Below are 144,179 nucleotides of genomic sequence, written 5' to 3'. Positions count from 1 at the left end.
TCTTTTGCCTCCTTAGGCAGGTTTATCCCCTGATAAAAGAAACTGAAGATGACACAAAGAGAAGGAAAGATATGCCATTTTATTAGATTGGAAGAATCAATATTGTTAAAATGACTATACTACCCAAGGCAATCTACAGATTCAATGCAATCTCTACCAAATTACCAATGGCATTTTTCACAGAATTGGAACAAACAATTTTACAATTTGTATGGAAACACAAAAGGCCCTGAATAGCCAAAGCAATCCTGAGAAAGAAAAATAGAGCTGAAGGAATCAGGCTCCCTGACTTCAGACTATACTACAAAGCTACAGTAATCAAAACACTATGGTACTGGCACAAAAAGGGACATATAGATCAATGGAACAGGATAGAAAGCCCAGAAATAGACCCATGCACTTATTGTTGTTTAATCTATGATAAAGGAGGCGAGAGTATACAATGGAGAAAAGACAGTCTCTTCAATAAGTGGTGCTGGGAAAACTGGACAGTCACATGTAAAAGTATGAAATTAGAATACTCTCTAACACCATATACAAAAATAAACTTGAAATGAATTAAAGACCTAAATATCAGACCAGATACTATAAAACTCCTAGAGGAAAGCATAGGCAAAACACACTTCGACATAAATTTCAGCAACATCTTTTTGGATTCATCTCCTACAGTAATGGAAATAAAAACAAAAATAAACAAATGGGATCTAATTAAACTTAAAAGCTTTCGCACAGCAAAGGAAACCACAAACAAAACAAAAAGACAACCCACAGATTGGGAGAAAATATTTGCAAATGATGCAACTGACAAGGGCTTAATTTCCAAAATATACAAACAATTCATAAAACTCAATATCAAACAACCCAATCAAAAAATGGGCAGAAGACCTAAGTAGACATTTCTCCAAAGAAGACATACAGATGGGCAACAGACACATGAAAAAATGCTTAACATCACAAATTACTAGAGAAATATAAATCAAAACTACAATGAGGTATCACCTCACTCCAGTCGGAACGGCTATCATCAATAGTCTACAAATAAAAAATGCTGGAGACGGTGTGGAGAAAAGGGAACGCTCCTACATTGTTGGTGGGAATACAAATTGGTGCAGCCACTACGGAAAACAGTATGGCGGGTCCTTAAAAAACTAAAAATAGAACTACCATATGATGGAGTTACCAGCAACCCCACTCCTGGACATATATCCAGAGATGCACCCCAGTGTTCACTGCAGCACTATTTACAACAGCCAAGACATGGAAGCAACCTAAATGTCCATCAGTAGATGAATGGAGATATATATATATATATATATATATATATATATATATATATATATATATATATATATACACACACACAATGGAATATCACTCAGCCATCAAAAAGAGTGAAATAATGCCATATGCCACAACATGGACAGACATAGAGATTATCATACTAAGTGAAGTAAGCCAAAGACAAATATCATATGATATTGCTTATATGTGGAATATGAAAAAAAAGATACAAATGAACTTATTTACAAAACAGAAATAGATCCACAGGCATAGAAAACAAACTTATGGTTACCAAAGGGAAAGGTGGGGGAAGGATAAATTAGGAGGATGGAATTAACATATACATACTACTATGTATAAAACAGATAACCAGTAAGGACCTACTGTATAGCACAAAGAACTTACTCAATATTTTATAATAACATATAAAGGAAAAGAATCTGAAAAAGAACCTATCTATTTATATCTGAATCACTGTGCTGTACACCTGAAACTAACATGACATTGTAAATCAACTATACTGCATTAAAAAGAAATAAATTAAAAAAAAGAGTATCAGGATAGGGCAAAAGTCAGTGTGTTAAAATGAAAAAGCTAATAATAACAATAACAAAATTAATATTTATTTAGTTTCTACTGTGTGCCAGGCACAACGCTAGAAGTTTCATAGTAACTTTATAAGAACCCCTTTGAGATGAATATTCTTATCCCTATTTTACAAATGAGAAAATTGAGACTCAAAGAGACTAACATTAGGTTCCAGAGCTAGTAAACGATAGAAGCAGAATTCAAACCAGCTCTTCCTGACTCCAAAACCTCTGCTCTTTCCATATTAATGCAGTTTGTCTAAAGGATCATTAGTAGAGAATGTGGCACAGAAAATTTTGTTCTCAAAATTTCATTCATAGTGGATAACATAGATGGAGGTGGCAGAATTAGAGAAGGAAAAAAGGCATTTAAGAAATAAAATCTTCTACTTCACAAATTTCCATGTCCTTTAAAGTCTTGAAAAAGATTAATTTTTAAGAATCAATTTTAAATTTTCCTGTGATAAGTGGAAATTTTAAATATATGCACTTAATACTTATGAGAGCAATGAAATGAAGCATTGAAATTGCACCATCCTGAGCTTCCCTATGTAATCATGCCTCCATCGTTCAAGCTCCTGAGATTTAGTCCAATGGCAACAATGAAAACAGTCAACATGCCTGGTTACGATTCTCTCCAATATCACCCTTTAGGTCACTTTAAACTTGAGCCTTGTCAGCTTGTTTTACTGACCTACAGGGAGTGTCCATTGTAACACATCAATGAGGAATCTCCAAACATTACTAAGACTGTCTTTTGGTTTTACTGAAGATGGTGGCAGAAGCAATGGCATCAGTTTTCCTATTCAGTCATCATAATCATTATCGCCAAATTAATATGCAAGTCATTTTGGGGGCTCTATATATTAGCTACAAATTTTCTATGCAGGAAACATGGTTTATATATAAATTGTAAATTTATCCAACTAATTTTTTGAAATAATTCCAATGAATTGGAACTGCTAGGACTAAGGATATCAAAAATTTATAGTTTAGAGTCCACACTAGATTTTCCCCTACTATATAGACAGGACCTCATCAATCTTGTCCCCCAGTGTTTATGTGGGTATGTTTCCTAAAACTGTACAAATGTTAAAAATTTAATCTTTGGTAATATGATATTACAAAGAAATTGCTTTTCTTCTGTTACTGTTAAGCTCAGTCATCTTCATATATGCTTAATCCTTACTAGTCACTTGTGCTATTTCATTTTTTTCTGTTTTTTTCATTTCCCTTGGTATACCAATGTCTTTGTTACTGGTTACTAAGAACTCATTTATGACTAAGGATGTTAACCATTTGCCATGCAATGCAAATGAAATACCATATTTTATTGCCATCAATTTACTACGGTGTTTTGTATTTTGGTTGTGTACTAAAATAGAATCATGTTGTGTTTTTTAAAAAAAGTAAATTTTGTTCTGTTATGGAAGGAGATTGAGAAAATAGAGAAGTTAAAAACTTACCGTTGGATCCTGGAAATATTCCTGAACTGGAAATTAAAGTTCTATTTTCTGCTGCTTCACTAATTAACTTTCTACTTGGGTGAAGTCACTTCACCTCTCTGGGCTTTAGTTTTATCATGTATTCTATCAAATTAAGGAGATGAATTTAATGCTGTTAAATATTTCAGCGGGAAGTTTTGGTATCCAAATCTCACCCTACTCCTACCTCAGGGTTCTCTGTTGAAGGAGATATTTCAGCAAGGCTAAATAACCAAATGGGAAATAATATGCCAGCATTTCAGGAGTGGAGCTCCTTGATTAAGTCGTTCTAGAGCATCTTGGGCTTTGAGACTATATTGGGCCTTCCTTTCCCTACTCCCATCTAGCATGACTGGATCTGGGTAGCATATTCCAAATTTACATAAATAACTAACCTCATGGGTAATAACAGACAACTTGTCTCAGCCATCCAAGTGCAAGGAAACATTAGGTCAAAGTGTGGGTGAACTTTCTCTTCTGAATGGACCAAGGCAGAAGTAGGAGATGGAAAAGAAGAAGAAGAGAAGAATAATCTCTCTCCTCCAAAAATGACTTCTAAGGTCATTCCTGGTATTAAGCGTCCATGGATTGATGAAGCCACTGCCTATTAAAAAACCAGGGCTAGGGCTTCCCTGGTGGCGCAGTGGTTGAGAGTCCAACTGCCGATGCAGGGGACACGGGTTCGTGCCCCGGTCCAGGAAGATCCCACATGCCGCGGAGCGGCTGGGCCCGTGAGCCATGGCCGCTGGGCCTGAGCGTCCGGAGCCTGTGCTCCGCGACGGGAGAGGCCACAACAGTGAGAGGTCCGCATACAAAAAACAAAACAAAACAAAACAAAAAAAATCCCCCCAAACCAGGGCTAACATATAATGACTATCATTCAAACTGAGACATGTAGTGAAATTGAGGATTATATATAAAGAAATGAGAATGAGGTTAAACGCAGAGTTTTAATCAGGACAATAGATATCAGAAGACAATGGCATAATATATTTAAAGTGTTAAAGGAAAGTCAGTAAACCTAGAATTTTTCAGTCTGCTTAACTATTATTTAAGAGCCGAGGGGGGAAACACAGTTTATCATACACAGTCTCTCACTGAAAAAGTTATCAGAAGATGTGCTTCATGACATTATCACTTTTTTTAACCATGAAGCACGGTGTAGCATTATACCAGGTTAAGATGGAAAGGAGAAGCAGGGGTACAGGTTTTCCCTCTCAAAATACCTAAATGAACAAAAATATTTTGAAAAGGCCAAAACTATAAATAATACATATGTTGTGTGTGTTTAATGAAGATAAATTGTTACATTATTAATATAGTTTACATGTGGTCCTACAGGTAAAGAGGATAGACTTAAAATTTTTTCACGTCCATTCCAAGGCCTGAGTAAAAACAACTTAAACAAAGCATTGTGTTATCTGAATTTTACAGTTGTATGTATGTGTCTATGTATAAAATTATCTGTTTCTATAAAGGGAAATTGTACAATCCAATATAATTTATTTTAATCTAGTTCAATTCGTTTATACCAATTCAGTCCAGGTCAGATCAGCTCACTTAAATTTAATTGAATACAACTGCTTGCTCTAATCTTGGTCCACTTTCATATTAGTATGAGAAAGTAAAAATCCAGCCCCAGATAATAGCTCTCTGTTGCCAGTGTTTGTTCTAGCCACCTTCCCAATTCCCCTTTACTCACTTGACTAGCTTTTTCCATTTCTCATCTTCTGAATCTTTGATCTTTTGGCTTTGTGGCCCTGATCCTATTACCTGCTTTAGATCTCTCTTTATTTTGACAACTTATTTGGACCAGTTTCTGTGTCCTATTAATTTTAGTCTGTTGACTTCTTATGATCCGTTCAAGTTTGATGACTTTGCAAGTCAAAATAAGAGACACTTGGTTAAAGACTAGTTCTAAAAAAAGTCACCAGACTATGAGACTATATGTTGACCTCCCCACAAATTTAAAATGCACTACTGTGCAGTGAGACATAAAATGGGAAAGAAAGACCATGTATATTGTGAACTAAAAAGACAATGATGCCTCAACTTGTTCACCTCTGTGCTTCTTTGTCCTTGATTCTTTATACCCATAGCTTCCCCTAACTGGATAGAGCCCAAAAGGCTAACCCAACCTAGAACTCTTTTTATGTGTGCCAATGCAATTCCCAAACGCATTGGGAGAGGCAGGCGCATAAATGAGGCCCAGCATCAGTCCAAAGTTCTAAAAATAAATAACTTTCCAAATAGTTCAAAGAGATAAAGAAGGCAGACAGGCTCTATATGGCTGGTAAAAAGTTGGCATCAAGGGCAGATGATGGATTTGAACTACGGTTTGCTGTATTTTTATGCTTTGAGTGACAGCGTAAGTATCTTCCTGCTATTCTTGGCAAGGCAAAAACTCAAATTTTGCCTTTGGTGTTTTTTTCCTTACTTTATTATTTTTTAAACTGTGGTAATGCAAAACTGAGAAAAAGCATTAAGTCATCCTCTCTATTGCTCTGGCCAAAGAATTACTTCCTATGGTGTGTATTCTAGGACTTCTATGAACTAAACTAACCTTAAATTATGGTAATGTTTTCACTACTTTCTCTGGGACATGTCTCCCAAATCTAATGATTATTATTATGTATTAGATATTTATTTCTGATGCTGGTTTCCAAATTTTCTACTCATATTTCTCTGAGCTACATGTATATTATTCAGTAATCATAACATGGGGTTACAGCCTTCATATTAAGAAAGGCATTTAAGCATTTCCTCAGTTAATGTACTGAGAGTGGGGATAGGTACATATAAGGGAGTGGGATGTTACAGAATCTCAGTGAGGACCTCTTAACCCCCAAGATGTGACATCTGTTTAAGGTAATCATTGCATGTTATATTGAAAGGAAAATAAAACATCAAAAGATAGCTTGGTGGATGACTGAACTGGGACAGTTCCAACTCTTCATTATAGTTGAGAGAGCCGTTCACCAACTATCAATAATTAGGCTCAGCCTTTATTGGATTCTCAAGCTGTTCTATAAGGTCTTTCTATTCTTTCTGTCAAACCTTGACCATTTTCCACTCCTGTGTGAGCTGAGATGGTTTTTTAGCTCACAGCTTCTTGATAGTCGTTCTTCCCCCAGAAGAACGACTGTACTTTGCCCAGCATTGTAGAATCTTGCCCTAAGCATGCACAGCTTATGATTTGGCTAACTAAAGTTTCAAGACAGATTTCTGGAGCTGATAAAAAAGATACCCACTTTGACACTTCTATTTAACATTTTACTGGAGATCTCAGCCAATTAAATAAGGCAAGAAAAATAAAGATATGCATGTTGGAAAGGAAGCTATAAAACAGTCTTTATTTCCAGATGATATAATCATGTGCATAGAAAAATCATAACTCCTCAATGTATTATAACTAATATGTAAATTCAGCAAGGTCACAGAATATGAGGCCAATATACAAAAATTTAACTTTAAGTCTAAATACTAACAACAAAATGTGGAAAATAAAATTAGGAAAACAATATTTACAATAGCTTTGAAGAATATAATATACTTAAAGACAAATATAGTGGTATATATGTGAGACCTATGCATGCAAAACTATAAATACTGCTGAAATTAGAGTTAAATAAATGGAGAGATGTGCTATGTTCATAGAATGAAAGACTCGATAGTGTTATGATACCAATCCAGAAATAAACCCATACTTTTACAATCACCTGATTTTTAAACTAAGAATCCAAAGCAATTCAATGAGGGAAAGAAAGTCTTTTCAACAAATGGTGCTGGGTCAACTAGCTACCTATATGAAAATAAGTGAGCCTCACTCAACCTACACCTTACACGATCACACAAGTGATTATTTTGAAATGGATCACACAAGTGATTATTTTGAAATGGGCCACAGACTCAAATATAAAAATCAAGTATATATAGTTTCAAGAAGAAAACAAAGGAAAACACTTCCATGATGTTGGTGCAGGCAATAATTTTCACTAACCATAAAAGAAAAAATGTGAAATCAACTTTATCAAAATTAAAACTTTTGGAAGATTCTGTTAAGATAATCTAAAGACAAACCACAAATTGGGAGAAAATATTGTGTATATATATATATGTGTGTGTGTGTATATATATATATACGTATATATATATAAAACTTTAAAAAAACAAAAGATTTGAATAGGCAGTTTACAAGGACAATATGCAAGTGGCCAATTTGTATATGAAAAAGTACAATGTACTCTACACCATCAATCATCAGAGAAAAGCAAACTAAAACCTCAATTAAATACTAATTGATACTCACTAGAATGGTTAACACTTAAAGACTGATAACGCCAATTGTTGAGGAGCACATGAAATAATTTAACCTTTTATACAATGCTAGTGGGAATATTATATGGTAAAACCACTTTGGAAACATTCTGGCAGTCTTTCATAAAGTTAAATATATACCTATCTATGATCCAACTATGTCACTTTTAGCTACTTACCCAATATAAATGAAAAGATACGCCTGGAGGGGTGGGATAGGGAGGGTGGGAGGGAGGGAGACACAAGCGGGAAGAGATATGGGAACATATGTATATATATAACTGATTCATTTTGTTGTGAAGCTGAAACTAACATACCATTGTAAAGCAATTATACTCCAATAAAGATGTTAAAATGAAAAAAAAAAAAAAAGAAAGGATAAGTTTTAAAAAGGGAATGTTCAGAGGTTTCCCTGGTGGCACAGTGGTTAAGAATCCACCTGCCAATGCAGGGTACACAGGTTTGAGCCCTGGTCCAGGAAGATCCCACAGGTTGCGGAGTAACTAAGCCCGTGCACCACAACTACTGAACCTGCGCTGCAGAGCCCACGTGCCACAACTACTAAAGCCTGCGCACCTAGAGCCCGTGCTCCACAACAAGAGAAGCTACCGCAATGAGAAGCCCATGCACCACAACAAAGAGTAGTTCCTGCTCGCAGCAACTAGAGAAAGCCCGCGCAGCAACGAAGACCCAACGCAGCCAAAAATATAAATAAATAAATTTATTTATTAAAAAAAAGTGAATGTTCAAAGCAACTTTGTTCATAATAATTAAAAAGCTGAAAATAACGCAAATATCCGTTAACCGATGAATGAACAAACTGAGGTATATCCATGCAGTGGAATACTACATACAACACGGCTGGACCTCAAAAAAACCATTATGCTGAGTTAAAGAAGCCAGACACAAATGAGTATAGTTTGATTTCATTTAATAGTGTGATTTTCATTCAACTGTTCTGTAATAGTGAAAACAAATCTACAGTTCCCTGGGGTGTGGCAATGGGTGGTTAGCAGGAATGGACTGTGAAGGGTCAAGGAAAGACATTTCTGGTGTGATGAAAATGTTCTACATCTTGGAGAGGATAACAGTTACATGGGTATATACATTTGGACAAACTCATCAATCCTTAAATCTGTCCATTTCATTGATATAAATTATACTTTAACTTTAAGAAAAATTTATAATGAAAAAATTCATACTATAATTTTGCTCTTTGATCTCATCTCTCCATATATGCCTACCCCATATTTTTTCACTCTTGGTGAGTAGTTGAGTATAAAATTAAATTTTATTTACTTACAAAGTTTGTGGCCCTCTTTATTTAACCACAAGTATGCATTTAGTACCCACGCCAGGCATTGTTATGTGTCCTGGAAATACAGCAATGATTTTTTCCCAGGGATCAGCCTAGAATCATCTTCAAAGAAGCCAATCTGACAGGGGCTGTAAACCAGAGATGTACTTGGCCAGCCAGAGGAAATGCTGACTACATTAAGGGAACTCTTGATAATAAAAATTGGAGTTTTGATTATTAAATGAAATTAGACAAAATAATTACTGAAATAAGTTTCGTGAGTAAAATCACATTTGCGAGTAACCAGAGAAGTCATGAGACCTGCTCTAGGTTTCATCCAAGAAGTGGGGAAGAGCAAACCCCAGAAAGACAATTTTACCTAGTAGTGTAGGTAAAGGATAAAGACTGTTGTTAATATTGGTGTTAGTATTAATGGTGATAGTTGACTTGTTTATTTTGCACTTTATCAAGATCTACTCTTTCAATATAAGTTATTTTCTGTTCATTCCTCATAAAAGCATTGTCCAATAGAACTTTCTGTAATGATAAAAATATTCTAGAGCTGAGCTGTCCAATTTGGTAGCCACTAGCCACATTTGGCTACTCAGCACCTGAACTGTGGCTTGAATGACTAAGAAACTAGATTTTAAATTTTATTTAGTTTTATCAATTTAAATTTAAGTAGCCATCTGTGGCTAGGGGCTACCATATTGGACAAGTTATTCTCAAAGGTACATGTGTACTGATTGATGTAGTTACAGTGCCCAAAGACCTGAAAGGCATTGGAGTTCTCTGTAAAATGTTGCCTTGGCTCTAGAAGGTGAATTAATACACTATTTTCCCATGCAAATATACTTGGCTTTATTGGATAGCGCACATTTTTAACCTCTACGTCTCAGTCTCTGTAGGGTAGCTCATGACTTTTCTTTCCTTATTTCTCATAAGGCCACGGGGTCTCATTCCTGAGCAGTCAAACACTTACAACACTCATTGTTCCTTCAGTAATTTTTACTTGTGCTTAAAGCACTGGGAAAGCCATTGGTGATTATAACTGTGTAGTTCCTACCTTCATGGAATTTACTTCCTGCTTCAGAGGTCTTCTACCCTGTGAGCCTCAAGGAAAACCAGGTTAAGTAGTTCTACTCTAGACCTCAAGGAGAAACTTGTATTCTTCCCCTTCTACCTCTTTCTTCTTCTCCCTTTCCTTCACTCAGTATCCTTATCCTTAGGCTAGTCTTCATGGATTTTATTTTTCATCACAGTGGTACAATCTAAAGCAACGTTTCTGCAGGCTCTCTGTTGAACATTCAGTTCACACAATCATAAATTTTATATCAATTTAAAATTCAGTTATCAAAATTTTAAATAAAACTTCTAGTATTGAAAATCATACATTATAATGAGTACATTATTTCATTGATATTATTTACCAATTGTGATAGCACATGTGTTTACTTCTTGATCAGTGGAGTCAGCTTGACTCATAGGTCAGTTGATTCCATCCTAAATGGAATAAAACATAGTACTTAAAAGCAGGGTGCATTTCTTAGTTCTCTCTCACATGTGTTGTTTTGTTTTCCTCTGATTTGCTTTGTTTTCCTCAGTTCTTTTTTTTTTTTCATTGCTCATAGCAGCTTTAACTGTAATAGCCCAAATTTGGAAACAGCCCAGATGTCCTTCAACAAGTAAATGGTTAAATAAACTGTAGTATGTCCCTACAATGGAATATTGTTCAGCTAAAAAATAAAATAAAATTTAAAAAGAACAAACTACTGATACATGTAACAACTTGGATGGATCTCAGGGCATTATGGTGAGTGAGAAAAAAAAAACAATCTCAAAAAGTTGCATAATGTATATTTCAATTTATGCATCATTCTTGAAAAGACAAGTTAAAGAAATGGAGGACAGATCAGCGGTTAGGCAAGGAGGGAGGTGTGACTTTAAAATGGTATCTCCAGGGACTTCCTTTGTGGTGACATTAACAGTTCTATATCTTGATTAGGATGGTGGTTATATGAATCTAAACATGATAAAAATACATAAAGCTATACACAAAGACATACCAAAAAAGGAATTTGTGCAAAAACTGGTAAAATTGGAATAAAGTCTGTAGGATAATTAATTGTATTTAATCAATGTCAATTTCCTGGTTTTGATCATGTATGTACTATAGTAATCTAAGATGTTACCACTGAGGGACACTAAGTGATGGGTACATGGGACCTTTCTGCACTACTTTTATAAGTTCTGGAGTCTATAATTATGTCAGGATAAAAGTTTTAAAGCATGATTAATTGTATAATTTTGAATACTAGAAAAACCAGAAAATGTAATTTAGAAAAAAATATATATACCATAGCAATAAAGCATACATATTACCTTAATAATAACTATAAAAATATACAGAAGGGAAAATAAATCTATAAGACAGTTAAGAGAGAAAATCTTAAACCTTTTCCTTTTGAATTTATTTATTTATTTTTGGCTGTGTTGAGTCTTCGTTGCTGCATGGGGGCTTTCTCTAGTTGCAGCGAGTGGAGGCTACTCTTTGTTGCAGTGCGCGGACTTCTCATTGCGGTGGTTTCTCTTGTTGCAGAGCATGGGCTCTAGAGCACAGGCTCAGTAGTTGTGGCACACTGGCTTAGCTGCTCCGCAGGTATGCCTGTATTCTTGCCAAAAATCAAATCTGGGCTTCCCTGGTGGTGCAGTGGTTGAGAGTCCGCCTGCCGATGCATGGGACATGGGTTCATGCCCCGGTCCGGGAAGATCCCACATGCCACGGAGTGGCTGGGCCCGTGAGCCACGGCCGCTGAGCTGGAGCATTCGGAGCCTGTGCTCCGCAACGGGAGAGGCCACAACAGTGAGAGGCCCGTGTACAGCAAAAAAAAAAAAAAAAAACCAAACAAACAAAAAATCAAATCTGCATCTCATCAAGCTTCTAGATCAAATTTCCAGTTTGTAGGAACTACAGGGGACAGAGGAACATGCTAGTGACACCACAGAATGCAATAAGCAAATCCAGACTATAGGAAATTCTACCAAATAAACATCTCATTTCCCTCCACAAATATATGGCAAGGGAGAAAAAAAGAGGGAAGAGAAACCTGTGATTTGTAAGAGATTTAAAAGACATATCAACAAAATGCAATGTACAAACACTTTGGGGTTCTGATTTGAAAAAAAGTGTAAAAAATTTTTAAAATTGTGAGACAATTAGGAAAGTTTGAATACTAAGAATTTGATCATATTAAAGAATTATTGTTAGTTCTTTTAGGCATGACAATGGTATTGGTAGAAACCTTTTAGAGATACATATTGAAGTATTTACAAATAAAGGATATGATCCATGGGATTTGTTTCAAAATAATCTAGTTGAAAAACATAAACCATATATAGATAAACCATATTTGGTTGTGTTTGATAATTACTGAGGCTGGGTAATAGGTATACGTAGATTATAATGTTCTCACTACTTTCATGTATGTTTTAATATTTCCATAATAAACAGTGTAAAAAGAGGGAGAAAACAGGCAGAAAAGAGTAACGGAAACAGTCTAAGGTTGTGGTTAAGAATGCACCTCTCTAATCGACTGCCTGAGATTGAATTCCAGCTCTCCTACTTATTAGCTGAGTGACCGGAGCAAGTACTAAATTTTCTTGTGCCTCAGTTTCCTCATCTGTTCAGTGGGGTAATAATGGTACTTGTCTAACAAAGTTGCTGAGAGTCAGTGAATTAATACACATAAAGCACTTAAAACAGTGACACATACCTATATATGCTAATACATGTTAGCTATTTAATGAGAAGTCATCCTAATAACAAGGAGTTAATTTTGAAGCTCAGCTGGAAAACGTTCCAACACTAATCATTTGGTAGTAGCTTCCTGAAGTCTTGAAATGAGTATGATTTTGAGACCAAATGTGGGCACAGCAAAAGATAACTTAGACTTCGGTCTGCAAGGGTGGGGAAAGTGGATGCATGTGGAGGTGTTCACCATCTCTCTTCTGTGAAGCCCAAGAACCAATGACAGGACAGTTTCCATAAAATTACAGAATTTTGTTACTGGAATCTACTTTATCCTTTTCTTTTACTGAGGTGATAACTGGGGACCAGAGAGGTCAAGTAATTTATTAAAAATCACACAACTGGCAATTAAACAGTCCCTAGAATCCAGATCTCAAGATTCCAGTAAGACAAGTTATATGTTTCTTATATCCCAGCATGGCATGTGCGGGAAAGTCCATTCATCCATGAAATCAATTATGACTAGAGCTGTAAAGTACCTTATTTGGGGAGTTCCCTTAATATTGGGAAACAGAGAAAGGAATAAGTGTGGTAGGGTTGAATAGATCTAGAACAACCAGACCATCATTTCTGGGTTTTCAGGAAACCAAATCATTCCCTGCCATTCAATTCTTTGTTTTACAGGATCAAGTTTCCAAAGGATTTTAGAGGTCAAACCTTAAGCAGTAGTGCCCAAAGGTCCTACTTCAGGTCTCCGGTTTTCTTCATGGCTGATGAGACCCCTCCAAAAACTTAAAAATGACAGTGGTGTGGATCATTTTTGAGGTCTATTCAGAGACATCTGAAAATATCATTTATTTGCCTTGAAATAAAGGAAACATTTATTTTATTTGAGAGTGTCCTAACAGTTCACAGGGAACATCCAAAGTAAGCATATTCTTTCCCAAAAACAGTTTTCAAGAAGGGTGTATATTTCTTGCACTGCCAAGAACAAAGCTTTCATCTGTGAGGAACTTGAGAGCTAAAGTGTATTTCAAAGACATATTAAACCTATGTCCTAATAGGTCAATTATTCTTGAGAAATTTCAGTGGCTGAATTGAAGAAATGTTCACAAGGAAATTAAAAATTGAAGTTGTTATTCAAAATTTTGCCTTTTAAATGTGCTGTTAATCAAAATGGGCCTTTACAAAAGTCAGTCAATGTTTTTTATGTCCCCTCATCGTGTAAATTGTTGATGGGGAAGAAAACCATGAAGCAGTTACTACCCTTAGCTACCATTTGCAGAGAAGGAAGCATTTTGTAAACTAAGCAGTAATTTCAACAAAGTAGTTTAGTGTCTTAAAGATAAATTTTTCAATAGCAAATATGCCTACAAAAGGACCACTGTTCGGGCTTCCCTGGTGGCACAGTGGTTGAGAGTCCACCTGCCAATGCAGGTGACACAAGTTCGTGCCCCGGTCCGGGAAGATCCCAGATGCCGCGGAGCGGCTGGGCCCGTGAGCCATGGCCGCTGAGCCTGCACGTCCGGAGCCTGTGTTCTGCAACGGGAGAGGCCACAACAGTGAGAGGCCCACGTACCGCCAAAAAAAAAAAAAAAAAAAAAAAGGACCACTGTTCTAGTAATTATTGAACTACTTGTAGTCCCCTTAACATCATGTCTTTCCTTATACCTTTTCACATATTTGTGGTTATTCTTTGCTACTATACTAAAATTTGATAAGCAGTGATTTATTTAAGCTTAGTTACAGTGTGGAACTTGAAATCCTATCAAACCTTTCACACTCTATTACATTAAAATCCATTGGTCTATCTTCACTTTGAGGAGATTTTTCACTCATGTCCAATTTTGTAACATCATAGATTGGTAATTTGGAACATACTGATTTACTTAGTTATGCAGATCTTCCAAATGCTGACACAAGGTCACATTTATTAATATCACCGCCAAGCACCAACTTCATCAGAAAAGTCTTTAAATATTGGGAAGTTGTCAAACTCATGGTGGTGGATAAAATTTTCCAAGATTCGAATTTTCTCTTTAAAACTTTAATTTTATCATTGGCACCAGATACTTGTTTTCCCCAAAGTGACATACTCACTTCACTCGTTTTTGAGAAAATGTCTGCCAAATACCCAAGTCTGAATAACCATAGTGTGTCATTCCTTCTTTCAAATTAAAAAAGAAAATGTTTCATGAATAAAACATTGAGTTCAACTCACAACTCAGATAACCGCACAAGTGCTTTTCCTCAAAAATAAGAAGTCATTGCATTTTATTTTGTACGGAAGTGTTTTATGCGTCCTTCCCATTTCATTACACAGAATATTTAAAAGACTTGTACTAGCTTTGCCTGTTTTGTTTTATTTACTGTGACTACTAATACAGTTTGGTGCCACTGCATTGATTCATGCTAAAGGACTGGCAGTTTTACCCATCAATGCTTTTGTACCATAAGTGCATTATTATGAAAATACTTTTGACCTCATGGACTCCTGATAGGATCTCAGGGGCCTCCAAGACTCTGCCGATTACTGATGATGCTTTGAAAACTCCTGCCCTATAGTATATTAATTCTGATAGAGTATGATTTGAAGTAAAGATTACGGGAGAGTGGCAAGGAAGGAAAAGCTTAGGCTCTGAAAAGGAGAGCTTAATTCCTATTTGGTTTATGTTCAAAGTAACCTTGAATGGAAGATACTTAAAGGAGAGTATCTTAGGGGCAGGCTATAAACCTTATCACTGCAGTTAATGAAGGAATCGAATGAATAAAAATCTAATATAAAATAAGAAACTAAATTAAATGATAAAAGCATTTTGCGTTTGAAATGTGAAAAATACATTTGGATTCTCCCTGTTATTACTTCCTTACTACCATGGGAATAATCTTGATTAGACAATACTTGACTGGGCAAATTTAGGAAAGTTCTTGTAGAGTATACAAGAATGAGAATTCCGTTTTCTACAATTGCACTTTAATGTTTCAAAGAAATGTAAATCTGCTTCGACTTATCAGTATTAGATAGCAACTAACCTCAGCATTTGGGGAAAATTTACCCACAAAGTAATGTAAGATATAAAGCCAATTTTAGTGCAAATGTACCTAGTTTGATAAAATAGGTGTGTGGATCAACTGGAAAGTACATTTTTGCACATTGACACATTAAATATTTATCAAGAAAACTTGGTTTTGAAAAGATTTCTCAGGTGAACTTTTCCCAAGCAGGTAATCACTTCCTATTGTTTAAAACTTTTACAGTTGTCTTTTCTGAGTACAAAAGTAAAGCCTTTTCCTTGTATGTAGAATGTGTTTTACATTTTTTTTTTTTCTAGTAGAAAAAAGGAAAGAAACAAAGAGGGGAAAGACAATAGCAAATTTCTCCTAATGCCACATTACTACTTTGTATATTTTGGGTCTTTTTAAGAGAAAAATACACATTCACTGTAAAAAAAAAAAAAAAAAGGAAATATACAAATAAAAGTTGACATAAGAAAATAGGAATAATAAAAAAGTGGTAACCACTGTTAAAATGCTCCCTCTCTCGTTAAACTAACTAATTAAATATTATGAACTCAGTAGGAATACAAAGCATGAAAGAGTTCTGTATTTTTTTTCCTCATCATTGCCTTCAACTAAGCTAGGGAACAGCTTTTTTTTCTATCTCACATTGATATATAGAAGACACAAAGTTTTTCCATTTTAATCTCACAGCCAGTGTGCACTTCAGAACCTCCTGCCCCCCAGGTCCAGCCAGGTGAACAAAACTTGAAGTTGACTGGAGAGGGTATTCTCTACAGCTTCACTCCTTCACTATTTTCCACTTTTCCCCAACTATGGTCATTGCTAAAGTACTTTCTTGTGTTTTTGTTCTTCTTGCTTGCTCTTTCTCCATATGGAAAAGTTTATATTATCTAAGCGTTTTTCTTACGTCTTTAAAATGTTTTGACCACAATTTTAATGCCTATGTATTATACCATCTGTCACATGATTACTCCATAACTCTCCATTATTGTTGTGTTCATAATTCTGACTTCCACTCATCAGATTTTTTTTTAAGCAGGTATACTCAATGTGCATTGAAACCCTAGAGCACACTTCTGTGAATTACTCCTTCCCTATAAAACCTCAAGAGTTTTGCTGAGTGTTACGTAAGAAAAAAATTTAGTATCACAAAGGGAAAGTAAAAAAAAAAAAAAAAAAAAATCACTTTTAAAATTGCATCCAAAAAAAAAAAAAAGTACTTAGGAATAAACATAACCAAGGAGGTGAAAGACTTATATGCTGAGAACTATCAAACAATGATAAAGGAAACTGAAGGTGATTCAGAGAAATGGAAAGATATCCCATGCTCTGGGACTGGAAGAACTAATATTGTTAAAACTGCCATACTACTCAAAGCAATCTACAGATTTAATGCAATCCCTACTAAATTACCCATGACATTTTTCACAGAGCTAGAACAAATAATCCTAACATTAATATGGAATCATAAAAGACCCAGAATTGCCAAAGCAATCCTGAGGAAAAAGACCAAAGCTGGAGGCGTAACCCTCCCAGACTTCAGACAATACTACAAAGCTACAGTGATCAAAATACCATGGTATTGGCACAAAAACAGACATATGAATCAATGGAACAGAAGAGAGAGCCCAGAAATAAACCCATACACTTATGGTCAGTCTTCAGCAAAGGAGGCAAGAATATACAGTGGAGAAAAGACAGTCTCTTCAGCAAAAGGTGTTGGGAAAGCTGTACAGCCTCATGTAAATCAATGAAGTTAGAACATTCCCTCACATAATGCACAAAAATAAACTCAAAATGGCTTAAAGTCTTAAATATAAGACATGACACCATAAAATTCCTAGAAGAGAACATAGGCAAAATATTCACAGACATAAATCTTAGTAATATTTTCTTAGGTCAGTCTCCCAAGGCAAAGAAATAAAAGCAAAAATAAACAAATGGGACCTAATCGAACTCATAAGATTTTGCACAGCAAAGGAAATCATAAAATGAAAAAGCCTACGGAATGGGAGAAACTATTGCAAATAATGCAACCAACAAGGGCTTAATTTCCAAAATATACAGACAGCTCACACAACTCAAAATCAAAAAAAAAAAAAAAAAAACCTAATCAAAAACTGACAGAAGACCTAAACAGACATTTATCTAAAGAAGACATACAGATGACCAACAGGCACGTAAGATGCTCAACATCTCTAATTTATTAGAAAAATGCAAATCAAAACTAAAATGAGGTATCATCTCATTGGCCTCAAATAGCCATCATTAAAAAGTCTACAAATGATAAATCCTGGAGAGGATGTAGAGAAAAGGGAATTCTCCTACTCTGTTGCTGGGAATGTAAATTGGTGCAGTCACTGTGGAAAACAGTATGGAAGTTCCTTAAAAAACTAAAAATAGAGTTATATGATCCAGCCATCCCACTCCTGGGCATAGATCCAGAGAAACCTCTAATTCAAAAAGATACATGCACCTCTATGTTCACAGCAGCACTATTTACAATAGCCAAGACATGGAAGCAACCTAAATGTTCATTGACAGAGGACTGGATAAAGAAGGTGCGGTATGTATGTGTATGTTCACTTAGTCTGTCAAGCAGAAAATCAATAATTGATACCGCAGATTTAAGCAAAAATTTATGAGAAAATTATTTCAAACTAAGGCAATGCTCTCCATGAGCCTAACTTTTATCTGCAAATTAGGAAAGACTTGATTCAATCAGTGATCAGACCCATGGATCACTGCCGCAGAAAGCGCAAGGAGCTCACTGTAACAGCCTAGGATGCAGAGGGTGCTATGCTAATACGTGTTAATAGATGCTATAGGATAAAAGCGTCCCAGGGCTCTCCTGGTGTCTCAGTGGTTGAGAGTCCGCCTGCTGATGCAGGGGACACGGGTTCGTGCCCTGGCCCGGGGAGATCCCACATGCCGCGGAGCGGCTGGGCCCGTGAGCCATGGCTGCTGAGCCTGCGCGTCCGGAGCCTGTGCTCCGCAACGGGAGAGGCCACAACAGTGAGAGGCCCGCGTACCGCCAAAAAAAAAAAAAAGCGTCCCATAATCAAATGAGATTGGAAAACGCTAGGTTAAAAAAAGTTCAATACATTTCTGAGAGTATCTCAGGGGTACTCTGCCATTTAATATGTGAAAGTGCAATATGAATTTGCAAAAGGAGGCAGTGACTATAGAGGCTTGTTTTCATGAAGCATGTCCTTACCCTGGAAGTCACAGAGGGAAATATTCTCAGACTCTGACAGGTAATTCACCAGTTTAGGAAAAAAACCCTTATTTCCTATTATAACTTTTTATAACACATTACAATATACAATTTATCTAAGAGAAATAGAATTATAGGAAGTTAAGCATGAAAAAACTATGGTAACATTATTTATCTATTTATTTCCCCAGATGTCAAAGATATTCTTGGAATTTAATAAGAATAAAACAAAGGCTTGCTGCCTCAGAGAACAGAGAAGCAGCAGCTATGAAATGCTGGAGAAGAAATCAGCCTCAGGGTGTTGATCCAATGTCTGGGACAGGAAGGACAAGAAGGGGATGAGTGTGACCTCTTGTGGGCAGAACCTCCCTTATTTCACCTTTGTACACTCTTCTTCCAGAACCACACACAATGTCATGTACGTAAGGTGATAAAAGTCAGGATGCATGAGTAAAGGCTATTTTTCTAATCTTGACTTTATTCATTAACAAAGCTTTCCTAAAAGTAAATCTTATTTGCTTGTGTATTTCTATCAGTTGGGATTTTGTTTGTCTGCAAGTGATAAAAACTGAAAGCAGGAGACTAGAAGTTTATCTTTATGAAAAAAGCCTATATATCAATATACAAAGCTGCCAAGTCAGCTTCATGATTGTCAAGGCCCTTAGCACAGGGCTTCCACCTCATCGTCCAGTCTGCAGTGACCATGTCCTTTCTGCAGCCGATAGGAAAGAAGAAAGGAAAAACAAAGCAAGCGTCTCCATTTAAGGATGCTTCAAGAATTCGTACATGGACCATGATAAGGGAGGCTGGGAAAAGCAGTCCTATTCCAAGTCGCCATGGATTCAGCTTAAACTTGGGAATTCTATTATTATAGAAGAAGGAGGGAATGCCTCAGTATTTAATACAGAAAAGTGTATGAAAGAAAAATTTTAACGTACAATAAAGAAAATAAAAGTATATGAAAACCTGAGAGAGAATGGCCAGCCAGAAGAAAATGCTTAGCTTGCATCTTTGGAAGGGCCATCAAATGTTTCTAGTGGGGACATCTGAATATCTCAAAAGCACCATTCAAAGAAAGATACTTTACTTCCCTCTTCATCTCTTCTTCTTTCCCACACTCTCCAAAGTATGTTAGGGAGTTGGGGAGGAGTTGAGTATGAAAAAGAAACATACTTTAGCCCCTTCTGGAAACTGCCAGACCACCACCAGCTCTAGCTTAGGGAGGAGAAGTTGTGATTTTGAGTGAAATAAGTAGTGTTATTACATAAAATTGGACAGTTTTTATTACTAAATTGTGATAGTTCTATTACTTAAAGTGATCATAGGACATTTGAGTAGCAACAGGAGATCAGAAATGTTATATGTGTGCTTGAAGATTTTATCCAGGAGCAGGGAAAGAGCTTTCCTATTGAATAAAGTTTTTTTTTTTTTTTTTTTTTTTTTTTGGGTACGCGGGCCTCTCACTGTTGTGGCCTCTCCCGCTGTGGAGCACAGGCTCCGGACGCGCAGGCTCAGCAGCCATGGCTCACGGGCCCAGCCGCTCCGCGGCATGTGGGATCTTCCCGGACCGGGGCACAAACCCGTGTCCCCTGCATCGGCAGGCGGACTCTCAACCACTGCGCCACCAGGGAAGCCCCCTGAATAAAGTTTAAAGGAAAAATGAGAAATAATAGTAAAGATTATTTGTCATTATATCTCATGAGTATTGCTTGTACGCAGCCATGACGACAATAATTACCTCATAGGATTTTTGGTGAAGAGTATGTTCAAAAAAAGGAATGCAAGAAAGCAGTAGAGAACAAGGTATAAAAAGCAACTAAATAAATGTTGGTTTCCTTCCCTTGTTTCATACTATTCATCCAACAAATAGGTGTTGAATTCATATTATTTGCCAGTTATGTTTTTCAGAATAAAGACATAAAAGGGGGGAAATCATTGAGAAAAGTAGAAATTAATTTAAAAAAATCATATCTCAATTTTCCCTGTCTAAAGAGAATTCAATTTATCTGACTCACTGCCACCTGGGGGCAGCTGTTGAAACTTTAGACACAAGTCCCAGGAGGACTCCAGCACTTGAGGCTTGGAATTTTAACCCCATTTTACTAACAGAGTCATTCTATAACATATTTCTTGAGTTTTATGAGATCATTTAGTTACTTTTCTGCTAAATGCTTTTGCCAGTCCAAAATGGGTCCACACACAGATATGACAGGGTCTGAAACCATTTCCTGGGGGTATTGGGTTAGAGAGAAGCCACTTTCCATTGTGTCAACTGAAGGTGGAATTTTCAGTTTTCTCCATTAACATGACGAATTTCACTTGCCTTTTCTGCTTTCCTAGTTGTAATCGCTAATGAATACAAGTTTTATATTTAGTGACACCTAGTGGTTCCATGTGGTAATGAGAACACTTGCTTTGATGCTTTCTCTGGCTGCGTAACAGGCCAAGAGGGGCTAGGCTTAGGTTTGTTTCTCATTTTTACCCTTGTCAAATAGTCTGTGAGAAAAATTACTTTGTATCATAGTAGATCAGATTCTCCCATTCCTGTCTGTAAAACAGAATTGATATTTGTGCTCCCATATCATCAATGGGATGTCAGAAATTTCTGGAAGAGAGGTGCTATGTTCTTTCAAGTTGTTATAAATTGTAAAGCAACTCTCTTTCTCTCTGCTGGAATCTATGGAGGTGCTACTAACCAAGAGTGTGGAGGAAAGAAGACAGATAATGTCAATTGTTTCACTTCCCTGACTGGAGCAGAGACATAGTATGGAGATTTTTAGGGAGGAAGAAGCCAATGACTCACATTTTTCTGTCTGGTTTGAACTTGTAATTTTTTTAAAAGCAAAATAAAGAGCAGAATATGACAGTCCATATTTGAAAGCCATTTCAAAATCATTTTATAACAGACCCAATTGTGATTCAGCAGTTATTTATCCTACTCTTGTCTTTTGTTTTCTATCCACCCATAGATTATAAAAAATTGAGCAGAGTCAAGTGAGTCCCCAGGGAACAGAAGAATCCAACCCATTATGACTTTCTTCTTTCTTCTTAAGTTTTAAATAGATAAAAACACAAAAATAATATAGTATACACTCATGTGTCCATATTTTCTTTAATAAAATAAATAAAAATATTATGGGAAAAGTTACTTATTTTCTTATTTCATTCCAAATCCCCATCACTATCATGCATAAGATGTTTATCCTCTCAGCTCATGTTTTGTAAAAATAATTTGCTTTCAATATATGCACATATCAAAAATATTAGTTGGTGTGTTTTATATGTTGTAATTATGTAAATATTATTGCTCTGTAGGTATCATTCTACAACTTGTTTTTATAGCTAGCCATCTATAGATATATAATCTTAGTCCATTATTTTAACTGCTGAGTTCCATTGTATAAAGAGATCACAATTTACTTGTCCATTCTCTTACTATAACATATTGTTTCCAATTTTTTTCCTACTAAAAATAAGGTTGTGCAAGTACTTTTATAATGGTGGAGTAAGAACCTCTCAAAATCTATTCCTCCATAAAAGCAATGAGAACACTGGCAAAATCAACATTTTTAGAACTTGGAGAATTAACTGAATGCTTGCAATCATCTAAGAAGTGTTTATTTTTAAAAATGGGTGAAAACCCAAAACCCCAAAACCACAGTAGCTGTGAAAATCAGTAGCCTAGTCACTGCTAGAGAGGGCAGAATATGTTCATAGATCCCACAAATCCTCCAGGGAACCATCATTATTTGACCTTTTTGTTATCTCCTTGAAAAAGTACCATTCATAGGGCCTGTCATTATTTTACCTGACTCAGAGGTCCTTCAGTGCAAACAGTCCTATTCTCAGAGCATTTGCCAAAACCAATCAGTGGCAGTTGTCTAACACTGTAGCTCCCAGAGGTGGCAACAACAGTTGGAGCAAATAAGAGCCTGACCAAAAAAGGAAAAATAGAGACATAAGGTGCCCATAGGACGCTTTGAAAGCTCTGATCTATTTCTGGAAATCATGTTCAGAGCTCTGTACACACCAAGGAAAGATATAAGAAGGTTCTAATCTCTTCCTTCTGGGCAACATTAAGGCTCTGCAATCAGGAAGCAAAGACTAAGGCAGTGTTGTAAACTGCTGGAAGTATGGAAAGCATTCAATAACAACAACAATATACACACACACACGTACAAACACATGGAGCTCCTTGGCAAAGGTTGGGAGACTTACTGGTTCAAAACACTTTAAAAAAACCTCTATCCAATCATTAGCTAACTGAACAGAGAATTCAGTGGCCATATATGACAAAAAAGAAAAACTACAGGCTTTACAGTATTAGTCCAGGAAAGTCACTACATTCACAAAATAAAACCACCATCAATAACAATAATGAGCATAACAACAAACTCTGAGGGGAGAACAATATGATTTCTAGAGCTGCTATATTAAATTTTTTTAAATATCCAGATTTTAATAAAAATTATGACACATGCAAAGAAAAAGGAAATTATGGCCCATATACAGGAATAAGAAACAACAGAAACTGTCACTAAGGAAACCAGATGTTGTACCTACTAAACAACGACTTTTAACAAACTGTTATAAATGCAGTGAAAGAACTAAAGTAAACCATGTTTTTAAAGAAAGTATAAAAACAATGTCTCTTACCAAATAGAGAATATCAAAAAGGAAACAGAAATTATAGAACACAGCCAAATAGAAATTCTGGAGTGAAAAGTATAACTGAAATGAAAAATCTACTTAGAGGGGCTCAACAGCAGATTTGAATAGCAGATGGCAAAATCACCAAACTTGCCAATAGGTCAATCGATGTTATCCAGTCGAAAGAGCAGAAATTTAAAAGAAAGAGGAAAAATAAACAAAGACTCAGTGACTTGTGGTACATCATCAAGTATATCAAAATATGCTTAATATGAGTAATAGATGGAGAGGAGAGAAAGGAGCAGAAATAATATTTGTAGAAATAATGGCCAAAAACTTCCCAAATTTAACCCAAAAATCCCATTAACCTGCACACACAAAGCTCAAAGAATGTCAAGTAGCACGTGTAAAGCCAAAAACAAAGAGAAAATCTTAAAAGCAACAAGTGAAAAGCAGCTCATCATGTATAAGATATTGTCATAAGATTAACAGCTGGTTTGTCATCAGAAACATGGATGGCAGAATGTCGCAGGGTGACATATGCAAAGGGCTGGGAGGAAAAAATTGTCAACCAAGATTTCTATATCTGGCAAAACAATGCTTCAAAAATTAAGAAAAACCTTACAGAAATTGAAAAGATTATAAGGGAATGCTCTGAATAATTGTATGCCAACAAATTACATAACATATGAAGTGGAGAGATTTCTAGAGAGACACAAACTATCAAAACTTGCTCAAGAAGTAGAAAAAATTGAATAGAACTATAATAAGAGATTAAATTAGTAATCAAAAACCTTCCTACAAAGAAAATGTCAGAACCAAATGACATTAGTGGTAAATTCTACCAAGTATCTAACAAAAAATTGACAACTATCTTTATAAACTCTTCTAAAAAATAGAAGAGGATTGAACATTATCCAACTTATTTACGAGGCCAGCATTACCCCCGATACCAAAACCAGACAAAGACATCTCAAGAAAACTACAGACCAATATCTCTTATAAATATAGGTGCATAGATAGTGTTGATGGTTGTACCCGTCTGTAACTATATTTAAAACTACAGAGTTGTACACTTTAAAAGGGTGAATTATATGGAATACAAGTTATATCTTAAATTTGTTACCAAAAAATGCTGCAATGAACACACTTCCCCGTGCCTCCCAGTACACAAATTCTATAAATGTTTCTATGTCTATGGACCTACAGGTGGAAATTCTGGGTCACAATTTTTCAATTTTACTAAAATGTGACAAATTGCTCTACAAAGTAGCTATATCATTTGTACTTCCTCCAGTGGTGTGAGAAAGTTCCAGTTTCTTTTATCTTTGCCAATATTTAGATAATCAATTTAAAAATTTTTACTTATCTGTAGTTATTTTTTTACTTATTTGTTGTGAAATGGTATTTTATTGGTTTGCATTTTCGTGACTTTGAGGACGATTAAGCATCTTGTAATATTTATTGACCATTCAGTTTTCCTCTTCTGTGAGTTTTCTATTCATATCCTTCACCCAACTTCTAGCAAGCTTGTTGGTTTGCAGAGCTACCTTTCAGTGCAGATAACACAAGAACCAGAAGCTTCCCTCCTCAGGGGTGACAGTGAGCATTACCAGCCACTTGAGCATATCAGTACTTTCTAGGCAAGTACATCCATTCCAGAATGGAATCTTTGAAGTATATGGTTGTCATGACGAATGACAACATCTCAAAGGATTCCTTTCGTTGTTAGAATGTTTTACCTTTGGCTAAGAGGTAAGACACTTGAGTTTATCTTCACTACCTTGCCTCCTATAAATTGCAGAGAAGTCACACACGAGTAAGTGATTTTTATTCTATTAATCCTTCAGTCAGTCAAAAGTCTATCTTCTTTCTAACTTTGACTACTTTTCTTAGTTTTTGTTCTGTTAAAAGAAAGAACTATGGGTATATTAGAATTTACTTCACTATGGCCCTCCTCTAAAGTTCTTTCCAAATTTGCCAATCAAAAGAGTTCATCTTTGTTAATGAATCTCCTAACTCCATGTCTACCTTCTTTTCCACCATCTGACCACATCTCTCCTGCCTCGAAGGCATCTGGAGCACTTATCTTAACCTATGGCAGTCTACACCATCAAATTTTGGTCTCACCTCAAGCACTCAAGCTCAAAAATTGAACCCCCCTCCAGAAAACATTTTATTTTTCTCAATGAAGCTGGATTTCAAGGAGTCAGGAAATAGAAAAATTCATCAGGTGGTGAAAAGCTCATGAGACTAAATAGTTTACACATCAATTTTTTATTAAAATAAACCATGCACACATAAAAACACAGACTAGCAAAACTTGGGAAAATTCTAGATCTGTTCTAAAATTTCTTCACATATGTATTCAATCCTGTGAGAATTTTAAAGGGGAAACATTTGCTAAAGCTAAATAAACATTTAGTAAATATGGAATCTTTGAAAATAACAATGAAAACACTCCAGTGGTGAAATAGCTAAATTGTGAGTAACTATGACATCTCTGGAATGAAGCTTTTGTTCAGATATTTGGATCCAGAGGTACTCCCTGGGAAGATGAATGATGCTTTTTGGTGGGGATGGAGGCACGAGGAAAAGCAAGGTGAGCAGCTTAGACAGAAAAACGGAAATGGAATATGCAACTGAACACCTTTCTTTCGTTCTGGTTTCCAACCAAGAATCTACTGTTGCAGGTAAGTCATGATAGAGGAGGTAAATTCTGAAGCTGCCAAGATTAAATAGCAAGGGTAGAATAAATCTGAAAGAGCAAATTTACACACACAGTTCTGGGTCAAGAGGAGAATTTCTCTATCTGAAAGTCCAGCAAACATTTGATCTGAGAGTAGCTCATCACATTCAATACTGAGTAATCATCAAAATGGAATCAATAGAGGATGTAAAAAAAAAAAGAAAGATTTTACAAGAAAAAGGCAGAAATGTAATATAAAAATAATGACAGTTAAATAATTCTAGGAAAATATCACAGAGCAGATAAAAAAGACTTTATAATTTAATGAGGCAATTTTATCTGTAAAACGTAATCTTGAAATAGAGATATAAGAATTTAGGGAAAAACAGTGCCGTTTAGGACAGAAGTGGAGGGGAAAGGATATTCTCACAAAAACAAAGGTCATGTTGGAAACGGTGCAAAGAAAATAAGCATTGCTGAAAATATGGTAAGGAGCATGAAGGACAAGACTGAGATAAGCTAGAAAGACATTAAAAAAGAGACCAGGGTTTCCCTGGTGGCGCAGTGGTTGAGTCTGCCTGCCGATGCAGGGGACACGGGTTCGTGCCCCGGCCCAGGAAGATCCCACATGCCGCAGAGCGGCTAGGTCCGTGAGCCATGGCTGCTGAGCCTGCATGTCTGGAGCCTGTGCTCTGCAACAGGAGAGGCCACAACAGTGCGAGGCCTGCGTACCGCAAAAAAAAAAAAAAAAAAAAAAAAGAGAGACCAATATACGCATAATTGGTGTCACCAAAGAAGAGAACCAAAATAAAAGAAGAAAATATTTAAATAAAATTTTTAATATAAATTTTCATGAAGATATAGGTCGAAAAGCAGACTATGTCCCTAGAAAAATTAACTCTATACAATCAAAGGACCAGTATCCTAGTAAAGTTGCTGATTTCCGAAGATAAAGAATGCTTTGGAAATCCAGGAAAAGGAAAAGTATTCAATTAACCTTTCTAGGAGAAGAAAAAATCCAGCTCACCATAGCATTTTCCACAGCAATACTGGATGACAGTGGAACAGAACACATAAAATCCTTGAGGAAAACATTGTGGCCCAAGAATGTTATACTCAGGCTAACTTTAACTCAGAGTGAGTGTGAGAAATGTTTTGTAACATGAAAGAACTCAAGGAATGTGTTTCCCTTCAAGAGACTAATAGAAAATGAACTTCAGCTCAACAGGAGATGACTAGAGAAGCCAATGCAGTGTGCACTGAATCTATTTAAAAGAAAGTGGGGATTATTGTTACAGAACTGAATATAAATATAAACTTTGTAAGTATGAAAATTATATAACTAATAAAAATTAGGAAAATTAGGAAATAATTAGTAAATAAAAAACTAGGAAAATTAGGAAATAAGGAGGAAGGTAATGTAAGGACATTGATTCTTTATTATTAAAACTTGGGGATTAATAAGTCATCAAGTAATATAAACAAAAAGGCATAAAGGTTTCACTAAGTAATTTAATCAACTAAAATCTATAGGGGTTAAGGAAGGGGAGGAAACAGAGATGAACAAATTTCATCTTTGCTCACAATTGGGAATCAGATTTGGTCTAAAGTTTGGTCTACAGTTTTGAGGAATAAATATATTACAAAAAGTTAGAGTCATCTTAATCATAATCACAACAGGAATATAAACCTTTCATATAAAAAAAACACACAAAACACACCACTTCACACACAAAGAAAGTCAAGGAAAAAATACCAAGTAATAAAGGACTTAAAAGTAGCCACAGCTACAGAAAAAGCATAAAATATAGAACAAAATTAAGACCAAAATATGTTCCATAAATAAATCAAAATGGATTGAACTCATCTATAATGAGAAAGGAGTCTGGTTAAATTACAAATAAAACCCAGCAATATGCTACCTACTAGAGACATTTATAAAACAAAATACTCCATTGTAAAGCAATTAGACTCCAATAAAGATGTTAAAAAAAAAAAGGTTGTGAATAAAAAGATGGGAAAATGTACACCAAGAAAATGTAAACAATAACAACAAATTAGGAGTCAGGATTTTAATTCAGACAACTTTGACTTTTAGGCTTGAATTAAGACTTAAAGAATTAAATGTGATTTTTTAAAAGCATCACATAATGAGAAAGTCTATAAATCATAATAAAGATAAAATAATTATAAAAATTCATGTGGTAAGAAGAATTTTAAGATGTCCTCCAATATTCCTGTCTCTTGGTATACATGCCTTGTATAAATCCCTCCTCTTGAAGCTGAAAAGTTAAGGAAGGATAAAGGCTGGAGCTCTGATATGATGGGATATGATTATGTTACACAATACAGCAAAAGGGATTTTATAGATGTAATTAGGTTACTAGAGAGTTGGCTGCGAGTTAATCAAAAGGAATATTATGAATGGGCCTGATGTAATCACGTGATCCCTTTGAGCCTGGGTCTAGACATTGGAGACAGAAGTCATACTGGTAGTGTGAGAAGGCCTTGTGAAGGGGCCACAGAGCAAGGAACTCAGACAGTTTCTACAAGCTGACAGATGCCCTCAGACTCAGCCAGCAAAAGAGCAGGATCCTCAGTCTTTCAGTCTCAAGGAATTGAATTCTGCCACCAACTTAAATGACCTTGGAAGAAGATCCTGAGCCTCAAGTGAGATGGCAGTTCATACTGACACCTTCATTTCAGCCATGTGAGACCCTAAGGAGAGCCTGACCTTCTTGACCCACAGAAACTGTCAAATAATAATAAATGGGTGTTTTTTTTTTAAGCCATTACATTTGTGGTAACTTGTTACACAGCGATCGAAAATTAATATGATCTACTTACCATATAATATAGTAGCATCAAAATTCATAAAGCAAAAAAAAAGCTATAGGAAAGTTACTGGTTTATGTACTAATACAAAATACTCTTTTGCAGCATTAGTAGTAGCAGTCTTTAATTCACCTTTGTCAGCAAGTCGTCAAGGAGTATTAAAGCAAGTATGAATTTAGGATGTACTTCAGACAAAGGTAACTGTGTGTATTTGTGTGTGGGAGAGTGAGAGAAACCCATATATCAATCTCTAGCCCTGAATACAAAGAACATATCTTTTTTTCTAATGCCCACAGAAAGGTGTACTCACAAAAGATAACCATATGTTAGGCTAGAAATTTCTGTATAAATTCCAAAATGTAGAAATAGCAGAAATAGTCTCTAATCACAATGCAAAAAAAAAAAATTAGCAGTCAATAGTAAACTTATGAAATGAACAAAAATCCTTACCATGTGTCATATAAGGTATTCTATTAATTCTTAGGTTAAAGAGAAAATTAATACACAAATTACAGAATGTTGATAGCACTACATATTGGAACCTACAGCATATAGCTGAAAGAGTACACAGAGAAAAATCCATAGCTTTGAACACTTAGAATTATAAACCAGAAAGGATAGAAATAACTGAATCAAGTATCCACAACAAGAATTTAGAAAAAGAACCTCAAAATAAATCCAAGGAAGGCAGAAGGAAAGAAGGAGTACACAAAGATGAAGCTGCATCCCTGAATCTGATAAGAGAAAAATAGTAGAACTATTGAATAAATTCAAAATCTGATACTTTCTCATGATGAGGACACTTCACTTCAGTGATATTTTTCCCAAAACTTATATTTCCAATCAAATCTTGAGAAAAACATCAGATAAATGCAACCTGAGGGGCATGCCAAAATATCTAAGCAGGTACCCTTTTCAAAATAGTTAAATTCACAAACAAGGAAAGATTACAAAATAATTACAGAACACAGGAAACAAAGGAGAAATGATGACTAAATGCAATGTGGGGTCCTGGTTTGGATCCTGGAACAGGAAAAGGACATTAGTGGAAAAATAGAGCCTACAGTTTAGTTGTTAAAATTGTACCAATATAACTTTTTCAGTTTTGACAAATGGTCCATGGTTATGTAAGATGATAACACTATGGAAACAAGGTGAGGGGTATATGAGAACTCTAAACTATCTTTGCAACTTTTCTGTAAATCTAAAATTATCCCAAAATAAAGACATTATTTAAAAAAAAAGAATTACAGAAGACCTAGAAAATTGAAACAGAACAATTAAAATGAAAGAAATAAAAGTAATTATCAAAGGGCTACACCGTCAAAGAAAGACATATCAGGTTCTAAAGGTTTTCTAAGGAAATTTTACCAAACATTTCAGTCATTGATAACTCCAATTCTAGTTAAATCATTCTCATATCATAGACAAATTTAAAAGGCACTCATATTCTTTCCCATGAAGTAAATAATTTAAAAATAATATAGTTTTTTTCTTTCCAATTTTAATACACTTATTTATTTCTATTTTCTAACAATACTAGCTGGAATGTCCAGAAATGGCAAACGATAGTGGTATAATGGTCATCATTGTCTTGTTCTCTACTTTAATGAGAATGCTTCTAATTATATCCTTATTACATCTGGCTCTGGCTTTTGTGTTTATATGTCACATTAAGAAAATGACTACATACCTGTTTTATTAAGAATTGCTATCAAGAATAGATTTAAAATTTTATCAGAATTTTCTGCCTCAATATAAATGATCATGTAACATTTTTAGCAATTAATATTGAGAATTATATTATGGGTCCTCCTTTATCTAACCATCCTTGTAAGTTTGGAATAAATACCTCTTGGTTAGGGTTCATTATTCTTTTAATGTGGCTGTGTATTCTGTTTGTTAATCTTTTAGTTAAGTGTTGTTTAGTAATATTTGTAATGAATCTGTCTGACGTTGTGTGTGTGTGTGCGCGTGCGTGCAAGCACATACTGTCTTCATTGGGCTTTGCCATTAAGGTCATATAAAACTTCAGATTTGGGGATATGTTCCAACAGGTGGTAAAAGTTCATTTCCTTTTAACTACTCTCCCTCTTCTCCCTGACTAGCAAGTAATCTCCAGATTCTGCAGTCCAGTGTCAAATGGCATCGCATGGTAAGTGATATTCTATGAGGAAGTAATGTAACTGAAATCTCTTGGGGGGAAAAAACAAACAAATTTGTTCACTGTCTCCATTACAAGCCTGTCATAATTAATGTTTAAAATATATTTTAACATAGGTGAGTAGGTGGAACGGGGAAAAGGGCAGTTTGATTGAAAACTGTTTTTAGCTTTTTCTTCCCAGCAGAGTCATATTCGTGCTCACCCTTCTGTGCCCCTGCAATGACCTTCAACACTAATTCAAAAGGAAGGAAGTTTTGACCCATCCCACTATTTCCCCATCCACCCTCATCTCCTGATTGCTCTGCCACAACAGCCTATTATCCTTCCTCCTTCCTCACTGTGGAAATCCTTCCCACCAAAATGGGTCAGAAGTAATCACCACTCGGAAGAGGACAACAAGTCATGTCATGGCAGATGAGGAAAGAAAAATATTTTCCCAGGTCACAGCCACAACCTCAGAGAAATAAAGACAGGGGAGACAAGGGGAGCTGTGAGAGAAGGAAACCCCATTACCCACTCGAATAATAGTAAAAATAGCTAACACTTAAGTAGCATTTATAACGTGTAAGCCATGCTCTGAGTGCTTTACATGAAAAACTCATTTAATCCTCACAAAAGTCCTACAGAGTAAGTGCTACTACTATCCCTGCTTGACAAATGAGGAAACTGAGGCAAGAGGTGACCTGCCCGTTGGCACATAATTTACAAGTGGCAGAGCCAGGGTGCAAATTCATGGAATCTGGTTCCAGAGTCCCTGGTCTAAGCATCAAGCTGTAATGTGTCAACCCTAAAACCGAGAATCTTGCCTGCCCTTGGGATCAAGGAAGACCTGTGAATAAATTATGAGGTTGAAGATTTTAAATAAACAGGATTCAGTATTACTAATAATGGTGAAGCTGTTTTAATAAAGAGATGGAAAATTCATGGAAATCAGACTTAGAAGTCAATAAGGGAGACAACGATCTAGGAGGGAATCGAGGGTAGGGGATCAGTGAGAAGAAAGGGAATAGAGGACAGTGGAAGACTTACAGGAAAAAACAGAACAATTTCCTACTTGTCTCAGCTGAAAAAATGTTATTAGCGCGCCCATATCTGCGTATTCTACCTCTAGATAGATAAAGACTTGGAATCTTTGTCTGCTATTTACTCTTTTGTGCTGTACTGTACATGTGTGTGCATTATTATTTTTTTTCTTTTTTTATACAGCAGGTTCTTATTAGTCATCAATTTTATACACATGTCAATCCCAACTGCCGAATTCATCACACCACCACCACCACCCCCCCGCAGCTATCCCCCTTGGTATCCATACGTTTGTCCTCTACATCTGTGTCTCAATCTCTGCCCTGCAAACCGGTTCATCTGTGCCATTTTTCTAGGTTCCACATATATGCGTTAATATATGATATTTGTTTTTCTCTTTCTGACTTACTTCACTCTGTATGACAGTCTCTACATCCATCCATGTCTCAACAAAAGACCCAATTTCGTTCCTTTTTATGTCTGAGTAATATTCCATTGTATACATGTACCACATCTTCTTTATCCATTCATCTGTCGATGGGCATTTAGGTTGCTTCCGTGACTGGCTATTGTAAATACTGCTGCAATGAACATTGGGGTGCATGTGTCTTTTTGAATTGTGGTTTTCTCTGGGTATATGCCCAGTAGTGGGATTGCTGGATCATATGGTAATTCTATTTTTAGTTTTTTAAGGAACCTCCATACTGTTCTCCATAGTGACTGTATCAGTTTACATTCCCACCAACAGTGCAAGAGGGTTCCCTTTTCTCCACACCCTCTCCAGCATTTGTTGTTTGCAGATTTTCTGATGAAGCCCATTCTAACTGGTGTAAGGTGATACCTCATTGTAGTTTTGATTTGCATTTCTCTAATAATTAGTGATGTTGAGCAGCTTTTCATGTGCTTCTTGGCCGTCTGTATGTCTTTGGAGAAATATCTATTTAGGTCTTCTGCCCACTTTTGGAGTGGGTTCTTTGTTCTTTTAATATTGAGCTCCATGAGCTGGTTATATATTTTGGAGATTAATCCTTGATGTAATTAATTTAATTAATCCGTTGATTCGTTTGCAAATATTTTCTCCCATTCTGAGGGTTGTCTTTTCGTCTTGTTTATGGTTTCCTTTGCTGTGCAAAAGCTTTTAGGTTTCATTAGGTCCCATTTGTTTATTTTTGGTTTTATGTCCATTACTCTAGGAGGTGGATCAAAAAAGATCTTGCTGTGCTTTATGTCAAACAGTGTTCTTCCTATGTTTTCCTCTAAGAGTTTTATAGTGTCTGGTCTTACATTTAGGTGTCTAATCCATTTTGAGTTTATTTTTGTGTATGGTGTTAGGAATTGTTCTAATTTCATTCTTTTAAATGTAGCTGTCCAGTTTTCCCAGCACCACTTATTGAAGAGACTGTCTTTTCTCCATTGTATATTTTTACCTCCTTTGTCATAGACTAGATGACCATGAGTACGTGGGTTTATCTCTGGGCTTTCTATCTTGTTCCATTGATCTATGTTTCTGTTTTTGTGCCAGTACCATATTGTCTTGATTACTGTAGCTTTGTAGTATAGTCTGAAGTCAGGGAGTCTGATTCCTCCACCTCCGTTTTTTCCCTCAAGACTGCTTTGGCTATTCGGGGTCTTTTGTGTCTCCATACAAATTTTAAGATATTTTTGTTATAGTTCTGTAAAAAGTGCCATTGGTAATTTGATAGGGGTTGCATTGAATCTGTAGATTGCTTTGGGTAATATAGTCATTTTCACAATATTGATTCTTCCAATCCAAGAACATGGTATATCTATCTCTTCACATCATCTTTAATTTCTTTCATCAGTGTCTTATACTTTTCTGCATACAGTTCTTTTGTCTCCCTAGATAGGTTTATTCCTAGGTATTTTATTCTTTTTGTTGTAATGGTAAATGGGAGTGTTTCCTTAATTTCTCTTGCAGATTTTTCAGCATCAGTGTATAGGGATGCAAGAGATTTCTGTGTATTAATTTTGTATCCAACTTTACCAAATTCATTGATTAGCTCTAGTAGTTTTCTGGTGGCATATTTAGGATTCTCTATGTATAGTATCATGTCATCTGCAAACAGTGACAGTTTTACTTCTTCTTTTCCAATTTGTATTCCTTTTATTTCTTTTTCTTCTCTGATTGCCAAGGCCAGGACTTCCAAAACTATGTTGAATAATAGTGGTGAAAGTGGACATCCTTGTCTTGTTACTGATCTTAGAGGAAATGCTTTCAGTTTTTCACCATTGAGAATGATGTTTGCTGTGGGTTTGCCGTATATGGGCTTTATTATGTTGAGGTAGGTCCCCTCTATGCCCACTTTCTGGAGAGTGTTTATCCTAAATGTGTGTTGAATTTTGTCAAAAGCTTTTTCTGCATCCATTGAGATGATCATATGGTTTTTATTCTTCAATTTGTTAATATTGTGTATCACATTGATTGATTTGCATATATTGAAGAATCCTTGTATCCCTGGGACAAATCCCACTTGATCATGGTGTAAGATCCTTTTCATGTGTTGTTGGATTCTGTTTGCTAGTATTTTGTGGAGGATTTTTGCATCTATATTCATCTGTGATTTTCTTTTTTTTGTAGTATCTTTGTCTGGTTTTGGTATCAGGGTGATGGTGGCCTCATAGAATGAGTTTGGGAGTGTTCCTTCCTTTGCAATTTTTTGGAAGAGTTTGAGAAGGATGGGTGTTAGCTCTTCTCTAAATGTTTGACAGAATTCACCTGTGAAACCATCTGGTCCTGGACTTTTGTTTGTTGGAAGATTTTTTTTTTAAATAAATTTATTTATTTATTTTTGGCTGCAATGGGTCTTTGCCGCTGCGCGTGGGCTTCCTGTAGTTGTGGTGAGCGGGGTCTACACTTCGTTGTGGTTAACGGGCCTCTCATTGTGGTGCCTTCCCTTGCTGCACAGGCTCCAGGTGCACAGGCTTCAGTAGTTGTAGCTTGTGGACTCTAGAGCACAGGCTCAGCAGTTGTGGTGCACGGGCCCAGTTGCTCTGTGGCATGTGGGGCCTTCCAGGACCAGGACTCGAAATGGCATCCCCTACACTGGCAGGCAGATTCCCAACAACTGCACCACCAGGGAAGTCCCTGTTGGAAGATTTTTAATCACAGTTTTAATTTCATTATTTGTGATTGATCTGTTCATGTTTTCTATTTCTTCCAGGTTCAGTCTTGGAAGCTTATACCTCTCTAAGTATTTGTCCATTTCTTCCATGTTGTCCATTTTATTGGCATAGAGTTGCTTGTAGTAGTCTCTTAGGATGCTTTGTATTTCTGCAGTGTCTTTTGTAACTTCTTTTTCATTTGTAATTTTGATTTGAGTCCTCTCCCTCTTTTTCTTGATGAGTCTGCCTAATGGTTTATCAATTTAGTTTATCTTCTCAAAGAACCAGCTTTTAGTTTTATTGATCTTTGCTAATGTTTTCTTTGTTTCTATTTCATTTATTTCTGCTCTGATATTTATGATTTCTTTCTTTCTGTCAACTTTGGGTTTTGTTTGTTCTTCTTTCTCTAATTCCTTTAGGTGTCAGGTTAGATTATTTATTTGAGATTTTTCTTGTTTCTTGAGGTAGGCTTGTATAGCTATAAACTTCCCTCTTAGAACTGCTTTTGCTGCATCCCATAGGTTTTTGATTGTCGTTTTTCAATTGTCATTTGTCTCTAGGTATTTTTTGATTTTCTCTTGATTTCTTCAGTGATCTCTTGGTTATTTAGTAATGTAGTGTTTAGCCTCCACGTGTTTGTATTTTTTACATCTTTCCCCCTGTAATTCATTTCTAATCTCATAGCGTTGTGGTCAGAAAAGATGCTTGATATAATTTCAATTTTCTTAAATTTACTGAGGCTTGATTTGTGACCCAAGATGTGATCTACCCTGGAGAATACTCCGTGCGCACTTGAGAAGAAAGTGTAATCTGCTGTTTTTAGATGGAATGTCCTATAAATATCAATTAAATCTATCTGGTCTATTGTGTCATTTAAAGCTTCTGTTTCCTTATTTATTTTCATTTTGGATGATCTCTCCATTGGTGTAAGTGAGGTGTTAACGTCCCTCACTATTATTGTATTACTGTCGATTTCCTCTTTTACAGCTGTTAGCAGTTGCCTTATGTATTGAGGTGCTCCTATGTTGGGTGCATATATATTTATAATTGTTATATCTTCTTCTTGGATTGATCCCTTGATCATTATGTAGTGTCCTTCCTTGTCTCTTATAACATTCCTTAAAGTCTATTTTGTCTGATATGAATATTGCTACTCCAGCTTTCTTTTGATTTCCATTTGCATGAAATATCTTTTTCCATCCCCTCACTTTCAGTCTGTATGTGTCCCTAGGTCTGAAGTGGGTCTCTTGAAGACAGCATATATATGGGTCTTGTTTTTGTATCCATTCAGCAAGCCTGTGTCTTTTGGTTGGAGCTTTTAATACATTCACGTTTCAGGTAATTATCGATATGTATGTTCCTTTGACCATTTTCTTAATTGTTTTGGGTTTGATTTTGTAGGTCCTTTTCTTCCCTTGTGTTTCCCACTTAGAGAAGTTCCTTTAGCATTTGTTGTAGAGCTGGTTTGGTGGTGATGAATTCTCTTAGCTTTTGTTTGACCGTAAAGCTTTTGATTTCCCCATCGAATCTGAATGAGATCCTTGCTGGATAGGGTAATCTTGGTTGTAGTTTCTTCCCTTTCATCACTTTAAGTATATCATGCCACTCCCTTCTGGCTTGTAGAGTTTCTGCTGAGAAATCAGCTGTTAACCTTATGGGAGTTCCCTTGTATGTTATTTGTTGTTTTTCCCTTGTTGATTTCAATAATTTTTCTTTGTCTTTAATATTTGCCAATTTGATTACTATGTGTCTTAGCATGTTTATCCTTGGATTTATCCCGTATGGGACTCGCTGAACTTCCTGGACTTTGGTGGCTATTTCCTTTCCCATGTTAGGGAATTTTTCGACTATAATATCTCAAATATTTTCTCAGGTTCTTTCTCTCTTCTGCTTCTGGGAACCCTATAATGTGAATGTTGTTGTGTTTAATGTTGTTCCAGAGGTCTCTTGGGCTGTCTTCATTTTTTTTTTTTTTTTTTTTTTTTTTTTGCGGTACGCGGGCCTCTCACTGTCACAGCCTCTCCCATTGCAGAGCACAGGCTCTGGACGCCCAGGCTCAGTGGCCATGGCTCACAGGCCCAGCCACTCCACAGCACGTGAGATCCTCCCAGACCGGGGCACAAACCCGTGTCCCTTGCATCAGCAGGCAGGCTCCCAACCACTGCTCCATCAGGGAAGCCCCTGTCTTCATTTCTTTTCATTCTTTTTTCTTTATTCTGTTCCACAGCAGTGAATTCCACCATTCTGTCTTCCAGTTGAGTTATCCATTCTTCTGTCTCAGTTATTCTGCTACTTATTCCTTCTAGTGTAGTTTTCAATTCAGTTAATATATTGTTCATCTCTGTTTGTTTGTTCTTTAATTCTTCTAGGTCTTTGTTAAATATTTCTTGCATCTTCTCGATCTTTGCCTCCATTCTTCTTCTGAGGTCCTGGATCATCTTCACTATCATTATTCTGAATTGTTTTTCTGGAAGTTTGCCTATCTCCACTTCATTTAGTTGTTTTTCTGGTGTTTTATCTTGTTCCTTCATCTGGTACATAGCCCTCTGCCTTTTCATCTTGTCTATCTTTCTGTGAATGTGGTTTTTCGTTCCAGAGCTGTGCATTATTTTTTAAAATGTTTAAACAAAATGGGTATAATGCTTTAAAAGTTTATTCAAAAAGATGTTTCTATAGATAATCTAAGTTTCATCACTGGATCAATCTATTCATTTGTATCTAAATTTGAAATCCATCTCTTGCTCTTGTAAAGGTGCTGTTTACTATGTATGTCTGTGAATGTCCCTCATCCTCAAATCATCAATTTTATCTTTATTTTAATTTTATATCATCGGATTTTTGTCTTTGCCTCTAAGCCACCCCCAATCACTTTTTATTTCTCTGGGGAAGAGGGATTTTAATTAATAAAGTAAGTTAATAGAGAGCAAAGTATCTTACTGTGTGAATTTGAAATTCTTTTTTGTTTTATCTTGTTTCGTTCCTAGTAGGGATTGCAAAGTGGAGATTTGCCATCAGTGAGCAATAAATATACTTTGTTTTGACCTAGTGAAATATATACACTGTTAGAGAAATAGAGTAGTCTAAACACAGTCATTGCCAATAGAGTGATGAAGAGTTTTACTGACAATATGAAGTGAACAGAAAATCTAGAAAACATAAAGAGCTAATTTATGCCATTTATATTACAGAAAAAAGTTTATTAGACACCAATTTATCTCTGGAGGCATAGCAGGAATCAGTAAGACAGCTGCTAAGCCTGTAAAGTAAGAATATGGTCCTAAGAAGGTTAAAATTGCACTACAATTTCAGTTCTTAATTTGTTTTTCAGAATCAGGGTTTATATTTCACTTAGCTATGGACAAGATCAAGTCCAAAAATCAAATTATATTCAAGAGAATGACATAGACTTAGGCTGCATATAGTTGTCAACAGAAAGGAGATGGTCAAATGGTTCATGGGACAAAAAGCAAACTTGTTTTGTGTAGAGGTCACAATTTGAGCCTAAATTGAATTCTCTAGAATTCGGGCATGTCTGGACCACTCCAGATGAGACAGAACTACCAGGAAGGAAGAGCCTGCAAGGGAAGAACATATCTTGTGTGAAGATATTATCAAGGTGCATAGTGTGATTCAAGGACAATAGGCTGGTAGAAGAGGGGGAAGAATCTCGCAATAGCACAGCCCCAGCTTCTGAGTCCCAGAAAGATGGGGCTGCTGTAAAAAAGAGAGAAACAATGAGTGGCTAAAATGGTGAGAGGGAATGAGGTCACCTGTGGCTTTTGCTATGAAGTGAGAGCATCTTTTGTGCAATCCTAGTTTTCTCTATCTTTTTAAATTGAAATATAGTTGAATTACAATATTATATTAGTACGACCCAGCAACTCAAATTCTTTGTATTTATTTGAAGAAAACAAAAACACTAATTTGAAAATATATATGTCCCTCATGTTTATTGCAGCATTATTTACAGTAGTCAAGATATGTGAGCAACCTAATTGTCCACTCACAAATAAATGGATAAAGAATATGTGGTACATATATACAATGGAATATTAGTCCTAAAAAAGAATGAAATCTTGCCATTTGCAACAACATTGATAGACCTGGAGGGTATTATGCTAAGTGAAATAAGCCAGTTAACTTGATAATGGGTATCAGCAGTCATGGGACTCCATCAGCAAGCACTAGCAATATTATCAATGCCTTTGACAGGTGGCAGCAGCAGCTTCAGCAGAATCTTTTGGTTTCAGCCAGAATAGTCAATGTTATCTTACCAAATCACAGCAATAAAGAAACTGTCACACATTTAAACTATTATAGATAGCTCGGCTATATAACACAAACTCTTTCTGCATCTAATTTGGTGAATCTATACAGTTATTCCTCTTTTTCAAAAATGTCTTGGCTAAGGTCATGGAAGCAACCTAAATGCCCATCAACAGATGACTGGATAAAGAAGATGTGGTGCATATATACAATGGAATATTAGCCATAAAAAGGAACGAAATTGGGTCATTTGTAGAGACGTGGATGGACCTAGAGACTGTCATACAGCGTGAAGTCAGAAAAAGAAAAACAAATATTGTATATTAACGCATATGTTAATGCGTTAATCTAGAAATCTAGGAATCTAGAAAAATGGTACAGATGAACTGGTTTGCAAGGCAGAAAGACAGACACAGATGTAGAGAACAAACATATGAATTGGGAGATTGGGATTGACATATATACACTAATATGTATAAAATAGATAACTAATAAGAACCTGCTGTGTAAAAATAAAATAAAATTCAAAATGAAAAGAAAAAAATGTATTGGCTAATTTTACTCATTTACACTTTCAGAAGAATTTCGGACTGTGCTTGTGAAATTTCTCCCAGAATTTCTTTTGGCATTTGATTAGAATTGTATAAATTTATAGATTAGTTTATGGACAATTTATTTAAATTATTGTCTTGTCATCAGGAACATGTTTTTTTCTCTCACTTACTTGAATCTTCAGTAAAGTTTTTTCTTCATGTATACCTTAAATATTTCTTAATCATTTATCTAGGTGTATTTTATAGATTTACAGTTATTGAGTGTAGAATATATGATTTGCAAATATTTTCTCCCAGTACATTGATTTTTTTTTCCTTTCCTTAATTGTGTCTTTTGAAGAGCAAAAAGTTTTAGTATTGATCAAGTCCAATTTATCTTTTTTTTCTTTTGACTGTGCTTTGGGGACTACATCTAAGGAAATTTTGCCTAAACCAAAAGTGACAAAGATTTTTTCCTATGTTTTCTTCTAAAGGATTTATAGTTTTAGCTTTTAGATTTAGATCTATTATCTATTTTGAGTGATTTTTGTGTAGGTGTGAGGTAGAAATATGAATTCATCTTTTTGCATATAGATATCCATTATTCCATTCTTTTATTTTTAACATATAATCTCATACCATTATTGCGCAGAATGTGACCTGCACAATTTCTGTCTCTGGGAACTTAGAGATTTTTTGTTTCTGAAGTGGATATATGATCAATTTTAAATGCTTTTTTAGTTTTACAAAAGTGCTATGTTTCCATTTTTTAAAATGATGCAATATAGATGAGTTTTTTAAAATACCACCATAAGAACAGCTATCATAAATTATGATTCCAGCCATTTCCCTAGGTTGCAGATCATTTTCTCTAAAAAATAAAATCTGAGGCATAACTTACATTTTTTCTGGTATCCAGTATAACCAATGAAGAATCTGATCATGATCTGATTCTCTAGCTTTTGTCACCTGTTTTCTCTTTCTGGAAGGCTTTAAGATTTTTCTTCATCTTGGCTAGACTGAAATTTCATAAAAATAGTTTTAGGTGTATTTTTTATTCAAGTATGTTAAGCACTTACTCATGTTTCAGTCTAAAGATTCCAGCCATTTATCTTTGAGAAGATCTTGCGTTATTTATTGGAAAATTTTCTTCCTTGTGTTTTCTTCATTCTTTCCTTCTGAGATTACTATTAGTTAGACATTGTATTGTGACATTTTAAGAAATCCCAAGATCTCATGGCTTTGATCTGAGACACATGAAAACATACTGAAGAATCAACTCAGGACAGAACCAAAGAGTTTCTCCTTGTGGATGGATTGTTGTGTGTGTATTAGTGATCTGGCACATCAGAATGTTCACTGACAAGACAGTTTAAATAATGCTCTAGAAGGATGGTTTGAGGAGAGATTAATGCCTTAGGTATTCATATAATTAAAATGTACTTTTGTGGTTCATTCTAACTGCTTTGTTAAATGTCTACCCAATAGTAATAGTAAAAAGAAATGTGGAAGTTTTTTTAATGTGTGCATATTAACATAATCACTGAGCTAATACTCTCTATTTTGCCTTCAAGGGTCACTAGACTACCTACTGAAATGTTTGTGGTTCTCCGTGGGTTAGACTTACTAAGTCAGTGTTATCACTTCCAACAACCAGATAACATTGACTAATGAGGATAAAAATAAAGACTTTTTCTGCCCATTAGAGATCTATTCATTTAAAGGGGAACCTTTCGATACTGAATAGAGAAGCAGTTTGTTAATATGACCTATCCAGAATTATTAGTGTCCCTAGATAACATTAATATTGTCAAAGTGGATAATAAAAGGCATAACAGATGGCAAATTAAAGTCCTAGATGGACTGGGTAAAGCTGACTTGAAATTGTTCCAAAATAAGGGCCTGTTCTATAGGCCTTTCTAAAATGTGGGGATTAGGAAACAATGTCTGTATCACCAGCTGGCTAAACCTTATTATTAGGAATAAAAATTTGGGGCTTCAATGGATATCATAGAAGAGTTGTGAAGAATGTTTATGTTATTACAGTAATCCATTATGACCTAACTCAGAGGTCTAATCCAGGTCTAAACTAGGGATATATTAGAGAAATGAGTTTTAAGTAGGCTTGGAAAAGGAAGAGAGTAACTAGGAATCCTCATCCTCTTGGACCACTGAAGTTGATGTGAACATGATGATTTTCATCACTTATTCTGCTCAGGGTTTTTGAAATTATATTTACATACTAATAATACCATGTATTACTAGTTCTGAGGGTTTATATAATTATATTAAAAAGATGAGAGGGAAAGAAACCAGTAAGTTTTATCAGCAGAATTCTATCAGATATTGAAATGGATATTTATGAATATAAGGCTCCAAAGTAGGCAGTCACCAACAAGTTTTTGAATGAAGTCACATTGAGACTTGGACTTAAAACAACACTCTAGATTCCACAAGGTTGCCATAGGGGAGGGAGGGTGGAGAAAGGAAGCACTGGGAGCCTGGGATTAGCAGATGTAAACTATTGTATATAGGATGGATAAACAACAAGATACTACTATACAGCACAGGGAACTATATTCAATACCCTGTGATAAACCATAAATGGAAAAGAATATTAAAAAAGAATGTCTATATGTGTACAACTGAGTCACTTTTTTGTACAGCAGAGATTGACACAACACTGTAAATCAACTTTACTTCAATTTAAAAATAAAATAAAAAAACAACAACACACTACTAGGTTGATATTACTAGGCAGTGATATTGGACATACTACCTGGTTATGATGTCCATGTATACCTAAGCTTTAAAAAGGTTCCTCTCTTTGCTGTTCCCAATGAAAAAAAAGTGGAAAACTTCCCCATTAAGGAAGTGAGAGATATTTGGGTCTCTGTGTTTGTAGAGGTTCTCTGCTTTTACTGTCATGCTATAAATTTTGAGTTATCTCAAGAGAGTATACTCTAGTGGCCATCAATAATAATGCAGCTCAACAGAAGCGCTCGCTTCTCTGTTTGGGGTAGAGAAATCAAAGAAAGCACAAGGGGCAGAAATCCAGCAGAGAAAACTGATAAGGAGAAAGGTATAGGTCTCTAGGCATAGAATATCAAGTTTCAATGAGTATTAATATGTCACACCAGAATCAGTAAAATGACAAGTATTGTACCCAGCACACATGGTTCTAAAATGGAAACAAATGGTTTTGCCTCAATTATACAATCTCACTTTTTTTTGACAGTCTCACTTGTTGACTTTGGTCATGTAAAAAGGAAAAGTAAGCTTTGGCTAGTAGTCTTTCTCTTTGTTCATTTGTATCTGCAGATAACTGAGGACCTCACATCCAAATGTGAGACCTGAGCTGATTAGTCAGCATGATGACCTGCCAGACTGAGCATCTACAGAAATCCTCTACTGAGCTACTCCCATCTAGGTCCCTAGTGGCTTTCATGTCTCAAATCCAAATAATAATTTTCTTTTTCTTGTGTGACCTTTAAGCAGCATTTGATATTGCTACCAGTCACTACTTATCTCTCTTTTTCCACTGCCAGTATTCTAATCCTACTCTGTTACAATCTCTCACCTCGGTAACATTCTCTTGGCAACAATTTTATCATATTCAATCAAATCTCTACAAAGCAGCCCTGTGATCTTGTCCCTCCTTCTATTAAATGCCTCCCATGGTCCTTAGAGATGAGTAGTAATCTTTATTACTCACAAAAGGACCAGCTGTGATTCAACCTTTCTGGCCCCATGATTTTCCACTGTCCTTACTCTCTTTGCACCATCCATGTGGTTTCCTTTCATGTCCTCTGATATAATGGTTCTCATTCCTGGCTTCATATTAGGATTATGTGTGGAGATTTTTTTTAAAAATACTGTTGCTAGGGCCACACCTTCAGATATTTTGATTCACTTGTGTGGGGTGAAGTCTAGGCATTTGTATTTTTGGAAGGGATCCAAATGATTTTAAGGCTCAGTGAGGGTTGAGAACGGTGTCTGTAATGCAACAAACCCTTTCTCAAGTCAAGTCCTTAACCCGGAGTGTTTCTCTGAAAAACTCTTCCTCTGCTCTCCTCACCCCCATAATCTCTAAGTTTGAGCTTAAAACTTCTTCAGAAAACAAATTTTCCTTGATACCCTCTGCTAGTTTAGCTTCCCTTAATCATCCCTATAAATCCTCTTTTGTTGAATACTTACTGATTTCCTGTGTTTCAAGTTTTCTTTCCCATGAGATTACTGGCAGAAATTATCTGTCTTGCCCCTGTTCTAACCCCACTGCTTAACACAGCACCTAGTACACAGTAGACACTAAACAACTATCTGATGATCAACTGAAAATGTTTGTATCCTGGGGATTCAATCTTGCAGAGATATTATATTTAGTTCTTCATCTTTCCATAACAAGATTCTTGGTTGAGGGGAGATTTGTAAGGATGGCAAAGGATTTTTGATGAGGGAAGTGTGTATTTGGGGTACCCTCATGAGCCAAGATATGTTGATGCTAAGACCCTAAAATGTCTGGAGATTTGGTGAAGTAGGCCTTCCAGTAGTGTGCAGAGATGAGGGCCCCACATCTCCCTGGAAAAGAACTTTCTAAGAAAAGACAGTGGAGGCACAAAACTAGTTTAAAGAGAATGATTAATTAGAAAAAAAAAAAAAAGGAGTAGGGCAATTCTACATAATATAACAGCACAGTAACTTTCTTTCAGGGATTTGTCCCATCAATCTTCCCCAGAGTTTAAGTCAAGCAAGGAATGAATATAAGAACAAGTAAAATCTGTTAAGAACTACAATACTGAGAGTGCACAGTGTAGTTACACTGGTTCTGGTTCTTTTTGCAGTAGTAGAAAATAATTTAACTGGATCTGGGAGTAGGCAGTGAATTTATTCTGGGTGTAGCCTTCACCTATCTCGGTATCTGGCCTTGGCAGTGTTGGTAGGGACACAAGAGCATCAGCAACAGCAATCACTACCTTCAGTAAGGCACCAGCACAAGACAGAAAGCCTAAGAGGTAAGGGCATTGGATATTCATGCCCTCAATTCAGATGCCTCATCTCTCTGAACTTTTGACATTTTGCTATTATCAGAGAAAGGAGACATTCTAGTGAGCTAAGATTAAGGGAAAAGTTCAGACTCACATAGTATTCTAGAAGATCAAGTCCATGGCTCCCTTTGAACATTCCCAGGATAGTTTGGGAATTACCAGAGGGAATTCAAATTCCCTCAGAATAATGATTATTATGATAATACCATTTTCTCCCTGGCTAAGGTGGCATAAGAAAACACACATTATCCATATGTGATTTGAAACATCTGAGATTTAAGAAACTAGTCAAGTGGGCACAACTCCAATTCTTCTGGCCAAGAATGACAAGCGATATTGAACAAAAAATGTCAATGATATAAGATATATATAAAAAGCACATGGATAGTTTAGAGAACAAAGCCAAAATAATAAATATGGAAGCTTAAGGCCCACCAGACTGGCCCTAGAATCCAGTGTTATGAAATATATTACAAAGTACAGATTTCCAGGATTGTGAGCATTTTTTTAAATTAATTAATTTATTTATTTTTGGCTGCTTTGGGTCTTCATGGCTGTGCACGGGCTTTCTCTAGTTGTGGTGAGTGGGGGCTACTCTTCGTTGCGGTGCGCAGGCTTCTCATTGCAGTGGCTTCTCGTTGTGGAGCACAGGCTCTAGGCGCACGGGCTTCAGTAGTTGTGGCACGCGGGCTCAGTAGCTGTGGCTCGTGGGCTCTAGAGTGCAGGCTCAGTAGTTGTGACGCACGGCTTAGTTGCTCTGAGGCATGTGGGATCTTCCTGGATGAGGGCTCAAACCTGTGTCCCCTGCATTGGTAGGCAGATACTTAACCACTGCGCCACCAGGGAAGTCCCAGGATTGTGACCGTTTTATCAGTTACTGTGGGTTTCCAGTGAAGACCCAGAGTGATTAAGGAGTCATTGAAAATGATATAAAAGAGAACTTATCCATATAATAGAAGTTAAAGCCAGAATGATAATCACATCTCCCCAGAGGAGGCACTGAAGAATTTCTGGGAACACTGGTGAGCATGTTATATATTTGAAACAATAACAAAAAGCCTAATTGGGAAAAGCAGGTGAAATTCCTGGCTAAATCCTATAACTCCCTATACCGACACCACTGGAGAATCAGTCTGTACATGTTAGACAATCCTTACTGCTTATCAATGTGTGCACTGGCTTTTGGAATTAGATAAACATTAGCAGTATATATGGCACAGGTGAAAGCATGCTTATAACAAGGAAGGGATATTTGCTGTAAATCAGTGAATCAACAAAAGATGTGACGCTAAAGTAATATGGGCAGAACAATAAACTGGTGATGGATTTGTGGTAACAAATTTGGAAAAGAGAGATCCTAGCTAACAGAGGGGAAGCAGAGGTCCATGTTATTAGAGATCAACGTAATGACGATTATTACTGTACAAGCAAGCTACAGGCTTAAAAATGGCTTCTCAATTCTGGCTGTACATCAAAATTTTCTGGAAGGCTTTTTTTTTTAATGTTGATGCCTGGTCTTGAATACAGACCTATTAAATCCATATCTCTGGAGGTGTGGCCCAGGAATCAAAATCAATATTTTTTAACCCCTTAATGTACTGCCAATGTTGAGAATCAGTGCTTTAAATTTAAAGTGTTACAAATTAATTTCTAAGGACTCAAGCCCAGTTAGAACATATTGTATAAGAAAAGTTCCCATTGAAACAATACTGTCAAAGGATCATTGCTTATATCAACAAAATGTTCAGTTAGTCACTGCCCAGAGAAACACAACTAGTAGATTTCTGGCCAAATTAAATGGAAGTGGTGACAAGGACAAAAATGTCTTTCCAAAATAGACCAATCACCATTATTCTTCCATGTTACAGTGAGAGTTGTCTACCATATAGAAGATTCCATGCTCTCTAAGTAATAATAATGTGCAGTATGTTAATAAATAACATAGCAAAGAATTATTCTCTCAAGATTAAGTAAAATCATGTTTGGCATTGTTAGGAATCAATGCTAGATATGAATATAAATATTTTAGAGAAAGGAGAATAAGTCCTCTGAACCACTCAGCCTGAGCACAGCCCAGAGAAGAGGTGTTAGACAATGATCAGTGTGGTGACTCCCAGGAAGGTCATGGCAGGATGCTTATCCCTAGTGGGGAGATGCCATTTTTTAATTCAGATCCCCAATCAGGAAGTTTGTCAGACTCTCTCATCTGTTTGGGCTGGTTTACCATGGTACCAGAGAATGGGTGGCTTAAACAACAGAAATTTATTTCTCACAGTTCTGGATGCTGGGAAGTCCAAGATCAAAGAATGGTAGATTCAGTATCTGGTGAGGTTCTTCTTCCTGGGTTTCAGACAGCCATCCTTTCCTTGCATCCTCACATGGTGGAGACAGAAATCGCAAGCAAGCTCTCTTATGTCTCTTCTTATAAAGGCTCTAATCCCATCATAGGGGTTATCTCTCATGACCTCCTCTAAACCTAATCACCTCCCAAAGGCCCCACTTCCTAATATCATCACACTGGGGGTTAGGGTTTCAACATCGAAATTTCTCAAAATTCAAACACGCAGTCCACAACACGATCTTAATAGACACGCATATAGCTCTATCCATCAAGATTGCTCTTACACTCCACAGAGGCAAAACACAGATCCCACAGGGCACTCAATGCTGGAGTCAGCAAAGCAGCACTTAGCAAACAGAGAAGGGCTTTTATTTAATGTGCGAAGTATTCAGGGGCAGTCATTTGCCATGCACTAGAGGAATAAATTCCCTTTGAAATACCATTATTATACAGCAGTACCTAAAAGAGAACTTTGAGCTATTTCAGAAATAGAGGCTGAGAATTTCTATAAACAGCACTAATGGGTCTGATACAAGAAAGTGACATTGCAACAGAGGCTTGCATGAACAAGAGTGGGATGTGCAGAAGAAAAGAGGTGCTATTCTATTAGGTCTTCTCCAGTTCTCCAACTTCTTGAATAAAGAAGTGGAGATTCTTGGGCTTCCCTGGGGGCGCAGTGGTTGAGAGTCCGCCTGCCGATGCAGGGGACACGGGTTCGTGCCCCGGTCCAGGAAGATCCCACATGCCGCAGAGCGGCTGGACCCGTGGGCCATGGCTGCTGAGCCTGCGTGTCCAGAGCCTGTGCTCCGCAATGGGAGAGGCCACAACAGTGAGAGGCCCGCGTACCGCAAAAAAAAAAAAAAAAAAAAAAAAGAAGTGGAGATTCTTAATGGAATCCCATTTATTATCATTTATAAATTTAAATAGTTATATTAGACAGCTATACACTGACCTGTACATGGTTCCCATTCTATAGTAGTGTGAGTTTGGACATTTTTCAGTAAGGCCTGATTTAAATCACCTTGCTGATAAGTTTATAGATAGACTCCACACTGAGCAGACTGCACTTAATGGTTAGAGTGTTGTATAGGAGGGCACCTGGTAAAGAGCATTCCTAATAAATTTTTGTCTGGAAATGCTAATTATATAAGCACAGTGGTTGGCTGTAAAAGGCCAGCATTTAATATCATGCATAGGTTTAAATTACAGTTTGTCTGGTCTCATCACTTCTATAAACCCTTGGGCTTATATTTCAAGTCCAATTTGGTCCCTTTGGTTTCTGTAAAAGACAGAATTACACATGATGTTATGAGCCCCACAGGTCTGTCATCATTGATTCTTTTCTCTCTCCTGGTACTTACAGGTGCAAACAGCTGCCAGCCTATGGGATGCATACTCAGGCCTGTTAAGTAATCAAGCCATGATCCTGGCCATGAACTCCAGGTATAATAAGCTTTAATGCTTTCATATCACTGATTGAATACCTTTTTAAAAATGTAATAAATACATATCAAAAATATGAGAAATAAAAAGTGACTCCAAATTCCACCACCCTAATTCAGCAACTGTTAGCTCTTTCTTTCTCATGTTCTTTTAAATCTTTCTGTATTGCAGGAATAGGCAGATTATTTAACTACTGCAGAATCATAAGCACGTTGCACATTCAATTTTCTATACTACTTTTCATTTTTGCTTTGTCTTAATTTTTAATTTCTCTGTAAAATCATATTTTCATTTTAATGGCAATGGAATATTCCAAAATTTTGACATTTTCTAAATTATATTATATTTTACCAACATTATGATAATCATCCTGGTACGTAAAAGATTGTATCTGCTCTGAACTACTTCCTTGAAATACCATTCTGAAAGTGAGGTTCCTGATTTAGGTGATAGGCAACCATGAAAATGCCCTGCTGTGGGGGAATCCTCATTGGTCAATAACTCCAGCCCTGCCTGTATAGATTCACCAGCACGGTCTGTGAGGTGTCACTTCCTGTAGGCTGATCTCACCAATGACCCAGAATGGTAGGACAAATAACTCCAATGGGTGACTTCAGCTTGGGGGATCACCATCAGCCAAGCTGAACCCTCCTTGGAACTTGCTGCAGTCCAAGACTCTTCCTACCCTATTCCTGCTTCCTTCCTTCTCTTGGAAATCTCTTGTACTTCTAATCCTGTTTTGGCATCTGCTTCCCCTGAACCCAAAGTAATGCAGATGAGATGAACCTTCTAAGAGCTTTTGATTGTGTCAACTTGTTTTCCAGAAGAACTGCACTTATTAATAAGTGTTTTGTCAAAGCCTAGTCACCTAGAAGATACTCATACATGTATACATAGATCCATATAAACAAAATTTGGCATACTGTATTATATTATTTTACAGGGTTCATGGAAAGGCAGACCCTGGATTAGAATCCCCTTCTCCATATTTTAATTTAATTTTTTGGTCTACTTAAATGTCCTAAAAATCCCCCACCTAATAGTTTTTCCTTTATTCTTTAAAATTTGTTATAGATTTTGGTTTTCATATTTCGACCAAGTATAATTTGGTACATAAAGATTTACATGTGTTATACCTTCATATATACTTGTATAATTTAATAATATAAATAAATTTTATTTGTTACTATTAAACTCATATAATAGCTTACTTATTTTTTTGACTAATTTAGTCTTTATTAATTATTATTTAGTTTCTGCTTACTCTTTTGCTTGTCTTTTTTTGTTGCTGTTATTGGAGTATAGTTGATTTACAATGTTGTGTTAGTTTCAGGTGTACAGTAAAGTGAATCAGTTACACATATACCTACTCTTTTTTAGATTCTTTTCCCATATAGCCCACTAGAGATTATTGAGTAGATTTCCCTGTGCTATACAGTAGGTCCTTATTAGTTATCTATTTTATATATAGTGGTGTGTATCTGTCAATCTCAATCTTCCAATTTATCCCTTCCCCCCTACCCCTGGTAACCATAAGTTTGTTCTCTACATCTGTAACTCTATTTCTGTTTTGTAGATAAGTTCATTTGTACACTTTTTTTAGATTCCACATGTAAACAATATCACATATTTGTCTCTCTTTGTCTGACTTACTTCACTCAGTATGACAATCTCTAGGTCCACTGATGTCACTGCAAATGGCATTATTTCATTCTTTTTTATGGCTGAGTAATATTCCATTGTATATACATACCACACCTTCTTTATCCATTCATCTGTCAATGGACATTCAGGTTGCTTCCGTGTCCTGGCTATTTTAAATAGTGCTGCAATGAACATTGGGGTGCATATATCCTTTTGAACCATGTTTTTCCTCCAGATATATGCCCAGGAGTGGGATTGCTGGATCATATGGTAGCTCTATTTTTAGTTTTTTAAGGCACGTCCACACTGTTCTCCATAGTTGCTGTATCAATTTACATTCCTACCAACAGTGTAGGAGGGTTCCCTTTTCCCCACACCCTCTCCAGCACATATTGTTTCTAGATTTTTTGATGATGGCCATTCTGATTGGTGTGAGGTGATACTTCATTGGAGTTTTGATTTGCATTTCTCTAATAATTAGTGATGTTGAGCACCTTTTCATGTGCTTTTTAGCTATCTGTATGTCTTCTTTGGAGAGATGTCTACTTAGATCTTCTGCCTATTTTTTTGATTGGGTTGTTTGTTTTTCTGATATTCAGCTGCATGAGATGTTTGTATATTTTGGAGATTAATCCCATGTCAGTTGCTTCATTTGCAAATATTTTCTCCCTTCATGAGGGTTGTCTTTTCATTTTGTTTATGTTTCCTTTGCTATGGAAAAGCTAAGTTTAATTAGGTCCCATTTGTTTATTTTTGTTTTTATTTTCATTACTCTAGGAGGTATATTGAAAAAGATCTTGCTATGATTTATGTCAAGGAGTTTTCTATGTTTTCCTCTAAGAGTTTTATAGTATCCAGCCTTTTAGGCTTATAGTATCCATTTAGGCCTTTAATCCATTTTGAGTTTATTTTTGTGTGTGGTGTTAGGGAGTGTTCTAAGTTCATTCTTTTACATGGAGCTGTCCAGTTTTCCCAGGATGACTTATTGAAGAGACTGTCTTTTCTCCATTGTATATTCTTGCCCCCTTTGTCATAGATTAGGTGACCATGGGTGCATGGTTTTATCTCTGGACTTTCTATCCTGTTCCATTGATCTATATTTCTGTTTTGTGCCAGTATCATACTGCTTTGAAGACTGTAGCTTTGTAGTATAGTCTGAAGTCATGGAGCCTGATTCCTCCAGCTCCGTTCTTCTTTCTCAGGATTGCTTTGGCTTTTGTGGTCTTTATGTTTCCATACAAATTGTAAAATGTTTTGTTCTAATTCTGTGAAAAATGCCATTGGTAATTTGATAAGGATTGCATTGAATCTGTAGATTGCTTTGGGTAGTGTAATAATTTTCACAATATTGATTCTTCCAATCTGAGAACATGTTATATCTCTCCATCTGTTTGTGTCATCTTTGATTTCTTTCATTAGTATCTTATAGTTTTCTGAGTACAGGTCTTTTACCTCCTTAGGTAGGTTTATTCCTAGGTATTTTATTCTTTTTGATGTGATAGTAAATGGGATTATTTCTTTGATTTCTCTTTCTGATCTTTCATTGTTAGTGCATAGGAATGCAAGAGATTTCTGTGCATTAATTTTGTATCCTGCAACTTTACCAGATTCCTTGATGAGCTCTAGTAGTTTTCTGGTAACATCTTTAGGATTCTCTATGTATAGTATCATGTCATCTGCAAACAGTGACTTCTTTTCCAATTTGGATTCCTTTTATTTCTTTTTCTTCTCTGATTGCCACGGCTAGGACTTCCAAAACTATGTTGAATAACAGTGGTGACAGTGGACATCCTTGTCTTGTTCCTGATCTTAGAAGAAATGCTTTCAGTGTTTCACCATTGAGAATGATATTTGCTGTGTGTTTGTCATGTATGGCCTTTATTATGTTGAGGTAGGTTCCCTCTATGCTCACTTACTGGAGAGTTTTTATCATAAGTGGGTGTTGAATTTTGTCAAAAACATTTTCTGCATCTATTGAGATATTATATCATTTTTATTCTTCAATTTATTGATGTCATGTCTCACACTGATTGATTTGCAGATATTGAAGAATCCTTGCATCCCTGGGATAAATCCCACTTACTTGATCATGGTGTGTGATCCTTTTAATGTGTTGTTGGATTCGGTATGGTAGTATTTTGTTGAGGATTTTTGCGTCTATCTATGTTCATCAGTGACATTGGCCTGTCATTTTCTTTTTTGTGATATCTTTATCTGGTTTTGGTGTCAGGGTGATGATGGTGTCATAGAATGAGCTTGGGAGTGTTCATTCCTCTGTAATTTTTTGGAGGAGTTTCAGGATAGGTGTTAACTCTTCTCTAAATATTTGATAGAATTTGCCTGTGAAGCCATCTGGTCCTAGATTTGTGCTTGGTCTATTCATATTTTCTATTTCTTCCTGGTTCAGTCTTGGAAGGTTGTACCTTTCTAAGAATTTGTCCATTTCTTCTAGGTTGTCCATTTTATTGGCGTATAGTTGCTTGTAGTAGTCTCCTATGATTTCTTATCTTTTAAATCTTTTTTTAAACTTGCCATTATACTATTATTTCTCCTTTTCCTTTTTTTTTCATAATGCATTTATTTTGCTTATGTCCTTCATGTCTTTGGTTGTATTTTTAGTCCTTTTAAAATCTTAAATTATATGTTTAGTTTATTATTTTCCCTCATTTTAAATAAAAAAAAAGTCTTGACTGTATTTAAGTACTTTGAATTTTCTAATTTTAAAAATAGACTTCTCATTGTGATTTGAGAACGAAATATATATCCTTTTATATTTTGAAACTTTCTATGGCTAAGTATATGGCAAATATTTGTCAGCATTCCATGATTATCTGAAAAGATAATCCTTGTTATCTCAATTAATACAATTTATACCTCCTTATTAATTATATTAAAGGTCTCTCCTTTTGCAGAATTTTTATTTTTATCTACCATATACTAATAATTGAATGCTTAATCATCTCCTATATCTGTGTGTCTATTTCTCCTTATATCTTTAATAATATAATAATTTTTCATAAAATTATATATATATTAATAATTCTGTTTAATAATTTTTCAATTTTGTTTCTACGTGGTTTGAGAGCTTTTGTATTAATAACTATGTCTTTTATTATTTTATAATAATTGCATATATCTCTCTTAATACTCTTTCATTTGTATTAGACATGTATCATATTGATATAGCCCTCCTGATTTATTTTTGATCATGTTTAATATAATTTTCCCATGCTTTTATTAGGAGGCATCGACTTTCCTTTATTCAATTGTGATTCTTGAAATTATACTTGTAAAAATTTTGCTTACTGATCTTATATAATACTTATTGCTTCATAATAGGAAGAAATAGAACATTTTCAAGAAATATTTTAGTACATTTGGCTTACCTCTACTTCTCACTTCACTCTAATATCTGAAAAAACATTTCACTCAAAAATTTAACAAAAGCATACAGTAATTTGTGAGGGATGCTTATTCTTTCTTCTCAAGTTTCTTTCTATACCACCTGGTTATATATCTTGGAATATAAGAAAGGTTTCACACTGCCATTCTTATTTCCAAGATGTCATTTTTTGTAAAACACATTAGTAATTTAATACTTGTTCTTTTGAAAACCAATTACATGTAGCCCAAAAAACAATGTATACTTGCTGATAATTGCCGATGTTGACCTATATATTTATATCGGACTTTCTTTAGTATCACCAATATCTTACTCTCAGCGTTCTTCACACTTAAAATATGAAGATTCTTTAGTCCATCAGCAGTTATGAATGGCATCAGAGTATCACACTACTTTCCTAATCCTTGTTCATGACATGGACCATTTTAGCATTTTTAGGACTGGCAATATGATTTCAAAGTACATTAAAAGACACTATTTTCTATTTTATCAAAATATTAATTTTGCATTTTTCTAAACAAAATCATATATCTCTAGAAACCTACAACTGAAAATACTACTGGAAGCTTTTGATAGGTAGCTGTTCAGAGTCTGAAAATCCATTGGAGCCCATGAATAAGTCAAATCAATCTTCTCAAGATTTGAAAATTATCTAATATAATCCAAGAAATGCCGTTTCAAACAATGGATATCAGATATTTAGGTCTTCTTCTCCAGTAGAGGAAAAAGATTCTGAGTTCAGCACAAGATTTCCTACCTTAACAACTATATTACCATCTTTTTTAAAAAAATTATTTTTAACACAAAAAAATCAGGAGGCACTGTTATCCAGAGGTCACACTTATTGAAGGAACAATAACTGTGTCACAACTTATCTTTTTAGCTGCTGATGGGAAGGTTTCTTTTGCCATAAATTGGAAGATGTATCCCAATATCAGAAACATTAAATGTAAGAAACATAGTATCATGGACTAGAGAAAATGTGGCAGTAATATATTTCAACTACCTAAATCTCAGCATGGCTTTACGGGCTTGGCTGGGTAGGTAACCACCCTTTAGATTATTATGTCTATGCAGAAATATATTATGAACTCTAAATAACAGATTATAAATGATTTTTACCAAAAAATATGATTCCTTTATAGTTAAAGCACCATTGTTATTTTTACACTAATATTTAAAACCCATGTTATATAAAGCCGAAAGTTGGGCCTCATTTTCTAGTACACTGTCTCTTAAACTAAGAAAAAACCACTAAAGTTAGGTTGTATCTGTTCTTTCCTCAATTTAATAATTATACCTTTTTCTTGTCAGCTTCGTGGATCCCTTATTGCAATATGAAACTCAGCTGAAGATAGTAGAGTTGTCCTTTAAAATGGCATTTGCTATACCAAGTCTTGACAAAGTGAAAGAAATTGGGAAGAATGAGGATGACCAAGAGGACCTGGAGGTAAGACTTGCTTCCTTTAGTCATAATGAGACATTGTCATGCACCACAGCAATCCCACAGAAAGTCTGTCCAAAAGTTGTAATCTTTGTTTTCTCCTTCATTCTCTTTAGATATAATAGATAAACAGCATATTCTAGCACTAATCTCTATCCCTGGACTCCTTGTGAATTCTATAACCCATGGGATTTAAAGGATTGTATAGGATCTATAGGAACAAATGGGTGAAGAGATTTTGGTTAATTTGTTTGACAAAAACAGCAAGTTTACTGGCAAGTGTTGCAAAGAAGGAAACAGGAGCTAAGAAAAGTGGAGGTAGGAAGAATCCTGTAGTAAGATCAGCAACATCTGTGGTTTTTATTTCTCAGCATAGCTACACAGTTCACTTGCCCCGCAAGGTATTAAAGCAATTCATGGCATACAGTATTGAATGAGGTCTCATCTCCAGAGCTACCTCTCTCCTTTCTTACCTTCAGTTTATGGGGAGAACTCAGGACCCCAGGATGCAAAACTATAGGCGTTGGTAAAATTTTATCTAAGGCTGGCTGGCTGGTTGTGCAAATTTCTTGTTTTTCAGAATTTATACCGAACTATTTTAAACATATTTGAGGACACTCTTCTGATCTTAGTGTCTAAAGACCTCTACAAACTGCAAATCTTAAAGGTAAAGGGAAAATAAGTAGTCTCATTTTCTTGTCATAAATCTAAAGGGTATACTATATTTTACTTATTATTTACCATTTGCCATACTTAGATCTCCTTCAAGTATTTGGCAGCTGAAAATTTTTCTTTACCTTTCAGAATGTGCCATTGTCTCCCAAATAAAATTACTTTCTTTTATTTGAATTACAGAGATACAATTTTAAGAAGCCAATTTTGGGAGAATGGCAACAGACACTTAAGAAGCCAAGGGTTATGTAGCAATGTAAGAGAAAACACAATACGGGGTAGCAGAACATACGATGACTGGCCTAAACCACCTTCAGGTCCACCTAACAATGAGCCATATTTTGATAATATCTATATGCATGTTCTTCCCTAACAACCCTGGGCTAGGGAATCCCATGAGCATCCTATCTTCATGGACACCATAGTATCAAAGGAAGTTCTAATAACCAGCCATAACCCTACTTTTCACATCCAAGATTTCACTGTGTTTTTAATGTGTCAGGCAGAGACAGAGACTGATCTGGACATTTTATGACCTTTAATTTTGCATTTTTAACATGATGGCATCAGGAGGAAGCTGTCTGAAAATACTGAGAAACTAGATTTACTTACTGTACCATGAGAATCATGGGATTTGCAAGTCGTAAAATACATTCAAGGAAAGAAGCAGAACTGGTATATATGAAGATTAGGAGAAATGGGGGGGGATAATAAAATATACTGAGGTAACTTGTGCCTAATTTTAGCCAAATATTTTCCATGCATTTAAAACATTTTAACCTCACAATCCTGTAAATTGGTTATTACCCCATTATTACAACCCTCTCCCCATGTGTGCTCTTTCTACCACCCTAGGCTGCTTATTGAGGATTTACTCTATGTCAGGCACTAAGCTGCATACTTAATATATGGGTTTTTTAATTTAATCCTTAAAATAACCCTATGAGAAAGTTAAAATTATTTCTCTCATTTGCAGATAAGGAAATGGAAGCAGAGAGAGGAGAAATAATATGTGTGCATCTAATGAGTAGAGGACCTACTCTAACTAGGGAGCCTGTTACTTAACCACCTTGTTCTTATACCTACCACATCTAGAAACTCCCCTGATCCTCAAAAAGAGTTGACCCTCACTCCTGGAAAAGGAATAGGCTGAGCCCCCTGAGATTTAGAGACTCTTCTGCCCTAGGAAACAAACTTCATAACAGTTTTACACAATGGGAGCAAGAGAAGGGGATGAGATTTGGCCAACCATTGGCATAAATACTAAGGACTCCAACAATCTGTCTTAAGAAGTCTACTAAGGGTGGTTAACATGTAAGCCATATGCAGTCTTCTTCCTTCCCCACGGTTGTAAATATTTCCCTGCATCTGAGGATTTAGAACAAATAGGTAGAAGCTACAGCAAGACAGACCATATTTAGCAATGAATCAAAATTAGCAAGAACTTTCCCATCGAGCTGGCTCCAGGAATATACTCTAAACCATGAGTCAGAAAATATCTGTATGGTAAATTTACAGAGGCAATTCTGGGATAAAATGACATTTCAGGATCAAATAACATTTGATTCTTTTTTAAAACTGCAAATCAGATCTTATGGCTTTAAAAAAAGAGAGAATATGTATTTTGAAAGAAAAAGAGAAGGAGAAGCAGCTGGTGATAATCAGCCTCATAGCCTCATGTTAAACTTTTCATGATGCCTGGCAAAGTGACTGTTATAGTGGATATTAGTAAATACTTGTTGGATAGAATTAAATAAAATAAAACCCAGGTGTAGCTATATGGCAGATGAAGTATTATACTAGACAGTCATATACCAGCTTATCGTCATATTTTTAAAATAAATATAGGATAGGTGTGAAACCATTGGGAGGACATGGGGAACTTTGACTTGGTGAAGGTGGTGATCAGAAGAAAGCGACCTGTGGAAATGGAAACACCATGGCTCTAGGATAGTTCTTGTGTTTTCAACAGGAAATGGCTGTGTGGATGAGTGAAGATAATTTGTACATGCAGGAGAGAGCCATGGTGATCATCAGCAGAGTGCTAAGCTTTGCATCCAGGAAAGTCAAGGGATGTGTAAGTCACAGAGTAATCATGCCACGTGCTTCTGAAGACTGCATTTCTGCAGTGCTGCTTTCCAAGTCTTGTGTCTCGAGAGTGTTAGATGCCTGCTTTGTATTATCATACTAGTAGGTTGGGATACTGGGAAAGGAATTAATATCCTACATGACTTTATGTCAGTTAGAGCAGAGTTTCTCAATTAATTAAGATGCCTCATGCTTTCCACAAACAGTATGAGTGTGTCAAAACCAGGCTTTTGCTGACTCTCTGGATTCTCCTCTTTGGACCACAATCAATGTTATTTGTAAACTTATAAATTCTTCCAACCTTACTTTCCTTCTTATTTCTCTTTTTCCTAGAATATTTTTAAACCACCATTTATTTTAAATGTATAACAAGTAATTCTTGAGTACTTTCATTGTAAGACATGCTAAAGACATAGCAGAAGTCCTTCTTTACTATCCTCTCCATCCCAATCTCATCCCTAGCCACGTCTGTGTGATGTGTGTCCTGCCAAACAGCTACGTACACATACAAATATACATGCACACGGATATACATAGCTTTGTTACTTAGTTTTTCTTTACTAAAGTTACATCATATTTACATATGGTTCTGCAATTTGATTTTTTCACTGAACAGTATGCCCAACAGATACTTTAATAGATTTGCTTCATTATTTTCACTACAGCTTATATCTTATAGTGTTGATGTATTATGATCTACTTAACTATTCTTCAGTTGATGAACATTGAGGTATATTGTGGGTTTTTCTACTTCAAACAATACAAAAATGGTCATCCTTTTGCATGTATGTGAGTATGTACTTAGAAATGCTAAGAAAAATAATAGGCCAAAAAGTATGAATAGGTTAAAACTTAGTAATGCACAATTGTCCTTCATTCTGCATTCCTGTGAATATTAGAGCGCCCATTTCCTCAACCTTCACAAACACCTGGATATTATCAGACTTTTTAACTGTTGCCTTTCAGATGGAGAACAAATAGGTATCTCATAATTGCCAATATTTACTGAGGTTTTCTATATTTTGAATAACATTATTGCCTGCCTTCTAAGAAGCCTCAGACTATCTCTGAACATTTTTCTCTCTTATGGATACTGTGTTTTCAGTCTCTGTTCCATAAGTCACCCTTTACCGTGATTTTTAAACACACTCTACTAATTGTATATCTGATTGCTTAAATCAGTTCAGGAGTTCAGTATGAAGGGGGTCAGAAACATGCATTTGTGACACTATCTTCATGTATCCATTTCTAATACTTGTACAGTCTCTAGACATATTGAGACGAAAAGCCTAAATCAGCCTTATAACATAGCTGAATTTTTATTATTTTATTAAAATAAACTTTGGGAGATAAACCCATGCACTTATGGTCACCAAATCTATGACAAAGGAAGGCAGAATATACAATGGAGCAAAGATACCCTCTTCAATAAGTGGTTCTGGGAAAACTGGACAGCCACATGTAAAAGAATGAAATGAGAACACTCCCTAACACCACACACAAAAATAAACTCAAAATTGATTAAAGACCTAAATGTAAGGCCAGACACTATAAAACTCTTAGAGGAAAACATAGGCAGAACACTCTATGACATAAATCGCAGCAAGATCTTTTTTGACCCACCTCCTAAAGTAATGAGACTAAAACCCAAAATAAACAAATGGGACCTAATTAAACCTAAAAGCTTTTGCACAGCAAAGGAAACCATAAACAAGATTAGAAGACAACCCACAGAATGGGAGAAAATATTTGCCAACGAAGCAACTGACAAAGGATTAATCTCCAAAATATACAAACAGCTCATGCAGCTCAATATCAAAAAAAACAAACAACTGAATCAAAAAATGGGCATAAGACCTAAATAGACATTTCTCCAAAGAAGACATACAGATGGCCAACAAACACATGAAAAAATGCTCAACATCACTAATCATTAGAAAAATGCAGATCAAAACTACAATGAGGTATCACCTCACACAGATTACAATGGCCATGATCAAAAAAATCTAGAAACAATAAATGCTGGAGAGGGTGTGGAGAAAAGAGAAACCTCAGGCACTGCTGGTGGGAATGTAAATTGATACAGCCACTATGGAGAACAGTATGGAGATTCCTTAAAAAACTAAAAATAGAACTACCGTATGATCCAGCAATCCCACTACTGGGCATTTACCCAGAGAAAACCATAATTCAAAAAGTCACATGCACCCCAATGTTCACTGCAGCACTATTTACAATAGCCAGGGCATGGAGGCAACCAACGGAGGAATGGATAAAGAAGATGTGGTATATATATATACAATGGAATGTTACTCAGCCATAAAAAGGATTGAATTTGTGTCATTTGTAGAGACATGGATGGACCTAGAGATTGTCATACAGAGTGAAGTGAGTCAGAAAGAGAAAAACAAATATCATATATTAACACGTATATGTGGAATCTGAAAAAAAAAAGCAGAAATAGAGACACAGACGTAGAGAACAAATGTATGGATTCCAAAGGGGAAAGGGGGGTGGGATGAATTGGGAGACTGAGATTGACATATATACACTATTTATACTATGTATAAAATACATAACTAATGAGAACCTACTACATAGCACAGGGAACTCTACTCAGTGCTCTGTGGTGACCTAAATGAGAAGGAAATCCAAAAAAGAGCGGATAATTGTATACATATAGCTTAATCACTTTGCTGTACAGCATAAACTAAAAATATTGTAAAACAACTATACTCCAATAAAAATTTTTAAAAAGTGAGAAAACGCCAAAAACTAAATAAATAAAATAAGCTTTGGAACATAATACAATTTACTTACATGGAAAATACAGTCCATGATGTTCTTTGCATCATGCTAATTCCCCATCTCCGTGTCCAAAAGAGAGACTGAGTGGCTTGTTTTAAATATTCTGATTCTTTGGCCTGGGAAGTTAGTCTCCCTCTATTTCTGAGATGGTTTGGAATGTCCATTCAAATGGACACAAAATTTTGCAAGTGAGGCTTGAGATTAAGTGTAGTTCAACACTCCAGTCTGTTTTCTGTATAGTTCCTCACATGTTTTATATATTCAGCAAGCATTTGATGGAGACTATTCACACGCTTCTCTTTGCACTTCAATACACATATACATTTTCTATTTATATATCTAGTGTATATTTATATACTAGATATATACTATATGTGTGTATAAATATATATATATATATATATATATATATCTACTAGTGAGTTCCACTCAGGTAGCAGGTATGACATCTGGGGGTTTCATCTTCTGCTATCACCTCTACTCTCTTTCAATTACAGTTGTAAAGTTCATTCTCCCCAGCACATAGCCCACCCTTCAACTGTGAAACAATAAATGTGTAAATTCATATGTACAGCAGAAGGCTCTCATAAATCGTTGAGGGCTCCTAAGCTTTAACTGAGACCTTTGAGAAGCCAAGTGGTTAACGTATTCCTCTGTTCTGCAATGCTTGCTGAATGCCACCAGGTGGAAGCACACCAGCATTTTCCAGAAGGTGGGAACTAAGATAGCCTCAACGGGCTTATATCACAGTCATGGAAGCATAAACCTTTACTAAGTTAATTTTCTCTTTAAAATAAGATAATTATCTTATAAAGATAAAGATAAGATAATTATCTTCTGAAGATAATTAAGTCAGTGAAATTAATGGAGATGGGGGAACTAATACATAAAACAATCAAAAATATTATTAATAAATTAAAAGCTAAACTACCCACAGGCAAGGTCTGTGTATCTCTATATCTGACACAATGTAAATAATAAATGAAGATTTGTTCTGCCATTCTCTAACTAAACGTAGCTACCTATTCTGTTCTCAGGTTCTGGCCATTCACTGGATAAAAACTATTTTCTTCATAAATTACCCTAGCCTATGTCTCCCAGACTCTCAGAGGCCCTTGTCCTATTGAACAATACTTTCATTTGTATTCTACCAGAATTTAAAGTGGTATTCCTCTTATATGACCTGTGTGCCTATCAGAATGAAGAAACTGCTACACTCAAAGAATATTTGTCCTTTCAATTAAACTGTTAATTTCCAAACGGGTGAAGAAATGTGAGCTAAACATGTCATATTATCTCATTAACAGATTTTTCCTAGGTTTGTTCCTTTGGCACATCAGCATTTAAAAGACAGGTGGGGGCTTCCCTGGTGGCGCAGTGGTTGAGAGTCCGCCTGCAGATGCAGGGGACATGGGTTCGTGCCCTGGTCCGTGGAAGATCCCACATGCCATGGAGCGGCTGGGCCCGTGAGCCATGGCCACTGAGCCTGTGCGTCCGGAGCCTGTGCTCCACAACGGGAGAGACCACAATAGTGAGAGGCCCACGTACTACAAAAAAAAAAAAAAAAAAAAAAAGACAGGTGGAAGGTTTCCAGTCAAAGCTAACAGATTGTCCACATGTCTATCTCCTCCCCCTCCACAAAATGACAGTAATAAAATTTGTTAAATGTTGCCATTGCAACAAAGAGAATTAGTAACAGGTTCTCAGTGGGCTAGTGATGTCAGCAAACTTCTGCATGACAGAACAGAGAGAAGATGGTAACTGATAAAGTCTGGCAGGGGAAGCTGAAAGGCAGGGGCATGTGAACATTAGAATGGAGGACAGCTGAAAAGGGAGGGAGTATCCCTATGGAACCCTGAAGAGTCTGGAGCTATGGAAGCCCAAGTAACGATGAAGAGCGGGAGGCAAAGGAAAGCTGAAGACATACACATGCACCGAAAAGACTCATAGAAAGTTTATACAGAAGGATCTATAGTGCCTCCCATCCCCGTTTACACACACACTCTATATTCCACAGGGACATGAGTCCATTGGTAGGTAAAATTTGAGGACATTTTTCTCAAAACAATTGTAAATTCCCTGAAACGATCATCTTGGTTCTGTTGTTTAGATACACTTCAGCATGATCCCAGCCTACCCACCCAACTACTCTAAAGCCAAGCCCACCAGTTGACAAGCCTTGGTCAAAATCCCACCAGTGGAATCACGTTCTTACATACGACTAGACAACCAAGAATTTGCCAGACATTTGAGAAAACCCTCCAGATACAAACACAAAAGAGATAGCCCCAAAACCCTCCAAATACAAGAGATAGCCCCAGGTAAATAAAGAGAACAAAAATGATTATCAAAAATAGATAATTCTGAGTACAGATGAGAATTTAGTCTCAAAAGGAGTAGAGAGGACATATTTATATGCCAAAAGGAAATATAACTAAAAATGAGTATGGCCTATGCACTGATTCATCACAGCAGGAATAGATAGGCAATGTCCCGAAGTGATTTTAGAACTGAAGTAGAAGTCCATTGTTTAGAGATGTATAGTTGATTTCCAAAAGCAGCAGCTAAAAAACTTAGAAGTGGTTGCTTCTGGAATTTAGCACCTAAAACTGTCATAATTGTTAAGATAAGGAACTGGAGAGGCCAGATGTACACAGAAGAAGGAATCCAGTAAGAAAGGGCCAGAAAACTAAGCAGGCACTTAGACTTAGGAACAAATACAGAGAAGTTACTTTTCTCCAGGTCTTAACTCTTTCCTTCTTTCAGCACTTTAGATAGATTTTCTAAAAAAGCAGGACTATACTGTATTAATGTTCCCAAAGTCTTGTGTTTGAGGGGGTGTGACTTGGTTGGCACACTTCTGAAGGGACGGTGCAGGGCATCATCAGTGTGCCCCATGGTTCACACAGCTTTATTCCTCTCTTGGCCTGTCCTAGGTCAGGTCTCCCCTCCTCCTCAAACACGCTATGCAATCTAGACATGGCCACACCTACTCTGCTAGAGACACACATCTAGACAGACCATATCTGGCATCATTAGCAGCTTCCTTTACAAAGACACCTGCTAAGAGTTACACATCCACAAGTTCATGAGAAGGAATAATCAGAGAGAACGCGCAAGGCAAAAACTATAACACAATAAAACTTTAAAACCAATCCTCTGTAAATGGTCCCCAGGTTCAGTGAGCTAAGCTGTGAGAAGTACTACCCTGGTTCTAGGTACTTTCGCTATAAAGGTCTTTGCCATAGACATCTTTGTAGCATAACGAATTGGCCATAAGGCAATTTTTTCATAAAAGATAAAATAACGAAAAATAAAAGAGGGACGTTATAAAGGTCATAATGAAACATGAAAAATTAATAACAAAATTTAAAAGGCTTTCTTGAGAAATACAATTTAAATATTTACATACAATTTAAATATATTTAAATTGTGTGTAAATTCATGGCAATCCTGCCAAATAACTGATTTTATTTTGTGGGTTGTACTTAAGCACTTGTCTTTGAAGTCTCTCATTCATAGTACGTGTTTTGCTTTTTGATTCATCTCCTCATTCAGCATGATAGTTTTTCTTTTTTGCTAAAATTTCTTCCTTCATTTCATCCTTCATTCCAAGTATCAGGATGCATATTTCTAACTGAGCTTTGTATTGCATTATAAAAACCTCTGCACTGTTTTTTGTTCTTGGCATCTTGCCACATGTCTGTTCATAGATGTTCCAAAGCTCTATGGGAAATGTGGGTTCAACTCTGCACCTCTGAGACCCTTAGCCTCTTTCTCCTCCAATGTAGTGTGCTTCAAAATAAGAAACCAACTCTTGGGGCAAATCATTGTCATCTCTCAGCTCAATAAAGCCACCAATAAAATGGCTAACTGAAAGAAAGTCTAACTCATTTCAACCAGTTGAAACCAAAGTGTCAAACCAAGCAGTCTACTAGTTATTTTATCTTTCACAGCAAAATTGCCTTACAGACAATTAGTCATGTATTAAAAGGGTTTGCGGCAAAAATGCTCGTGGCAAAGATGTTTATGGCAGAGAAGCTTGTGGCAAAATACTGGACACATACTCATACTCCTCCATCATGCCCAACAGAGAAACAGAACACCTTCCCCTTTTTTCTTAAACCCATAATGCAAAGGTGGTTCTTAAAATCTTGCCATTTGATAGAAAAAGAAATTTGGAATGCAAACCAAAAGAAGAGAATAGCCAGGGGAAAATAAAATACTTCTTCCTAGGGCCTAGAATAAATAGCAACCCCTACTGTCTGCTTCTAGATTCTTCTAAGTCATAGGACTCCTAAAATAGGGGGAGCCGCAGGTACCCTTACAAAGAAATACAGGCAGAAAGAATCCAAGGAAGACATCCACAGAAGCAGATTATCTTCCCTTCGTTTACTAAGACTATCACTCCCAACATCCTAATTCAGTCGTATCCTTGGCCCATGACCTAGTTCACCTCACATTCTTCTTCAGGAATGATTCCGTGTGTGTGTGTGTGTGTGTGTGTGTGTGTGTGTGTGTGTGTGTGTGTGTGTGTGTGTGTGTGTGTGTGTGTGTGTAAGACTGAGACAGGCAGACAGAGAGACGTGAGTGGGTCAAGCAACAAGAGACGCAAGGATAAGGGTATATAAGAGTAATACAAAGAAAGAGAAACAGGTCTTGGGATCTCCCTGGAAGGTTGACTTGAACTCTAACTTTTACCACCAAAGCATCTATCTAGGAAAAGTAATCATTTGTCTTAGAGATAAGAAGATTCTGCAGGCCTACTAGTTTAGCAAACCTACATGTGGGAAGAGTCCTTTTTGTTTAAAGAAAATTGGTAATAATTCTCATATCTTCACAAAAGCAAAATATCTCTTCCATCTCTCCTTTCTTCTTTTATGTGTCTACTCCTCTCTATTTGCATTTTATCTGGCTAAACAAATCAGTCAAGATAAAAACCTAAATATTTGAGAAGCCTATGTGTCAAGGAAGTTGTGTGTGTGTAGGGGGGGAATATATAAATGTTCTGGCAGTAGGTTTGATACCAGAAGCAAATGCTTTGAGTTCTTTAAAAAATTAATTTCCCTGGGAAGAATCAGAGCAATTCTCAGAAGAAAAGTTTTCTTCAGTGACTTACAGAGTCATCTGAAGTGTTCTCCAGTGACTTACAGAGTCATGTAAAGTGTTTCATACATGGAGAAGAAAGCATGAAAGTTTCTGGATATTGACTCCCCCACCCCAGTATCCTAAGAATTTGATACCTACAAATAGCTCCCTAAAATATAGACTAGAAACTAACGTTAGTTGAGTCTCTATTATTGCCAAGCACTTTGCTAGGAACTTTCTTTTTTGTCATAAATGCTACCCCCTTAGTTCCTACAATAACTGTTACAAGGTAACATTTGTTATATGCATTTCATAGATGAGAAAATTGAGGCTCAGTAACGGAGTGAGGATTTTAATACAGATTTTGCGAACTCTGAAGCTCAACTCTAACCGTAGTCTGATATATACATCAGACACAAACACTTAATGTTGACCGTGCATAGCAAATACATTTTTTTACTTTGTTTTTTCACTAGACAAGTGTTCATGTTCCATGTTTGGGTGTCCTGGCAGCAGAACTGTCTCTTTTGTGTTCCCATGCTGATCCCTCGATCACACAACAAGCATCCTTGGGAATGTATCACCTCCTCTGCATTGCAAAGTGTCAGAATGGTAAGAAAGATTCATCTTTTCTAAGGATTACTAATAATCTGTTCCTAATTATTATACTTGTGGGTCCCAAGGGGGCTCTACGTCTGTAGATTTCAAAATCCTGCCCCAAGATCTATAGCTTCACTTTTTAAAATGTATTTTTAAATCTTTTTTAGAATTATTTTTATAATGTTATAGTTGGTTCTTCAATGTCTATAACATACTATATTTAGATTAGTGTTGGGTGTTAATGGTGGGAACAGGAATGCTGGGTGGAGGCAGGGAAGAGAGGAAGAAAAATTACCAATGGGACTTTCTAAAAAGAGGCTTAGTTTTTCTCTGTAATGGAGTATCAAATAGAATACTCAGATTCTTGCTTCAATGGTGGGGAAAAATTAGCCCAAGACCTAAATAAATGCTGCTCTGGTCTGCCTAACAAAGCATAAGAGCAAGACCTTATGGTATCAAACTATTTCCAAATATTTTAACAAAGAATAGATTTACTGTCCCATAATAAACAACTATTTAAAGATTATATATACTAATTGTTCTCAAGTCACTGGACATCAGATAACAAAGGACAATGATTCCTAATGAGATGGGAACAAATGAACAAATAAGGCAGAGTCTACAACTGACTGAGTTTACAACCTAGAGTAAGTTTCTAGGCTGCAGCCCAGAAAGGAGTAACCCAAGAGTCTCACCAAGCTGAAGAGACAGAATTGGGAATCCAGATAGATCAAGATATTTAGAGTTCACAGGGCAAAGCGCCAGAAAGGAGTGCACAAAGAGAGAGCTCCAGAGATGTGCAGAGAGCCCTTTAACTATTTGGCTATGTAAGGATCAGAGCACACATGTGAGGAAACTACCTGAGGCTTGCAGGGGAGAGGGTGGGGGTAACACCCAAAATGGTTAAAGGATCCACTGAATCCCAAAAGACTGGAAATGGTGCCTATGCCTATAAGCTAGAATTTAAAACTTCATAATTCATAAGTAATGAAGCAGAGTACAAAGAGATTTTGTCTCATCAAGAGGAAAAAGTTATCCCTGAATTATTTTAGTGCCACCTAACACAAGTTAAAAACAAGACCTAAAATTATCAACTGATCTCCAAATACTTTAATTGTTTATCAGAAAAAGCTCAAGCTTACTTCTAGGAATACAAAAATTCCATCACTTAACAAGTTAAAATGAACAGTTTGGACAAGTTAAAATTAACAATGTCTGACATGCAATAAAAAATTACTAGGCATGCAAAGAAACAAAATACAACCCACAATAAAAAGCAGAATGAATAAAAACTGACCCAGAAATAACACAGATGATAGAATTAGTAGAGACATTAAAACAATTATTATAACATATTCCATTTAGTTAAGGAGTTAGAGAAAAAGATGAACATGTTAATGAGAGACAAAGAAAAGTCTCTAAAAGACCCAAATTAAACCTCAGGAGATGAAAACTACAATATCTGAGCTGAAAAACACTCTGGCAGGGATTAATGGTATAATCTTTTTTATTGAGGTATAGTTGATTTACAATATACACAATATACATTTACAATAGGTGTACAGCATAATGATTCAGTATTTATACAGGTTTTACTCCATTAAAAGTTATTACAAGATAATGGCTATAATTCCTTGTGCTGTTAATATTTCCTTGTTGTTTATCTCTTTTATACACAGTAGTTTGTATCTCTTAATCCCATATGCCTAATTTGCCCATCCCCTCTTCCTTCTCCACTTTGGTAACCACTAGTTTATTTTCTATATCTGTGAGTCTGTTTCCATTTTGCATATACATTCATTTGCATTTTTTAATTTTTTAGATTCCACATATAAGTGATATCATATGGTATTTGCCTCCCTCTGTCTGTCTGACTTATTTCATTAAGCATTAATATTCTCTAGGTCCATCCATGTTGCTGAAAATGGCAGAATTTCATTCTTTTTTATGGATGAGTTTTATATATCTAGATAGATAGAAGATATATCACATCTTCTTTATACATTCAACTGTTTATGGGCACTTGGGTTGCTTCCATTTCTTGGCTATTGTAAACAGTGCTGCTATAAACATAGGAATGCATGTATTTTTTCAAATTAGTGTTTTCATTTTTTCTTCATTTTACTTTACTGGCTATATACCCAGGAGTGGAATTGCTGGATCATATGGTAGTTCTATTTTTAGTTTTTTGAGGAACATCCACATGTTTTCCATAGTGGATGCACCAATTTACATTCCCACCAACACTGTGCAAAGGTTTCCTTTTCTCCATACTCTCGCCAACATTTGTTATTTGTAGACATTTTCTTGATAGCCATTCTGACAGGTGTGAGGTGATATCTTATTGTTTTTTTGACTTGTATTTCTCTAATAATTAGTGATGCTGAGAATCTTTTCATGTGCAACAGTGTAATCTTAAAAGGAGCTGGGGCTGGGAGGGGGGAACATTTCATTCAGAGTAAAGGTAAGGTAAGGATTATAGCAAATTTCTCATGAGACAATGCAAGCTATAGGCAATGAAGCAACCTCATAATGTACTGAAAGAAAAAGCTGTCAATCTAGAATTCTTCAACCAGCAGAAGTGGTACTCTTTCAAAAGCAAAAGTGAAATAAAGACTTTTTAGATATACAAGAGCTGGTAGAATTTATCACTAGCATATCTGCAGTATGAAAAATATTTTATGAAATTATTCAAGAAAAAAATGATGTCAGATGATAATCTAGGTCTACATAAAGGAATAAGGAGCATTGGATTGCAACTATGAAGGAAAATATTAAAATTTTCTTCCCTACTTTTTAAATCTCTTTAAATGAGAATCAACTATTTAAAGCAAACAAACAAACAAAAACAATGTAAGAGCTAAATATGTGACAACAATATCACAGAGTCTTGAAAGAGCATGAAATATGAGGTTCTTATCCATAAATTCATAAAATATCACTTCAAAGTAAACTGTGATAAGTTAAAGATGTATAATATAAATCCTAAAGGAACTACTTAGCTAATATAACGAAGAGTTTTATATAATAAGCCAAAATGGAGATAAAATAGAATCATAAAAAATACTTAATAAAAAAAAGACAAAAAAAGAAGAAAAATATAAAGAAAAACAGATGGAAAGCAAAAAGTAAAATGAAGACTTAAATCCACTCATAATATATATAAATGCTCTAAATATCTCCAATGAAAAGGCAGAGATTATCACACTGGATAAAGAGCAAGACTCAACTATATACTGCCTATGAGAAATCTACCTTAAATGTAAAGACACAAATAGAATACAAGTTAAAAGTTGGAAAATGATATAACATGCTAACACTAGTCAAAAGAAAGCTGAAATGACTATATCAATATAAAAAAAATACACACATTTCAGAGCAAAGAATGTTTCCAGGGAAAAAGAGGGTCATTTCATAATGCTAAAGGGGTCAATTAATTAAGAAGACATAATCCAAAACATTTATGTACTTGAAAACAAAACATATTAAAATAATCAAAATACATTAAACAAAAGCTGATAGGACTACTATGAGAAATAGGTCTACAATTACAATCAGAGAATTCAATACCACTTTTTCAATAAACTATTACACAAAAAATCAATAAGGATACAGACCTGAACCAGCTAGATCTAACTGACATTTATAGAACACTCTACCAAAAATGGAAAAATAAACATTCTGTTCAAGAAAAAAACAGAAAATTTACCAAAATAAACCATATTATAGACCATAAGACAAGCTTCAAGAAATCAACAGGTAGTTAAGTCATACAAAATATGACGAAAACAGAGTTAAATTAGAAATCAAAAACAGAATTAACACCATACAGAAAAATAAACTCAAAACAGATTAAAGACCTAAATGTAAGACCAGATACTATAAAGCTCTTAGAGGAAAACATAGGCAGAATACCCTTTGACATAAATCGCAGCAATATCTTTTATAATCTGTCTCCTATAGTAATAGATATAAAAACAAAAATAAACAAATGGGACCTAATTAAACTTAAAATCTTTTGTACAGCAAAGGAAACCATAAACAAAACAAAAAGACAACTCACAGAATGGAAGAAAATATTTGCAAACAATGCGAATGACAAGGGATTAATCTCAAAATTTATAAACAGCTCATGCAGCTCAATATCAAAGAAAACAAATGACCCAATCAAAAAATAGGCAAAAGACAATACAGATGGCCAACAGGCATATGAAAAGATGCTCAACATCACTAATTATTAGAGAAATGGAAATCAAAACTACAATGAGATATCACCTCACACCAGTCAGAATGGCCATCATCAAAAAATCTACAAATAATAAATGCTGGAGAGAGTGTGAAGAATAGGGAACCCTCCTACACTGTTGCTGGGAATGTAGATCGGTACAGCCACTGTGGAGAACAATATGGAGGTTCCTTAAAAAACTAAAAATAGAGCTACCATATGATCCAGCAATCCCACTCCTGGGCACGTATCTGGAGAAAACCATGATTTGAAAGGATACATGCATCCCAATGTTCATTTCAGTGCTGTTTATAATAGTCAACACATGGAAGCAACCTAAATGTCCATCAACAGATGAATGGATAAAGAAGATGTGGTACATATATACAATGGAATATCGTCCATTAAAAAGAATGAAACAATGCCATTTGCAGCAACATGGATGGACATAGAGATTGTCATACTAAGTGAAGTAAGAAAGAGAAAGACAAATATCATATGATATCACTTGTATGCAGAATCTAAGAAAAAAATGATACACAAATGAACTTATTTACAAAACAGAAACAGATTCACAGACTTAGAGAATGAACTTATGGTTACCAGTGGGGAAGGGTGGGGAGGAAGGATAGATTGGGAGTTTGGGATTGACATATACACATTGCTATATTTAAAATAGTCAACAAGGACCTACTGCATAGCACAGGGAGCTCTGTTCAATATTCTGTAATAAACTAAATGGGAAAAGAACTTGAAAAAGAATAGATACTTGTATATGTATAATTGAATCACTTTCCTGTACACCTGAAACTAACAAAAGATCGTAAATCAACTATACGCCAATGTAAAATAAAATTTTTTTAGATTTTAAACAAGTTAAAAATAAATAGAAGTGGGGAAAGGATTTATTCAAGTTAAACTTTTATCAACTTTTTAATAAATGGAAACTCTGGAGATAAATTTTTAAATTTTAAAAGAAAAAAGATATCTGAAAGTTCAAAATATCTGGAAGCTAGATAACCTGTTTCTAAATAACAAATGTGTCAAAAAAAGAAATAAGGGATATTTAAAGCATTTTGAACTACATGAAAATGGAAATATAAAATTTCAAAATTTATGGAATACAGCTAAACAAGATTCCAGAGGGGAAATTCTTAGCACCATATGCCTACATTAGAATAGAGAAAAGTTCTTAAATCAATGACCTTAGCTTCTGCCTTAAGAAAGTAGAGAAAGAAAAGCAAATAAAACCAGAAGTAAGAAGATGAGAGGAAATAATAAAGACCAGAACAAAAACCAATAAAACTAGAAAGCGGAAAAACCTTAAGGGAAAGCAATGAAGCCAAAAGCAAATTCTCTGAGAAGATCAGGGGAGAAATAAGAGAAAAGACACAAATTACCAATATAAGGAATGAGAGAAATAATATCACTAAAGATTCTATGGGTATTAACAGAATAAAAAGTGACATTATGAACAACTTTAGGCCAATAAATTTGACAAGTTAAGCAGACAAATTTATTGAAAGACACAAATTACCAAAGCTCACTCAAAAAGAAATAATCTGAATATTCTGTATCTAGCAAAGAAGTTGAGTTTGTAGTTTAAATCTTCTGCAAAGAAAAGTACAGATCCACAGAGAAAACTCCAGACTGAAATGACCTATCAAACATTTATGAAAGAAATTATACTAATTCTATACAAATTCTTCCAGAAATGTGAGGATGAGGGAATACTTGCCAACTCATTCTATGAGGCTGGCATTATTCCAAAACCAAAATCACACAAAGACATTACAAGAAAAATAAAAACAAAAAACTACAGACCAATGTCCCTCAAGAACACTGATGAAAAAATTTAATCAAGCTCAGCAAATCAAACAGTACACTAAATAAAAAGAATAATATACCATGGCTATGTGGAATTTATCCAGAAGTGCAATGTCAATTTAACCTTTTGAAAATCAACCAATGTAACATACCACATCAACAGATGAAAAAAATAACCATATGATTATTTCAGTAGATACAGAAAAAGTACTTGACAAAATTCAACATCCATTCCTAATAAAAACTCTCAGAAAATTAGGAATAGAAAGGAAACTTCTTCTATCTGCTAAAATACATCTATGAAAAATCTACACCTAACATCAGACTTAATGGTGGAATACTGAATGATTTCCCCAAAAGACCTGGAAAAAGACAAGGATGTGCACTCTCATTAGTTCTGTTCAACAATGCTTTGGATAGAATAGAATAAAGAGTCCAGAAATAGATCCACACACGTATGGTCAACTGATTTTCGACAAAGGTTCAAAGGCAATTCAGTGGAGAAGGGATAAACTTCAATAAACATTGTTGGAAAAATTGGTGATTTGTATGCAAAAAAAGAACTTTGATATATATCTCATAAATGCATAAAAGCTAATTCAAAATGGATCATAGGACTACACGTAAAACCTAAAACTATGAAACTAGAAAAAATCTTTGTACCTTGGATTAGGCAAAGATTTCTTAAATATAACACGAAAAGCATGACCCATAAATGAAAAAAAATGATAAATTAAGTACCTCTGCTCTTTGAAAGACACTTAAGAGATAAGCCACAGACAGTGAGAAAATATTTGCAAATTACATATCTGATAGAAGAATTGCATTCATTATTTTAAAGGAACACTCAAAACTCAGTAAAAAAAAAAGCAAGCAACCAAATTAAAATAATAATAGTAGATTTGAGTAGTCATTTCTCTAAAGCAGCACAGATGGCAAGGATGCACATCAAAGGATGATCAATATACAGTCATAAAAGAAAGGTAAATTAAAACTGCAATGAGACACCACTGTACTCCAGTTAAAATGTCTAAAATTGAAAAGACTGACCATACAATGCGTTATTAAAGGTGTGAAGCAACTGGAACTCTCATACATTGCTAGAGGGAATGTGAAGTCATACAACAGCTTTGGAAAATAATTTGGCAGTATCCTAAAAAGTCAAACACACATCTACCATATGATCCAGTCATTCCACAGCTTAGTGTTTACCTAAGAGAAATGAAAGCAAATATCCATTCAAAGACTTGTACATGAATGTTGATAGCACCTTTATTTGTAATAGCCCAAAACTGGAAACAACCCAAATGTCTACCAAAAGGTGAATGAATAAGCAGATGATGGTGTATATGTACAGTGGAATAGTATCCATCACTACGACTACTGATACAAGAAAAAACATGGATGGATTGCAAATAATTTTGCTAAATGAAAGATTCCAAACAACAAAAGAGTATATACTAAATGGTTCCACTTATATAAAACTGGAAAATACAAACTTGACAGAATGTAGATCAGTGCCTGCCTTTGAATCGGGGAGTGGGATCTGGGAGCAGGTTTGATCAATTACAAAAGGACATGAGGAAACTTTTGGAGGGAATAAATCTTTTTTTATTGCAGTGATGTTTATGGGCACATACATATATATTAACTTACCAAATTAGACACTTTAACTATGTTGCATATTGGTTATATCTCTATAAAGCTGTTAGCAAACAAGCAAAGTCATTTAAAACCTACCTTCTCTAGAACAAAAGACATCTGCACCTGAAGCTTATGTTGAGGGCTTTTCTCTTTCTTGCTGTATCACTCCCCTAGCTCTTTGCAAAATGCCTCCAAGTCTGCTCTTTTACCAATAGACACCCCAACTTAGCAGTAGCTCTTCCATTGCACTGAACAATGCATTTGATGGCCTAAATGTACTTGATATTTGGTCAACTTATTACAATTATCTATGTTCTTTATTCATATTTCAAAGAGGCCTCTCTTAAACACTTTTTAAACTCTGGGTCAATGTAGTCATAGTATTTTATGTGACTAAACTGTTAGCAGAGAGTTAAACATTCAGAAACTTTAGACTTCCAGAATTGGGCAGGAAGAGGAAATTGGAAATAGCAATGTTATAGAGGAACCAGTGATCAAATAAAAACCTTAAACTCTTTTCCTTAATACAGCGGATATTGCAAAAAATAAAAGTACAAAGTATGATAAGCCTGGAAGTCATTGCTTCCTGCCTTCTCCCTCTGATATAGAATTTCTACCCAAGATCTTGCAAAGAGACAAAAGTAAAATTGCTCAGGTAACTTAGCCCCCACTTTATCCTATGGCTTTTGTTTCATGTGTATTATTACTTTTAGTGGTAACTTATTTCAACAAAATTTATATTTTTAATAGATTTTTTCTGTTTTATTTAAATTCAGTAAAGCAAAGAGTAAATGATACAGTATTTGGCTTCCTGATTTTCATCTCTATTAATGAGAATTATGCCTATTATTCCAGAATATAACAATTTATATTATTTTACCTAATCCTTACAGAATGCAAATGAGATAGGTGTTTCCTAGTTGTTATGCTTCTTATTGTTTGGCTAATAAGTTATTAAAGATGGGAAACTTCTGATTTTCTAGCAAAATTAATGAAGTCAACAATTAACAGCCTTTTCAATGTTATTATAATTTATTCAGCAAACATCAAAATAATGCGATTTACATTTTAAAAACCTCTTAAATTTAAATTTTTTTAAAAGTTCAAGTGATAAACCTCAGGACCAAGTAAATAATTTTTACACTGACCCAACCTTTGGGGAAAATCATGAGGCTCTATAACTGTATACATTCCCTTACCTTCTTCAAAGTATATGGGCTTATTCATATGCTTGAGAGGTCACTGGCGCCTAAGTTGTGCTGTCCAACAGACGGCTGTCTAGGTACACACATTGAGTCAACAGTTCAGCAAAGCCTGCTGGGGAGGCTCTTCAGGCTAGCTCATCTCTTGAGTTGGGAGGGTCTTATGGCTCCTCCTAAAGGTACATGCATAAAGCAGTGCCTTGCCCTCCCATGGCTGAGGTAGATAGAATTGTGGGAGGCTGAGGAGATATGAAAACAATATACCTCAAATAATACAATCAAAAATACCACATAGATATCCTATATATGCATCTTCATGATGATGCATCTTTCCAAAATCAAGCATTATTCATAATCCACCTCCCCTCAAAAGTCACAAACCTGGCTGACTACAAAGTTGTCTATTTAAGTGAAGAAACCAGGCATCTGTAGAGGTTTACTAGAAAATCCTTTTACATCCTTCCATGCTTCACTCCAGAGCCCTGGAACTGAACTCCTGAGCCCCACAACTAGGCTAGTTAGCCTAAGACTGGCAGCTTCCTCAGGGTCTCTTCCAAGTGATTCATGGGTCTTACTATCTCCACTTCCAGTTTAGCATCCTCTCTTTTCTGAGTTTAATGTCCATCAGATTTAGAAATCCTTGGATTTGGGGGAGGGTGTCCTGGGTCCTGTGTTCATGACCTGTGATTCAGTTCTCAATTGTGAGATCAAAGCAGGCCTAGTACTAGCACTGTGTGCAAGAGTGGTAGCTGGAAAATCCTGAGGTAGGTACTTTCAGAGGTAGATTGGGACAAATGGGTGAGAGAATCTAAGGTTGTAGTAAGGAAACCAAGAGGACCATATCCAAAGACAAAGTCCTAAGGATGCAAATAGGAGGAAAAGCATCAAGGTTTTTAGCCAAGAGAGCTAGATCACATTTTATAAAGGGAGCCCTATCATTTGATACTCTACTGTCATATCTATACCTTTGTTACTGAGTCCAAACTCATACTGTTCGCTGCACAATAGACCAATAAATCAAAAGACAAGGTGTTAGGGCAAGAAATAGTGACTTTATTTGAAAAGCCAGCAGACCAAGAAGATGGTGGACTAGTGTCCCAAAGAACCATCTTACCCGAGTTAGAATTCAGGCTTCTTTTACATTAAAAGGGGACGGGAGGTGTGACTGGTTGCTACAAACTAACTGGTGCTGAAATCCTTTGTTCTTGCAGCTGTCCAGATAGGTCTGGTAACAATGTTCCCGTAAACCTCCAACAAGACAACTATAATTTTCTATTCTGCACTTTTTATCTCTATATGAATGGAAACGTGTTATACATTTAAAGGTCAAGCCTGGGAGGCAGAATATTGAGAAAGGGTTAGTATGTATATTCCAGGCTATAGGCCACATTCTCTTACTGTTTGAGACAAAGGTGCAAAGCTAGCATGACTAAGCACAGGCAATGGAGCACAAAGGCTAGAGCTGAAGGAATAGATCCAATATGGAGTCAGGTTTGTTCTTCTTTGTTCAACCTTGACATACCAGAAACCTCTAACACTATCTCTACGTTTCACTAGGAATTGCTCCTTCTACAACATTTTAATAGACACCAAACTAAAATATTTTGTTGAATAAAAAAATATGCAAAAGAGAATATTCCCTCTTCCAATGATTTTTTAAAATTCAACATCTTATATAATTAAATCTGGCTTTCTCAAAGTAGAGCAAACTATTTATAATATTCAGTTCACCTCACCAAGCCTTAGTGACCCTCCTTTATCCATCTTTCATAGCTTTCCAAAAATACTATCCCTCACCCCTCTGTCCAGTAGGAGGGAGCCCGGTGGTCATCAATTTTCACTCAGACCTCAGTCCTTCCCTATTGACCAGAAAGAGCTATGCTCAATTCCTTTAATCAGGATGGAGAAAAGCTTTTATTAGCAATATTGAGTACTTTCTGTATTTTAGAGAATGGCACACACACACACACACACACACACACACACATAAAGGAAAATTTTGAATATATATTTTTTGAATATATATATATATATATATACACACACACACATATACAAAAGGAGGAAATGTGGTTCATTCATCTTTCTTAATTGAGAGATCCATAATATTGTGATTTTTTTCACATTTTATGGCCCATGGATATTCCTCTAACTTCAAAAAGAGATTGTTTGAATTGTAGTTGTTCTACCTCAATCGTGGACATATGGGCCTTTTTTTCTCTTCCCACTTCTTGATACTTCTCTGAGAAAAAGTCCACACCTCTGAATGACCCTGCCATTCTTACCCCATCCTTTCCTTCATCTTCTAAAAATCATGCTTGTTTCTGATCTGAGCAAATTCATTTCCAAAGCTGAAGTTCACAATAATTTCTAGTATTTGAATAGCTGAAATGGGATAAAATCAATATTTTATGGTTCTTCTGAATTGCAATGCCATGATTTTCCACTTCTCCCTGGCTTGCCCCCAGAGCTGACTTATTCAGATAAAAATGTTTTAATTGCTTTAAAAATCAGATGAAAAAAAATATATAATTCAACTTGAATTACAGTCATCTTAATAGCAACACAATTGTAAAATATAATTTTTAATATTTTTTAATGGAGGAAAAGGCCCACAGCAGCAAAGGTGCCTAGGGCCCACAAAAATCATATGGCCCTGCCTGGCCCTGAAGCTTCCCTCAGGATGTCTGGGTTCAGCTGTCTTGCTTCTCTTGATATAAGTAAGGCCTGAGATCATGACTCTCCTTTTTGGTTTCAGAGTGTAGGACAAACCTTATTGCCACGCTTGCTAACTGACTTTGTGTGGAGTCTCCTGATGAAACTCTCTGCACCTGATCAAACAACTGCATCCGAGGCAGCAACCATACTGAAACTGACTCTGGAATATTATGCCCATAAGGTCACCATGGTAAGATACTTGACAATGAGCAGGGGAGTGCAGAATGTATTCTCTAATGGGCTCTTACTGTCTTTGTTATATGCCTACTTCTTTTCATATATATTTCTTGCCATTGTTCATTATGTCACTTCAATAAAATGAGGCTTTTGTGTGAAATATTTCAAGCATACAGAAAAGTTTCAAAATAATGTAATGAACATTCACTCACCAATCACACCAAATTGTACATTTTGCTATACTTGCTTCAAATTTTAAAGAAATGCTTTAACAACAATAAAATAGTACAACTGTAATTGAAATCCCCTGTGTAACTGTAATTGAAATCCCCTGTGTAACCATTAAGGAAAGTTTTAAGAACCCTCAGCTAGCTGTAGGGCTGGCCACATAATTTGTGGGGCCCAGTGCAAACTGAAATGTGGGGCTTCTTATTCAAAACATAGAAAAAAACTACTATTAGATGTAGAAAAATATTAGATGTAGAAACATATCTCTCTCTCTCAATTTGTCATGGTGTTGTTATTTTCTAAGTTAAAAAAAACCTAAAATTTTATAATATTAGCATGCATTTTGCCATCCATCTTTCTATTGTGCAATGCCAATCATAGCTGCAAATATAAGAGCACACAACTTAACAAAATACTACAATTCATATTTCATGCATGCATATGTATTTTACTATTACCAGAAGAGTGGTAAACACTACACAAAACTACCTTAATTGTCTTTATTTCACTCCTTGTCATTCACACATTCTATTAACACTATCTTCATTTTGTTCGTGAGTAAGGAAAGATTGAAAGGAAAAGAATTTATGGATTGCCACATCTTTCTCTTTCCTTCTATGTCATCATTTTCAGCCTAAGTGGTTGAGGCATCAATAGATGTTTATCTTATACCTGCTTTGATTTCCCACTTAACCCCTGCACATCATGGGTCTACTGGAATTCTGTGTTCTTAGGGAATTGTGAATGCTGCCTCTGAATGAGGCTGCAGGAACTGTAGCTGACTCTCATACTGCCACACACACACACACACACACACACACACACACAGAGGCTCCATTGTCCCATGGGACTTCACTTACAAAACACAAACTCAAGGAAAAACTTATTAAAAATTTCAATATGACGACAGCAGAGGTTTAAACAAAGTGAAGGACCTTGTGCAAAAGCACAGGTCACATGCCCATGAAACCAGCCCTGATGGAGACATAAGGGCTGAACTCCCAGTTCCCTCTCCTGACATAGCAGTGTTATGTGATTGTAGATAAACTGAGTGCTTGCACTCAAACTCAGAGAGCAGGAAAGGGGAAATAATGCTTCTTACAAACTCTCATGCTTCTACAGACAGGAGCATTCCAAAAGGCATGCAGACCAAGGGGAAAGCTGGAGGGCAGCAGTTATTTCTTTAACAAAATAAAAGTTCTCCTCTCATGCAGTGAGAAAAGGAGGCTAGGTAAAACCATATCAGGTCCTAGAGAAGACAAGAAGCCAATTGGAAAACTAGATGTGGAAACCTAGCCTGTGCTACAATGAAATCATTAAACATGGAGAAATAAACTGAACAAAAATGGGGTTCAGCAACTTATTTCCCCACCCCAGCTCCCACAAACAATTGAACTACTGAATACACTGGATTCTTGGCTTAAACAGGGTTGGATTCTAAAGTCAGTTATAATGAAAAATTGCATTAAAATTATCCTGAAAATCTCCTAAATTGCAAGTATAGTTTGTGGGCTTACTATTTCTAAATAAATCTAACACAGCACGTCTTTCCTTGAGGACTGAAGGAAATCATCATTTCTACAATTGAGCATACAGTAACATAGCTGGCTTGTTTTAGGGGCATGCTGCATTTAAAGTAGGAGGAAGAGGATGAGAAGAAAAAGCTCTAAACCCAATAGTTAAGAGAACTCTGGAGAAGATCACTGGTTTATGTCTCCCATTTCATGTTTACCTTGGAGCATATGTGGTGGGATGAATGTTTTACAATAAACACTTCATTTTGTTTGTTTAGAGTAGAGGGTTGGACACAGATAATTCAATTGTATACGAGGCAATTGCAATGGAATGTAAATTTATATCAAACAACTTTTCAGCTTATGGTCTCTGAGAAGTACTTTCAAAATAAGAAGTGAGGTGATCTGGGTAGATTAAATTTGATGTTGAATATACAACCATTGGTTTGAGAAAAATTCCAGGTCTAGCTAAAACTCTCCTTATTCAAACATGAAGAGGGACTGAAGACAAGATGGTGGAGTAGAAAGACCCGAGTTCACCTCCTCTCACAAGTACACCAAAATCACAACTGCTGAACAACAACTGACAAAAAAGACGGGAGCCTACCAAAAAAGATATTGCAAGGCAGGAATAAAGAGGTAGACATAGAAAATGGACTTGAGGACATGGGGTGGGAGGGCGAAGCTGGGGCAAAGTGAGAGTAGCATCGACATATATACACTACCGAACGTAAAACAGTTGGCTGGTGGGAAGCAGCCACATAGCACAGGGAAATCGGCTCAGTGCTTTGTGATGACCTAGAGGGATGGGATAGGGAGGGTGGGAGGGAGGCTCAAGAGGGAGGGGATATGGGGACATGTGTATGCATATGGCTGATTCGCTTTGTTGTGCAACAGAAACTAACACAGTATTGTGAAGCAATTATACTCCAATAAAGATCTATTTTAAAAAAGATATTCTACATCCAAAGACACAAAGAAGAAACCACAATGAGATGGTACAAGGGGCACAATAGTGATATAACCAAATCCCATACCATCCAGGTGGGCGACCCACAAACTGGAGAATAATCATATCACATAAGTTCTCCCACAGGAGTGAGAGCTCTGAGCTCCATGGCAGTCTCCTCAGAATCAGGAGGTGGAGCTCCCTGAGTATTTGGCTTTGAAGGCCAATGGAGCTTGACTGCAGGAGCTCCATAGGACTGGGGGAAACAGAGACTCCAGTCTTGGCACACACAAGTTCTTGTGCATACTGGGACCCAGGGCAAAACAGTGATTTCATAGAAGCCTGGGCCAGACTTACCTGCTGGTCTTGGAGGGTCTCCTGGGAAGGCAGGGAGCAGCTGTGGCTCTCTCTGGGGTCATAAAAGCTGGTGGTGGACATATCAGGGAGTGTTCATCTATGTGAACTCTGGCTGGAGGAAGATATCTTGCTTGGGTCCTTGGCACTGAGATCTGGCCTCACCCAACAGCCTGTGGGCTCCAGTGTTGGGATTCCTCAGGCCAAACAACCAACAAGGTGGGAACACAGCCACACCCATCAGCAAACATGCTGTCTAAAGACTTCCTGAGCCCATAGCCACGAATAGACACACCCCTTGACATGGCCCTGCCCACAAGAGGACCAAGACCCAGGTCCACCAACCAGAAGGCAGGCACTGGATCCTCTCACCAGGAAGCCTGCACAAGCCTCTAAACCAGCCTCACCCACCAAGGGGCAGGCACCAGAAGCAAGAAAATTATGATCCCACAGGCTGCAGAACTGAGTGTGCAAACACAGGTCAGAACCTACCCTGGGACCCGCTAGTCCCTGGCCATTTGGTGATAAGAGGAAAGTGTATTGCTGTGACACAAAGGACATCCCCTACTGAGGGCCACTTCTTCAAGGTTGAGAAACATAACTAAGCTACTACAGAAATTAAATACAAATAGAAATTTAAAAAAAAGAGATGGCAAAGGAATATATTCCAGACAAAATGAACAAGATAAAACCCCAGAAGAACAACTAAGTGAAATGGAGATAGGCAATCTACCCAAGAAAGAGTTCAGAGTAATGAACTTAAAGATGATCCAAGAACTCGGGAAAAGAATGGATGCACAGAGCAAGAAATTACAAGAACTTTTCATCAGAGAGTTAGAAAATAAGAATACAATAACTGAAATGAAAAATACACTAGAAGGAATTAATAGCAGAATAAATGAGGCAGAAGAATGAATCAGTGAGCTGGAAGACAGAGTGGTGGAAATCACCGCTTCAGAGCAGAATAAAGAAAATAGAATGAAAGTAAATGGAGACAGTTTAAGAGACCTCTGGGACAAGGTCATAGGCACCAACATTCACATTATAGAGGTCCCAGAAATAAAGGGGGAGAGAAATGGCCTGAGAAAATATTTGAAGAGATAATAGCTGAAAACTTCCCTTACATGGGAAAGGAAACAATCACCCAAGTTCAGGAAGCACAGAGAATCCCATAAAGGGTTAACTCAAGGAAGAACACACCTAAACACATAGTAATCAAATGGACAAAAATTAAAGACAGAGAAAACATTAAAAGCAACAAGGGAAAAGCAAAAAAATAACATACAAGGGAATCAGCTGATTTGTCAGCAGAAACTCTGCAGGCCAGAAGTGGGTGGCATGATATATTTAAAGTGATGAAAGGGAAAAACCTACAACCAAGAATACCCTACCCAGCAAGGCTCTCGTTCAGATTCAATAGAGAAATCAAAAGCTTTACAGACAAGCAAAAGCTAAAAGAACTCAGCACCACCAAACGAGCTTTACAATAAATGCTAAAGGAACTGCTCTAAGTGGAAAAGAAAAGGCCACAACTATAAACAAGAAAATTATGAGAGTGGTAGCTCACCTGTAAAGGCAAACTTACAGTAAATGTAGGAAATTATCCACACACAAATATGATCTCAAAATCAGTAATCATGAGTGGAGGAGAGTACAAATGCAAGATATTTTAAATGCATTTGAAATTAAGATATCAGCAACGTAAAGCAATCATGTGTGTGTATATATATAGAGAGAGAGACTACTATACCAAAACCTCATGGTAACTGCAAAACAAAAATCTATAATGGATATAAACACAAAAAAGAAAAAGGAATCCAAACACAACACTAAGGATAGTCATCAAATCACAAGAGAAGAGAACAAAAGAGGAAAGGGAAAGAAAAAAGACCTACAGAAAACAAATTCAAAACAATTAACAAAATGGCAATAAGAACATCCATATCAATAATTACCTTAAATGTAGATGGGTTAAATGCTCCAACCAAATGACGCAGATTGGCTGAATGGATACAAAAATAAGACTCATATATACGTTGCCTACAAGATACCCACTTCAGATCTAGGGACACATAAAGACTGAAAGTGAGGGGATGGAAAAAGATATTCCATGCAAATGGAAATCAAAAGAGAGTGGGAGTAGCAATACTCATATCAGACAAAATAGACTTTAATATAAAGACTGTTACCAGAGACAAGGAAGGACACTACATAATGATCAAGGGATCAACCCAAGAAGAAGAAACAACAATTGTAAATTTTTATGCCCCCAACATAGGAGCACCTCAATGTACAAGGCAAACATTATCAGACAAAAAAGGAGAAATTAACGGTAACACAATAATAGTGTTAAATGACTGATTAGACCAGATGGACTTAATTGACATTTAAAGAGCATTCCATCTGAAAGAAGTAGAATACACATTCTTTTCAAGTTTACATGGAATATTCTCCAGGACAGATCACATGCTAGCCACAAAGCAAGCCTGAGTAAATTTAAGAAAACTGAAATCATATCAAGCATTTATTCCACCCACAATTCTATGAGATTAGAAATCAACTATAAGAAAACACTGTAAAAAACACAAACACATGGATGCTAAACAATATGCTACTAAACAACAAATAGATCACTGAAGAAATCAAAGAGGAAATCAAAAAATACCTAGAGACAGATAAAAATGAAAACAACGATCCAAAATCTATGGGATGCAGCAAAAGGAGTTCTAACAGGGAAGTCTGTAGCGATACAAGCTTACTTCAGAAAACAAGAAAAATCTCAAATGAACAACCTAACCTTACACCTAAAGCAACTAGAGAAAGAAAAACAAACCAAACCCAAAGTTACTAGGTGGAAAGAAATCATAAAGTTCAGAGCAGAAATAAATGAAATAGAGACCAAGGAAGCAGTAGAAAAGATTAATGAAAATAAAAGCTCATTATCTGAAAACATTTTTAAAAGTGATAAACCTTTAGCCGCCTCACCAAGAAGAAAAACTAGAGGGTCCAAATCAATAAAATTAGAAATGAAAAAGGAGAAGGTATAACAGACACCACAGAAATACAAAGGACCATAAGACATTACTACAAGCAACTGTATGCCAATAAAATGGACAACCTAGAAGAAAGGGACAAACTCTTAGAAAGGTACAACCTGCAAAGACTGAACCAGTAAGAAATAGAAAATATGAACAGACAAATCACAAGTCATGAAATTGAAACCGTGAATAAAAATCTTCCAACAAACGAAAGTCCAGGACCAGATGGCTTCACAGGTGAATTCTATCATACATTTAGAGAAGAGTTAGCACCCATCCTTCTCAAACTCTTCCAAAAAACTGCGAAGGAATGAACACTCCCAAACTCATTCTATTAGGCCACCATCACCCTGATACCAAAACCAGACAAAAATACTACAAAAAAAGAAAATTACAGACCAATATCACTGATGAATATAGATGCAAAAATCCTCAACAAAATACTAGCAAACAGAATACAACAACACATTAAACGGGTCATACACCATGATCAAGTGGGATTTATCCCAGGGATGCAAGGATTCCTCGATATATGCAAATCAATCAATGTGATACATCATATTAACAAACTGAAGAATAAAAACCATATGATCATCTCAATAGATGCAGAAAAAGCTTCCGACAAACTTCAATACTCATTTATGATAAAAACTCTCCAGAAAGTGGGCATAGAGGGAACCTACCTGAACATAATAAAGGCCATATATGACAAATCCACAGCAAACATCATTCTCAATGGTGAAAAACTGAAAGCATTTCCTCTAAGATCAGTAACAAGACAAGGATGTCCATTCTCACCACTATTATTCAAGATAGTTTTGGAAGTCCTAGCCACGGCAGTCAGAGAAGAAAAAGAAATAAAAGGAATACAAATTGGAAAAGAAGAAGTAAAACTGTCACTGTTTGCAGATGACATGATACTATACATAGAGAATCCTAAAGATGCCATCAGAAAACTACTAGAGCTAATCAATGAATTTGGTAAAGTTGCAGGATACAAAATTAATGCACAGAAATCTCTTGCATTCTTATACACTAATGATGAAAAATCTGAAAGAGAAATTAAGGAAACACTCCCATTTACCACTGCAACAAAAAGAATAAAATACCTAGGAATAAACCTACCTAGGGAGAAAAAAGAACTTTATGTAGAAAACTATAAGACACTGATGAAAGAAATTAAAGATGATACCAACAGATGGAGAGATATACCATGTTCTTTGATTGGAAGAATCAATATTTTGAAAATGACTATACTACCCCAAGCAATCTACACATTCAATGCAATCCCTATCATATTACCAATGGCATTTTTTTACGGAACCAGAACAAAAAATCTTAAAATTTGTATGGAGACACAAAAGACTCCAAATAGCCAAAGCAGTCTTGAGGGAAAAAAATGGAGCTGGAAGAATCAGACTCCCTGCCTTCAGACTATACTACAAAGCTACAGTAATCAAGACAATATGGTACTGGCACAAAAGCAGAAAGATAGATCAATGGAACAAGACAGAAAGCCCAGAGATAAACCCACGCACCTATGGTCAACTAATCTGTGACAAAATAGGGAAGGATATACAATGGAGAAAAGACAGTCTCTTCAATAAGTGGTGCTGGGAAAACTGGACAGCTATATGGAAAAGAATGAAATTAGAACACTCCCTAACACCATACACAAAAACAAACTCAAAATGGATTTGAGACCTAAATGTAAGACTGGACACTATAAAACTCTTAGAGGAAAACATAGGAAGAACACTCTGTGACATAAATCACAGCAAGATCCTTTTAGACCCACCTCCTAGAGAAATGGAAATAAAAACAAAAATAAACAAATGGGACCGAATGAAACTTCAAAGCTTTTGCACAGCAAAGGAAACCATAAACAAGACCAAAAGACAACCCTCAGAATGGGAGAAAATATTTGCAAATGAAGCAACTGACAAAGGATTAATCTCCAAAGTTTACAAGTAGCTCATGCAGCTCAATATCAAAAAAACAAGCAACCCAATCCAAAGATGGGCGGAAGACCTAAATAGACATTTCTCCAAAGAAGATATACAGACTGCCAACAAACACATGAAAGAATGCTCAACATCATTAATCATTAGAGAAATGCAAATCAAAACTACAATGAGATGTCATCTCACACCAGTTAGAATGCCCATCATCAAAAAATCTAGAAACAATAAATGCTGGAGAGGGTGTGGAGAAAAGGGAACACTCTTGCACTGTTGGTGGGAATGTAAATTGATACAGCCACTATGGAGAACAGTATGGGGGTACCTTAAAAAACTAAAAATAGAATTACCATATGATCCTGCAATCCCACTACTGGGCTTATACCCAGAGAAAACCATAATTCAAAAAGACACATGTACCCCAATGTTCATTGCAGCACTATTTACAATAGCCAGGTCATGGAAGCAACCTAAATTCCCATCGACAGACAAATGGATAAAGAAGATGTGTTACATATATACAGTGGAATATTATTCAGCCATAAAAAGGAACGAATTGGGTCATTTGTTGAGACATGGATGGATCTAGATACTGTCATAGAGAGTGAAGTAAGTCAGAAAGAGAAAAACAAATATAGTATATTAACACATATATGTGGAACCTAGAAAAATGGTACAGATGAACCGGTTTGCAGGGCAGAAATTGAGACACAGATGTAGAGAATAAACTTACGGACACCAAGGGGAGGAAGCGGCGGGGGGTCAGGGTGGTGGTGTGATGAATTGGGCGATTGGGATTGACATGTATACACTGATGTGTATAAAACTGATGACTAATAAGAACCTGCTGTATAAATAAATTAATTAATTAAAATTCAAAAATTAAAACAGAACAACTCCCAACAAACAAAAGTCCCAGACCAGATGGCTTCACAGGCAAATTATACCAAACATATAGAGAAAACATCTATACTGCTGAAACTTCCAAAAACACTGCAGAGTAAGGAACACTTCAGAACTCATTCTATACTACAAAGCTACAGTAGTCAAAACAGTATGGTCCTGGCACAAAAACAGACATACAGATCAATGTAACAGGATAAAAAGCCCAGAAATAAACCCACCTATGGTCAATTAATCTATGACATAGGAGACAAGAATATACAATGGAGAAAAGACAATCTCTTTAACAAATGGTGCTGAGAAATCTGGACAGCTACATGTAAAAGAGTGAGATAGAACATTCTCTAACACCATATAAAAAAACAAACTCAAAATGGATTAAAGACCTAAACGTAAGGCCAGATACTATAAAACTCCTAGAGTAAATCATAGGCAGAACACTCTTTGACATAAATCTCAGCAATATCTTTTCAGATCAGTCTCCTAGAGTAATGGAAATAAAAACAAAAATAAACAAATGAGATCTAATTAAATGTAAAAGCTTTTGTACACCAAAGGAAACTATAAGTACAACAAAATACAGCCTACAGAATGGAGAAAATATTTGCAACCAAAAAGAGTTTCATTTCCAAAATATACAAACAGCTCATGCAGCTCAATATCAAAAAAAACAAATAACTCAATCAAAAAATGGGCAGATCTAAATAGGCATTTCTCCAAAGAAGATATACAGATGGCCAACAGGCAGATGAAAAGATACTTAATATCACTAATTATTAGAGAAATGCAAATGAAAACTACAATAAAGTATCACCTCACACCATTCAGTATGGCCATCATCAAAAAGTCTACAAAGAGGGACTTCCCTGGTTGTAAAGTGGCTAAGAATCCTCTTGTCAATGCAGGGGACACGGGTTCAAGCCCTCGTCCAGGAAGATCCCACATGCCATGGAGCAACTAAACCCATGCACCAAAACTACTGAGCCTGCACTCTAGAGCCCACAAGCCATGACTACTGAGCCTGTGAGCCACAACTTCTGAGCCCACATGCAGCAACTACTGAAGCCCACAAGAGGAGAGCCCATGCTCCGCAACACGAGAAGCCACCACAATGAGAAGCCCACACACCGCAACAAAGAGTAGCCCTGGCTCACTGCAAGTAGAGAGAGCTCGTATGCAACAATGAAGACCCAATGCAGCCAAAAATAAATACATAAATAAATAAATTTATTTCAAAAAAAAGTCTACAAATAATAAATGCTGGAGAGGATATGGAGAAAAAGGAACCCTCCTACACTCTCAGTGGGAATTTAAATTGGTGCAGCCACTGTGGACAACAGTATGGAGGTTCTATAAAAAACTAAAAATAGAGGTACCAGATGATCCAGAAATCCCACTTCTGGGCACATATCTAGATAAAACTGTAATTCAAAAAGTAACATGCACCCCAATATTCACTGCAGCACCATTTACAATAGCTAAGACATGGAAGCAACCTAAATTTCCATCGACAGATGAATGGATAAAGACGTGTGGTATATATATATCCAATGGAATATTACTCAGCCGTAAAAAAGAATGAAATGATGCCATTTGCAGCAACATGGATGGACCTAGAGATTATCATACTAAGTGAAATAAACCATACAAGTAAGAGAAATATCATGTGATATCGCTTATATGTGGAATCTAAAAAAAAACAGATACATATGAACTTACTTACAAAGTTGAAAGTGACTCATAGATATAGAAAGCGAAACATGGTTAGCAAAGGGGAAGTTGGGGGGAAGGATAAATTAGGAGGTTGGGACAAATATATTTATACTACTGTATGTAAAATAGATAATCAACAGGGATCTACTGTATAGCACAGGGAACTATACTCAATATTTTGTAATAACCTATAAGGAAAAAGAATGTGAAAAAGAATTACTGAATTACTGTGATGTATACCTGAAACTAACACAAACTATATTTCAATAATAATTTTTTGGATTAAAGACCTAAATGTAAGGCCATACACTATCAAACCCTTAGAGAAAACATAGGCAGAACACTCTATGACATAAACCACAGCAAGATCCTTTTTGACCCACCTCCTAGAGAAATAGAAATAAAAACAAAAATAAACAAATGGGACCTAATGAAACTTCAAAGCTTTTGCACAGCAAAGGAAACCATAAACAAGACCAAAAGACAACCCTCAGAATGGGAGAAAATATTTGCAAATGAAGCAACCGACAAAGGATTAATCTCCAAAACTTACAAGCAGCTCACGAAGCTCAACATCAAAAAGTCAAACAACCCAATCCAAAAATGGGCAGAAGACCTAAATAGACATTTCTCCAAAGAAGATATACAGACTGCCAACAAACACATGAAAGAATGCTCAACATCATTAATCATTAGAGAAATGCAAATCAAAACTACAATGAGATATCATCTCACATCAGTCAGAATGGCCATCATCAAAAAATCTAGAAACAATAAATGCTGGAGAGGGTGTGGAGAAAAGGGAACACGCTTGCTCTGTTGGTGGGAATGTAAATTGTTACAGCCACTGTGGAGAACAGTATGGAGGTGCCTTAAAAAACTACAAATAGAAATACCATATGACCCAGCAACCCCCCTACTGGGCATATACCCAGAGAAAACCATAATTCAAAAAGAGTCATGTACCAAAATGTTCATTGCAGCTCTATTTACAATAGCCAGGACATGGAAGCAACCTAAGTGTCCGTCATCAGATGAATGGATAAAGAAGATGTGGCACATATATACAGTGGAATATTACCAAGCCATGAAAAGAAACGAAATTGAGATATTTGTACTGAGGTGGATGGACCTAGAGTCTGTCATACAGAGTGAAGTAAGTCAGAAAGATAAAAACAAGTACCGTATGCTAACACATATATATGGAATCTAAGGGGAAAAAAAAAAAGGTCATGAAGAACCTAGGGGTAAGACAGGAATAAAGACACAGACCTACTAGAGAATGGACTTGAGGATATGAGGAGGGGGAAGGATAAGCTGGGACAAAGTGAGAGAGTGGCATGGACATATATATACTACCAAACGTAAAATAGATAGCAAGTGGGAAGCAGCTGCATAGCACAGGGAGATCAGCTCAATGGTTTGTGACCACCTAGAGGGGTGGGATAGGGAGGGTGGGAGGGAGGGAGACGCAAGAGGGAAGAGATATGGGAACATATGTACATGTATAACTGATTCACTTTGTTATAAAGCAGAAACTAACACACCATTGTAAAGCAATTATACTCCTATAAGATGTTAAAAATAATAATAATTTTTTAAAAAAAAGAATACAGCCAGAAAACAAGGAAAAAATAAAACTAACTTGGAGCCTATAAAGAAAATTTGAAAGATTATGATTCAGTTTTTACCATTCTAGTCCATTCCCTCAACACATAGTTCACTCCTTCAAAATATAGATTCATATCTCCTTTAATTGTCAAAATGTTTTCAGAAGTATATTGTTCTCTTGTTATTCTGTTCCATTATTTTGACTTTCTTTTTAAAGGACTCAAATTATATTGTACATATGCTTTTTGAATTGAGCTTATATGTTTTATACAATAAAGTCTACCCATCCAAAATAAACTTTTTTTAAAAAAAACATGGGTATTCTCCCACTATCCATAAATGCATATAGATTGGGAGGCAGCCAAGATGGCAGAATAGGAGAGCCCTGAGCTCACCTACTCCAACAGGTACACCAAAATTACAACTATTTACAGAGCAACTATTGATGAGAAAGACCAGAAAACTAGCAGAAAAAATCTACAACTAAAGCTGTAAAGAAGGAAGCACAATGAGATGAGTAGGAAGGGCAGAGACACTGTATAGTCAATATCCACACCCCCAAGGAGGCGAACCACAAACAGGAGGATAATCACAATTTCAGAGGTTCTGCCTAAGGAGCGAGGGGTCGAAACCCCACATTGGGCTACCCAGCCTGGGGGTCCTGCACCAGAAAGATGGGCCCCCAGAACATCTGGCTTTGAAGGTCTGTGGGGCTTGCTTTCAGGAGAGCCAGAGGGCTGTTAGAAACAAAGACTTCACTCTTAAAGGGGACATAGTAAACCTCACATGCTCCACAAGACCCAGGGCAGAAGCAGTAATTTGAAAGGAGCCTGGGTCAGACCCACTTACTGATCTTGGAGAGCCTCCTAGAGAGGCAGGAGGCAACTTGGACTCACCTGGAGACATAGACTCTGGTGAGTAATGGGGACAAAATGTACAGTGTGGGAAACTTATAAAATCAAGAATAATATAGTATCTTTGCACAATGACAGATGGTAACTACACTTAACATGGTGAACATTTTGTAACGTATAGAAATACAGAATCACTATGTTGTGCACCAGGAATTAACATAGTGTTATAGGTTAATTATACTTCAAAAATAAATAAACAAACTCATTCAAAAGGAGATCAGATTTGTGGTTACCAGAGGCTGGTGGGAGGGGTAATTTCCAGTTAGAAGATAAATAAGTACTAGGGATGTAATGCACAGCATGATAAATGTAATTAACACTGCTTTATGTTATATATGAAAGTTACTGAGAGAGTAAATCCTAAGAGTTCTCTTCATAAGGAAATATTTTCTCTTTTCCTTTTATTTTGTATCTATATGAGGTGATAGATGTTTACTAAACTTATTGTGGTAATAATTTCACGATGTAAGTCAAATCGTTATGCTATACACTTTAAACTTATACAGTGCTTTATGACAACTATATCTCAATAAAATCGGAAGAAAAAAATAAATGCATATGTTTATTTCTCATCCAAATAAACATTTTCATTGTGTAGTAATACACATAAATATGCTTTCCTCTAGTGCTTATTTGTATGTTAATTGCTGCCTTGGTCATTCTGAGAAAGACTGAATTCTTTTGTCTAAGAAACGCCTCAGTTAGAGGTGGCTGTGCAACTAGAGACTCTTGTTGACCTGTGAAATTGCTTTTCCAGGTGTCTAAAATTGTGGATGTTATTTATAAACAATTGTGTGGAAATGCTTCTCCCATTTTGAAGCAAGTTATGTTGAGGGTCATTACCTTGTTGACACGTACTTCACCAAAGAAGGTCATCTTTCAACTTATGGACTACCCAGTCCCAGCAGACAAGTAAGGCCCCTCTCACCCCTTCCACAGAGTTTGTTCAGTCTCCAGAGTCAGAGAGACCTGAACAAATCAGATCTGGTTTCTTTTTTTCTGAAAGAGAATATCTATTTTTGTACCACATAGGATGATTGTAAGGCTTAAACAAGATCATCTATAGTATTCATATCTTCGTAAAATATGTGGCACACAGTAGACCATCAAGAAATCATAACTGTTGCTATTATTTATCTGAGGATTTAAATTGTGTTCTGCTGCATATCCCACATTGAAAAACCTCTTCTCAAACTTATAATGGTTTTTTCCCCACATGTGATAAAATTCATAGTGTTTTTTTCTCATTTATGAAGGACAGACATATTTCCAACCACCAATTAAATCATAAAACATTTCAAATTCCCAGGTATAATTGGGAATTTTACCTGTCCCTGTCCCTTAACTGTTTATCTGAAATTCATGATCCAGGGTCATGAGAAATATTTAAGAAGAAAGTATGCTAAGGTGAGCCTACGTGACCCTATGAATCTAACAGCCACGTTAGAGGAGCTTATTAAATCACACCACTGCATTTCTATAGTTTGTACATTGGAAGGGAAGGTATTACTTGTCTACTATTAACAGTATAAAAGGCAGGAAATTACATTATGGAAAGGATTCAGGCTTTGGAAACAAATGAAAATGAATTGCATCCCAGCCTTGACCCTTATATCCTGTGTGACATCATGTAAGTTTCATAAACTCCTTGATCCTCAATTTCCTCATCTGTGAAATGAGGAAAGTTCTTTTCATCTATAAAGCTGTTATATGGATTAAATTAGTTAATGTCTGTAAGAGGGCAATGAAATCAACAAAATGCTAAACCAATTATATGACCGACTTTCTATTTCCAACTTAAAGATTGTATTTTTTAGGAAGCTTAAACTCCTATTTTACCATTTAGAAAATTCTTGGAAACTAAAAATATTCATAAGACTCAGTGTTTTCTCATTCAGGAACTAAGTACCCACTGTGTGTAAAGTTACCAGCCTTCAAGCATTTTGTTGAGGAGAGTGAATATACCCATATGGATATAAGATAAAAGCTTCCAATGAATCCATTACAAACAGTGTGTACTTAGGAGGTACAGAAAGCAAACATAATTAGAATTAGGTGAAAATTAAAACAGTCACTAGCAGGTCTTGTGCAATAGTAGGTGAGGATTGAGGTAGAAAAACTGGGATTTGTAGGTAAGCTCAAACAGAGAAACAGAAAGAAGGTGTGATCAAGAGGTAAGAGAATGAGACAGGGCTTGAGAGATTTGATGTCCATGCGGTTCTAAGCATGGTACTACGAATAAGCCCTGCAGATAAAAGCAATTGAGTACTGGGGTTCTAGAGAGATAGGTGTGTCCATGTTCTGAGGGACCAGGCCCCCATATTAGGAACCTAAATGCAAAGAGAAAGAACGACAGAGTTCAGAACCCAGCATGGCTTGACATATAGCAGTTTTTAAGATGAGCAATAGTAAGAATAATCTTGAAGTGTGACAGGTATGTAGGGAAAGGAGCTCAGGAATTGGAGATTGAGAAGTCAGGGTTCTAGTTACATCTGTGTCACTGACTATATGTGTGACATTTGGGGAAATGGCTCAGTGTTTTGTTTTGTTTTTTTTTGCGGTACGCGGGCCTCTCTCACTGTTGTGGCCTCTCCCGCTGCAGAGCACAGGCTCTGGACACGCAGGCTCAGTGGCCATGGGTCACGGGCCCAGCCGCTCCGCGGCATGTGGGATCTTCCCGGACCGGGGCACGAACCCGTGTCTCCTGCATCGGCAGGCGGACTCTCAACCACTGCGCCACCAGGGAAGCCCTAGTTTTTAAATTTAATTTTCTAATTTTTAAGTTATGTAGTTTTTCTTTAATTTAGTTAGCTTTTTACCTAGTTTTTTTAATTGATATATTTATTTATATATTAATTTGTATTTCCGTACCAGTTTTTAAATACTCTATTATCCCTAGACAAACAAGGTCACAAGGTGGGAGGGAAGAGTATGGAGTACAGAAAGCTGATCAGTTCCTGATACTGAGCTGGACAGGTATTTAAATAGCAGTAGGAAATGAACTTGCAGACTTACAGTCTGTATTTTCCACAAGACCATATTGAAATTCTTCCCCTGTTTTCAAGGACAAGAAACTTAATGGGATCATTTGGAAATGGGAATATCAGTTAGTTTTGGACTTGTCTGCAGTTTCTTCGCACTATAAAGATGTAGAACCAAGACTCTTTTCCTGATTTGTGTCACAGTGTTGAGTAGGAAATGAAAAACGTATGATTTTCATTATCGGGGATGGGGGGCTGTGTTTGCAGCACTCTGATGCTGATGTGGCAGGCGGCTGGTTCTGAGTCAAGTGTGGCTCCACTTGTGCTGAAGACAATCTTGTTGATACTGAAAGGAAAGCCTGGGACAACGGAAGAAAGAAAAACGGAAAGAAGACATTTCTCTCTTGACACTACTAACATGATGCCCGTGGCGGTAAATAATACAATGAGTGTTTCTTTTTCCTGGTGTTGTTTTCTTAGTCGTGAAAATCCCTATGTGCTCGCAGTCTGAGTCATACTTCCTTGACACAATCTGGCTCTCATTCATTCATTCATTCATTCACTCAACACATATTTATTGAATGCCTACTACATGTCACACCTCGATCATGAAGCTTACATTCTTGTAAGAGACACAGACAATGAACCAAAAAAATGTGTTATGTGTCAGATGATACAAAGCTTAGAAGAGATATAAAGTGGGGTGGGGAAAAGAAAGTGGCAGGGAAGGTTTAGGTAAATTGGTCAGGGCAGGTCTCTCTGCTGCAGTGACATCGAATCAGAGACCTGAATGAGGTGAGGGAGTGATCCTTGCAGATATCTGGGCATGAGAGTTCTAGACAGAGAGAAGGGCAAAAGCCACGTGGTGACGGGAGCTTACCTGGTATATCAGTGAAGCAAGGAGGCCAAAACATCTGGAGAGTACTGAGCAAGGGTGAAGGTGTAGGAGATGGTATCAGAGAGGTAGCCACCAGCCAGATCACACAGACTCTTGATAGGCATGTGAAGGCCAAACCTCATTTGTGTCCATCATTATATATCTCCCAAGCACCCAAATCGCCACTCCTGGGAGTAAATTCAAGTCTCGCAGACATATAAGAGGGGAAAAACTGGATAATCCTCCACAAATGTGAGGTGGTGAGATGTGTTTCTCTGATAGAGTGGGTATTGTAGTGGTCAGTAGACCAAAAAATTTGTTAGTTGACCTGGCATGCCCCTCCTTAAATATTTCACTGCCCTGGATTGTTGAAGCACTGGGAGGACCTGGGTTACTGGCAAGACTATTCTTCATGAGCACATAGGCATGGAGCCTTGGGAGGTATGCCTTCCTTGAGAATCAGCTTGCTTCCTGCTGGTTTGGCAATCAGGCACTGTTGATAGTGATTTCGGAGCCCATGGTCAGAGAATGCTTGGTGCAGTTCCTGCTTCAAAATGGACTGAGTAACTGTTATTGAATGAATGAATACACATGCATGCTTCAGGCTTCCTTCAAGGAATTTGGGGGAGGAGTTGCAGAGTCCCTGCCTTTCCACCCACCTCACCACTGCTGACTGGGTTTAAAGGGAGATGGTTACATTCTTGACTCCTTTTTCCTTCCCTTATAGGCATCCCAGGCCCTGTGCACATTGCTGCCTATTGGTTCTTACAAGAAAGCGGTGGCCCAGTTTTTCCCCCAGCTCTTGATGGCCCTCATGCTTCAACTCTATTACACTAGCAACCTGAGACTGATGACAGAGGACAGGACTTTGTGAGATACTAGTGGTATAAGAAATGAGCTTCCAGCTGTCAAATATTTCTACTCCCTTGGGTTCATGTGGAACTATATAATCCCTTGTGCAGTATATTCATTTATTACAGTTTTCTCTCCTCTGCAGGGTAGGATGCCTTTGGAAAAGTAACTATCCTAAGTACCTAGAAGTAAGCTGGGACCTTCCCTGAATGTGTATGCAGTATATAAAAAACCACTCCCACAGAACACGGTTTATTCCTGCCACAAAGGGAAGCCACCACGCAGAGAGAGAGTAGGGAGGAAAAACAGGTCCAAAACCAGACATGTACTAGCTCTGCCATTTACTCTGATAGTGATCTCTCAGGGTAAATTACGTGTAAGGTAAAAATAATGTGCACACAAACAGTAGTGGAAGATGGCGGAAGAGTAAGACGCGGAGATCACCTTCCTCCCCACAGATACACCAGAAATACATCTACACGTGGAACAACTCCTACAGAACACCTACTGAACGCTGGCAGAAGACCTCAGACCTCCCAAAAGACAACGAATCATCCCATATTGAGGAGGTGGTCTCTGACAGCAAAATTTATGATTTTTCCCCCTTTACCTCTTTTAGTGAGGGTGTATGTGTATGCTTCTGTGTAAGATTTTGTCTGTATAGCTTTGCTTCCAACATTTGTCCTAAGGTTCTATCCGTCCGTTCTTTTTTTTCTAAATAAGAATTTTTTAATTCAATAATTTTATTATACTTTATTTTATTTTGACTGTATCTTCTTTCTTTCTGTCTTTTTTCCTTCTTTCCCTCCTTCCTTCCTTCCTCCCTCCCTCCCTCCTTTCTTCCCTTCTTTCCTTCTTTGCTTCTTTCTTTCTTTCTTCCTTCCTTCCTTCCCTCCTTTCCTTCTTTCTTTCCTCATACGTCTACTAATTCCCTCTACTTTTTCTCCCTTTTATTCTGAGCCGTGTGGATGAAAAGCTCTTGATGCTCCAGCCAGGAGTCAGGGCTCTGCCTCTGAGGTAGGAGAGCCAACTTCAGGACACTGGTCAACAAGAGACCTCCCAGCTCCACATAATATCAAACGGCGAAAATCTCCCAGAGACCTCCATCTTAACACCAGCACCCAGCTTCACTCAACGACCAGCAAGCCACAGTGCTGGACAACCTATGCCAAACAACTAGCAAGACAGGAACACAACCCCACCCATTAACAGAGAGGCTGCCTAAAATAATAATAAGGCCACAGACACCCCAAAAACACCACCAGACGTGAACCTGCCCACTAGAGAGACAAGATCCAGCCTCATCCACCACAACACAGGCACTAGTCCCCTCCACCAGGAAACCTACACAACCCACTGAACCAACCTTAGCCACTGGGGACAGATATCAAAAACAGCAGGAACTACGAACCTGCAGCCTGCAAAAAGGAGACCCCAAACACAGTAAGATAAGCAAAATGAGAAGACAGAAAAACACACAGCAGATAAAGGAGCAAGATAAAAATGCACCAGACCTAACAAATGAAGAGGAAATAGGCAGCTTACCTGAAAAAGAATTCAGAATAATGATAGTAAGGATGATCCGAAATCTTGGAGATAGAATGGACAATAGAATGGAAAAAATGCAAGAATCAGTTAACAAGGACCTAGAAGAACTAAAGATGAAACAAGCAACGATGAACAACACAATAAATGAAATTAAAAGTACTCTAGATGGGATCAATAGCAGAATAACTGAGGCAGAAGAACGGATAAGTGACCTGGAAGATAAATACTGGAAATAACTACTGCAGGGCAGAATAAAGAAAAAAGAATGAAAAGAACTGAGGACAGTCTCAGAGACCTCTGGGACAACATTAAACGCACCAACATTCGAATTATAGGGGTTCCAGAAGAAGAAGAGAAAAAGAAAGGGACTGAAAAGATATTTGAAGAGATTATAGTTGAAAACTTCCCTAATATGGGAAAGGAAATAGTTAATCAAGTCCAGGAAGCACAGAGAGTCCCATACAGGATAAATACAAGGAGAAATACGCCAAGACACATATTAATCAAACTGTCAAAAATTAAATACAAAGAAAGCATATTAAAAGCAGCAAGGGAAAAACAACAAATAACACACCAGGGAATCCCCATAAGGTGAACAGCTGATCTCTCAGCAGAAACCCTACCCGCCAGAAGGGAGTGGCAGGACATACTGAAAGTGATGAAGGAGAAAAACCTGCAGCCAAGACTACTCTACCCAGCAAGGACTTCATTCAGATTTGATGGAGAAATTAAAACCTTTACAGACAAGCAAAAGCTGAGAGAGTTCAGCACCACCAAACCAGCTTTACAACAAATGCTAAAGGATCTTCTCTAGGCAAGAAACACAAGAGAAGGAAAAGACCTACAATAACGAACCCAAAACAATTTAGAAAATGGGAATAGGAACATACATATCGATAATTACCTTAAATGTAAATGGACTAAATGCTCCCACCAAAAGACACAGATTAGCTGAATGGATACAAAAACAAGACCCATATATATGCTGTCTACAAGAGACCCACTTCAGACCTAGAGACACATACAGACTGAAAGTAAGGGGATGGAAAAAGATATTCCATGCAAATGGAAACTAAAAGAAAGCTGGAGTAGCAATTCTCATATCAGACAAAATAGACTTTAAAATAAGGACTATTAAAAGAGACAAAGAAGGACACTACATAATGATCAAGGGATCGATCCAAGAAGAAGATATAACAATTGTAAATATTTATGCACCCAACATAGAGCACCTCAATACATAAGGCAAATACTAACAGCCATAAAAGGGGAAATCGACAGTAACACATTCATAGTAGGAGACTTAAACACTCCACTTTCACCCATGGACAGATCATCCAAAATGAAAATAAATAAGGAAACACAAGCTTTAAATGATACATTAAACAAGATGGACTTAATTGATATTTATAGGACACTCCATCCAAAAACAACAGAATACACATTTTTCTCAAGTGCTCATGGAACATTCTCCAGGATAGATCATATCTTGGGTCACAAATCAAGCCTTGGTAAATTTAAGAAAATTGAAATTGTATCAAGTATCTTTTCTGACCACAATGCCATGAGACTAGATATCAATTACAGAAAAAGATCTGTAAAAAATACAAACACATGGAGGCTAAACAATACACTACTTAATAATGAAGTGATCACTGAAGAAATCAAAGAGGAAATCAAAAAATACCTAGAAACAAATGACAATGGAGACACAACGACCCAAAACTTGTGGGATGCAGCAAAAGCAGTTCTAAGGGGGAAGTTTATAGCAATACAAGCCCACCTTAAGAAGCAGGAAACATCTAGAATAAACAACCTAACCTTGCACCTCAAGCAATTAGAGAAAGAAGAACAAAAAAACCCCAAAGCTAGCAGAAGGAAAGAAATCATAAAAATCAGATCAGAAATAAATGAAAAAGAAATAAAGGAAACAATAGCAAAGATCAATAAAACTAAAAGCTCGTTCTTTGAGAAGATAAACAAAATAGATAAACCACTAGCCAGACTCAAGAAAAAAAGGGAGAAGACTCAAATCAATAGAATTAGAAATGAAAAAGGAGAGGTAACAACTGACACTGCAGAAATAAAAGAGATCATGAGAGATTACTACAAGCAACTCTATGCCAATAAAATGGACAATCTGGAAGTAATGGACAAATTCTTAGAAATGCACAACCTGCCAAGACTGAATCAGGAAGAAATAGAAATTATGAACAGACCAATCACAAGCACTGAAATTGAAACTGTGATTAAAAATCTTCCAACAAACAAAAGCCCAGGACCAGATGGCTTCACAGGCGAATTCTATCAAACATTTAGAGAAGAGCTAACACCTATCCTTCTCAAACTCTTCCAAAATATAGCAGAGGGAGGAACACTCCCAAACTCCTTCTACGAGGCCACCATCACCTTGATACCAAAACCAGACAAGGATGTCACAAAGAAAGAAAACTACAGGCCAATATCACTGATGAACATAGAGGCAAAAATCCTCAACAAAATACTAGCAAACAGAATCCAACAGCACATTAAAAGGATCATACACCACGATCAAGTGGGGTTTATTCCAGGAATGCAAGGATTCTTCAATATACGCAAATATATCAACGTGATACACCATATTAACAAATTGAAGGAGAAAAACCATATGATCATCTCAATAGATGCAGAGAAAGCTTTTGACAAAATTCAACACCCATTTATGATAAAAACCCTGCAGAAAGTAGGCATAGAGGGAACTTTCCTCAACATAATAAAGGCCATATATGACAAGCCCACAGCAAACATCATCCTCAATGGTGAAAAACTGAAAGCATTTCCACTAAGATCAGGAACAAGACAAGGTTGCCCACTCTCACCACTCTTATTCAACATAGTTTTGGAAGTTTTAGCCACAGCAATCAGAGAAGAAAAGGAAATAAAAGGAATCCAAATCGGAAAAGAAGAAGTAAAGCTGTCACTGTTTGCAGATGACATGATCCTATACATAGAGAATCCTAAAGATGCTACCAGAAAACTACTAGAGCTAATCAATGAATTTGGTAAAGTGGCAGGATACAAAATTAATGCACAGAAATCTCTGGCATTCCTATATACTAATGATGAAAAATCTGAAAGTGAAATCAAGAAAACACTCCCATTTACCATTGCAACAAAAAGAATAAAATATCTAGGAATAAACCTACCTAAGGAGACAAAAGACCTGTATGCAGAAAATTATAAGACACTGATGAAAGAAATTAAAGATGATACAAATAGATGGAGAGATATACCATGTTCTTGGATTGGAAGAATCAACATTGTGAAAATGACTCTACTACCCAAAGCAATCTACAGATTCAATGCAATCCCTATCAAACTACCACTGGCATTTTTCACAGAACTAGAACAAAAAATTTCACAATTTGTATGGAAACACAAAAGACCCCGAATAGCCAAAGCAATCTTGAGAACGAAAAAAGGAACTGGAGGAATCAGGCTCCCTGACTTCAGACTATACTACAAAGCTACAGTTATCAAGACGGTACGGTACTGGCACAAAAACAGAAAGATAGATCAATGGAACAGGATAGAAAGCCCAGAGATAAACCCATGCACATATGGACACCTTATCTTTGATAAAGGTGGCAGGAATGTACGGTGGAGAAAGGACAGCCTCTTCAATAAGTGGTGCTGGGAAAACTGGACAGGTACATGTAAAAGTATGAGATTAGATCACTCCCTAACACCATACACAAAAATAAGCTCAAAATGGATTAAAGACCTAAATATAAGGCCAGAAACTATCAAACTCTTAGAGGAAAACATAGGCAGAACACTCTATGACATAAATCACAGCAAGATCCTTTCTGACCCACCTCCTAGAGTAATGGAAATAAAAACAAAAATAAACAAATGGGACCTAATGAAACTTCAAAGCTTTTGCACAGCAAAGGAAACCATAAACAAGACCAAAAGACAACCCTCAGAATGGGAGAAAATATTTGCAAATGAAGTAACCGACAAAGGATTAATCTCCAAAATTTACAAGCAGCTCATGCAGCTCAATAACAAAAAAACAAACAACCCAATCCAAAAATGGGCAGAAGACCTAAATAGACATTTCTCCAAAGAAGATATACAGACTGCCAACAAACACATGAAAAAATGCTCAACATCATTAATCATTAGAGAAATGCAAATCAAAACTACAATGAGATATCATCTCACACCAGTCAGAATGGCCATCATCAAAAAATCTAGAAACAATAAATGCTGTAGAGGGTGTGGAGAAAAGGGAACCCTCTTGCACTGTTGGTGGGAATGTGAATTGGTTCAGCCACTATGGAGAACAGTATGGAGGTTCCTTAAAAAGCTACAAATAGAACTACCATATGACCCAGCAATCCCACTACTGGGCATATACCCTGAGAAAACCATAATTCAAAAACACTCATGTACCAAAATGTTCATTGCAGCTCTATTTACAATAGCCCGGAGATGGAAACAACCTAAGTGCCCATCATCGGATGAATGGATAAAGAAGATGTGGCACATATATACAATGGAATATTACTCAGCCATAAAAAGAAACGAAATTGAGCTATTTGTAATGAGGTGGATAGACCTAGAGTCTGTCATACAGAGTGAAGTAAGTCAGAAAGAAAAAGACAAATACCGTATGCTAACACATATATATGGAATTTAAGGGAAAAAAATGTCATGAAGAACCTAGGGGTAAGGCAGGAATAAAGACGCAGACCTCCTAGAGAACGGACTTGAGGTTATGGGGAGGGGGAAGGGTGAGCTGTGACAGGGCGAGAGAGAGTCATGGACATATACACACTAACAAACGTAGTAAGGTAGATAGGTAGTTGGAAGCAGCCACATGGCACAGGGATATTGGCTTGGTGCTTTGTGACAGCCGGGAGGGGTGGGATCGGGAGGGTGGGAGGGAGGGAGACGCAAGAGGGAAGAGATATGGGAACATATGTATATGTATAACTGATTCACTTTGTTATAAAGCAGAAACTAACACACCATTGTAAAGCAATTATACCCCAATAAAGATGTTTAAAAAAAAAATAATGTGCACAAATGTGCTTTGTGAACTGTAAATTTATTTTGCGGTTGGTGATGTGATGTGTGGGCTTATGATAGCATGCAGTCATTCTGTCCACATAAGGTAAGGTTCAGCTCTTCTCTTTTGCCCAAGAGATTACAGTAAGCTTCCCTGCTCTCCAGGGAAATCAGGACCCAACTTTCTGCTATTTGCCCTCATCTGGTGTGGACTTCTAAGTCAGGCAGGACTCTAAAACACAATCCCATTAAGATATTTAATCCACTCTCTGTCTTTCAAGCAGACAGACACCAAATCATCCCAAGTAGATAAGAATGTATTCTATTTATTTAAAGCATTCAAAGAAGACAATCAACAGGCACCTTTAGCATGTCTTCACATCACTTAACATCTTTTGCTAACAAGCTTTTAATAAACTAATAAGCTGCTCTATGATTAATCCTAGATTTTACATGCTACAATTTCAGTTTAACCCCGCATCCCATGTCCTGTTAATCAGGGGACATTAAGAGCATTTAATGGTCTTTTCCTTTGAAACACCCCCCTTTCCCAAAACTGGCATCCTGCCCAACATAGAATGAAAAGGCAAATAATCACTTGTATCTAGTTATGTGAAGGCCACTTGCAGGTGATGACTCTCCTCTTCTTTGGGACCTTAGCTATGCTCGAGATGCACTGAGAGTTCTGCTGAATTGTTCTGGACTGCAACAAGTGGATATTGCTCTAAAGAGAAAGAATTGTTGGAACCAGTTTTCCCAAGCACTGTTTCACCATCATGGAGTCTACCTTGTTGCCAAGTAAGAACAGGGGCATTGAGAAATGTTCTCTGTCTCTTTCCCACCTGTTTCATCTTTCTTCGACTAAGCCACTGTGGGAACACAGTCAATAGCCACTCCAAGTTCCAAATCTCTCCTAATGATCTGAATTGCCATTTGACTTCTACTTTTTCACTTATTTTGGGGGGTTTTACTTTTCCTTGCCTTGCTCTCTTACCTAGTGATGTAGACACCAAATTATTCTCCCTCCACAGAACAGATATGGAGAACTAGAGGTGAATCTGCTTTTTCCTTCCTCTGTTGTTAACTGATTCCTTCTCTGCAGGCATCAGACATGTGCTCCCACTTTAAAGAGGTCTGATAAAAACCTGTACCCAATGAGACAAATTTGGGAAAGTATAATAGAAGAGGACTTTTATCCACAGAGTCTGCGTAGAACTCATACTGAGCCCGCAGTTTACCTTGGATTAAGGAATATTCAAGAATATCTTTCTTTTTATCTGGTGATACAAAATATGAGGATAATGTTTCCCTCTTTTCTACCATTAGCATTTGCTGATGCAGAAAGTGTTTTCATCTTCTTTGCTAATTCAGTGCTTTATTCTTCTTTACAGAACTCTCAGTGACTATAACTTTCCACAGTTTCCAGACACCTTGCATTATCTCTATAAGCTCTCAGTGGAAGGTCCTAGAAGGCCAGAAGACAACGTCATCACAATAATATTCCTCACTGAAGTGAGTTTTATTACGAGACTGTGAACAACCAAGTTCTCATTCCCTTTCCTTATCCAAACTTAAATCAACTCTCTAATGTTTTGTCTCCCTCTCCGAATATTGGTTCTTACCAAAAGTTAAGACAATAACAGATATCTGAAGCTGAGGGGCGTAAGGCGAGGATAGATTTATGAGAGGGTTGTCCCTTTAGACTGTTTCAGGAGTTGGCCTTTGTAGTTTCCTAGGGGGTGCGGATTTGCACAAACTAATTATTTTTGTAGTCCTAGTTCATATTTCTTTACAAGCTTCTTAAAGTATATAGGGATAATTAAGTTTACTAAAGGTGGTAGGTAACATCTAGTGTCTAAACGATACTTCAGACTGCCTAGGGGAAAAAAGGAATGGGCTAAATAACTGGGTAACATGAAGATATAGAACTATATTACTTTGTATATGAATATTACATCAAATATTGGAATGCCATACCAGAGTTAAGCAAATTGAGGCAGTACCTTTGCTTACAAAAGGCATGTAAAAAGTTCTATAAATTGAAATTATCTGAGTCAAATCTAATTTTCCATAAAAGTAATATATAATAAGGAAGTATTGATCTAAGGTACGATGCCAAATATTCCCAAAAGTTTTACATTTCAAACTTCATGTCAAAATAGTTAATAAACTATAAAAGGCATACCCATACAGTATACTATATACTTCGTTTTTTCTTCTTTTTTTTTTTTTTTTGTTTTTGCGGTACGCGGGCCTCTCATTGTTGTGGCCTCTCCCGTTGCGGAGCACAGGCTCCGGACGCGCAGGCTCAGTGGCCATGAGCTCACAGGCCCAGCCACTCCGCGGCATGTTGGATCCTCCCAGACCGGGGCACAAACCCGTGTCCCCTGCATCGGCAGGCGGACCCTCAACCCCTGCGCCACCAGGGAAGCCCTACTATATACTTCTAAAGCTTTCACAAGGATACATGAATTAGTTTAACTTAACATTGCAGTAGCAAATCAGTATTTTTCTAACTTGCTTAATCCATTTGAACCTCTCGTTATTTTATTATGTGACTCATTATTTTTATTGTACTACCCTTTAAGTATGTACAAACACCAAAAAGGTCTAAACATGAGATACAAAATCCCTTCCATAAAATGCTACATTTAAAAGAAATTTACAAACTACATAAGATTTATGTAAGCATCATTAATATACCTAGATGGAAACCTAGTTGCCTCTCTCATCATGAATGTAATGCTTCCTGCTACTGGAGATTGGCATGCCTATCTTTCCAGGAACTCAGCAATGACCACACTCTCCCACCACTTTTCTCTGTTTAGAAATTCTGGGCAATCGTCAACTTTCCAGTTCAACTGTGAGGTCCCTTGGCCTTTTGTTGTTCTGAACACACAATCTATGCATTTTACCTTATTTTGGTCTTATCAGCCAGTGATACCTAAGATAGTATTACCAATGCCTATGCCATTTATTTATATATATTTGTTATTTCTAGTTTTCTACTGATATAAATAGCAATCAAGTTCTACTGATATAAATAGTAATCAAGTTTACATCTTTGTGCCTAAATCTTCTTTCTTTTGGTATTTTCGATTATTTTCTTATAATAGATTCCAAGAATCTGAGATAATAACCAAAGGGTATAAACATTCTCAAGGCTAAGGATTTTTAACGCCAAACCGCTATCTGGAAAGCAGTGCCAATCAGAGCTCCCCACACAGCTCGTGGGTCTGCTTACCCCACGGCACTCTCACCACCATGAACAAGCTTTCCAATGTGTGAGGCAGATGTGATGTCCTGTGGGGTGATTTGATTTGTACTTATTGTTTAAAGAGAGTTTGAACATTTTTAAAATATTATTTATAAATTAAAGTTCCATATTATGAACAACCTGATCTTTCCTTTACCTATTTAACTATTATGATCTTAGTGTCTTTCTCTGTGAATTGTATGCTTCTCTCTCTCTCTCTCTCTCTCTCTCTCTCTCTCACACACTCTCACACACACACACACACATATACACACCCCACAGATTTGTGAAAGATCAAGTAATACATGAACACTGTGCTTTGTACATCCTTAGTGAGATAAATTGCAAGGACAAAAAACATCTGTAAAGAAATATTTATTTTTCCTCAGGAGGTTTATTGATGTTGTATGTGTTGATATCATAATTTTAAGACTAGTATATGCATTATATGGTAGAAAACGAATAAGTAAACATATTAATGCTATTAGGCACCACGGTTTTCCAGGAAAGATGAGGCAACATAAAAGTGTAAAAAGTTAACGTAAACTCTGTTATTCCACATGTGAAAATTTCTTTCATCATATATATAAAACAAAGCATGTATTTCCTATTCCATCTGCTACTTCTCCTTCCCTCTATGGGCACAGAAATATATGTAAAAATATGTGTAAGTATTTAGAGTTTTAGTGTGATTTGTGTTTGTTTTACTGAAAATGTCTTGATTTTTATGACTGAAGCAAGAACAATGCCTGGCCATTACTCTGCCTATGAACTTAATTGTTTTCTTTTAGCTTCTCAATAATTTCTTCAAGGACCCATTCCCAGAAGAATTTTTGGTTCTCTTCAGAAACTGGGTCAATGACTCTGATCCTGCAGTTAGCAAACTGAGCCTTCAGAAGATTGCCAGCATGGCACCGGTTATCAACGAGGTATGTGTGTGTGTGATCTGTGTCTGCCAGCACCATCGAACTCATAATCTGAGATTTGGTAGAACTCAGTATCCTTACTGACAAAACACTGATTATTTTTTAGTTTATACATCACTAACACAATATCAAAGCTGTGCGTTTTATCAGTAAGGAAACTGGGTTGAATGGAAAGGATGTGTTAAGTCAATTTATTGGCTTTATCACCTTATTTATATTTTTCCCAGAAAATCGCTCATTACACTCAGAATTTATCAGCATTGCTCTACATGAACACTCTTGTTACACTCTAAACCACACATACGTTATTTTCCACTCCAACATACACACATGCATACACATTAATTTCCTGTCTCAGAGCACTCGCTCAAGCTTTTTCTTCCTTTATACCACTTTCCTCCTTCACCCATTCACATTTTTCTTATTTTCCAATGATCAGCTCAAGTCGAACTTCACTGGATATTCTGGTCTCTAGCAGCCTCAACCCTTTCAGGGCCACACCAACTATAAACACTTGCTTATATAATATTTCATATTTATGGCTCTCTACCTATGACTCTTGAACCAACAGCATCAGAGTCTTTTGGAAATTTGTTAAAAATGCACACTGTCGGACTTCCCTGGTGGTGCAGTGGTTGAGAGTCCGCCTGCCGATGCAGGGGACACGGGTTCGTGTCCCGGTACGGGAAGATCCCATATGCCGCGGAGCGGCTGGGCCCGTGACCCATGGCCGCTGAGCCTGTGCGTCTGGAGCCTGTGCTCCGCAAAAGGAGAGGCCACAACAGTGGGAGGCCCACGTACCGCAAAAAAAAAAAAAAAAAAAAAAAAAGCATACTGTCAGGCCCTATCACAGGCCTATGGAATCAGAAATCCTGGGGGTTGTGCCCACCAATCTATGTTTTCAAAAGTCCTCCAGGTAATTCTAATGCAGGTTGAACTTGAGAACTACTGTCCTATATCATTTCCCACTAAGTCATGTGAATACTTCTTGCCTTCCAGGAAGAGTGTGTCAATGCATACACCTATGTGTTGTAATTCTTTTGTAAATTTCAAAGTAGCCTGCACAATGCTGAGACTGTAGATATTCCATAAATTATTACTGATTTAATAATAAATTTAATAATAAATCCTAGTATATCCATTAAGCATAGTCTCTGAAAGCTTAAAGCCTGTCAGTGGGCACTCATTTTGCATTTAGAACGAAATGAGCCTAGTTTATTTGCTTTAGATAAATCATACAAGTCAATAGGATGTATTGTGAACAGAAAGTTAGTTATTGCCTTGTCTAGTCCTCTTACCAATGCGATTAACAATGTAACAAAGTTGTCTAGGAAAGTGGGAGAGAAACAGTGGAGAGGGATCTGTTTTGAGGTTTCACATACTATCTATTGGTAAAAACTCCAGCCAGACACAAGTGCCCTCTGGCTGTTATTTTGGCAAATATTATTTATTTCTTTTACTTCCTTTCTTTCCAGCCTTTCTTTCACTCCTTTTGTGTCTCCTTTTCATGCTTTAATTGCCTGATATTCTGCTTGTCTCTGATCTGCAATTGATGCCCATGACCTAGCTCAGCAGCTCAGTGGCTCTCATGTCCAAACAGGTCATTGTCACCTAGTTCCGAGGTTATACTGCCAGTGGTGTGTTGGTAAATGTTTAAACAAGCAGCTCTGTGAAAATAAGACCAATTTCTCTGGTGTAAATACTCCCACTATGGATGATTTCAATCTATCAAAGGGACATCAGTAGACATGGATTTGGGAGGAGATGCACAGTAGTGCATCATTATTTAATATCCCCACCATACAGATACACTACATGTAAATAACCTCAAAGGCATAAAAGAGCAAAATGTAGCAAAAGAACGGGAAGTGATGAGTCTTCAGTATTTATTACCATTGTTTTTATTTCTAAATTTATAAAATTTAATTTTTAATAGTGACTTTTAATGATCAGCTTGCAAAATTTTTGACAATTTGGCAATTGACTCTTGTAAGCTAGCTCCAGCACTGCATACTGCCCAAACTCAGAGGTGTGTGTACCAAAGCTACCTCAAGTCTCCTTCTAGTTCTTAAATCCCACCATTTTCTTCCTTTTACGTATAGATAGAAAATGTCTGCAGCTTATTAATAGCCATCCTGGATGCCTTCCTTTCCCAAGACAAGACTGTTGTAATTCGGGCCTTGATGACCCTTCGAAGACTTTTAGGCAAACTGGACAAGGTGACCTACTCCTCCCTGTGTACCAGAATTGCTTGCAGCTACTATTCTCTGATGGATCATGTGAGTTACATAGATATATGAGATCATTAGGTTTTATCATTAAGCTGAAGCCCCAGGTAAGGCAATGCTATTACATCCCAGAATAAGTCAACAAAAGGCAGTCATTTTGTGCAGAGCTACCTTTTTTTTTTCCAGAGATAATAATATTAATCAAGTAAGCTCTATGTTTGTTTGTTTTTAAACTACACTATGAGAACCTGGAAAAGTCTGCCCATAGGAAAAGAGAATCAAAATGTAGCCTCTGTTCTTAGATGAAAGAGGAATTATAGTTTAGTGGCTGTGTTTGTTAACCCTGAATCTGGACTTCCTAGGTTCAAATCCCTGTGCTGCCACTGACTAGCTGTGAAATCTTAAGCAGGTGGTTCAGTCTCTTAGTGCATCATCTGTAAAAGAGAGTGAATAGCAGGCATATTATGGGTATTAGAGTTGACATGTGTAATGCCCCAAATGAATATGGTATTTTCATAGAAAACTTTAATTAGAAAGTATTTCATCAGAAAGTTGTACATTTTGAAAATTCTCATTTTTTATGGTAAACGTGTTCCAGAAAAGTTGGATGACAGTAATATAGTATTTTAATAAACAAGAACATTTTGGTATGCTATGGGAAATCTATTTGTTTTTAAAGATTCCTTTGATGAGTGTTTGTGAACCAGAGAATTATTTCATAGTAAATTATCTTGCCAAAATGTGTAACTTCTTAGTTCTGCAGATTTCATTGAAGAAAGGCCCAATATTATTAAACTATAGAAAAAGGAAACAGTGGCAGAAAATATTTTCATAAGGACATAATGATAAGAATAGTAATAATAATAGTGGCTAAAATGTATTGAGCGTTTACTATGTACCAGGCACTATTTTAAGGGATTTACATGGACAATTTCACATAATCCTCTAACAAACTCTATTGCTATTATCCAGTTTACATATAAGGAAACTGAGGAAAACTGAAATGAATATTTGGCCAAGTTCACACGGCTAATAAGTAGTTGGCATGCCCATGTAAAGAATTATTTTCAAAATGGAATCATAAACTTTTTTTAAAAACTGAAGGTGATATTATATTTTAAAAAATTAACCTCTTCCTCTGACTTGAAATTTTTCTCTTCTAGAATCTTTATAATCCAATCACCTTCCTATTTGGCATAAGTAAGCCCTTGGAAACCTAGTACTATGCCATTATGCAAAGAACTTGCATTGGTATTCACTGGCAATTCTGCAAAGTCCTCCAGCATTTGAAGACATCATGGTCACATTACCCTAAGTATTATAGAAATCATCTCCAAGTTATATAGATTTTTACATGTTATAATTTTAGGATGTTATTAAATACTATCTTCCTAAATTTAAGAAACTCACTTTTCACAGGGGATTTTCTTTAAGGTAATCTGAATTTTGGTAAGCAAGTCTTATTTTAAAATCAAAAGACAAGCTTAGACCCAAAGTGAATCTTCTTAGACCCTTAGACGTCTTAGACCCAAACTGAATCTTTTCTAAAAATAAATGATAATAATTATATATATACGGGCTTCCCTGGTGGTGCAGTGGTTGAGAGTCCGCCTGCCAATGCAGGGGACAAGGGTTCATGCCCTGGTCCGAGAAGATCCCACATGCCGCGGAGCGGCTGGGCCCGTGAGCCATGGCCGCTGGGTCTGTGCATCCGGAGCCTGTGCTCCGCAAGGGGAGAAGCCACAACAGTGAGAGGCCCGCGTACCGCAAAAAAAAAAAAAAAAAAATTATATATATACATATAGACACATCATATATAGTATATATACGTATAAATATATATACTATATAGTGTATATAAGTATACATAGTATATATAGTATATAGTGTGTGTGCATATATATAAATATCCTCAAATGAAGTCTTTTCTGTGTGCATATTTCAGAGTAATGGAGGCATTCGGAGTATGGCCATTCGACACTTTGGTGAGTTACTCAGGGACATGAGTCAGTACACATGGATGCTGAATGATGTGGTTTTCGGAGGCTTGGTGCCTCTGATTCTGTTTCTGGAAGATACAGAGGCAAGAGTAGTTAAAGTAAGTCCTGTGATTTTGTTTTTCTTAGTTTTGCTGAGAATCGCAGTGCTTTATGTAACACCAGATGAATAGATTTTTACTGACCTTTTTTTACTTCACAGGCATGTAAATATACATTAGAAATCTGTGCCTCAGAATTAAAATGGGCAACATCATATTTGCTCAAGGATGAACATTACAGTTTTGAGCTGGTAGTGCTCAACATCTGTAACAATCTTGTAAGTGATCCCTCAGGGTTTACTACCACAAGAGTTATAGGAGGAACTTTAAAGGATATCCAAAGTGATGAAAAGCATGATGAGCAAGGAATATAAAGAAAAGATAAATGAACAATTATAGCTAGAACTTGAGACAAGAGAAAATTAAAAATTTCCACTCTTTTCCTCAACATTTTCCATCTATCGTTTCTTCCTCCAACCTACCTACTTTGAGCAGTGTAAAGGTAGCAACATTTCAGATCACCAAAAGAAAAGCTGGAATTTCTTTTCCATGGCTGAATGAGCTGGTTCTCTGAAAACCAGCATAAACTGCAACGATAGACAAATGGGGATGGAAGGGTGTTAAGCAAAAGTTGGAAACCCAAACTTTGGATATCATGTAATAAGCTGAATAATACCTGCAAGCAAAAGAATAACGTTCATACACAGAAACCCCCAAGTTTTAAACTGGCCCTGATTTGGTATAAGCAACCAAGTTCTTTTCCCTGAAAGCCTCTCTGGAGAGAGCAAATGTGCTCTTTCAATAAGTGAGAGAATTTTTTTTCCTTTTTTATTCTCAGCTTATTTCTCATCAGAAATATGTTATAGATTTGATAGCTGATACCTTAGGATTCCTGAGGAGTTCCAGAACATATCTGAGAAGAGGATCAGTTATTTTAATAGGTAAGTAAAATTCAATTCTAATTTCCTAATTTGTCTTAAAAGGTAAAGAATGGGGTAAGCAGCTAGAAATTTTCCTTGAAAAAATTATAAATTTTCTTTCTTTAAGATAGACAGTACTTTTCATGGTGATATCTAAGATGAACAGAAGTTAAAATATATCATGAGTATAGAGTTCTACTTTATAATACACAGTGGGTATAGCTGTGTGATTAAATTATCATACAAAGTACATTCAACAGGATGAATTTCAAAATTTTAGATGGTGGCAAACCACTACAGTTTTCCTTCACTGCTTAAAAATCACCCCCCAAAAGAATAAGAATAATGTATTTTTTAAATGCCATCTTCAACAAAACATGAACATCTATAACCACAGACTACAACAGATGAGGAAGAGCTACCAAATCCAATAAAGTTTGAAGAAGAAAATGTAAAGTTGTGGGAGTGCAGGAAGATTCTAAAAGAAAACAACTATAATTTTTGACCTTGGACAAACCTGACCAATCATTTTTTTCCGCCTAGATTCTCGCCATGAAGATCAAAACTAATAATCCTTTATTTGGAATGATAGGAACTGAATTCCCAACTTGGTAGTGGGATCTTCCCTTGACCCCATTTGGCATCCTCGAATAGCTGGGGCCCCAAGGAATGAGGAAATACTTAGTCACATTATTCTTGTACAGAAAAGTCTGTCATTAGTCAGGGTAGAAGACAAGTTGTATTATGATCAGCACTACAGTTCATGATCTGTGTTGATCAGAGTGGAGTAGAGGAACACACACACACACAGAACCCTGTATTATAAGAACTTTATTTCAAACCATAAAGAATTCATGCTATTCGGAATTCTACACTGGAAATTTCCACAAACTTCCCACAAAGAAGAAAATCAAATTTTAGAAAATGTTTCTACAGAGTAGTTGAAAATCATGGTAAATATATTCATGAATCCAAAACTTTTTAAAATAAAAATCTAATGATATAAGCACACAGGGAATATATAATGGGATATCGGGAACACATGAAGAGTAAGCTTTGCATTTCTCTAATAATTAGTGATGTTGAGCATCTTTTCATGTGCTTTGTGCTTTTTGGCCATCTGTATGTCTTCTTTGGTGAAATGTCTATTTAGATCTTCTGCCCATTTTTTGATTGGGTTGTTTGTTTTTTTGATATTGAGCTTCATGAGCTGTTTGTATATTTTGGAGATTAATCCCTTGTTGGTTGCTTCCTCTGCAAATATTTTCTCGTATTCTGAGGGTTGCCTTTTGCTTTGTTTATGGTTTCCTTTGCTGTGGAAAAGCTTTTAAGTTTAATTAGACCCCATTTGTTTATTTTTGTTTTATTTTCATTACTCTAGGAGGAGATTTGCTGTATACCTAAAACTAACACAACACTGTAAATCAACTATACTCCAATAAAATTTTTTTTAAAAAATAGACAATGGAAGGAGAACATCAGGAGAGCCAGATACTAAAGTTATCTGACATAGATGTGAGATATATGTTTTAAAAACTGATTAATATGTTCAAGAAAATATATGGCAAAATAGAGAATTTCAAAAAGTAAAAGAAGCTTTCAAAGCATGATGGAAAGTGTAAGAAAAAATATATAACCATTGCAAAAAACTTCATTGCAGCCGATGGAAGAGCAAATATATATTGTTGATAACCCAGTAAGGAACAAGGAGGAAAGGGTTGAAAAATGTTAGCAAAATAAAATATAAACCAACAAGAAACAGTTTGAAAAATTAGGGAGCAGTGATAGATATAGAAGATAGATGAAAGAAATGCAAATATGCATAGATAATATCCATGAAGAAAAATGAACAATTAGACAGAAAAAAGTATTCAAAGATAGAATTTAAGAACTAAAAAAAATTTGATTAAATATACTGATGGTAAAAATTGTTCAAGAAATGTTTTATACAGAATGAAATATTAAGACATTTCCTAACAAAGTTATGGAACTTCAGAGTTAAAGAATTCATCGTGCCGTTGAGCAAAAAAAAAGTCACCTATACGTTACAAAATAAATAAATGTGGCATTAGATTTCTCCACTTCAGTATTCAACTCTAAAATGTAGTAGAATAGAGCCTATAAATCCTAAGTAGAAAAAAATTATGACTGAAGAATTTTATACTTATCAAAATTATATCCAACTATAAAAATAATAAGAAAACATTTCTAAAACATAAAAACTCAGCATAAGTTCATTACCATGAATCCTTCTTGAAGAAATCATTGATGGATGGAATTCAGCCAACTAAAGAAGGAATGGATAAACTATCACATAAGGACATACAGTATCTACTTAACTGTAGGACTTCCAGCTCCCAGTCCATTCTTCACTATGTTTTACATTTCTCTATGCCTCAAAAACTGACCTCTATGGTCTACATCTCCCAATCTCCCTTGCCAGCTTGCTTTCAGGTTGGTATAGCATTTAATGTCCATTAATGCATTTAATGTTACAGGAGTATGCTTAATATTCAGTAATAATTGTAACAGTGTTAGTCACAAATTATCCCATCTAGAAACCCCAGAGGCCCTACTGAGAAATACTGATCAGTAAGTTCAATCCAGTTATAATAAAAAATACCAACAGATAATTTCATAGATCTTGACAAGTTGATTCTAAATGTATGTGGAAGAGCAAAAGACCAACATAAGAAGATATAACTAACAAATTTTAGACAATCCGTTACTCACTCAAGGAAAGACAAGAACTGTGAAACTGTAATAGAAAGCCCAGAAACAGATCCACACATATACAAACACCTAATATAAAAGATCAGAACTGGTAGTATATATCAGATCAGAAATGATGGGCTGTCTAATAAAAGGTGCTAGGACAATGGGAATACACACACACACACAAATTCCTACCTGACACCCTACACAAAAATCAATTCTAGGTGTATGAAGTCATGTATTGACTAGATGGAAGGAAGGAAGATCTAAAAAGAAACTTTAAAATGTATGCAGTATTTCTATGAAGAAAACCTGCAAACATTACTGAAAGACACAAAAAAATTTTAAATAAATTGAAAGGTATAAACCATATTTTAGGAAAGAATCAAAATTGTAAATGTGCCAGTCCTTTCCTAAATTAATCTATACATGGAATAAGATGCCCGTTGAAATATCAATAGGGCTTTTTTTTTTCAAAATTGACATCGTAATTTTAAAATTAATATAGAAAAGTTACCATGCAAGAATATCCAGGAAGTTCTAACCAAAAAAGAATGAGAAAGGACTAACCTTATCAGATATTAATATAGCTACAGTAATTAAAATCACATGGAATGAATAGATAGACAAATGGAACAAAATACCATCTAGAAATAACTGCCAAAACATGCAATATTTTACAGTGAATCACTGGCTTTAAGTAATAGTGATGAAAATATGGAATATTCCTTAAATGGTTTGGGGACACATGGTGAGCCATCTGGAATTTTTAAAATTATTTTATTCCTATCCCACTCTTTACACTAAATAAATTCCAGATGGTCAAAGGCTCAAATGCTAAAAATAAAACCATAATAATAAATAAGATTAGATAAAATAGTGTAGAAGAATTTGCTTTATAATCATGGGGTAGGTAAGATCATTCTAAGTAAAAGTAAAAATCATAAAAGATTGACAAACTATGTAAAAACAAATATTTTTGCAAGGCAAAACCACTATAAACAAAGTCAAAAGCCAAATTGTAATAAAATATTTATGGCACTTATCACATATAAAGGGTGCATGAATTCTTACTGTCTAAAGAATCCTTACAAATCTGTAAGAAAAGCCAAACAACCCACTAGGAAAACGGACAAAGTACATGAAGAAAATTACTTGGCTCATATACATAAAATTTTCACAGCCTCATCCAAAAAGTGATGCAAATTGAATTGATAAAGTGCTTCCATCCATCAAACTTACAAAGAACAAAAATGATTATACTACATAGTTTTGTCCAGGTTGCAGGAAGTAGGCAAACACTTACATTACTGGTCAGAGTGTAAATTACTACAATCTCAGCACAGTTTGGTAATTTCCATCCAAATGTGAAATGCATATTCTTTTGACTTAATAATCTCTTCTCAAGAGAATTTATCCTCTGATATAGTCACATATGAGAAGTGATGTGTGCATGTAGATATTAATTGCATCATTGGCTTTATAATACCATCATCCTTAGCATGTGACTTGTATCCTTATTTGTGTTTTCTGATTACCCTCAGTATTTTCGCAGTGTTACACCAAGGAGAAAGAAAAACGTAAAGGGCAAAAGGTGTCTCTGGGTCAACCTAATTTTACAAGGCTTTCTTCAAAATCCCAACCAGTGATTCATCTTATACCTCCCAATGACCAGAACTGTCACAATGCCACCATCATTTGCAAGAGCTGCTTGGCACTTTTTTTATTGGGCAAGAAGGGGACAATGATATTAGATTGACAGCTAGCAGTGTGTCACAATTGCCAAATTTAAAAGTTTTCGCATAAGTATCTGTATTTCCAATTATTTGATAGGGGGAGGAGATAAGGCTACACTGAACCTGCACTTCTGCCTGGTAGCAACTGAGCAGAGCTGACTGCTTGTGGATGGAGCTTGTAGTTCCTGTCCCCACGCTCCCCACCACTACTAACTGTATTCTTCCACGTGCACCTTGTTGGCATTGTGGTTAGTCTGCCGTGTTTCAAAACTTTCAAAACATCAAATTCTATTTGAAAGTTCATTTGTAACTTTCAAAAACACCATTTCAGTAGAGTCATTTAATTTTCAGTTGTTTTTGCCTAATTTTACCACCTGTTTTGCTGCTTTGGTGCTAATGTTGTATTTCTGAAGTTCCTACAGTATAAGAAAGACCCAAATATAATTACGGCTTAAACAAAATAGTAGCTTATTTCTCTCTCATTTAACAATCCAAGTATACGTAGACTAGTGTCAGCTCTTCTGTTGCTCTAGTATTCTCATCACACAGTTTCCTACATCAGGTCCAAGATGTTTCCTCCATCTCCTGCAACCACTTCAATTGGAAAGGGGAAAATATCAAGAGGTCACAGGCATCTCTTTAAAGAGCAACTGTAACTTCTGCTAAATGATCATTAGCCCGGAACATAGATGTGGCCATACCTAGCTGCAAAGAAGTCTTAAAAGTCTAGTCATCTGCTAGATGGCCACGTGTCCAGCTAAAAATTGGTAGTTTTAGTAAGAGAACTAAAGATAAAGAAGTAATTTGACAACAGGGGAAATTAGTACTCTCTAGCATAAGAAATTTTCATTCATTATTTGTACCCGCCATCTAATTCTGAAAGGAACTGCATTGATTTACAAACTTAAGCAAAAGTATGCCAATTAAGGATACCTCCACAACACAGGGCTTTGTTTTTAAACATTACTCTTAAATTTTTTTTTTTTTTTTTTTTTTTGTACGCGGGCCTCTCAGTGTTGTGGCCTCTCCCGTTGCGGAGCACAGGCTCCGACGCGCAGGCTCAGCAGCCATGGCTCACGGGCCCAGCCACTCCGTGGCATGTGGGATCTTCCCGGACCGGGGCACGAACCTGTGTCCCCTGCATCGGCAGGCGGACTCTCAACCACTGTGCCACCAGGGAAGCCCTATTCTTAAATTTTTAAGTCCATGTTCCACCTGTCAAAAAGAATATCTTGAGCTTTACTATCTGTAAATTGTATTATGAAAATAATGTATTATTGTGATTTCTGTGGTCACTATTTTGACTGAAGCAGAGGCAGTGTGAAATATTGGTGAGAGTAGATACGTTTCCATTGAAATCTCAGAATGAACACCCACTAGCCGTGTGACCTTCACCAAGTTACTTAATCTCTATGAACTTTTATTTTATCACATGGAAAATGAGGATAATAAGAACAGCAATAAAAATATTTCTTAAATCTATCTGAAAACATGTAAGAGCTTTTATAAAGGCAGTGAAGAGAAAGTAGAAAAACCAAAAGAAGTAGGCCTGAGATTTGGGGATTATTTTCCTTTATAGATTTTCTTTTATAAATTTACAGATCAATTCTAAATGCAAAAAGGGTATCTGGGAGGCTGATAAACTGTGCAGAAATTTTAGCTGTCTCACAGAGCTGGAGGAATAAAACTTGGACTGACAATGAGGAGGAACTCTGGTAAATACCCCCAAGTTTTCAGCTGGGATCCCTGATGTCTCTACCCTAAGAGTGAGAGTAAACTAAAAATAGGCCAGCTCTTAAAATTACTGAACCTTTGAATATCTAACTCCCTGGTTGGATTAAGGGGATATACCTCTAGCCTAACTGCCTGCCAAAAAAGCAAAAATAAATCCTCTCTGGGAGAAGATAAATTGCCCAGAGCCTAAAAGTATCTACACAAAATTGTATACACAATAGCTGAGATTTAATCAAAAATAACCAGAGGTTTAGATTTTTTTTAATTACGAGGAAAAAAAATAGAAACAATCTAGTATATGCAATTATTGAAATTTATCAGATAGGAACTTTAAAATAAATATGATTAGTATGTTCAAAAGATTAAATAATGAGATGGAATGCAGAACTCAATGGGTAAAATTAGCAGCAGACTAGAAAGAACTGAAAAGAGATAAAGAGAATTAGAAATGTCAGAATAAAATATTCAGCCTCAAGATCAAAGCTCAAAGAGTTAAAAATGGAAAATATGAACAGAGCATAATAATATGAGATATGGTTACAAGGTCTAACATATGCATTCCATAAGGATAGTGGGGAAAGAATGAGACAAAATAAATAGTTGAAGAGATAATGACCAAAAATTTTCCAAAACTAAAATAAGGTAATAACAAGAAATAAAATGTATAAGTCTGGAAAAAAGAAAATAGAACTTCCAAAATTTGCAGATAAATAATTGAGTATTTAGAACACTGGAAAGAATTCAGAAAAACTACTGGAATTAAATAAATTTAGCAAGTTTTCTATATACAATATCAATATACAAAGATCAATTGGGTTTCTACACACTATCAATAAACAACTAGAAAATCGATTTTTTGATGCCTAATGCATTGTACCAAAATTCATCAAATACCTCAAAATAAAACTAAGGAAAGATGTACAAGACTGATACACAAAAAAACTAGAAAATGTTGAGAAGTTTTTAAGAAGACTTAAATAGAGTGATATATCATGTTTATGGATTAAAGAATTAAGTATTGTAACAATGTCAACTCTCCCCAGACTGTTCGGTATATTCAATACAACCCCAAACAAAATTTCACCAGAGGTTTTGTGTGTGTGTGTGTGTGTGTGTGTGTGTGTGTGTGTGTGTGTGTGTGTGAAATTTGAGAAGTTGATTCTAATTTTTACATGAAAATTTAAAGATTTGAGAATAGCCAAGATAATCTGAAGAAGAATCACAAAGTTGAAGAACTTATACTACTGGATATCAAGACCCATTTTACATTAAGGTACTATGGAAGTGGCACAATGTTAGAATGGAGTCAAGACACTGACCCCTGCAAAATTCACGATATAAATGACCCTGCAAAGCATTAGGGAAAGGACTTTGTTTTTTTTCTCTTAATGGTGCTCGATTAATTTCATAGGTAAGTAATCTCAACCCCTATTTTATGCCATATAAGTCCAGTTGGGCTTGCAATCCAAAAATGTGAAAAGGTAAAACAATAAAGTTTCCAGAAGTAAATATGGGAGAATATCTTTATGACCTTCAGACCGCAAAGATTCCCTATCAGGACTCCAAAATTCACTAACCATAAATTGGACTACATTAAAATTAGGGACTTCTGTTCATCAAAAAAAAAAAACCAAAAAAACAATACAAATGGAAAAGTTTAGCCCTGGGGTAGGAGAAGATATTTGTAATGGGTGTAATATTCTAAGAGATTAGTATCCAGAATTTAAAATGCCTAAGAATAAATAATTTAAAAACACCTCAATATAAAAACAAGTGACTTACTTGAACAGACATTTCACTAAAGAAATATCCAGGGCTTCCCTGGTGGCTCAGTGGTTGAGAGTCCGCCTGCCAATGCAGGGGACACGGATTCGTGCCCCGGTCTGGGAATATCCCGCATGCCACGGAGCGGCTGGGCCCGTGAGCCATGGCCGCTGAGCCTGCACGTCCGGAGCCTGTGCTCCGCAATGGGAGAGGCCACAACAGTGAGAGGCCCACGTACTGCAAAAAAAAAAAAAAGAAATATCCAAGTGGCCAATAAATATACAAAAATAATACCACCAAACCCATGAGACTGACTGAAAGTAAAAGACTAACAATTTCAAGTGTTAGAGAGGATGTACAGCAATGGAAATGTAAGAGTGAAAATTGGTACAACCACCTTGGAAACTGTTCTGCAGTAATGATTAAAGGTGAACATAAGCACATCCATTAGCCAATAAGTCCACTCCTAGCTATATACCAAACAGCAATGCACACAAATCTACGCAAAAATTCATGTACAACAATGCCCACAATAACATCATTATTCATAATAGCCCAAAATTGGAAACAACACATTGTCCATCATAAGCAGGATGGCTAAAAAGTGCTGCATTAATACGATGGAATATCATATAAAAGCATTCTGCAAATTCTTTCTGTAAAGAACCAGATAGTAAATATTTCAGGCTTTGAGTACCATATGGTCTCTGTCGCAACGATGCAACCCTGCTGTTGGAGGGTGAAAGCAGCCGTAGATAATCCATAAGCAAATGAGCCAATAAGCATGGCTGTGTTTCAAGAGAACTTTGCCAACCTCTGTCATGTAGCAATGGAAATGAATGACCTATTGCTATGTTTAAAAACATGGATGAATCATACAATATAACGTTGAGCAAAAGAATGTATTCTGAAAGGTGAAGGAGGAGGCTGCAAAGGGCATGAGGGAGGCTCCTAGGAAAATAGTAATATTCTATTTAATGACCTAGGTGGTAGCTAGACGTATTCACTATGTGGTCATTTATTGAGCTGTACAATTATGATTTCTGCACATTTATAAACACATGTATATCTCAATAAAGAATTTTATTAATAATTATTTGAAAGCACTAAAAGATGATTCAAGGATAATCTAGAGATGCTTTGCTTTGAAGAAAGCAATGAAGGTAGCCAGATAATATCAGATGATGCATTTTCATAACGTATTTTGGAGTAACTTTAATTTTACTTTGTGCATAGGGTACTTGGCAAAATTGGGTGGCCATTTACTGCTCAGAGATGAAATTCAAGTCATGCTTGAGGGTAAGTGTTGAAGTTATAATGAAATCTTTATGTATAGGCCTAAATACCTTCACTGTTTGTGATTCAGTTTATATCTGAGCTCTATAGTGATGCCAGGGATGGGAAGAGGGTGGTAGAGGTAGCTAGGCAGTTAAGGGGAAATCAGTGGAAGGACTGGGTTAAGGGACATCTTCTTTATTTTTTATTCTTTCTCTCTCTGTTTCAATCTCTCCATCTGTCCCTCTCATTAGTTGAGACCTAACTATTATCCTAGAGTCCTTAGGAACTACAGAGAGTTAAGAATTCATTCACTCATTAATCCATTCAACAAACATTTTTCCAGCATCTACTATGTGACAGCACTATTCTATCTGCAGGATATACAGCAGCAGACAAAGCAAAGTCCCTTCCCTCAGAGGATTTACATTTTAGTGGAGAGCAATGTACACTTGCACCAGAAGAAATTAAAGAAGGGTAATGTTTATTCTTTCAAAATGTTTGGATCTTCAGCATCTCTCTCTTAGCCTCTGCCTATTTCCCCTTCAGGATCAGAATTACAAACAGGGGAGGCAGAAAATAAGGTGGCTGCCTTCCTTCCCTTTTTTGGTAATAGACTTTATATTTTAGAGCAATTTTACATTAATAGAAATATTGAGTGGAAGATACAGAGGTTTCCTGTATACCTCCTGCCCCCACACATGCAGAGCCTCCCCCAGTTACCAACATCCCCCAGCAGAGTGGTACCTTTGTTACAGTTGATGAATCTACATTGACACATCATTATCTTCCTTTTTTATCCATTCATATTTATTGACTGCCGGCTAAATACTAAGCACTCCCTCCATGTCACTCAGAATATTTTTCTTCTTTCGCTCTTCTTCCTCCTTCTGTTCCTTCTACTTTTTCTCTCTTTTCTATATCTGTCCTTTTTTCCTTCTCTATTTCTTTTTATTAAGAAAGAAAATAATAACTTCCCACAAGCTCAACATATGAATATAATGATATTAGTATTTTGGTATATATCTTATTGCAGATATTTTTAAAGAATATAAACTATTACCTATTTATTTTTAAAACTATCATAACTGTTTTATAACTTTTTCACTTACTCATGTGTCAGAAACATCTTTTCATGCCAAGAAATATGGGTCTACATCATCATGTTAATATGTATGTGCTACTTCACTTTATGATATCTCTAATTTTTAAGCACTTTCATATTGATGAACATTTAGACTGATTCCACTTTTTTCATTATTATGAGCAATACTGAACCTCTTCATGAATATATGTTTATGCTGTCTACCAGAATGCTCAGCACAGAACAGGCACTCAGTAAACACTTAGTGAATATTTCCTTTTTTCTTTTAATGAGGTCTGGTGAGGACAGAGGATAAAAAACTTCCTGGATGCTATTTGTCAAAGTAACAAAAATTGGGGGAGGGGGGCTTTTGTGAAAGGTGGTGAGGCTATTTAGGGTTAGAGCTTCTCAGACTATGAGAGTGATGCCTTGAATTAATGGCCTTTCTGCTGTTACAGCTATTGACCCAGTGCTTGGGGATGAAGATCCTGTGATCAGGGAGTTTGCAAAAATAACAAACAAAATTTTTATGGAAACAGCCCATAGACTGACCTCCTCAAATATTAAACAAAGCTTCCGAAGACTGTTTAACTTAATCTACATCAAAAAATTGAAGCCTCTTTATAATTATAACCTTCCCAAGGACCTGACAGGCAGTCCTATGGGGATTAAAGAAACCAAGAATGATAAGGAAGCCATTACAGACAATAATTATGAAGACGTATTGGTAAAGAACAAAGATGTATCGGTAAAGAATGCAAGGTTCACGAGTGCCTTGGAGCACACCTCCGAAGAGGAATGATTTTCCTTTCCCTCTTGATAACTTGAGTCCGTTTGTAGATGCTTTTCAGAAGGACACTAGAAGCCTTTACTGTCTCTTCTTGATTCTCTACTCAAATATAGAAATGTGTTGCCCCTCTCTGTCTGACAGTGATTAGAAGACTTACTTCATCAAAGCAACTAACAAAATTGAAAAAACATATAAGCAAAGTGTTTGATGAGAAGCTCTTGGAGCTTGCATTAATCAATACATAGCTACTGAACATCTTCTAAGTGCCAGACACTATGCTAGATAGTGACGCTATCTGGATGATGTAAACAAGGTTCCCATCCTCAGGAAGGCCACAGTCTAGTGACACACAGTGTGGTTATTTACACCCTGCTCTGATGAATGCTGCCAAGGGCGGTATTTACAAAGGAAGAAATGGAGCTTGCAGGGGAAGAGGATTTAGAGCAGGCAAACTATTCCAGGTAGAGACACTGAGGCAAGAAGAGTGTTGGGGGAAGCTGGAGAGTTTGTTGTGGGTACAGGTGGTTAAGGAAAGAATAGGGAGAGCTGAGACCTGAGGGGAAGACTGTGCTGTGCCAATGGTTTTAAACTTTTTGAAATGAAAACTGGAGAGTCAACATAGTTAGTGGTTCCCATGGCCATCAGGATCCAGTTTAACACTTCGTCCTGGTTTATAAGGAAGTTGATATATAAATGTTGAACTGCAGTGATCTTGCTTGACTTAAGGCTCCAGGCTCATCTTTCACTCATCTCACCTTACCTTCCTCCCACCCCTGCATCCCACCCTAGCATAAACCACTTCAGCCACAGGGAATTACTTGCTGGTAGATGAAAGCCCCATTTCCTCTGTTGACTCAGATGTTGTGGCTTTGGAATGTGTCAACTTGCACTTCACACATGTTCTCATTTCTCTGCCAGCTCGCCTTGCTGGGAGTTGGGGCAGCAGCCATTCTACCTTCCCTTGGGTCCTTCTTCAGCTTCTCTGACTTCTGGGCCAGGTGGGTTTAGTAATGTTGACAAAGGACACCAGCTTCTCCTGCAGGACATCTGCATCATCAACATCATCAGTGTTGGAGGCAATAAGAGACTGATACAGTCACACGCTTGTGGGTTCTACCTTGTCCCTGCTCTCCACTTCACACCCACACTCCTTCCCCAATTGCCTGCCCTGCAGACTTTGAGCTCCAGCACAAGGTGTGAAGATGACAACTTTGCAGAGACTTCTTAACCCGCTCCCACAATTGCTTAGTCAAACCTCTGGTTGTGCCTCTCTAACTGAACCCTGATATATCTGAGATACATTTCCAGTCCTCTATTTTTTTTTTAATTGGGGTAGAGTTGCTTAACAATGCTGTTAGTTTCTGCCGTACAATGAAGTGAATCACCTTTATGTATACATATATCCCCTTGCTCTTGGACCTCCCTCCCACCACCCTCCATCCCACCCATCTAGGTCACCACAGAGCACTGAGCTGAGCTCCCTGCTCTATACAGCAGGTTCCCACTAGCTCACTGTTTTACACGATAGTGTATATATGTCAATCCCAATCTCCCAATTCATCTCTCCCCTCCTCCCCCCACACTGTGTCCACACGTTTGTTCTCTACATCTGTGTCTCTATTCCTGCCTTGCAAATAGGTTCACCTGTACCATTTTTCTAGATTCCACATATATGCATTAATATACAATATTTGTTTTTCTCCTTTTTTAAAACATATTTATTGGAGTATAACTGCTTTACAATGTTGTGTTAGTTTCTGCCGTATAACAAAGTGAATCAGCTATACGTATACATATATCTCCACGTCCCCTCTCTCTTGCATCTCCCTCCCACCCTCCCTATCCCACCCATCTAGGTGGTCACAAAGCACCGAGCTGATCTCCCTGTGCTATGGGGCTGCTTCCCACTAGCTATCTATCTTACATTTGGTAGTGTATATATATCAATGCCATTCTCTCACTTCGTCCCAGCTTACCCTTCCTCCTCCCTGTGTCTATCCATTCTCTACAACTGAGACTTTATTCCTGTCCTGCCCCTAGGTTCTTCAGAACCATTTATTTTTTTTTGATGCCATATATATATGTTAGCATATGGTATTTGTTTTTCTCTTTCTGACTTACTTCACTCTGTATGACAGTCTCTAGGTCCATCCATGTCTCAACAAATGACCCAATTTCATTCCTTTTCATGGCTGAGTAATATCCCATTTTATATGTGTACCATATCTCCTTTATCCTTTCATCTGTCAATGGACATTTAGGTTGCTTCCATGTTCTGGCTATCATAAATAGTGCTGCAATGAACATTGGGGTACATATGTCTTTTTGAATTATGGTTTTCTCAAGGTAATGCCCAGTAGTGGGATTGCTGGGTCATATGGTAGTTCTATTTTTAGTTTTTAAAGGAACCTCCATAGTGGCAGTGTCAATTTACATTCCCACCAACAGTGCAAGAGGGTTCCCTTTTCTCCACACCCTCTTCAACATTTATTGTTCGTAGATATCTTGATGATGGCCATTCTGACTGGTGTGAGGTGATACCTCACTGTAGTTTTGATCTGCATTTCTCTAATAATTAGTGATGCTGAGAATCTTTTCATGTGCTTTTTAACCATCTGTATGTCTTCTTTGGAGAAACGTCTATTTAGGTCTTCTGCCCATTTTTTGATCAGGTTGTTTGTTTTTCTGATATTGAGCTGCATGAACTGTTTTTATATTTTGGAGATTAATCCCTTGTCAGTTGATTCTTTTGCAAATATTTTCTCCAATTATGAGTGTTGTCTTTTTGTCTCATTTATGGTTTTCTTTGCTTGCAAAAGCTTTTACGTTGAATAAGGTCTCATTTGATTATCTTTGTTTTTATTCTCATTACTCTAGGAGGTGGGTCAAAAAAAGATCTTGCTGTGATTTATGTTAAAAAGTTTTCTGCCTATGTTTTCCTCTAAGAGTTTTATAGTGTCTGGTCTTACACTTAGGTCTTTAATCCATTTTGAGTTTACTTTTGTATATGGTGTTAGCGAGTGTTCTAATTTCATTCTTTTACATGTAGCTGTCCAGTTTTCCCAGCACCACTTATTGAAGAGACTGTCTTTTCTCCATTGTATATTCTTGCCTCCTTTGTCATAGATTAGGTAACCATAGGTGCGTGGGTTTATCTCTGGACTTTCTATCCTGTACCATTGATCTATATTTCTGTTTTTGTGCCAGTACCATACTGTCTTGATTACTGCAGCTTTTTAGTATAGTCTGAAGTCAAGGAGTCTGATTCTTCCAGCTCCGTTTTGCTTTCTCACGATTGCTTTGGCTATAAGGGTCTTTTGTGTTTCCAAAGAAATTGTAAAATTTTTTACTCTAATTCTGTGAAAAATACAATTGGTAATTTGAAAGGGATTGCACTGAATCTGTAAATTGCTTTGGATAGTGTAGTCATTTTCACAATACTGATTCTTCCAATCCAAGAAAAATCTCCATCTGTTTGTGTCATCTTTGATTTCTTTCATCAGTGTCTTATAGTTTTCAGAGTACAGATATTTTACCTCCTTAGGTAGGTTTATTCTTAGGTATTTTACTCTTTCTGTTGCTGTGGTAAATGGGAGTGTTTCCTTAATTTCTCTTTCTGATCTTTCATTGTTAGTGTATAGGAATGCAAGAGATTTCTGTGCATTAATTTTGTATCCTGCAACTTTACCATGTTCATTGATTAGCATCATTGATGGTGGCATCTTTAGTATTCTATGTATAGTATCATGTCATCTGCAAACAGTGACAGTTTTACATCTTTTCCAGTGTAGATTCCTTTTATCTCTTTTTCTTCTCTGATTACCATGGCTAAGAATTCCAAAACTATGTTGAATAATAGTGGTGAGAGTGGACATCTTTTTCTTGTTCCTGATCTTAGAGGAAATGCTTTCAGTTTTTCACCATTGAGAATGATGTTTGCTGTGGGTTTGTCATATATGGCCTTTATTATGTTGAGGTACGTTCCTTCTATGCCCACTTTCTGAAGAGTTTTATCATAAATGGGTGTTGAATTTTGTCAAAAGCTTTTTCTGCATCTATTGAGATGATCATATGGTTTTTATTCTTTAATTTGTTAATATGGTGTGTCACATTGATTGATTTACATATATTGAAGAATCCTTGATAAACCCACTTGATCGTGGTGTATGATCCTTGATCATAAAACCCACTTGTTCATGGTGTATGATCCTTTTTGTGTATTGTTTGATTCTTTTTTTAATAAATTTATTTATTTACTTACTTATTTATTTTTTGCTGCATTGGGTCTTCGTTGCTGTGCACGGGCTTTCTCTAGTCGAGGCGAGAGGGGGCTACTTTTTCTTTGTTGTGGTGCGCGGGCTTCTCATTGCAGTGGCTTTTCTTGTTATGGAGCATGGGCTCTAGGCACATGGGCTTCAGTAGTTGTGACACATGAAGTCAGTAGTTGTGGCTTATGGGCTCTAGAGCACAGGCTCAGTAGTTGCGGCACAGCAGCTTAGTTGCTCCGCTGCATGTGGCATCTTCCTGGACCAGGGATCAAACCCATGTCCCCTTCATTGGCAGGCAGATTCTTAACCACTGTGCCACCAGGGAAGTCCTGGATTCTTTTTGCTAGTATTTTGCTGAGAATTTTTGCATCTATGTTCATCAGTGATATTGGTCTGTAATTTTCCTTTTCAGTGATATCTTTGTCTGCTTTTTAGTAACAGGGTAATGGTGCCCTCAGAGAATCAGCTTGGGAGTGTTCGTTCCTCTGCAATTTTTTGGAAGAGTTTGAGAAGGATGGGTGTTAGCTCTTCTCTAAATATTTGGTAGAATTTGCCTGTGAAGCCATCTGTTCCTGGACTTTTTGTTTGTTGGAAGATTTTTAATTGCAGTTTCAATTTCATTACTTGTGATTGGTCTGTTTATATTTTCTATGTCTTCCTGGTTCAGTCTTGGAAGGTTGTACCTTTCTAAGAATTTGTCCATTTCTTCCAGGATGTCCACTTTATTGGCATATAGTTGCTTACAGTAGTCTCTTATGATCTTTTGTATTTCTGAGGTGTCAGTTGTAATTTCTCCTTTTTCATTTCTAATTTTATGATTTGAATCCTCTCCCTTTTTTTCTTGATGAGTCTGGCAAAGGTTTATCAATTTTATTTTTCTTCTCAAAGAACCAGCTTTTAGTTTCATTGATTTTTGCTATTGTTTTCTTCATTTCTATTTCATTTATTTCTGCTCTGAATTTTATGATTTCTTTCCTTCTACTAACTTTGGGTTTTGTTTGTTTTTCTTTCTCTAGTTGTTCTAGGTGTAAGGTTAGGTTATTTGAGATTTTTCTTATTTCTTGAGGTAGGATTGAATTGCTATAAACTTCCATCTTAGGACTGCTTTTGCTGCATCCCATAGGTTTTGGGTCATCACGTTTCATTGTCATTTGTTTCTGTGTATGCTTTTATTTCCTCTTTGATTTCTTCAGTGCTCTTAGTTATTTAGTAGTGTATCATTTAGCCTCCATGTGTTTGTGGTTTTTACAGGTTTTTTTTTCCTGTAATTGATTTCTAATCTCATAGCGCTGTGGTTGGAAAAGATACTTGATACAATTTGAATTGTCTTAAATTTACTGAGGATCGATTTGTGACCCACGATGTGATCTATCCTGGAGCATGTTCATGTGTGCTTGAAAAGAAAGTGTATTCTGCTGCTTTTGGACAGAATGTCCTATAAATATCAATTACGTCTATCTGGTCTATTGTGTCATTAAAGCTTATGTTTCCTTATTAATATTCTGCCTCGATGATCTGTCCAGTGGTGTAAGTGGAGTGTTAAAGTTCCCCACTATTATTCTTTTACTGTCAATTTCCCCTTTCATGGCTGTTAGCATTTTCCTTATGTATTGAGGTGCTCCTATATTGGGTGCATAAATATTTACAACTGTTATATCTTCTTCTTGGATTGATCCCTTGACCATTATGTAGTGTCCTTCCTTGTCTCTTGTAACAGTCTTTATTTTAAAGTCTATTTTATCTGATATGCGTATTGCTACTCCAGCTTTCTTTTGACTTCCATTTGCATGGAATATCTTCTTCCATCCTCCACAGGATCCTCCAATTCCTAATCCCCAGAATCTACGAGTATGTTACCTTACATGGAAAAGGAAGTTTACATATATGATTAAATAAAGAATCTTGAGACAGGGAGAGGAAACTGTATTATCTGGGCTGGCCCCATGTAATCAGAAGGGTTTTTATAAGAGGAAGGTGGAAGTTAGAGAGGAAAGATTTTTGAAGATGCAATGATGCTGGCTTTGAAGAGGGAGATGAGGAACAGGAGCCGAGGAATTCAAGGAATGCAAACCTAGAAGCTGAAAAAAGCAAGGAAATGGATTCTCCCCTAGTGCTCCCAGAATGAGCATAGTCCTACCGACACCTTGGTTTCAGCCCAGTGAAAGCCAGTTGGACATCTGAACCCCAAAACTATAAGATATTAAATTGCTATTGTTTTTAGGCACTAATCTGTGGTAATTTGTTAAAGCAGCAATAGGAAACTAATATACCTACCTAGATTTCTACAAAACAAAGCAAACCAAACCAATTCATAACTCCTCACCCTTCTCCAACCCCCACCCTCCCAAAGAAAGAGACATAGCAACAAGTATAGTGGACCTTATACAAATGTTGAGGGTTTTGTAAAAGGTCAGATATTCTGTGATATTTACATGTTCTTCAAAGTCCTTTAGGCTGGTGACCAAGGATTTCTTCCTCACTTTCAACCTACTACAGTAACCTCCTCCATCATCTCCTGGTTCTCCCTGCTCTTTCTCCTTCTCTAATTTTTGTCATTTTAATTACAATGTGTCGTGTTGTATTCCTCTTTGGGTTAATCCTGTATGGGGCTCTCTGCACCTCCTGGACTTGGATGTCTATTTCTTTTCCCAGGTTAGGGAAGTTTTCAGCTATTATGTCTAGGACTATCATAGCAACTGAGATATCTTCATTTTTTTCAAAGAATAAAAAATATAACTTCTGAATATGGAGTCAAGTGGTGGTGGAATATATAAGGCAGGTCTCAGGAAATAATTCAAGGCAAAGGAAAGCCCTCCATAGCTGAGTCAGCTAATTACCCAGCATAGGCACATGGCTAATCAACCAGAGACCAGTCCCCTTTGGTCTCTGGGTGGCCAAAGTTCTCACCAATAGAAGGTGAGCAGAAGCAAAGTATAAGACTTTAGCCTAATCACTTGCTTAAGAAGGAAATCTGCCTTATTCCTTCCTGATGGTTGAATGTGGATGTGGAACTCAGCTTCAAACTTGCAGAAAATAATAATATACTATGCCCCTTGGAATATGGAAAAGCCCCTAACAGCCTGGATATCTGGATGGCTTCTCAGAGCAGGTCCTACCCATGCTGGACTTTTACATTAAAGGGAAATAAATGACTACCTATTTTAGTCTTTGCATTTATAGATCTCTCTATTGCAGTGATTTAGTCTTCACTCTAATTAATACAGCCCCTCTCCAAACTCCCAGGTCCCTAAAGCCTGAAATTACACTTTTAAATCTTTACCCTTTGCCATAAAAACAACTCTGTTAAAAGGCAAACACTGTATCTCAAGAAGCAGAAGCATAATGAGGTAGCATTCAATTGTGTCTACAAATAAATGAGTCTAAAGGATCCTTTCTGGAGGAGAATGTAAAACATAACACAACTCTTCTATTCAACCAAAACATACCCCTTCCCTGAGGAAGACAATGGTCTCATCCACTTACTGCTCTTAGCTCCAATTCTGTGACCTCTGAGTGACATGATACCCCCACTCCTTAGTCAAGTGTGGCTTCCCGTGGTCTGGCCCAATATACAATGGAAAAATACTTCCACTGGACTGACAAGAGTAAAGTTGTATTTTGATCCTGTTTTTTTTTGTTTTGCTTTTGCTTTTAATGCTCTAGTTTCACTAGACTCTGCTGATTCCTCTTCAAGGAAACCTCCCTTCCTGCCCTCTTCCTTCACCACTTCACCAAGACATAGACAGAAAATCTAGTGGAACTATGAATCTATAGAAAGGAGAATGGTAGGAAATATTCTTCTTGGAGGTCCTTTGTCAGAGGACATGGGAACTGCAATTCTATAATAATATATTGATTGCAACTGGATCACCACTTAGAAATATATTCATGAGGCCAGAAACACCAAGCTGTCCCACAATGTCAGGGAATTTAATTGCTGATATTTTGGAGTCCTATTTCTTTACAGCTTGATTTCAGTTAATGCCTTTCTCCATTCCTTTTATTCTCCCTTTTTACCACCAGCATGTATGAAATTTGTCCCAAATATGTTCACAAACTATCAGCTACAGAGGAAAGTATTCCATTAAGGGGTGTAACTGTGGCCAAGTGTAACCCCCCCAAAAATGACTTTTTAATTGAAGAGAAGGGATGAATGGAGGAAAACCCACAAGTAATAGGCGTCTTCTGGGCCAACAGTGGCTAAAATGAACATGACAACCACTACAATAAATGAGTTTGGTAATTCACAGCATTCTTCAGGAAGATACTGAGGATATAAATCAATAAGGCCTGATATGCATGCAATATTAATTGCATAAATCGTTACAAAACATCTTGGAGTTTGGGAGTATATTAGGTCATTCCTTGCTCTTAAACTGTTCTACACTTTACAGATGTGTTTACTGAAAATCATAAAATAACACCAACAATGAAATATTATCTAACTACTTCAGAAAAGTTTAAAATAAGCAGAATCCACACATTCAGAGGATATTACAGGTATTTCAAACACTTGTTTTTACTAAATGAAGAAATATATTTTTAATACTATTCTCTCAAAGCATTAACATTGACTTCCAAAATTTCTTCGCAATTTTTTTAATTTGCCACGATTACAAAGTAACCGATACCTGCTTGTCTTTGTAGGTTCTATTGGTTTCCCACTCCCTACCACAAATTATGTTTCTATATCTAAAGCTGAGCACAACGAACTTTTAATGAACTCTTTGAGTAAACTCTTCCCAAGAGCCAAGCACTTTATATGTATTATATGATTTCATCCCCAACCTCTGAAGGAAATTTTTTTGTTCTCTTTTTATAGACAAAGGAATGAGAGCACAAAGACAGAGATTAATTTGCCCAAGGATACACGACTAGTACATGAAGTTCAAGGGTTCTAACCCAGATTTCCTGACTCTAACCCACCCAACTCTTGACTGATAAGCTCTGTTGCTTCTAATCTTATGAGGCTTATCATATGAGGTCATCACACTTTGTGGTTACAGTATCTTATTCATACAAAGATCCTGATTATCAAAAACATTTTACATCTCTTATCTTCACAACAACTTTATTCACTGTGGATAGGATATATCCCTTTTTAAGATTTTTTTTAAAATAAACTTTAGGTTTGTTACCTTTCCTAATTAAGAGCTGGTCACAGACTGACATAGCCCAAGGAGATGACATAAACTGGTTAGAACCAACAGGTCCAAGATGGTGGACATTTTGACTTCCACTAGACATTGAGCCTCAGTCTACGCTCATTGTAACACATCAGCATGCTAAATGACACACCCACAGTCACCATGACAGTTCCAAGGCTGACCATAAAAAGTCAGAAAGTGGGTAGCAGCCCAATTCCTGGAAGTCCCCACCCCTTCCCCAAAATAGCTGGAATACTTCTCCCACTCATTAGCCTGTGAAATTACCCACCCCTATACCCTGCAAACCCTATACCCTGGTGCCTCTCACCTTCTGAAATGGCCCACACTCTGTCTGTGGAGTGTGTTTCTCTCTAAATAAATCTACTTCTTACCTATCACTTTGTCTCTCACTGAATTCTTTCTGCAACGAGAACATCAAGAACCTGAGCTTCATTACGTCCTGAGACCAGGTGTGTGATCTCAGTTAAAAGACCGTGGGTTCAAGTCCCAATCTGGGTTTTGGCTGGGTTCAAGTCCCAATCTGAGTTGCACGGTTTCAAGTATACAATTATAAATTGTTAACATATGCTATGAAAGGAAATACATTGCACTCTGTGATCTAAAGGGACCTACTATGAAAGGTGGATTTGAGAGGTTTCTTTAAGTTGAGATATGGGGGTTGTAAGGAATGTAGCAGTGGAAGAACTGGAGATCACTCAGGCAGCTGGAACATGTGTAAAGGGATGGAGGCAGCAATGAGTTGGCACATTTAAGAAACAAAATAAATCAACTGCACTCCAATAAAAATTAAAAAAAAAAAGAAAAAGAAACAAAGACGGCCAGGGTTGATGGAGCACAGTGTGTGCAGGAGGAATAGCACAGGATGATACTGGAATTATTGACAGGGGTGAAGTCTGTGCCAAGAATTTGGTGTTTTATTTCAAGTTTAATGAGAAGCCATTGAAGAGTTTTAGGCAGGGAAATGACATCCAATCTGAGGTTTTAAGAAAGATCGCTTTGGCTGCTTTGTCAAGACAGCATTGGAGGTGAGAAAGTGTGAAATCAGGGAGACTAATCGGGCTGTTACACAAGGCCAAGAAAGAGGTGGAGGTAGTGAACTATGCTGCGACTCATGAGATAGATAAAGCATCCCAACTAGGATGTGTACCACAAACCAAGGTCAAATAGTTACCAGCTCATTGCGACCCACATGCTCCAGGAGAAGACCACTGATTAGCTGTTCTAGTAGTAACTGCATAGACTCATGCTTTCCTAAGACCAGCATCTCCTGCCAAGTTCACAAATTCTGACCAAGACCTTGCTTTCTTCTTCTGTCTTAAAACATCCCTTTGATAATTCCAGCGCCTGAAATGTGTAAGTACCTTTCGCAATTCCCCCCTTTTAAGACATTGTGAAACTCTGTGAAGGCAGACCAGCTTTCCATGGTCTGCAGGCTTCCCTCTGGTATGTGGCAGCTTTGACAGTAACGTGGGCTGTGTGCTATCAGGGAAAACAGAAAGAAGTGGATGGAGTCAATGTGTATCTTAGACGTAGACTCCATAGGTCTTGAAATCGAACATAAGGGTAAGAGAAGCAAGGTGATAAAGATCAGTCCCAAATTTCTGCTATTTCAACTCTAAGAAAATAAATCTGAGGAACTGATATAATATTTAAGAGCAGACGCTTTGGATCTGGTGAGACAGAAACTGACTCCTTACCCTGTGACCCAGTTGTAATTTTGGGGAAGTGACTTGCCTATTACAAGCCTCAATTCCCATAAATGTGAAATGGGGGAACACAAATAGAACCCCTGTCCTAAATTCATTATGAGGACTAAATGAAAAAACTATTACAAAGGACTTGGCACAGTTCTTAGCATACATCCAACAGTAAATGATACTTACTGTACTGAAGAATATTCACAAGCACAAATTCTAATATGCAAGACATTTAGTTTAATATGTTACCTGCATTTTTGTCTATAACAACTTAGTTTTTATCACAAGCCCTCCCTTTCTGCCTGGTAACAGAAACGTCTTCTCAGTTAATTCAGGTTGCTACCCCAGCTTCACCCTGTGGGTCTGATCTTCAGGGGCTCACGTGGCACCAAGCCATCAGGTGCTTGGGCAGGGGGCACAGAAGAGTGATGCAGCTGGTCCTGAGCCAGCATCTCCACAATGACATCTCTGAGACGGCCTCATGTCTGTTAGGTGTTCAGTCATTCCTCCTGATGGGGAGGAAAAACCGCTTCCTCTATCCTTCTAGGTTTTTTTGACTGGTCTAATAATTAAATTGACATGAGACAAATTAAGAGGAGAAAATAAAATGTTAATTTCATACGTACAGGAGTTCATAGAAATGTGAAACTCAAAGAAATGATCAAAGCAGGCAGCTTTAATAAGTTTTAGACAAAGAAACAATAAATTTGTGAAGAACTGACAAGACAAAGAAACTTAGGCTTGGGTACTAATTATTGAAGAAACGAAGCAGAGATACATAACTTCACAGCCCTGAATTCCCTGTCTCTGGCAAAAGGAGGTCTTTCTACCTCCTAACGCAGGAAGGGTAACTTTCACACGAGAGATTTATTTTCTGATTTCAGGGGGACAGAGAGGAGGGTCGGAATGTCCTTTCTGCACCAGCTGTTTCTCAAGTAACTTCAATTAACAATAATCAACATGCCAAAGTGATATATTTGGGGGTGGCCTGCCCTGAACCCCATCAATCCATTAGGGATGGATTGCGCCTTGTTCATTCCCATGCCAAGATCTCATGACACTCAGCTCTCTCTGCCACTCACGCCTCTTTGACATATGATAAAGAATCAGTTCCTGCTGCTAACCACCACTGTGAGAAATTAGGTAGGGCTGCCTAAGGCGTTTTGCCCTTTATGCTCTACTGCTCCCACTCCATGTTGGGCCAGGGAAGGTCTGGGGTCTTACCAGCTTCCATGTACTTTCCTGGGTCTATAAGGATGGGTGCGAGGCTCAGGTTCTCTGTCACAGATCTGCATTTCTCCCTCTCTCCCATGCAGGGAACTTAAGGGACGGGTGGCTAGAACCAGAGGTTCCAGTTCTCTCTCCTCCACTGAGAAGACAAGCTCACCTGGCCTGATGGATGAGACAAAATTATGTCCTTTCATATCTTTTATGTCCGGAGCTAACAATTTAATTTTTGTTTATTGTGTTCTATTCTGTTATGCCTTTCCTGAGGGCACTAAGTTGTAGCTGCTGCTGGAAGGAAGGAAAAGATCATAAAGTTCGGGGGATACTGAGAACAAAAAAATTGGTTAATTATCAAAATATTATCCCATTATATAGTTATTATCATTGTTCATATTTACTGTGAATTCGTTGATTTAAGGAGGGTTTATAAAGTTGTGAACAAGCACTTAGGCTCTAGAGCCAAATCGCTTGGGTTCAAATCCTAGCTCCACAGCTAATTATTTCTTTGGGTGATTGACTATGTTTTTAGTGCCTCGATTTCCTTATTTGTCATCGAGATGATCATGGTACCTTCCTCCCAGTGTTGTTTTGCGTGTTGAATGATATCACAAAGGTAAAGTGGTCAGAACCGTGCGCATAGTAAATGCAGTAAAAGTGTTTGCTACTATGACTATTAAGCTTGTCATGCTCTTCTAACACCTGGCACAGATTCACTGAATATATGGGAATTGGTTCTATAACTATTGGGAGAAAACAAACCACTGTGTCACTCCCCAAAGAAATATGGTATATGAATCCATAAGATGGGACTAAAATCTCTGTTCTTACCAGCATTAAAGTCATATATAAAGCATAAATTTAAACTATTTAACTAAATACAGCTTGAAAAGACTCCTCATCGTCATTTATTTGTTCTATTTTTATTCAATTAAGTATATGTTTACTAGCACTAGCCACTGCACTAGAAACAGGAGGCACAGTTTAGATTTCATGGTTCTCACAATCTCCTGGAGGAAGACAAACATAAATAAACTGAGAAAGAAAAAACAGCCCTGACAGTTTCCCAACCTTTGTTCATGGTTCACAGTTCCAGGTGACCAAAATGATACTAAGTCTATGCTAAAATAATAAGGTTCATTCTCTGCTGTTTCTCTAAGAAATTCTATAATTTTTCCATAATCTTGACACCAGTGACCAGACAATAGAGAAAAATTTGTCAAATCCAGCCATGCTCTACCGGGGAGGATGAAGGAGTACTATTCTTAAAACGATCAGATTTGAAAAGAAGACAGATTTCCAGATTTATTACGCACATTTTGGCATAGCTTGTGATTTGAAATGTTAAGCTAGCTGTGGCTTAGTAATATTTAGTTACCACAGGGCCAGCCTAGTTAATGTAAAATATCTGTGCCCAAAGTGCTGAGATTTAACATTAACAATGTGAAAAAGAAGAATGAAATATTGCCATCTGCAGCAACATGGATGGACTTACAGATTATCATACTAAGTAAAGTAAGTCAGACAGAGAAAGACAATATTATATCACTTATATGTGGAATCTAAAAAAATAATACAAATCAACTTATTTATAAAACAGAAACAGACTCACAGACATAGAAAACAAACTTATGGTTACCAAAGGGGAAAAAGAAGGGGAGGGATAAATTAGGAGCATGAGATTAATAGATACATACCAGTATATATAAAATAGATCAACAAAAAGGATTTATTATATAGCACGTGGAGCTATATTCAGTATCTTGTAATAACCTATAATAGAAAAGAATCTGAAGCTGTACACCTGAAACTAACACAACACTGTAAATCAACTACAGGTAAATAAATTTTTTAAAAAATCACTGTGACTTGTGAAGTCATTTAAACTGCTCTGAGCTATACTGCTTGTTTGTAAAATGGAAGAGATAACATCTATTTTGCAGGACTATAGTGAGGATTAGAAGCAATGCATGTACATCTCTTAATACGGTGTCCGGCACATGGTAGGGACTCAAGAATTATGTTCTACTCTGAATGCTTGTAGGGTACTGGGTAATGCCACATATACCTCATTTAATCCCCAGGGCATCATTGTAATGTAGGTATTATTATCATGGTTTTGCATTGGAGGAGACTAAGACTCAGAGTGAATTGTTACAGACCCTTATATGCTCTGATATGCTCACAGGTCACTGTAGGGAAACATACTTGCTACATAAATGAAACAGTTCCAAGTAGCATTGTTGCTCCAGTGCAAGCACAGCATTAGTCCTCTAAAAACTTCAGAATGCCTCACTTGGCTTAACTCTTCCTCAGACCCTAGAGAGACCCAAAAACTAGCTCCCAAATCAACCTCCTGGTGAATGGGTCAAAATGGACTCTTGGAGTTGGGGGCAAAGGGATATATTTTCTTAGGGTTTCCAGCTCACATTACCATTGAGTGTTTACTGTATGTCCAGCACTGTTCTAAGTGCTGGGGATACAGCAGCGAAAAAAAACAAAAGGAATCCTCGCCCTGATGAAGTTTATATTGTAGCAGAAAATAGGAAAATAGACAGTAAACAAAATAAATAAATAAAAGATAGACAATGTTGGCTGACGGGGTGTATTGTAGGGGAAAAAAATAAAGTAGGGAAGGGGGAGAAATGTGAATGAGAGTGAGCTGTTCCAGCAGCCTCTTTTACTCTGCACGTGCCTAGGGTGTAAAACCAGAAAAGGACATCTCAGTACTGGATGTATCAGAGCAGGGCTCGTTTGCTTTTTCCCTACCACAGAAGATTATGGCTAAGAGAGCTACTCTTCTTGGAGTTGCTTGGATGAAGAATTTGAGCCTACCTGCTTGAGAAATACAGTGGCATCGGGCGACTGTGGACATTCAGGATGGAGGCTTTGCTTACGTGGGTTGGTAACTTTCTGTTATTGCTAAGGTTGTTTACTTTAGGTGGCCCAGATAACCTGGCAAGCATACTACTGGAAGGGACAATTTGAGGGCACTCTCCTTGCAGAGTCACCTACCAGTTCAACAAACACACCATGCTCCATGCCAGGCTCTGTGCTGTCCCTGGGAACTCTCTACCCATATAATTTAGTTGCCCTATCAAACAATTTAAAGGGAAGGAGAAGTCGAAGGAAGAGAGTACTTTATAAGGCAAATAAATCAGTTCATGCTATACTGGTGCATACCAGGATTCAGAGATTTTATTTTATGATTTGAAATAAAAAGGCACTTTCACATTTATTATCTCATGACCATTTTTGTTATAAAAGATATTTACAAAGCACATTGTAAACTGATCCCTCAATTGCCATCAATTAACTTTCAGTTTCTTACCTCATAATACTGGTTTTGAATTATTTACCTTTATACTGTCTGCTTTGCTCTCTCTGCAGCCAGTGACTTTCACCCTTATGACTTCAGTCCCCAGTCCCACAGCAACACCCTGGATGTTGTTATCACCAGGAATTACCCCACCACTCATATAAACACAAGCAATCCTGCTTTGGGACCTCAACCTCTTATCTTTCCAAAACCCTGACACCTTCTGTATTAGCTGTTAGAGCTGCCATAAAAAAGTACCACAGAATGAGTGGCTTAAACAACAGAAACTTATTTTCTCACACTTCTGGAGGCTACAAGTCCCAGAGGAAGGTGCTGGAAGTTTTGATTTCTTCTAAGGCGTCTCTCTACTGGACTAGTCAGGGTTCTTCAGAGAAACAGAGCCAATAGGATATATGTAGATCTGTACAACAGGAGATTTATTGTAGGAATTGGTTCACATGGTTGTAAAGGTCAAGAAGTCTCACTGTCTGCTGCCTGCAGGCTGAAGAAACAAGACAGCTGGTGGGATAATTCGGTCTGAGCCCAAAGACCTGAGAACCAGGAGCTCCAACGTTGGAGGGCAGGAGGAAATGGATGTCTCAGCTCAAAAAGAGAGAGCGAGGGCTTCCCTGGTGGCGCAGTGGTTGCGAGTCCGCCTGCCGATGCAGGGGACACGGGTTCATGCCCCGGTCCGGGAGGATCCCACATGCCGCGGAGCGGCTGGGCCCGTGAGCCATGGCCACTGAGCCTGCGCGTCCGGAGCCTGTGCTCCGCAACGGGAGAGGCCACAACAGTGAGAGGCCCGCGTACCACAAAAAAAAAAAAAAAAAAAGAGGAAAATTCACCCTTCCTCTACCTTTTTGTTCTATTCAGCCCTAAATGGATTGAATGATGCCCACAGGCATTAGTGAGGACAGGTCCTCTTTACTCACTCTATTGATTCGATAGTAATCTCTCAAAAACACTCTCACAGACACCCCCAGAAATCATGCTTTACCAGCTATCTGTGCATAACTTAGCCCAGAAAAGTTGATACCTAAAACTAACCATCACAGGGGCTTCCCTGGTGGCGCAGTAGTTAAGAATCCGCCTGCCAATGCAAGAAACACGGGTTCGAGCCCTGGTCCGGGAAGATCCCACATGCCATGGAGCAACTAAGCCCATGCGCCACAACTACTGAGCCCACGTGCCACAACCACTGAAGCCTGTGCACCTAGGGCCCGTGCTTCCCAACAAGAGAAGCCACCGCAATGAGAAGCCCGCGCACCACAACGAAGAGTAGCCCCCGCTGACCACAACTAGAGAAAGTCCACACGCAGCAACGAAGACCCAACACAGCCAAAAATAAATTAATTAATTAATTAACCATCACAGTTGCTTTCTCTCTGTGTCTTCACATAGTCTTTCTTTTGTGTGTTTCTGTGTCCTGTCTCCTCTTTTTATAAGGGCATCTATCATATTGCACTAGGGCCTGTCCTAATGACCTCATTTAACTTTAATTACCTCTTTAAAGATCCTGTCTCCAGATAAAATCACATTCTGAGATACTGGGAGTTAGGACTTCAACAGAGGAATTGGGGGGGGGGGACACAATTCAGCCCATAACCTTCATTCCTACTACACTTGGTCTTTCACTTTAGTAGGACATTCAGACTCGAGCCCATCCTCTCACATCTTCATTTTCTTCTTTGCATGGGTAGGACTCTTGTCTTTCATTTCAGCCACCCTGCTAACAAGAGCCACAGTTCCACCATCCCTCTTCCATTGAACTCATCTAAGAAACACATACCATGGATCAATTCATCTGCTGTACCTCCCTTCTCTGCTCCCAGATTGACATTGCTCCTGGAGAAAAATCACACAAGCACATCCAAAATGGTGCTACTGTGCATGAACAAGTCATGTTCTGTTAGAAATTCATGCTCCTCCACCCCAACTAGACCCTGGGGCCCCGGGCACTCCTTACAGCTATTTCCTACATTTTGCACTCTCCTGAAGTCTACTGTTCTACCACTTGCCACTCATTCTCAACAGATGACTTTGCTCTCTGCATTGAAGAAAAATTAGGAGCCATCACCCAGGAAACCACTCAACTCCATGCTCCTGATCTGTGAGCATTTGTTCCTATTCCCATTCTTAACCACCAATCTACTTGACTTGGAATCAATTTTATTCCAAAATTCATGTGTTCTATTTCTATTGGAGGGAGGGGGTAGCAGAGGTGGTAGGAGAGAGGGAGAAATGAGTTAGCAAGATTATTTCTAATGTGCAGTCAAGCATAAAAATAAAATAAAATATTGTGTTCATGTTTTAATGCACAGTTTTGTATTTTATTCATTCTGTTTTAGGAGCTTTGATATAAAATCATATCCTATCAGGATTAAAATATGTAGGTTTCTTCTTTCTTAAGAGGCTATCAGAAGGTCTTATAAAAGTTACAAGTCAAATTTGAAAACCAACACTTAGGAAGTTGAGCAATGGTTGTATATGTGTATGATATGCACTTGAAACAGATATCTACTGGGCCCTGGAACTACTTCTAGGTCCAACATCTAAGCCTATTAGACCAGGTATCAATTGTGTTAGCAGTTGGATGAGGAGTCCAGGTGTCCCTGGCCCATCCCTCCAGGCCTCTCCTTCCTTTTCAGCTCTTTCACCACCCTTTGCTTTTCTTAAAATTAAGAAAAAAAAAAAAAAAAACAGAAACTTCCATTCTAATATTTAATAACTCCTTGTACTCAGTTTTCTTAGAGGTGATCACACATAAATCACTTTTTATCTCCAGTATAGCCATCAGCTTAAAGATATAAACATGAAATAATTTAACTCAATTATTATGTTAGAAATGAAAATAAAAAATCTGAAAAGAAGCTTAGCTGCAAACTTGGAGGAGTTTTTAGATTGCATACATGATATTTTATCAATCACATATTTTTTATACTGCAAAATTTATCCTCTCAACCAAGAAAAATTATTCTTTTCCAAACATTCACCATGCATTATTGCAGATCTACATATCACTAACATATGAAAAATCTGGCAGTCTTTTCTAAAGTCAATTTCAATATCTACCACATTTTTTATTGACTTTGTTTTTTATTCCAAAACTTCTTTACATCTGTTAATTTCCCTTCAATATGTACACATTCTGTGCTTATTTTTAAGGCTACATCCCTGTAAGGAGAGCCTTTTAAAAAAAAAAAAAAACTCAGAAGTAATGTTTCTGATTGTCCTCCCACACCTGGTCAAGGAGAGATCCCCAAACTCCATACACAGATTCCTCATGTTAATACCACTGCACTGTCCCTAGTGCCTTTCTATTTGCAAAGGCCTTATGCGTAATATCTCATTTCGTTACACTAACAGCATGAGATACATCCTAATGAATGAGGAATCTGAAGTCTAGAGAATCTAAATGAGTTGTGCATGATGAGGTAGATAGCTGGTGAAGAGAGTTAAATCTTTTAACTCCAATTTCCAAGGTTCAATCTACTAAATTCATGTTTCCAATTTGAACTTTATTATAATTATTATTTTTAATTGTGGTGATGCCTTTACCTGTCAGACTGTTAGCTGATAAAGAGGCATTGTCTGAGACTCTAAACATCCAATAGGATATCTGGATAGTCTATCACCTTTTCTTGAAAGCTAGAAAATCGACAATTATGTGTTGAAGAAAAACTTTATTTTGCTATCCTTAGTCTCCTAGAGCAGCTCTAATGGAGGACAGAAGCATATTAAGTACCTGCAACTCAACCTTCAGCATATATAAAACAGCCAGAAATGGGTTAGAACTAAAGATCCTAGAACCAGAGAATGTCAGATAGTAGAAATAGTACCAACCAAGTCTTATGTACACTTATCAGACGCTTTCACTTTTCCCAGCTCTTGTTTCCCATAAATTAACACAAACTATCTGACATTTTATTACTTCCTACACGAGAGTGATACCAAGGACAGAGCCAGAGGGCTGCCATTCATAAATCTCTATTATCACCTCTAAGGAGATGATGACTTCTAGGAAACCATTATAGGTCATCATTTCAGAATATTATCCTAGTTACATGCCTAACAGACAAGTCATGAGGGATTTCCACACATATGCCAAGCACGGTGGCCTACTGACATATATTCAACTTAAGGGAAGACAAGGAAGAATTTATTAATAAAAATAATAATAATAAATCATAATACACTTGATTAAGGACTCTTCCATTTACAGTGAAATTATATTAGTTTCATTTACAGCAATAAAAGCACTAGAGACTTGGCATTTAGTCCAGGGTTCTTCTACGTGAAGGAACAGAGACGGTGACCTTCCTGCAGGCAGAATGGCTCTGAAAGAGAGAGTTCAAGGGGCTAAACCCAGCAGGCTCAGTTCTTTACCCCAAATGCTACTGGGACTGCATCTCTCACTCTCACTTCCTGGGCTAGGTTAAAGTGCAACTCTTCTACTTCCTTATAACTTCAATTCTGGCGCTGCCTCACCATTACCACAATGCCACTGACTGCCACCAATGCCTATAATCTGACACAACAGCACAGGCAATTGTGTCTATGTGACCCACTCATAGGACTACAGGAAAAATCACCCAAATGCCTGCCCTCTTTTGGAGTTGTGCCTTAATCTTTTCATGAAGGAGAACATATGTTTTAAACAGTGTGTAAAAGAGTTGTACCTACTGACTAGATGATTAAGGCACAATTTACACCTGAATGAAGAGCCAATACATCTGGAACCCCAGACACCTTCTCTCTTTAATTTCAACAAACAAGCTGCCCAGAAATTTCCCATAGTAGTAATAATCATCCCAATGCTATTCTCTCAGGCTGTGTTATCATGAAGTCAAATACAAAGGCCTTTACAGAAACAGTAACACCTTTGAAAGTGGCACAAATACGGAAAACACTGATGCTGTCATCTTTGCCACT

The 144,179-nt window shown here is 36.8% G+C and overlaps 1 protein-coding gene across 1 annotated transcript; it reads left to right on the top strand.

Annotated features, from left to right (window-relative positions):
* The first annotated feature begins 31,241 nt into the window (after window positions 1–31,241).
* Window positions 31,242–123,583, top strand: MROH9 (maestro heat like repeat family member 9). Its single transcript, XM_073790794.1, has 20 exons — window positions 31,242–31,281; window positions 48,985–49,064; window positions 55,426–55,561; window positions 56,136–56,222; window positions 58,200–58,304; window positions 66,688–66,823; window positions 75,038–75,162; window positions 78,468–78,617; window positions 92,547–92,701; window positions 95,038–95,203; window positions 96,375–96,517; window positions 103,766–103,903; window positions 104,497–104,617; window positions 107,153–107,290; window positions 109,390–109,566; window positions 111,461–111,613; window positions 111,715–111,831; window positions 112,392–112,494; window positions 121,659–121,721; window positions 123,240–123,583. The coding sequence occupies exons 1-20, from the start codon at window positions 31,279–31,281 to the stop codon at window positions 123,581–123,583; spliced, it is 2,640 nt and encodes an 879-aa protein (XP_073646895.1). The 5' UTR covers window positions 31,242–31,278.
* The last annotated feature ends 20,596 nt before the right edge of the window (window positions 123,584–144,179 follow it).

Source organism: Tursiops truncatus, chromosome 1 (assembly GCF_011762595.2).
Source record: "Tursiops truncatus isolate mTurTru1 chromosome 1, mTurTru1.mat.Y, whole genome shotgun sequence".
NCBI classification, from domain to species: domain Eukaryota; kingdom Metazoa; phylum Chordata; class Mammalia; order Artiodactyla; family Delphinidae; genus Tursiops; species Tursiops truncatus.
This window is presented reverse-complemented; position numbering and strand designations above follow the sequence as displayed.

Excerpts from the sequence above, each read along its gene's own strand:
- MROH9 (XM_073790794.1), top strand. Across the intron at positions 75,163-78,467 it reads ACAAAAGTAAAATTGCTCAG|AGTGTAGGACAAACCTTATT; the intron begins GTAACTTAGCCC and ends TTTTGGTTTCAG. Across the intron at positions 95,204-96,374 it reads CTAACATGATGCCCGTGGCG|GCATCCCAGGCCCTGTGCAC; the intron begins GTAAATAATACA and ends CTTCCCTTATAG.